Consider the following 143691-nt stretch of genomic DNA (forward strand, 5'->3'; position numbering starts at 1 on the left):
CGCAAGTGTCAGGTTGGTAGTTGCACTTGCAGGTCCGGAGTCAGGGACTTCCCCAACACGCGCACCCAGAAGCTAAAACGAAAGAAGAAACTAAGTTTATGCACATGTGAGTAGGTTTGCAGGTAGAGGATGCGGCTCGCATCGAAACTGCGAAAGTTTCGAGTCACACTTGCACGGCACGGCGATCCCGTCCGAAGACAAGTAGATCTACACACGACTACAGCCAGTGTCTCGGTTTATAATATGCAACTACGTACTTCGACTTACCATGCTTACTGTACTTCAGCAGTTCAGGCGCGATGTTTGAAATCGTTCAACACGCTCGCCACATCGCAAAACAGCAGTAGACTCAGCTTTTCTCCTTCCACGTAGATCTACTATCGTCACCCCGTGCTTTTCCGCAATGCTATGTGGGCCGGCCGGCATAGAAGTACCGGTAGGTGATCTGCAACCCGCCAGGTAGGACCACTGAGGACGGAGCGTCTCTCATTATACTAGTGCCCATGGCCGTCCAGCTTGGAGACATCAGTCGGCCAATCTCTTTGTGTTTCTTGTTGGTGGATTTCGGCCGTTCGGTTGCTTTTAGATTGCCTGGAGCTGCGGTGCTGAAGCTAGCCTGAACTGAAGGTGAAACACAAGCCACCAAGGATCGCTACCACTATCACTTTATCAGCGTTCACACCCCACTCTGAAAGTCACAGCAGGCAGCTTAGTCGGAATAATGGGTAAGACAGAGGAGATGCGTAAATAGTAGAGGAAAAATAGTAGAGGAAATAGGTTGAAGAATTCGATGGGTGCTGGCTTGTTGCGCTATCACTAGTCGTGATGCTATCTTTGCGATCGGATCGGCGAGCATCTATGGCTCTAAAGGGGAAGTTAAGGCAAAAATTAAAATTTCACCAGTTGTAGTCTTCGGGGTGCTGAGTCGAATGGTCTTGGTCCGAGAAAGCTGAGACGCTCCCTTCCTACTTGAATCCCAATCGAACTCGCGCACTTCCACCGAAACTGGGTGACTGCGCCCTACTAGATGGGGATTTGTATGCAAAATGTCACTAAAAGCGCCATTTCGTTCTTATAAAAGCACGGATGACCGCGATTGGCCCATATGTTGTAGTCTTTTGGACGCTGAGTCGACTGGTTTTGGCCCGAAAAGGCTGCGATGCAGCGTTCCTCCTTTATTCCCAATCGAACATGGTTGAACAAGCGGTCACGTGCTCCTGGGTGCCCAAATCACCTGGTCACCACGCCAGCAGGCGACAACTTTCACACCAAGGTTCAACTCGAGTGACAGGACTGCACCCAAAAAAGGTCAAACAGGCTAGTAAGTTGTACCCTGCAGGCACGGTGACCAGATGACTGGCGTACGCAGGAGCACGTGACCGCTTGTTCAACCATGTTCGATTGGGAATAAAAGAGGAACGCTGCATCGCAGCCTTTTCGGACCAAAACCAGTCGACTCAGCGTCCAAAAGACTACAACATATGGGCCAATCGCGGTCATCCGTGCTTTTATAAGAACGAAATGGCGCTTTTAGTGACATTTTGCATACAAATCCCCATCTAGTAGGGCGCAGTCACCCAGTTTCGGTGGAAGTGCGCGAGTTCGATTGGGATTCAAGTAGGAAGGGAGCGTCTCAGCTTCCTCGGACCACGACCATTCGACTCAGCACCCCGAAGACTACAACTGGTGAAATTTTAATTTTTGCCTTAACTTCCCCTTTAACTATAATAGTCTATAGCCGTGTAGGTCTACATGTCGATGTTCGCGTGCATGTTATGGGCTGGGGCGGTTGCCTGACGAAGGTACTGGAATACACGGACTCAGGATCTGTGCATTTCCCTGAAATCGATGGAAAAAGGAACACGGGGAAAGTATTATATCTGCGTCTTTGTAACCGACTTTCCCACGTTACCATGGTTACTTGCTAGCCCGGCCAAGCGGCAACGCCACAGTCAACAGTCTCTAGATCTACTGTTCGTTTTGCCTTTGGCACGGATCTACGCTCGTACAGGGAGTCGACTAGTCGACGCCTATTCGCACGTTTTTTCCATGTATGTGTGTACTCGCAGGGGCAGCGAGAGGTGTTGTAAGCAAATCCGGCCAGTACCCCCCCCCCCCCCCCTCCCCACACACACACAGACACACGTACACACACATCATTGAGCCACCACTTTCCCGGCATGTATTTAGGCACTGGCGGATTATATGCTCGAAAAGGTGGCAGATTATGCTCGAAAAGCAGTGAAATTGGCAGAACCATACAAACCTTATGGCGGGCAATTCCTCGAATTCTGCTCCATTTCTTTATCCACAAACCAAACATGCATGAGACTTACCAGAAAAAGTACCGAATTCTGCCAATTTTTCTGCCGGCAGAATCCGCCGGTGCCTTCACGTACTACTGTCACGTAACGTTTTTAAAAATGTCCTATGGCAGACCTGCACATCAGCTAAGCGAAGTTCCCATCGCTGTCGTCGCCACTTGCACGGATTGGCAAACTCTGGCGAGCAAGAAACTTCAGGCTGGATAAGATGTGGGCAGACCAGATGTCGACGCGTAGTCCGCAAAACTCCGTGTACATGTAAATTATGCATGAGATTGTGCATGATAGGATCTAGGAGGTCATGACCTTCGGGATTTTAGCAGTCATGGTTGGACTAAACTTTGCAATCTAGTCTTTTGGACAACTCCCATTCCAAATATCGATGCCGGTATATGCATTTGCAGTGGGTGTTACTCTAAACAATTAGGAGGCATACAATGTAGTCGACTTACATCTATTGTCATGATGGTAGGAGAGATGGACTGGTTATTCGCCCAGTGACTCTGAGGTTGACATTTTGGACGAGTATGACAACTGCAAAGACCTAGTTGAACTTTGTATTCTGATCAAGTTAACACTGAGGCGACTGTCGTAATAGATCATCGGATAGGACAGGTAAAGCTCAGGCCTCTGTCGCTGAACCAGCACCCAACAATTTAGCCGCGATGTGATTGCGATTGCGCATGGTACACATGCATTGTGTTTTCTGGCCATGATTATTAATTTTGAGCATCGCTGGCTTCAAGTGAAGGTCCTTGGTTCGAGTCCAGATGGTGACCGGTAATTTTTTCTTCAGACTTTCTCCCTTTTCAACGCCTTCCTCTGATGAATAGAATTAGAAGTACTGTTTTCTCTTTTCTATATTGATTTCTAGCATGATTTGATTTCTAGCATGATTTGATTTCTAGCATGCATGGACACCAGATATGAATGGTATGTATTTTGTTGTACTGATGGCCACTTGAAAGTACAAAAAAACGCAATTTTCCGAACTTTGAGGCTCCATAAGCACAAAAACGTGAATAAGCATCCCCGCATCTCAAAGCATAATTGTTATGAAGATTTTGTGAGCATAAGGCGAGCATCCACGAAAGCATAATTCCGTGATTCCGCGAGCATAACCCGCCAGAGCCAAACAACTTAGTAACAAGCACTGTCGATTGCCCGCTTTCTGATGGGCAAGCAAACTAGTTCGGAATTTATCATCTCAGATACATCCGGACAGCTTTTCGGGGCTAACGCGGCTTGCACAGCGCGACGTGGACAGCAGGCTTCGTGTTTTCTGAATGAAATACTGGCAAATTTCCAGTTACAAAATCCGTTGGTGACGGAAGCTGGATCACCACGCTTCTAAAGGACCTGATTGCTCCTGGTAGCCGCCATGTAGGTGGAACAAAACACCGTGTCATCGGACTCCTCGTACGAAAGCCAAGGCCATGTCGTGAAGTACATGTATGTCCCCTGGCGAGAGCGTTCGACTATTTTCGTTTCCCCAAATTTACGCGTAAGAGGAAGGATCACGTATGGGACAAGTGAATGGACTGTGCAGGTACCGAAAAAAACAAAAGTGAGTTCTGGTCGCAAAAGTTGGTCCGGCCATGGCCGGACCAGCCGGAAGGGCTGCGCCGCCCCTGACTTGTATATAAGTAAAGTGGATGTAGGTTGTGTACTTAGTAAAAAAATAAAAAAATAAAAAAATGTGTGTATATCCAGGCTAACGGTACGTGTTTAGTAGTCTAGATACAGTGCAACGAGTGTTAGTTTCCAAGATCTTTACAAGACTGGCGAACACTAAATGTCATGAAGAAAGTGAAGAGAAAGGAAGTTTATATAGGAAAGAGATTGTGATAGAAGACTGTGCAATGAAGTTTGTTGTTTTGTTAGATATCTGACGTGCGCTGTTTGGAAGAAGTGTTTGGATGCAAACAGAACTTACAAGAGATGAGTAAAGACTACTTTTCTACAATAGCGTTGTAGGCGAGGAGTGCGTAACATCAAAAGATGTCGTAATGTGTATTGGAACTATGCTAGCCAAACATTACGTAATTATTATGGTAGCGAAGTACGTGTAGTAGGTATTACAATGTGTGCGAGAGTATGGTGAATCAGTGTTTGTGATGATGAGGAAAATATGACGTGTACATGCAAACAAATGATGATATCATGATGCGAGGACGTCAGAGACGCTACAGAGCTCCCCTCCTAGTGAATGAGTAATGAGCGATAACTAGCGCGATAAAGTGAGAGCAAGCAAATGGGATAAGCGAGAGAGTGTCAGAAATAGGCGGGAAATCTGACTTGACGACCAGCTCGTGTTTGGCGTGGCGGAGGCACGTCGAATGCGAGCGATGGCGTCGGCTTGGTCGGATGGCAATGGTCGACAGACTGGTTGTCATGGAATGCTGGTTTGAGTCGATCGATGGATACTGTGTCGGAGCGGCCGTTGAGGTCGAGGCGGAAGTACTTATCATGACGTTCCAGGACTCGGTGTGGACCAGTGTAAGGACGTTGGAGGGGCGTTCGTGTTGCATCTGTGCGAATGAAGACATGAGAGCATGTCGAGAGGTCAGCTGGAATGAACGGATGCTGGGTGGGTGGCTTGCGGGGTTGTGTAGGGCGGAGCTCGGACATGGCTTGTTTGAGGCGGCTGACATAGGACGTCGGATCCGGAAATGGCTCAGGCTCGTCAGTGAGGAAATCACTTGGCAGGCGGAGGTGGCAACCGTAGACCATTTCTGCAACTGAGCAGTTGAGGTCAGCCTTCAGGGAGGAGCGAATGCCGAGCAGGACTAGTGGCATATGTTCCGTCCAGCGCTGTGGATTGTCGGAAGCTCGGAGTGCAGCTTTCAGTTGTCTGTGAAAGCGCTCTACCATGCCGTTGGCAGCAGGGTGGTAAGCCGTTGTACGAATGCGAGATGTGCCAAGTAGTGACATGAGCGATGACCACAGGGATGACTCAAATTGGGCACCTCGGTCGGTTGTGAGCACAGTGGGAACACCAAATCGGGCGACCCAGGTGGCAACAAACTGGCGAGCGACGGTTTCGGCTGTAATGTCGGGGATAGGTACTGCTTCGGGCCAGCGAGTAAAGCGATCTACCATTGTCAAGAGGTAGCGAGACTCACTAGAAGATGGAAGCGGGCCTACGATGTCGACATGGACATGGGAGAAACGGGCATCAGGTTGCTTGAATGCACTCACGGGAGATGTGGTGTGGCGCTGAACTTTAGACTGCTGACAAGCGTGGCAGGAACGACACCACTCACTAATATCCTTGTTCATCGCGGGCCAGACGTAGCGAGCTGTAATCAGGTGCCTGGTAGCGCGGGTACCAGGGTGGGAGAGGCCGTGAAGCGAATTGAAAACAGCACGGCGCAGCTTGGCAGGTACATACGGGCGGGCAGACGCAGTAGAGGTGTCACAGATGAGCGAGTGATCAGTCATGGGCAGAGCTATAGATTGCCAGCATAGCGAAGTGGATGGATCCTTACCAGGACTGGGCAAGTCTGGATCATCTTGTTGAGCGGCGGCAAAGGAAGCTGTGTCAATGGCAGTGATGGCAGAAACGGGCTCATCGGGTAGGTGGCATCGTGACAGTGCATCAGCGGCAGCATTCTGAGAACCCTTGACATGACGAATATCTGTCGTGAACTCAGCAATGTACGACAAATGGCGCTGTTGACGCGGGCTGTGGGTCTGTGAACGGCTGTGGATGGCATGTGTCAGAGGCTTGTGATCGGTGCACACATGGAAGACACGCCCTTCCAGGAAGTGTCGGAAATGCTTAATGGCTAAGTAAATAGCGAGGAGCTCTCGACAGAAGGTGCTGTAGCGTGTCTCTGCAGGCTTTAACTTGCGTGAAAAGAAGGCAACAGGGTAACACTCACCATCTAGCTCTTGTTGGAGGACGGCACCAACAGCAATGTCTGAAGCGTCGACCATCAAGCTGTAGGCGGCATCCGGGCGAGGATGGTGAAGTGTGATGGCATCAGTGAACGCAGCTTTGACATCATTGAAAGCAGCGAGGGCCGAGTCGGACCAGACGAGCGCGCCTTTGGTGCGGTGGCGTTTCTCAAGCATAGCGTGCAGAGGTGCGAGCTTAGCAGCAAGATGTGGCTGAAATCGGTGATAGAACGTGACGAAGCCGATGAACTCACGGAGCTTACGAACACTAGCTGGCTGTGGGAATTCACGAATGGCGGTCATGCGAGCGTCGAGAGGTCGGATACCTGAGGCAGTCACGTGATGTCCCAGGAAGTCAAGCTCATCCTGGCCGAACTGCGACTTCCGGACGTTGATCAAGATGCCATGTGAAGCAAGGCGGGAGAATATGCAGCGAAGGTGGGCCATATGTTCAGCGGGTGAGGCGCTAGCAATGAGCAAGTCATCCAGATATGCAAAGCAGAAGGGAAGGTCTGAAACTACCTGGTCAATGAAGCGTTGGAATGTCTGGGCTGCGTTGCGAAGGCCAAAGGGCATGCGGACAAACTCAAACAGTCCAAAGGGGGTGGTGATGGCAATTTTCGGGATGTCGTCAGGGTGCACAGGAATGTGGTGGTATGCACGGACGAGGTCAATCTTAGAGAATGATCTTGTCATGCAGGTGGGACGTTAAGTCTTGAATATGCGGGATGGGATAGCGGTCGGGGATCGTGCAGTCATTCAAGGCTCGGTAATCACCACAGGGTCGCCAGTCACCGGATTTCTTTGGCACCATATGCAGAGGGGATGACCATGCACTAGAGGAGGGACGAATAATGCCTAAATCTAACATGTGTTGGAACTCACACTTAGCGACAGCAAGGCGGTCGGGTGCCAGACGGCGAGGCTTAGCGTGGACGGGGTGGCCATCTGTGACTATGCGGTGTGTCACAATCATTGTGCTTGACAGGCGAGTCACCAGTGGTCGGTCGGACAAGGTCAGGAAACTCACTCAGCAGGGCAGAATACTCACTAGGGCTGTCAGTGTCCAGCAGGTTGGTAGCGGAGGTGCTGACATCCGAGGCGAATCCGACAACGGCAAGTTGAGTAGTGGAGTCCCGCAGACATCTGGCGGCCAGGTCGACAGTGAGTTGGAAGTGGCCAAGGAAATCCGCACCCAGGATCGGATAGCTGACGTCAGCAACGACGAAGACCCATTTGAAAGTGCGTCGGAGACCTAAGTCTAAATCTAGCAGCTGCTGACCGTACGTGGCGATGCTGCTCTGATTCGCTGCGCGGAGACGAGGACTATTGCGATGAACACGACGAGACAGAGTTACGAATGACGGAGGAAGAACACTGACGGCGGCGCCGGTGTCGACAAGGAACTCGACGGACTGGGAGCGATCCTTGACGAATAGTAGGCGACCGGTAGCGGTATTCGAGGGGCCAACCACACTAGCGGTCGCGACTAGTGGCTGGCCTTCCCGTTTCCCGACAGGAATCGGCAGGGGTCTCGGCATTTGTTCGCCTTTGCACCGAACGCACGGTGATACCAGCAAAGGTCGTCGTGATTGTCACGGCCGGGAGACCTGGAGGCACTTGGGTGGCGTGACGGTGGCCCGGGACTACGCTCTCGTTGGCGGCCACGCTGGCAAGGGGCACCGGTGTCACGGGTCATCACATTCACAGCGGACGTCAGCTTGGCGAGTTCAGCTCGGAGCTGGGCCATCTCAGCCCTGTCAGCGGTGCAGGCCTGTTCCGCATCTGTGGACGCTGTAGATCTACATGATAAGGCCGTACTAGACCGAGCAGGGCTAGGGGCTGCACTCAGAGCGTGAACACTTGTACCGGTGAGTGGGGTTGAGCACGTGCTTTCAACCACCTTGTCAGCAAGCGCGGCGAGGTCGTCCAGGTTGAGGCTTGCAGGTGTTGCAGCCATGAATCAGGCGGACCGTCACGGGCAAACGCTGTACAAACAGCTCGCGCAGGATAGTCGGGTCTAGAGACTTACTGCCCGAAAGCGAGCGGAAGCGGAAGAACCAGCGTCGCTGGACATATTGCACTTTACTCACGTCGGGGGTCACCAATTTGGTAGTCTAGATACAGTGCAACGAGTGTTAGTTTCCAAGATCTTTACAAGACTGGCGAACACTAAATGTCATGAAGAAAGTGAAGAGAAAGGAAGTTTATATAGGAAAGAGATTGTGATAGAAGACTGTGCAATGAAGTTTGTTGTTTTGTTAGATATCTGACGTGCGCTGTTTGGAAGAAGTGTTTGGATGCAAACAGAACTTACAAGAGATGAGTAAAGACTACTTTTCTACAATAGCGTTGTAGGCGAGGAGTGCTTAACATCAAAAGATGTCGTAATGTGTATTGGAACTATGCTAGCCAAACATTACGTAATTATTATGGTAGCGAAGTACGTGTAGTAGGTATTACAATGTGTGCGAGAGTATGGTGAATCAGTGTTTGTGATGATGAGGAAAATATGACGTGTACATGCAAACAAATGATGATATCATGATGCGAGGACGTCAGAGACGCTACACGTGTGGCAGCTGTATCGGAGTCGTTTGTCATGACCATGATGACGGCAATGGTGGTGCACACACGGCTAGCGCCCGTTGGGAGGCTGAGAAAGGCTACACTTTTTTTTACAGATGCGGTACTAAATTTATGTAAAAAGGAAAGGGACATACATGTATAGGTAAGAGATAAACTATTTTTTACTGTAAAAGCTTTTATTCTAAAGAGGCGCAATAATAACGATTTCCTAAAATTGACCAGTTTACATGTACCAAAGGTAACAATTCTCACTCCTTCTCAATGCTCGCTTGAAACATTTAAATTACTGTCGACTTTTACTGAACGATGATGAGATCAGTAAGACACTTGACAAAGCGGTCTAGCTACAATTCGAAGCAGCAAAGCAGCTGACCACCCAACTTGGGTGGCTATAAGAAATATCAAAGATAAAAACAGAATGGGAGGCTTTGCGAAACAGAACTGTACACAACCGAATGCCAGTATGCTGCCACACTCCTTATGCATGATAATGGGATGGACTAGTCAGCCATACCTGCCGACACTACCGTACTGTTGAGGTGCCGAAGAATGGAGTGCCAACGAGCGACCAGGCTAGAATTTCACCAAGCACAGCGTACCGAGACATACCCATGCAGGGCGGTGACTCCACTGCGCATAGACTGCTGTATATGAAAACAGGAGCGGACTAGGCTACAAGGCTGACATGACCGGCGCAAGCAGTTTTTGATTAGCCCGGCCATACCCTAGCCTTTCATACAGTTTGTGTATGATATGGAGGGGATACACATGACTTTCATACAGTTTGTGTATGATATGTGTTGCATGTGCTACACATGAGTTGTATGTGTTGCTTGTAATTATCATGCACAGTCATCTAGTGCCTTGCTATGCCATCGCATGACACTCCATCCATGTACGGCTTACCTGCACATGACACGCGTTCATGATCAACCAACCTATGTGGTCTAGCTTGTCATCGTATTGTACACATCCGGTTCTGGATCCTTCTATCTTCTTCTACTGCTTCTAGCACCTTCCGTCCAGTTCTGATAATCTGGAGTGATTTGCATATCTTTGTTCTTGTTGTTTATGTTCCCAAGAAGTGAAGTCAAAATAGAATGCTCTCGCATGTTGGGTGTGTGTGCTCGAGATAAGTAACAAAGTTCAAGGATCGAACTTTACAATATGGAGCCGAGGGTGTACACATGACTTTCATACAGTTTGTGTATGATATGGAGCCGAGGGTGTACACATGACTTTCATACAGTTTGTGTATGATATGGAGGGTATACACATGACCTCCTCAGCAGTAAACACACGTTGGTGGCCAAAACGTTGGTCCGGCCGCCATGGCCAAAGCAACCGGACCAATTCTGCCGGGCCTGGGCTGATCCGCCAATTCTTCGGCACCCAACCGTACTATAGTATAGACTTCAACGCCTTCAATATCGTGTTCTTATACACTTCATTGCATTCCCAACTCATCACAACCACGCGCTCTTCAGCCGAACCATACAGACACCAGCAAGGACACTTCCGTTGAGAGATAATATTGCTCCACGCCCCTAGACAGCTGTTTCGCTCCCTGTCGGAGCTCATCAGTAGAGGATGATAATGATGATAATGGAGGAATGATCATTCTTATACACCAGAAATGGCGCAAGTGCGCGCTTTCCACATATATCAATGGCATATGCAAGCTGCTAAAATGGTAAAGTGTGAGAACAGCAATAAATAATCATAGTACACGCTAATTGGTGGAGAAACACACCACACAAGCGACGAAAATCTTACTCGGAATACTGATGCCAATGGAAAGTACACGTATGTTGTTTAATATTATGATGTTGATGTTATTCTGGTGTATAAGAATGATCATTCCTCCATTATCATCATTATCATCCTCTACTGATGAGCTCCGACAGGGAGCGAAACAGCTGTCTAGGGGCGTGGAGCAATATTATCTCTCAACGGAAGTGTCCTTGCTGGTATCTGTATGGTTCGGCTGAAGAGCGCGTGGTTGTGATGAGTTGGGAATGCAATGAATTGAAAATATGGCCGAAAGCTCTGTCGCAATATTTAGTTCTTATACACTTGTGAATCAATGTAGCTGAACCATCGGACCTTACTTGGCAGCTCACATCACACGACCCGCGCAGTCTGCCGCGTGCGGTAAACAATACGGAGAGCTGCCAAATAAGGTTCGATGGTTCAGCTACATTGAGTCACAAACGTTTTTAGCCAAGCTGAGTATCACACACACACTCTCTTGTGAGCCCTATGCCGGGTCCTTCTCTAGTCTGTATACGTGTATTCAAACGTGCTATTGGTTGCTCAGGGCGACCCAAGTGTGCGGAAGGACAGCAGTCTCGAGATGAAGAGAACGAAGAAGAAGAACTGACAGTGTCCCAGCCATGCATGTCTGAGTCAACCGCTGCAGATCCAGCTTCGTCACCGCTACGCCGGTCACCCAGAAAGTACCCCGAAGCCAATGGTATGTTCTGCTGATTCAGATGACTGGGTGCGAGAGCTCTGAGTGTGTTAAGTCAAACAATGATACCAGCGTTGTGTCCTCGTGTTATCCTATGTAAACCTAGCCCTTGGCGGATAATGTTTTAAAACCTGATAGATTCTGCTCGAAAAGTTGTGAAATTCAATTGGCAGAACCATACAAACCTTCAAGTTATGGCCCGCACTTCCTTGAATTCTGCCCCGGTTCTTTATCCACATACCAAACATGCATGAAATATACCAGAAAACTACCACAATCTGTCAATTTTTCTTCCGACATTATCCGACAAGGGTTATGCACATCCGGGGAAGTACATGCTAAATGAGTGGGCGTACAATGTGTGGCCGTGGTTGGCTATGACTCACCCTCTTCACGTTGGCCGGTGCTTCCACAGAGCCTAGAGATGTTGCAATAAATGATTAAAAAAATAATAAATGTAAAAAAAGAGAAGAAACACATGAGAACGAGTTATGCTGCAACTATCCACGCCTGTAACAAGATGATAAACGGTCAGAAAGTGCGATAATATGGCACAAAACTGACAGGCTACTGAGACATTCAGCGACCCGAGACCTAGCTCTAACACATCTCCAGTGCGCAACAACAACAGCCTTCCAACTTGGAAGGTTCATGGTTACGTAGGACCGTTTATCATCTTGTTACAGTCGTGGATAGTTGCTGCATAACTCGTTCTCATGTGTTTCTTCTCTTTTTTTTACATTTATTACTGGCTCAGTATGCGAGAAAAAAATAATACTGCACCCATGACAGGCCCGACGAGTACAGGAGAAGCTCTCTTAGCCGGAACCTCACACCCGGACACTTCCCTCTACCGGGCACCTTGCAGGCAAGTGCCTGCACTCAAATCTTGAGAGTGTATTCATTGTTTTACTCGCCGGGCCTGCCATGGGTACAGTATGCTCTCGGATGGCAGTCGTGAGTCAGTCAAGTATCAATTCAAGTCAGCGGAAAAGCGCGAGCTCCAGTTTAAATTGGGGAACACACACTTTCCTACTTGGCTATTGTCAGTATTGTGTACCGTAATTCCGCACATATAAGCCCACGGGCCTATATCCGGATATAAGCCCACCGGCCTATATCCGGATATAAGCCCACCTCTGTTTATAAGCCCATGGGCTAATAAACGGACACAAATGCGACTCGTGTGTCAAGTAGAATTTTTCACAATATGGACTCTTGCTACCATGGTACAGCAGCCTGCAGGTCAGTGCAGTTTACCAGTAGAGTATGGTAGACCCACTATGAGCACGGACTTGTACTTTTCGTGAACCCTCAAATTCGAATATTGGCCCATGGGCCAAAAAACGAACATGATTTACTGGATATTTTATCCCCAAACTGCACTATTTCACATATAAGCCCATGGGCTTATATGCGCGGAATTACAGTACTTGTAAAATAGCAATATTGTATTGGATTGCATTGCTGAGTGACATTTCCGGGACTAAGGACAGGTTCAAATGACATTTCCATGTGATTTATGTAAGATTTATAGGAATGGCGTGCATGAAATTGTGACATGGTGGGCAGCATGGAGCTGCATGGCTTGTTTATTTTATTTTATTTTTTTACTATTATTCACAAACCCGACTCGTAAAATAAATAATTATGTGGACAAAAACAAACAGCTACTGAGTAGGGGCTGCACTGGGCAGCAGTGATGGTGAGGTGCCCGAGGGGCTCCACCGACCGGCAGTTACACTTCACTAGCTGTGTATAGCTCGGCCACAGATCTACTGTCATGGAAATAGAACTCCGATCGAATGACCGGGGCCAGCGCCCTCGGTGCGTACAGAGCGTTGCGTGCAGTGCACATGTGTTGCTGATGGTATGCGTACTCACGGCTGCATGGCCAGCGCCCTGGGGGCCGCTTGACCTCCGGCCGGATTTTCATGTCCACGACAGCAGCATGGCGGCGCTTGCAACAGTACTGTTTCTGCTGACATCATTCTCTGTACTGTGTCTCGCAGCTAAGAAGTGTAGCGTGACTTAATTGTAACCCTGTCGGAGCAAATTACAATGTACACACCCATACTCTGTCCATGGCTACACAAGATATTTTCAATACTTTCGAATTGTCTTTCAGCTGCTTTTGTTCATCATGATTTTGCCCACAGCTACACCAGGCTCACCTCAGCGTACCCCGCGTCAAGTGTCTCCGAAAAAGCGGAGGCGGCTTAGTTTTGATCAAGGTCAGTGGACACCTGATCCCAAAGCACTGTGCAAAGTGATAATTCAGGAGATGAATGCCAGCTTAGTCGTGCAAGTTCTCAGTTCTAGCTAGGTTCTGGCCTTTCAGAGGACATGCCGCCAGGGAACCTAGGCCATTGTAGCTGGGATGAATGTATGATCATCAGTGATCGATCTGATTGGGGGAGGGGGAGGTGCTGACACAGATGTATGTCACGTCTAGTGACATGTGCGCATTGAGTGTACCTATGTCAAATATCGAGATGCATTTGTGCTGTCAGGGCACTTCTTTTAGTCTTCACTCAACCTACCTAGACTGTTCTCTGGCCAGTCGGTGTGATACGTTACCATAGTGACTTCGATGTCCACGACTATGCCTAGTTGTGAGATTTACGAAGGATGAACAGGAAGCTTTCTTTGCTCATTGTCTCCTTCATTCCAGGTTCCTCTCCGGAGAAGAGGCCATATGGTCATTCTCCAAGTGCTGCTGTAGTATGTAAGTGTGCTATCAGCAGGAGATTTCATAAGAAGAAGCAAAATGGGGGGGGGGGGGGGGGGAGGGGGGTACGATCTCTTTGGTTTGTCTTTGTGGATTGTGCCAGGGGAAGCACAAGTTCGGTCTATACAGATACGCAATCTCCAGCTCTTGCACCTTTAGCTAAGGAAGGGCTAATATACAAGTGCAAGAAGGATGCCGATGGCCAAGTACCTGTTCGGTAGTCATTGAGTACTTGCATGATAGTGTTCTGTACCACTTATCGCGGCTGTGGTGCATGATGGTGTTGTGAACCATTTACGGTGCCGTGGGCGTGGCGCATGATAGTGGTGTGGACTGCTTATGGTGGGTGTGATGTCCGATGGTGCTGTGGACCACGTACGGTGCCGTGGGTATGGTGCATGATAGTGTTGTGGACCACTTACGGTGGGTGTGGTGCCTGATGCTGCTGTGGACTGCGTATTGTGGATGTGATCAGACCTACAGATGAGCGATGCTGTGGTATTTCCAGTTCACAGGTTTGTTTGAGAATGCAGACACCAGGCTGCCATACTGTTGTGTCTTCAGTCCCCATGCAATGCAATGCAATGCAATGTAATGCACGAATGCATGCACAAATGCACACATGCACACACATGTTGCTGTTATAAGCACAATCATGCAGAAAATGTTTGATTCATGTACGTGTGTATGTGTAGCAAATCTTTGCAGATCAGCAGTTGGCGTGAAGTCGATTGTTTCCTGTCGTTGTGTTCAGCATCTGCTCATGGCTCTCTATGCACCGTGCCTGTCCAAGAGACAATGGCACCATCGACGCCATCTGGCGTCCGCCAAAGAACCACCAGTGCTGGTAAGCTCGGCTTCTCAGTAATAGGAAAGCTGGACTGTACAATGTAGAATGTAATCTGATGGTCACATGCTCTCTGCCACACGGGGAATTATCCAATAGGCTTATGGGAATTGGCCTTTTCACTTCGTATTGATGTTCAATTATTCATCCCGTCTCCGTGCAGACAATACGCATCTAGCGGTACATGCACTTCTGTGCGCAGGTAACCCTCTCATAAGCATACTGCAAGTCTACACATTTTCGGCCCATTCAAATTTCGGCCTCCCAGGGCTAAAACCCATTTTGGCCGCGTCAAATGTTCGGCCTGTACTGCTGCCGTCTGTATACACTGTCACACTGAACGCTGCTAAACAAATTTTCGGGCGCAATTTTTTTCGCCCAATCATGTCCAGGCCGAAAATAGCCGAAAACAATTATGCGCCGAGTATTTGTTGACTCACAGTATGCATGCGGATAGGAATTCTCGCTTTTCTCATCCTGCTCATACACACAGACACACACACGTACGCATGCACGCGCGCACACACACACACACACACACACACACACACACGCGCGCGCACGCACGCGTACACACACCAATCAAGTTCTATCGGATCGTCCCGACTGTTGATGCAAAGTAGATTTCTTTCCTGTCCTTGTGTTCAGGTTCTGCGTCTGCATTTGCAAGTGCACCTTGCATGTCACGGGCTTTGCCACAGCAAGACACTACTAGTTCAATGCTCGCTGGAGCCACACCCAGTACGCCGGCAATCCCCCGTACTCCCAGAAGTACAAGTAAGCTGCGCATTTACTTTTGGAAGCTTAAAAATAATCATGTGTAAGCATAGCTGACAGCTTAGCTCAATGGTTAGAGGTTAAAGCATCGCTAGCCTCAAGCGAAGGTCCCTAGTTCGAGTCCTGGTGGCGACAGTCAATTTTTCTTCAGACTTTTCCCGTTTACGTCTTTCCCTCAAACCAATGAATGCAAGCATAGAACTGGGATTTTAAGGGCACTCATAATGTGAAGAAAGTGCCTGCTCCAAACACCGGAGCTTGCGCTTCCTGCTGACTGACTTGACACTTGACTGACTCTTGACTGCGTCTGGAGCACACGAGAAGCCCGAGAAGCCGAAGCGCAAGATCCGGCGTTTGGGGCAGACACCTTCTTCATCAAATACCGCCGATGTCACGACATCTTTTAAAAACTCGTACTAGTACAGTGTTTCACACAATAACCTTGCACAGCAAAGCACAAAAGACGCCTCACTGTACATTATAAATAGGCCCTGGGTTGAGAGTTACTTAAAATGTTCAACCCTGCCCGGCATAACGGTTCCCGTGGGGCAATTTGTACACATACTTTTATCATTGCTGCGGTAGTCAGCATGTCAACTGCAACTGTGTACAGGACTCTGTACTTTGTCATGAAGTTCAAGGTGATCAGTAGGCTGTACGTGATAAGGCAGGTGTTTTCTCCGGTCCCCGGGGAGTTTCTCTTAAAAGCATTCACGGTTCGCGGGAGAATCGGCTGGAGACCGAGTTTTCCGCATCCGTAGGAACGCCACCACCCCCAAGGATCAATGCGCAGGTGCAGCTCCTGAAGCAGTCTCTTATCAACGTTTTCTGTCTCTGACAAAAGGTGCACTGCAGACTAACAGGCTATGCACTCCAGTGCCCAGAAAGCTACAGGCTTTGACATTCGATCGAACGTTCTTGGGTCCAACTTGCAGCTTGGATGCATTGCTCACCGGACCGGCATTTCACTCAAACTCACGCATGCCATGCGCCGCAATCCGCTGACGATGGTATCACAGAGGCTAGCCAGAGATCTGTTCAGACGTTTTGAGTGCATACGGCCATTTTGGAATCCGATTCGAGCGGAAGTGGTACACAACCACCTCTTCGGTCCACGACCATTCGAGTCAGCCGCCCAACGACCACATCTTCTGAGCATTTCATTTTGGCCAGGTCTTTGGTACAGTCAACCTCGTGAATAACGTTTTAAAATAATCTTCAGACCTAGTGACCATTTGACTGCATACTTCCAGCCTCATGAATAATGTCACTGGTCTCATGCACTGTCGAGGGTCTTGACTACACCCAAGGTCGACTATAGACGAGTATCCTTTGAAGCGTTCAAATCTTCCACTTACATTGCGTGCGTAATCATCACACATGCCATCAGCACTGACGATTATAATAAGGTTACAGCAGCACACTCGAATACCTTTGCAGCTCATATAGTGTTATCTCCTCCGAACTAATTTTTCAGAACCCGTAGCCGGGGCGGGGAGGGTGGGAGGGAGGGGGGGGGGGAGGGGGGTTGTACTGGCTCGAATGATCCTGACACTGCGATATACCATTCTCCAATCCATACAAGCAATACCTAAAAATGTACGTGTGTATCTCCAAGCAGCATACTCGTTGCCTGTTGGTAGGAATGGAGCAGTGGTCTTCCAAGGTATATTTTCTTCGACTGAGGTGAATGGCAACAATTACAGCACAATGTAGCAGCTGCATTAGCTAGCATTAGCCATTGTAGATAGTGGCCAGGAGATCACATCTTGCACGTGATCATTCGGCGTACTTGTTTCCTTGCATGCTGTTCCTGTTTAGGCGCAACTCCGAAGACGCCAACGTCTGGGAAGTCGGAGAAGCGTGATATGCAGTGTAAGCCATTGACCAGTGGATGTTTGATAAGACTGATTTCAGTACTGCTCTAGCGATGTGCACGCACTTGTCAGTGGATGTTTGATAAGACTGATTTCAGTACTGCTCTAGCGATGTGCACGCACTTGTCAGTGGATGTTTGATAAGACTGATTTCAGTGCTGCTCTAGCGATGTGCACGCACTTGTCAGTGGATGTTTGATAAGACTGATTTCAGTGCTGCTCTAGCGATGTGCACGCACTTGTCAGTGGATGTTTGATAAGACTGATTTCAGTACTGCTCTAGCTATGTGCACGCACTTGTCAGTGGATGTTTGATAAGACTGATTTCAGTACTGCTCTAGCGATGTGCACGCACTTGTCAGTGGATGTTTGATAAGACTGATTTCAGTACTGCTCTAGCGATGTGCACGCACTTGTCAGTGGATGTTTGATAAGACTGATTTCAGTGCTGCTCTAGCGATGTGCACGCACTTGTCAGTGGATGTTTGATAAGACTGATTTCAGTGCTGCTCTAGCGATGTGCACGCACTTGTCAGTGGATGTTTGATCAGACTGATTTCAGTACTGCTCTAGCTACCTGTACATACTTGTCTGCTGATCAGCTTCTTCTGTCTAGAATAACTCTTGTGTAATCAATGGTCACGGCTGGTGAGACTCACATCAGACCCATTCTGATCAAGCAATCTACACTAAGCATTACAACTACAGTGCTCAATATTGCGACAGAGCTTTCGGCCATATCTCCAATTTATTGCATTCCCAACTCGTCACAACCACGCACTCTCAGTCGAACGATAAAGACACCAGCAAGGACACTTCCGTTGAGAGATAATATTTTTTCCACGCCTCTAGACAGCTGTTTTGCTCCCTGCCGAAGCTCATCAGTAGAGGAGGATAATGATAATAATGGAGTGTGAAGGAATGATCATTCTTACACAGCAAAAATGGCACAAGTGCGCGTTTTCCACGTAGAACAACGGCATATGCAAGCTGCTAAATGGTAAATGTGAGAACAGTGATAAGAACTACACACCACGCAGGCGACGCAAATCTTTCACGGAAATGACCCTACAACTGATTGCAATAAAGCGAGAATACCGATGCCACTGGAATGTACATGGAAAGTACGTGTATGTTGTTTGTAGTGATTATGATGGTGTATTTACCATTTAGCAGCTTGTATATGCCATTGTTCTATGTGGAAAGTGCGCAATTGGGCCATATCTGCTGTATAAGAATGATCATTCCTTTACACTCCATTGTCATGATTATCCTCCTCTACTGATGAGCTTCGGCAGGGAGCGAAACAGCTGTCTAGAGGCGTGGAAAAATATTATCTCTCAACGGAAGTGTCCTTGCTGTTTTCTTTATGGTTCGGCTGAGAGCGCGTGGTTGTGACGAGTTGGGAATGCAACAAAGTACAGTGCTGCTCAATGAAATCCAGTCGCGTTACTCAAGTTCACGTTGTGCACCATTTTGCAGGCCAGCATTCGCAGGTCTACATACTGGGCTGTGCAACGCCCGTGCAAGTGTGTGTGTGTGCGTGTGTGTGTGTGTGTGTGTGTGTGTGTGCATGTGTGTGTGTGTGTATGTGTCCTGTCTCTGCTCCTGTATGGGTCCGATTGCTGGACGCCGCTGAAGCAGGACCTCCGTCGCATGTCTGTTTTCCACATGCGATGCGTGCGGTCGATATTGGGTATCACACGCCATCGTTGCTGGGATGACCACATATCAAACAACCAGCTGCTTGAGTGGTGGGTTGACTCTGAAACCATCGTCACCAAGGGTCACCATCGGCGCCTCGAGTGGCTAGGCCATGTCACCCGCATGGACGACGTGCGATTACCCAAACAGTTGCTGTCCGGCACCCTGCCATCTCGTCGCCCGGCACATGGCCCACGTCGGCGGTGGAAAGACTGCGCTGTAAAGGACCTCCGTTTACGAGACTTTGAAGCGGACTGGTACAGAGTGGCCTGTGACTCTCGCCCAGACTGGAGGTTGGCGTACACCTCGGACGCCCCGGATCCCCTCGTACCGGCACTGGTGACTTGCTTCATGTGCGCCCAGCACTTCGCACGTCAGGGCGACCTCGCTAGGCACAAGTGCCCGGCTGAACGGCAGAAGCCGGTTTTGGAGCAGAGAGGTGCATGTCAGTGCCCTCGGTGTCATCGTTGGTTCCCGAGCCGCGGTGGCTTGGCTGTGCATCGTTGCTCCGCTTCTACCTCGTGCCCAGTACCGACCGAACCAGCTGCTGTTGTCACCGGTGACACTACCGCTCGGAGTTGCTGTAATGCTCACTGTGACATCTGCAATCGTTGTTTCCGCTCAACCCAGGGACGCAACCGCTAACGCTGTTCAACGCACTGCCAACGTCCAATGGCCAGAGAACGGGACAAGTTCCCGCATATGTGTATCTGCTCTCGCCGGTTCCGACTACAGTCAACTAAGCGTATAACGACACTCGGCGGGGCATCAGAAAAGTGTCCTTATTCGCGAAGTGTCGTTATATCCGAAGTCCCATTATATGTATTACAATTGGATGGGACTTTGCTCTGAGCATGGAAATTCTGTCGTTATTCGCGAATTGTCGTTATATCCGCAGTCGTTATTAGCCAAGTTGACTGTAGTCTCGCATCTGGAGCGCCATCGGGTGGCGTGCTCTTTCTCTCTCTCTGGGGCCCACATGACCCTAGTGGTAGTGGCTCTACAGGACAGGACAGGTGTGTGTGTTTGTGTGTGTGTGTGTGTGTGTGTGTGTGTGTGTGTATGTGTGTGTGCACGTATACGTGTGTTTCTGTGTGTGACACCGCAGCAGTTATGAAAAATATGATGAGCCAATTGCAAGAATCTGGCCTCTTTTTGACTTTCTTTCTTTCTTTGAATGCTAAGGTTTACAACGCTGCCCCAAGTGTGTGGAAAAGGGGAAAGAAGGCGGTTGGCTTCGAATTGCCTATTGGAAAAAACAAAATCAGTGAGTACATGTACGGTGTTACAGGGTTATAACCAGGTCAAAATAGTAGGGGAAACAGTTACCGTAATTCCGCGTATATAAGCCCATGGGCTTATATCCGGATATAAGCCCATGAGCCTATATCCGGATATAAGCCCACCTCCATTTATAAGCCCATGGGCCTATATCCGGATATAAGCCCACCTCCGTTTATAAGCCCATAGGCTAATAAACAGACACAAATGCAACTCACGTGTCAAGTAGAATTTTTCACAAAATGGACTCTTCCTACCATGGTACAGCAGGTCAGTGCAGTTTACCAGTAGAGTGTGGAAGACTGACCATGAGCATGGACTTGTACTTTTTTGTGAACCTTCAAAATTCGAATATTGGCCCATGGGCTAAAAAACGAACATGTTTTACTGGATATTTTATCCCCAAACTGCATTGTTTCACATATAAGCCCATGGACTGATATGCGCGGAATTACGGTACCCTGTCACACATTGTTCCATTTTCTAAAAGTCTCTTGCCATGCCAAATGCAACGTTCTGGGGCGAACCCCGACATCACCCCACACACATGTGCCGTTGTGAACTCTCAGACTAGAGGCTGCATTTTCATTGAATGGCATGAAAAGACAAACAAATCGACACATGAGTACGGGGGAGGGGAGGTGCTCAATCAGAGTAGGGGGGGGGGGGGACGTTACGCCACCCTGCCATGGTGTTATTGAAGGGGAAGTACTAGTACGGTCTAACTGCAACATTTCACTACTGCCGTACTGGTAGTCTTTGGGGTGCTGAGTCCAATGGTATTGGTCAAGGAAGCTGAAATGCTCCCTTCGTTATTACAAAAACGTTGAACTTATTGGTTGTTTTAAAACGTTCCGGTTTTACACTACTTGCTGTGGAGACACTATAAGACATTTAGACATTTAGCGTAGTCGTAATTTACTACTTGTTATAGTGCACCCGAAGCCATGCCATGCCATGCCAAGCCATGCGCCATGTTGTGGAATTATCCACCACCAGACCAGCGCAAGGATATAAGTTGGACTATAATTATTAATTTCAATTCCAAAATGCACAAGAAGTTTACAGAAGAAAAAAGCACGACCTCGACCAGGCCAGAAGCAAGAAGAACTGAACACAAGATATTGAAAACCCTTCTCCTCAACAAGCTGCATCACGTACAACGGAAAACAACTGGCTGCACCAGCGCGTGCATCAGCGCGTGCACCAGCGCGTGTACCAGCACTGCACCAACGTGTGCACCAGCGAAATCAATATCGAAAGTACGTATCAATCATTACATTACGTACAACATGTGCAAGAGGGTTACTCTACTTCACCTCTCCCCCTGGTGGTATGCCAAAGAAAATACCACCACAAATACTAAATAGCGCCACAAAGCAAAACTAACGGAAGCGCTGAGGGGGTGCAAGCGAACCACGCTGACGGAGGCCATATGGGCGAAACTGATACGGAGCAGGATCATCGGCAGGGGTTCGAAGCGGCACATAATTAGGATCACGGGGATCAAACCGAGACCCAGCATCAGGGACAGCACCCGCAGCTGGCACATCAACAACAGCATCTGCAGCAGGCACATCAGCAACAGCATCTGCAGCAGGCACATCAGCAACAGCATCCGCAGCAGGCACATCAGCAACAGCATCTGCAGCAGGCACATCAGCAACAGCATCCGCAGCAGGCACATCAACAAACACCTCAGCACCAACATCAGGCTTCAGCAGTTCAACATTCACCACTTTCTCACCACCACCAGCCTCATTGCGAATTACCACAGTAGAGGGGGACACAATGTGAATGACCACCCAGTCACGCTCATAGGGCGGCTCACATTTCTGGCGACGATGGGAACGACGTAGAAGAACGGCATCACCAACGGCGAACAGACAGTTATCATCGTCAGACTCAACAAAGTCCTTGGAGGACAGCTCAGCTTCCACAAAATCACGGATCCGGGCAGCCTGGCGTTCAAGATCAGATGGAGTCCGGCCCAGCCCAGGATTAGCCGAGAAGAGCACACTGGTGGGCTCCCAGCCAAGCATCGCACGCATAGGAGAAATCTTGAGGACAGAGTGCGGACGAATACGGTAGAAATACAATAACACGTCCAGCTCAGATCGCCAATCATCAGCCTCATCCAAAACCTTCCGAATTAGGGTGAGGAGAGTGCGGTTAAATCGCTCAACAGATCCCTGTGATTGGGAATGACGCACGGCACCGTTGAGCACTGTCACACCAAACGTGTCAAACAGCGATGACATCACGGCGTTGATGAATTCCGTGCCATTATCACAGCGGACCACTCGGGGCGGGCCCCACCGCGTACACAGGCCGACAAATGCCTCGGCCACTGATGCCGCGTCATGTTGACGGAGCGGAACCACCTCCACCCACTTGGTGAAAGTATCCATGCAGACGAGAACACAATGGTACTCTCCACTCTGATCGATGCCCAGTTCCAGAGTATCAATTACTACAACACTCCATGGGCCATCAGCCACCACAGGGCGACTGGCCTCCGCCGAAACGCCCTTGGTTGGGCTGGCAGCAGCACACGGCGAACAGTGGCGCACAAACTGCTGACATTGGGCAGCCATGTTCGGGAAATAGCACTTCGAGCGGAGGAAGCGCCATGTACCCTCCCAAGACGCATGACCACAGTTCGCATGAGCAGCACGAACGACATCGGACTCGAGTGAACTAGGAATAACAGGAATGACGACTGCATCATTGGGCGGCAACTTCACACTTCGACACAGCATACCATCATGGACTACGAGCTGTGACTTTATCTTGACAAACGCAGGATCAGTAACTGGGTCACCATCGATGACTTGCTGGCGAGTCGAAACAATCCGAGGATCTGCATTCTGAGCAGCAGATACTCTGTCCAATGAGAATGGACCAACGGTCACCACCGCAGCGGTGACGGACGGTGCAGTCCGAGCAAGGAGCGTCTTACCACATCGGATCCAGCTGCTGGGAACACGCGTCAATTGATCCGCCTTGTTCTGCTGACTGCTGATCCACTGGACCTTGACCGTCAAGCCCGTGACAGCGACGAGATCAGTGATAATCTGGAGACGGCGCTGCACAAGTACCTGCTGCAGGCCGCTGACGCGAACACGAGACACATTGCCAAGCACCGATTGCAACCAAGCAGCCACAGTCTTGGAATCGGTGAATAGCGTGAGCTCCTTCACTTGCCACTGCACGGCAAGGTTCAATCCCTTGATCACGGCGTCAAGCTCAGCGATGTTAATGTGTCGCCGGTCGTCCTTCTGCCGCAGCCAGCAGCCATCCTCGACGATCATACCATCGGCCTGAATGACAGCACCATGTGCGATGTCCGAAGCATCACACCACAACGACCACTGTGCGCCTTCAGGAACTGACCACACACCTTGCGCAGGGTCATCGGTCTGCAGACGGTGAATGACTTCCGCACAACAAGCGACGACTTCATGAGACACTGGATCATCCCATCCAGGCTGAAGGGTAGACAGACGCTTCAGATAACTGCACGCTGGGCGCAGCCAGGAGCCGACGGGATAGTGGCTGGTCAGCTTGCCACACCACTTGAAAATCTCGCGTCGTGTGATGGCATCGGGCTGACAGGTCGGCATGACGTCACCACAACGCTTCCACCTCACTTGGCCATCTGCAGACTCTGACAGCTGCACACCAAGTACCCTAGCAGAGACGACTGGCTCCGCTGGCTTGGTGAGCAACCCGTACTGCGACAACTGATCGGTGACAGCACGCAGACGAGGCTTCGGAACATACAAATCGTCGACATAGTTGTCCACATCAGCATACGCACGGAGGACCCACTTGACGATTATGTCCATGAATTTGGGCGCAATCGATAGACCGAAGCCCATCCTCTCCATTGCAAACAGCTGGCCCTTCCAGACGACCGTTTGGAACTTGGCGAGAGCTGGCGCGATGCGGATGTTGAGGTAAGCCTTGCTGATGTCCAGCAACACGTGGCTGTCGGCGTTGCCAATAGACCTCCACTGACGCAACTTCTCTTGGCAAACAGGCACGTCCAAACCTGGATGCGACACAATCAACTTGTTGAGTTGCCGGTAGTCCAAACACGGGCGGACAGGGGTGGACTCCTTGTGCGTCTGGGCCACCGCCAACAAGGGCAACACAGCACCAGGCTCACCATGGACTGCTTGGTCATGGGTTACCAACCATCCATTGCGGATCCACATGTCCACTTCCTCGCAGAACTGTGACTCCTGGTCTGTTGACAGGCTATGCCGGGAATATTCACCAATGCCTGACCCGACTGGACGCGTGGGGGGGGGGGGGGTCGTCTTTCCATGCCCACGTAAGCTCCCAGTAGCCAACATCAGCGCGCCAACGAACTGACCCATCCGCAGTGGTCAGAATGACATCTTCCCCGTCATGCTCCACGGTAACATGGCGTAGCAGCTGAGGCGAATCACCATCATCACTGCGCACGTCCGAACTGGGCACATCTGCGGAAGCTGAAGCTGCTTGACCGAAAGATGCTCCGACGAGCTTGGAGTCCGCGTACTTGAGGTCGACTCCGCCATGCTGCGATATCAGGTTGAGGCCCAGAAGCACATCCGCATTCACAACACTCAACTCCGGAACAATTGATACAGACACAGACGAGAAAGGCAGAAATACCGTCTCGTCCACCCACTCGACATCCAGAACAGCCGAGCCCAATACCTTGAGTGTATTGCCGTCAACGGTGATGATATCAGGCGTTGACGTCGTCACCTCCAGTGCCAAGTCCTCTGCCAACTGACGAGACACCAACGTGTGTGTTGAGCACGAGTCGATGGCAGCAACACAACGCCGAAACGCCACCGCATCACAACGCTTCACAGGCAAGAAGATCCGTGGCAACGCTACTGCGGGCCCATCAATCTCCGACGCGACGCAGACATGGCCGACACCCTCACTCGCAGCTGCTCCAGCACACCTCTTCCGCTGGGGGCACGCACTGCGGACGTGGCCTCGCTCCTTGCAACCATAGCAAACAGGTTCGCCGGATGCTGGTGACTTAGGTAGCTGTGGGCAATTCCGCTGAATATGGCCGACCTTATTACACCCGTAACACAACACAAACCGCTTGCTAGGTCCGCTGCTACTAGACGACGTCGCTGCAAATGTCGCAGAACGTGCACCCTGTACTGGTGCAGCCGACACCTGCGTTGCAGAAACCAACACGTGAACTTGATCCGCACACTGATCCACAGTCATACAGTGCAAGGCATGCTGGAGGTGCACCTGACATGCCAGCACCTGCGGAATGCCAAGCAGAAACTGCTCCAGGAGCACTGGGTCACATGACTTCCCTGACGAAGTGTCACGCGCTTCCACATGACCACTCTGGCGGAGAAACCTCCTCAAGTCGGCCAAGTAGACGTCAACGCTCTCTCCCCGACGAAGAGTTCTGGCCACAAACTTCTTATACGCCTCTGCTGGCGTGATGCAGAAAGCGGCTCGGAGCGCACCATGGACAACCTCCTCACTGGTCTGCTCGACGTCCGGCAGCGCACTCCAAACAGTGAACGCGTCCTTGTCTAGGAATAAAGGAAAGTGGTCCATTCTTTTAGCCTCCGACGTCCATTTCTGTATTCGTGACACCACGCGGAATTTCAGCAAGAACGCTTCCAGGTCGTCATCTCCTCCACGATACGGCCCCAACAAGGAATGCCCAGCAGACGACGCCATTACTACTGAAACAGGCAGTGAAATAACAAAATTAATACTCTCCGAGAACCTAACCACAAAGCGCCAACGGTCCACTCAAAACCGGGTTTTGGTACCACGTTGTTGTGGAATTATCCACCACCAGACCAGCGCAAGGATATAAGTTGGACTATAATTATTAACCCTTTCACTGCCACTGTCGACGAAAGTCGACAGCGCATTCATGCACTCTGAGTGCCACTGTCGACGAAAGTCGACAAGCAAACATGCAGTCCCCAGTGCCACCGTCGACTTTTGTCGACAGGCAGACTTCACCCAGTTTGGGCCACTATTTTTGACTATTGGAGATGTTTAGCCGTGGTAGAGGGCCACTAGGCCCTAGAAGAGGTCCATACCCATCGAAATACGCTGCCAGAAGCATGGGTTGCCATTTGAAAAAAATCGAACCAGCGTCGTTGAAAATGCGCATCTGATTTTTAGCCGAGCGGCGCGGAAGAAATCGGTTCTCACGCACTTCCACCTTGCTGAGTCGGTGCCAGTTTTTTTCTCTTTCCCGTCAACTTTCATTGCAAGGAGCATGACATTTGGTTCAGACTTGATGCCTAGCCATTGCCCAAGACTCCAGGCGGCTATCCATTGCGATAGGCGGTTGGAGTCACGGGTAGAGACAACCACACGACGGATTCCTCACGGACGCATTCACTGCAAACTTGGCGGAAACAGCGCTGGCGGCGCTCACCGAGTCCAGAACTAAACTTTTCCAAGAACTACCACGTTACAATGGCGACCAGCACAGTCAAGAGACACTACAGGTATGTCAGCTACAACATAATTATATTCTTTCTACAACGACACCTACCTCAAGCTCAATACCTGACGATCTACTGCAAGCTGATGCGAAAGTGCATTACACCCGCGAACGCCACGCTTGTCAACGGAACAGGGAAGCGCTTCACTCTCCGAAGTCGAAATGTATTCGGACTGCTGCTAGTCAGAAGAACAAACGACCACCATGGCGGCAGAACATTCCGCAGCTGTTCACCGACACGATCTGCTTCACCAAACGACTTACGATCGTTTCGTTCTCCGAGTTTTCTGGTGGCAGCAACTAGAATTTCGTCCGCAACAACAGGACGAAAGTCTCTCGCAACTGAAGTCCTGTTGCCACGAAGACCGAGAACATTCCGCACGCCATCTCTTCTGCTTCCAGTGTTGTAGCTCTCCGGGCCACTGGCAGATCTTTCAATCCCAGCTAACAAAAAAAGGATCTGCTTCTCTCTCCAAAACAACAACAACTAACTTTACTTCGCGAGTGTCCGGGCCGATCGTGTACATAGTGTATGTAGCGCATGCGGCGCACGGCGCACTTTCGCATGACATGACATGCATTTTTGCACAGCGGCTGGCGCTAGAGCGCCCAGCACGGTTGTACTTCGGATTTTGCGATTTTTTTCTACGGCAATGGCTTTCTTTATGAGTTGTCTACCTACGATGTATACTTTGGAAAGCGATATTCCGTACAGAAAGTACCAAAAAATCCATGAGAAGTTGGCCTTTCGATTTTTCGAGCTGGAGGCAAAAAGTGCCTGGCAGGGAGGGGGTGTACAGCTCAGCTGACAGCCTGGCAGGGAGCGCCTTGTCACCTTGAGTGGTCAGCTGGCAGTGAAAGGGTTAATTTCAATTCCAAAATGCACAAGAAGTTTACAGAAGAAAAAAGCACGACCTCGACGAGGCCAGAAGCAAGAAGAACTGAACACAAGATATTGAAAACCCTTTTCCTCAACAAGCTGCATCACGTACAACGGAAAACAACTGGCTGCACCAGCGCGTGCATCAGCGCGTGCACCAGCGCGTGTACCAGCACTGCACCAACGTGTGCACCAGCGAAATCAATATCGAAAGTACGTATCAATCATTACATTACGTACAACATGCGCAAGAGGGTTACTCTACTTCAGCCAAATCAGTTTCAAGAACATGAGGCACTAGGATTAAAAATTATTATCTCAATCAGCTTTTTAAAATAGTTTATGTTGTCGTAACAGTTGAATTGTTTTGACAAGTCAGCTTCCTTCTACTAAACTTAACTTGAGTGAATGATCCATGCTGATGGTTGTGATAGGTTGACGAGATTTTGCGATCCTTGAGGGTGGTTGCGTTTCTGTGGATACGGACATTCTGTACAGTTGCACTGCGTCTCACATCATCCGTAATACCTTTTATAATTCAAATTTTCTGTTTGGATTGCCGTTCTGCCCAGCCACATTGTCGTCTGCACACAGAAGCATGCCAAGCAAGACGATTGCGACACAATTCTTCACTACAACGCGTGCGAAAAAATTGAGGCGGCAAGAGCCTGGTGCAAAGAACCGGTGGGTATCTATCATAGAAACTGTCATGTGCGAGAATGTGTTGGATCTACTGCATTTTCTCAAGTCTCTAGTGTAGATAAATGCTTCACTCCTAGTCACATAAAACTGCTTTGGTTGCTATGTTTGTCATATCATATGAGTGCGCACTTAAAACTTCGGCCTACAGCCAGTTTCAAAAAGATTAGCAATCCTGGTGATCGCCCGGGGAGTTTGCCGTCTTACCGTATGAGCGCTCGAGCGCTGCCTGGAAAAACTCACTGTGAACTCGAAGAAATATTCCGCGCAAAAGCATGAAAAATGACAACTCACTCAGGTCGATGTCGGTACAGTTGTGTACGTCTGGTTAAAGGGGAAGTTAAGGCAAAAATTAAAATTTCACCAGTTGTAGTCTTCGGGGTGCTGAGTCGAATGGTCTTGGTCCGAGAAAGCTGAGGCGCTCCCTTCCTACTTGAATCCCAATCGAACTCGCGCACTTCCACCGAAACTGGGTGACTGCGCCCTACTAGATGGGGATTTGTATGCAAAATGTCACTAAAAGCGCCATTTCGTTCTTATAAAAGCATGGATGACCGCGATTGGCCCATATGTTGTAGTCTTTTGGACGCTGAGTCGACTGGTTTTGGTCCGAAAAGGCTGCGATGCAGCGTTCCTCCTTTATTCCCAATCGAACATGGTTGAACAAGCGGTCACGTGCTCCTGGGTGCCCAAATCATCTGGTCACCACGCCAGCAGGCGACAACTTTCACACCAAGGTTCAACTCGAGTTCAACTCGAGTGACAGGACTGCACCCAAAAAAGGTCAAACAGGCTAGTAAGTTGTACCCTGCAGGCACGGTGACCAGTTGACTGGCGTTCGCAGGAGCACGTGACCGCTTGTTCAACCATTTTCGATTGGGAATAAAGGAGGACCGCTGCATCGCAGCCTTTTCGGACCAAAACCAATCGACTCAGCGTCCAAAAGACTACAACATATGGGCCAATCGCGGTCATCCATGCTTTTATAAGAACGAAATGGCGCTTTTAGTGACATTTTGCATACAAATCCCCATCTAGTAGGGCGCAGTCACCCAGTTTCGGTGGAAGTGCGCGAGTTCGATTGGGATTCAAGTAGGAAGGGAGCGTCTCAGCTTCCTCGGACCATGGCCATTCGACTCAGTACCCCGAAGACTACAACTGGTGAAATTTTAATTTTTGCCTTAACTTCCCCTTTAACAACAAACGAGTTCTTCCTCGTATCGATTATGGAGTCAGAGAGGACATGTCGAAAGTGTAGTCAATGCCGAGGCTGACAAGCGGCATGGGTCCCAATATGTTTTGTGACCAAATAGTTTCTTTGAGCTGCGATGCAATTTACTCTCACCATGTGACGAAAACGACATCGACGCAGACTCATTCCCAAGGCCATGACTTGGCGAAGCTATCCGTATGACTTCGACAACATTTTGAGAAAAGCAGATGCCTGTGGAAGCTGATAGAAGACGGCGTTGACTTCTAAATTCGAATAAATTGGCGATCTTGAAATACTAAAATAATTCTCAAAAAGAAATCGATCGATCGATGTGCCGGTGTATTCAACACGTAGCTACAGCGCAATGACTTCCGTATTCACTCACACCGTTTCAGTGTTGTGGGTGTGTTCACATGGCGTGAGCCAGTCAAGTGTCAGTTAGTTCGGGAGGAAGCGGGAGCTCCAACAACAACAACCGTGAACAACAACAAGTCTGCTTGATCACCAAAAAACAATGAAAAACGTGTGAGTTGAAGATAGGTTGGGATTTGAACTCACAACTTCATGGTCAGCAGACAGCATCCATAACCACAAGGCCAGAAAGGAAAGATAAATCGTGGGTTTTGATAGAAAAATCGATACTGGCTTCCAGGGCAAATTGTAAACCATGGGAAAAGGCCGGAAACCTGGCCGAAATTCTAACTCCTTAACGGCTGGTCCAATTGTTCCGAAACCTTCACAGAACAATTTGCCGTGCCCTAACCAGCCCTTTATGTACTTCGTTGTCCAATTTCCCCTTATCTTCATACTTTTTAAGACCAAAACCTGATTGCTAATCTTTTTGAAACAGACTATAGGTTCAGCATGCACATAATGACCATGAATGACATGCACCAGCCATCCTACACATACGCGGCCGTGCACTTCCCTAAAAGGGGGACCAGCTACGCCCCTGTAAAACCAGTCGACCCAGCGTCCGAAAGACTACAACATAATGGGCCAATCTCTTTCATCCGTGCTTTTATAAGAACGAAATGGCGCTGTTTTTGACATTTTGCGTACAAATCACCATCTAGTAGGGCACAGTCACGCAGTTTTGGTGGAAATGGTGAGTTCGATTGGGAATATAAGAGGAAGGGAGCGTGTTTGTATTAGCTTAGTCGGACCAAAACTGTTCGACTCAGCACCCTGAAGACTACGAGTAGTGAAATTTTGATTCTGGACCATAATAGGGCTTGAAAGTGATGACGTCAAAACGGCCAGGGAGTAGTAAGTTGACATCAGATTTCTATTTTTGGATCCACTAAGGTGTGACTTTGCTATTGCCTAAGTATGTGGGTGCATAGCAACCCACTCATGTCGCATGCAGGTGTGACTTTTATTTCGCCACCAGTTGTAACCCCGCCCCCAGTAGCCAAATCAGTCAGTTTCACTGGCTACATCACCATGCTGTGGGTAAGACCGCTTGAAATGTGCTTGGATCCATACAAAAACTGGATCCAAGTGGATCCAGTTTTTGAATTTTTGAAATTGTTGCTATGCTGTGACATAGCACTTTCAAGCCCTATTCCCCTAAACTGTCACTGAGGCAGCGTGGCTGGAATGGAGTTACGATTATAATATATGCCATTTCATCTGTGTTTCATCATCTTCTGTAGGGATGCGACGCGAGGAAGGTAAAATTCACTTTTCCTGCCAGGAAAATTCCGTCTAGTTGCAAGCAAGGGTAGGTTTCCATGGTGCATTGCACTCTTTATGAGTACATGCATATGGCCCTGGAGATGATCAACTGCCAAGATGACGTATCCGAGTAAACTGGTTCTTTAAAAAAAGTGCCACTGAAGAATGTGGTCGGAACTATTGAAACATTTGTTGTTTCACTATTTATAGGGCAGTGCATGGCAGGGAGGGCCTTATGGCTTGTTAGTGCCCGAGGGCTAACCTGAAGGGCGCAAACAAACAAGCCATTAGACTCGACCTGCCATGCACTAACTATTTTAGAATGAGGTTATTATCCCCCTTACATGGAAGCTGACCCAGCAGTAAATTTTCAAGCTACTGTCGTGGACATGGAAATCCGGTCGCACGTCTAGCGGCTCCAGGGCGCTGGCCATGCAGCCGTGGATAAGTGATGCACACATGCACGTATGCACTGCAGCGCGCTGTTCCCATCGGATCATGTCAGCATGCGTACTGCACGCAGCGCTAGCGTTCTGTACGCGCTGAGGGCACCGGGCCCGGTCAATCAACTGGATTTCCATGTTCGCTGCAGCATGTCAGGATCTTCTTTGCCAAATTGAGTTTCAATGTACTTCGCAGTAAGACCTGGAACGCATTTACTTGTGTACCCTTTTATTGGGTAGTTTCGTAGTTTGTGTGCAGAGGAGAATTGGTAGGGTATGATTTCTTATTCTGGTAACTCAACACACGGTGTACAGTAAAACCTGTGACTAACAGCCACCCCTTGGGGCCAGAAAAAAGCGGTCTTTAGTGGCAGGTGGTCCTTAGTTAGAGGCTTGCACCGCACAACCATAATGTGAGACCGTCCGTGCCTGGCGAAGTGGTCTGTAGTACCAGGCTGGTCGCCAGTCACGGTGGTCTTTAGTTACCGGCTTTACTGTACTAGAAAAAGGAGAAGGAAATAAAATGCAGGGCTCTTATTGTGAACTTCAGTCAATATTGATAGCTTGTGGAGCTATTTAGGGGCTTCGAGAGCCCCCTTTCCTTACCTATAGTGAGTTCGATTGTGGTTTTATATAGGGTTCCGCCAGCTGTGGACAAAGGGATATCGTACAGATCAAAGAATGCAGCAGGCAATTACCGTATACACTTCTGAAATGCGTGGCTTTTAGCCTTTTTTCCAAGAGTACATAACCCCCAGAGTGTGCAACGCCCACATACCCTGCTGTCCCGACAGAATTTCAAGTTAACGTCATTAATAATTATGATGCAATGCTCCTTGCACCAGTGATTTACAACCGTCATGTGTACAGGTGTCAACGCATCACACGTTTTTCTTTGCAATAATTTGTACAGGATCAGATAGGCTTTGGTCCATCACAGGTTCCGGATTCGTCTCATAATCCGTGTACAGTGCGCATTGCATCATAAAAATGACATCAACTTGAAATTCTGTCGGGACAGCACCCATAGTCGAGTTGCACACTCTTGGAGGGTTACGTACTCTTGCTTTTACACGTTGTTATGGATTGCATGCATGCTATGTGCAATGTCACAGTCCTAGATTACATGCATTCTATGTGTGACGTCATTATCAGATTATCTTAGCTACTGTTACCATGCACGTAGTTACTGTTGCCATTAGCGTAGTTACTGTTGCTATGCAGCACTCTCTGTATCTAGAGTGTGCGCATGTGTGTAATGTGCTTCTCCTTGGATCCATCTTGGCTTCCGGTGCTGCATGTCTTTCCTCTCTGGTTTTACCTTTACTTCCATGTTCCCTTTCAATGCAATGTATTTCTAAACTCTCCGATCCTTGCGTATCAGTGGAACTGTGTATGAGTAGTGTGCGGGCTGAATGCGAACCACAACACACGTAGTTGTACACCGTACATGTTCTGTAGAGTTCATGATCTGCACCGTACTATAATGCGTACATGACGTTGTACGCCCCTGTTTAGAGTACATTCAGTGGGCTTTAAACTACCGGTAATCCAAGGCCCTCGACGCGTATTCAATGAGTAGTAAAATTGTATAATTGAGCGGGCTTTTAACTCTGATAAGGCCCTTGGCGGGGACGTCGCTTATTGGTCATCTCTTGGATAACGATATAGACCTCGTTCTAATTTGTATTAGATTTTAATGTGCTAACTTATTAAATTGTATGCAACATAACCACACATGCATTCACTCACACTTACTTTATACCGATGATGCATGGCCGAAGTTTTTAAAGGGAGGAATCTAGGAAGGGGTCGTCAATAGCATTATCTGCTGTGTTAGTATGGCCGGTTATATCTTAGTCCTGCTGCATTATCACGGGTCCGTTCACGCATGCGCCATGTTAACTTTGCTTACCTTAGCTTACCCTGCTGGTGTGATGTGTGTATTGTCACATGGTGTTGTCTCACCAATGCTTTACATACCTGTGACCTGCCCATACATCCTCACAACACTCTCCAAACGCAGTGTCTGCTCCAGCGCCGGGTGAGCCGGGTAATCCGCCCGGTTGGGCGGCGCTTGGACCCGGTTGAAAATATAGTACCGGGTCACCTGTGACCCGGCTGGTACTTTACACTTTCGAACTTTGAAAGGACTGACTACATGGCTTGTATGTGTCAGATACTTCTTCTTCTTTCGTAATTTATTGTAAGATCCGAGAGCAAGCTCTACCCGCATCAGACCTACCAGCAACTTTCACACAATACGCAGACGACACCACTGCCCATCAGAACGAGCGATCATCGGTGGAAGAAACCGTCCGTGTGTGTGAACCCGTTTTCTCGGATGACAATCTGAAGCTTAACGTGGCAAAAACTCAATACTTCACTGTGACCAAGGAAGATGATTCCTGGAAATCGGTGAAGCTGCTGGGGAGTATGCTAGGCACAGCAGAAGACATAGCAGCTAGAGTGTCTGCTGCCAATCGGGCATTTGCAAGCATTCCATGGAAACACCACAACCTGAATTCCAGGCTGTGTATGTTTTCCTGCCTGATATTGCCTGTCTTGCTGTACAATTGTGCGCTTTGGACCTTATCACAAACGTTAACCGACGTCGTCAATGTATGGCACCGGAAGAAACTACGTACCATCATTGGTATCACGTACCCACAACGAATCTCGAACACAGCGCTGTATGCCAGAACCGAGCAGACCCCACTATCCCAAGTCTGCAGGCAACGGAGACTGCTGTGGTTCGGCCATGTAGTGAGGGAAGGCGCAGAATCGTCCTCTTCCCAAGCCCTCCTCATGTCAATCAACACAACAGACATACGACGACCCCGCGGACGACCACGTCTGAGATGGATCGACGTTGTCAAGAAAGACTTACAATGCATTAATCTCTCGCTTCTGGATGCTGTGCAATCTGCTTCTGATAGAGCTGCTTGGCTCGAAATTGTTAACAGATGCGTTGACCTCATGCAATGAGTGATTATGCGAACTGTCATTATTATTATTTCGTAATTTTCTCATTTCTGTCCTCTCTTTTCTAAATGCGGCTTATCCATTCGCCTTTATATCATTGGGCCTAGTTCCCGTTTATTGTCCGAATTAAAATAAACCAACCAACCAGTTAAAGCATGTGACTCGGCTGGTAAGACAGCGCCAGGTACATGTGTACCCGGCTCCAACCCAGTTGAAACGGTTGCACCAGGTACACGTGCACCTGGCTGTCCTACAATCCTAGAGCAGACACTGCAAACGCTCCTGAATATGGGCCTTGGTCGAAAACTCGAATGGTTATCTCTTTTTCTTCTAGTGATGGGTGCAGCGCAGAGATCGTTTGGAGAGTTGTGAAGATGTATGGGTATAGTGGATGGGTACAGTGGACGGTCTTTGCACTTTGAGAAATGCCTGTAACCCAGTCAAGAATATTGTTCGGTGCGCATGCGATGGTTTCTTTCCGGTGTGATTCCTCCATGCTCCCCAGCCTGATCGCGTGTGCATTTTGCGACGAGGAGGTCACCTTTGGCAACGACAAAGTTTTGGCAAGCCTCTTTCCTGACAAGGAGCGAGGTGAGATGGGCTCCCTTTAAGTAACCCTGCTCCAAACCAACTGGAGCATAAGCATTATTATGATGTGTGATGTGAAAGACTACATGCTTTGACTCTTCATGTGTTCAGTGTGCAAACATTTGTACGGAACAAAATTCCCGTCAGTGAAATACATTCTGTCTTGCATTTTGATTAAAGGGCGGGGTTGGTTGAAAATACTGAAATTCGTGACCGTTTACAAAGCGGCTTCTTGCCTCTACTTAAACTTGCTGATGAGGGTTTCTGGAGAGCTGTTCCACTGGAGGAGCAGGGACATGATGGCGAATTGTATAATTATAATTGTGACCGGGTCCTTAATTAAGCACGTACGTGCACAGCGTGTGTCTGGTTAAAGGGTGGGTGTTAGAAAAAGAACTTTTCTATTGAGTTTTGCCGAGCTAAACTGAACATGTAGAAACTAATTGAGGCCGCTAGTTAACTTATCGTTACGTTATCGTGTACTTATTGCTGCTTGTTATCAGATCCCACCCGCGAGGCCATGCGCAACTATTCCACGGCAGCTGTCGGGGAGCTGATTGGGGATTGTCCGGAATGTCCGGTCGGCAAGCTTAAAATACATAGGATTTCCAAGTAAGCTATGCATAATTATTATGGTAGGGGTGAAACGACTGAGTCGATAAGGTTGAGTCAATAGAAGGAAACCCTTATCAACTCACTCACATGTTAAAAAGAATAAAGTAAAAAAAGTAAATTATCGTGTCCGTTCCCGAAGGGAACTCACGACGGCCGCTAACACCCGGTAAACCCTAAAAGAATACATGTATAAATGCCCAGAAGTACACATAGCAGGGATGAATTTATCCGGTATCGCATCGCAGTTTGCTATGCAAAATCGATCTACTGCTACTCAAAAATCACAGTGACACGCAGAAAACTGCGATACATACATGTACAGGCTGTCCATGCTTTTTGTAGCTTACACCACAATTGAGATTTTGCATGGCAAAAACTGCTATGCAAAAACGTGACAGTAAATTCACCCCTGCATAGTTTATCATGCACTTGGCTTTCGAGTTCAGGCCATGTATTGAGAAGTACACTTGGCACCTGAATCCGATTCGCTTTAGTTTGATGTTGAAACCTACAATTTGCTCATATTGCGCTTTTGTTTGCTTATGCACGGGTGTGTGACTATGCATGTGCATGCATGCATGCGTAAATATGCCGTGCTTGTGTTCATGTGTGAGGGCAATGTCAGTCGGTAACCAGTCGATAGTCAGTCGATAGGATTGAATCCAGTCGATGAGGAATTTGGGTCAGTCGTTTCACCCCTGATGTATGGGTGAGGGAGAGAGAATGACCACTGCCCTTACTATGCAGAGCGCATTGAAACTGGCTAGTAATATTTAGTGCACTGCATCTGATTTTGTGTACCGTATTTGTGGAGTATAAGCCATACTTTAAACACCACTAACTCACCCAAAAGTGCCAGTGCCAGTGCGGTTTATACCGCAATGGTCAAATTTATGGTGATATCTAGGGTAGGTGTCTGCATGTCGCCAAAAAGTCTGTATGCGCCTTATACTCCAGTGGGGCGTATACTCCAGTGTGTGTGTGTGTGGGGGGGGGGGGGGTATACTCCAGTGGGGCGTATACTCCAGTGGGGCGTATACTCCAGTGGGGCGTATACTCCAGTGGGGGTATACTCCAGTGGGGCGTATACTCCAGTGGGGGTATACTCCAGTGGGGGTATACTCCAGTGGGGCGTATACTCCAGTGGGGCGTATACTCCAGTGGGGCGTATACTCCAGTGGGGCGTATACTCCAGTGGGGGTATACTCCAGTGGGGCGTATACTCCAGTGGGGCGTATACTCCAGTGGGGGTATACTCCAGTGGGGCGTATACTCCAGTGGGGGGTATACTCCAGTGGGGCGTATACTCCAGTGGGGGGTATACTCCAGTAGGGGGTATACTCTGGATAATACGGTACTGCATAGTATTTGATTTGTTGCGCCAGCCACAGCACATGCCTGAGAACATGAGGACCGCCAATGGACTAAGCATGGTACACAACACCCTGGGGATTGGGGGTAGTGCAGTGATTGTGATGTAATGCATCAGCACAGGTGTATGGGTTTAGCTTCGGCATTCAACCATTGCGACGTTAGTTTTAGGACACCCCAAACCCGCCTAAATATTGGCCGGGCCTGCCCGATAGGGGGGTGGGGGGGGGGGGGGGGACATGCTGCATGAGACAAACATTGGTGCTAACATCAATGTAATACGAGCATTCATGCTGGGGAGTTGGAAGGCATTCATACTGGGGTGTTGGAAGGCATTCATACTGGGGAGTTGGAAGGCATTCATACTGGGGAGTTGGAAGGCATTCATACTGGGGAGTTGGAAGGTATTCATACTGGGGTGTTGGAAGGCATGTTGGATGGTAACAGTTACACTCAGCCATGGTAGATGCCAGTCCAGGGATCTTCCCTATTATGCTACAACATTAAGAAAAATCGAGGGCCAAAATGAGTGCATTTTAAGGTGAAGTATCTGTGACTAGAAGTGGGATGGTCAGCACCATACTCACCACAGTGCGTCTTATCCCCACCCCTACCCCCACCCCTACCCCCACCCCCACCCCCACCCCCATCCCCACCCCGCCGGAAGCAGTTTTTGATTGGTCCGGCAATAAAAATGGCCTGTAAAATACTTTGTGTATGATATGGCGGGTACACATGACCTTCACAGTAGCAAGCACGTGTTGGTGGCCCAAAAGTTGGTCCGGTGATAACGTGACCGACCGGTCCGGTTCCGGCGGGCCTGTTCATTGTCTTTAACTTGCTTTGCCGTGTGCATCCAGGTCTCACGTATGGACATTCTCCTGCGACACGTACGGCACACCTGAAGGGCCATGCTGGGTGTGGTACTTCAAGAACACGGTGAAGGAAATTACTTTGAGCAAGAAGAATTGTGAAGAGGTAAGATTTCATACGTAGTAGATATGGAAGGTAAATATGCCATGACGAGACAATAGCTGCAAAAATCAATGAATGAAATTTACCGTGCACTCGTAACAATGAAGATATTTTTTAACAACAACACAATCTTCATCCTCTTCTCATTAAAACTACAGTGAAACCTTGTTAGGAAGAACACTGACAAGACAAATGTTTGCCTAAGAAGAAATAGTATTCGTAACTGTATTGGATAAAACCCTGTGTATTCACTGGGTAAAACACATGGATAAGAAGAACTCCCGTTATTGCGAACAAATATCATCGGTCCCTTGGTGTTCGTCCTAAAGAGGTTTGACTGTACAGTGGAACCTCTTTAGGACGAACATCAAGGGACCGACGGTATTTGTTCGCAATAACGGGAGTTCTTCTTATGCATGCGTCTTACCCAGTTAAGCGAAAGTTTGTCTTATCAGTGTTCTTCTTAACGAGGTTTCACCGTATACTATAATACCTCTCTGCTGGAACATTTTCTCTTGACTGTCATCAGTGGAATTCTGTCACTCATCTAATTATAGTAACTAGGCACAACAAACAATCAACGGCTAGTTGTCCGGAGATTGAGTCACAGTATTACGTTCCCCTACCTCGGCTTGGTCAAGCACCCTTTCTGATAGCGTCAAAGTGATCTACCCTCGTGCAAAGTTTGCAGTGTTTATCACGAGCGTTGGAGCACTCTGACTTTGATGCTTTGAGCCGGTTTAATTAACAATGACCAGTTGTTCACTACAATGTAGACTTCATTGCATCGGTTCGGCCAGTAACTCAGAGTTCTGCTGATGAGAACTAGCCCCGTCGAAACAGCTAGCTGTCCGGAGATTGAGTATTAAGCTCCCTCGCCTCGGCTTGGTTGAGCACGTTTTCTGGGTAGGGTCAGCGTCATCTGCTGTCGTGCAAAGTTTGCAGTGTCTATCTACTGTGGAGCAGTCTGACCTTGATGTCGAAACAACAGCTAGCTGTGCCATTGGTATGCAGTGCTTGGTGAAATAATTCTAGGCTGATCGTTCTTTGGCGCTCTGTTCTTCGGCGCCCGACAGTGGCATGGCGAATGATTAAAACACAACACCAAAAAATGAAAACAATTGTATGTGTGAAAAAACGCAAAAAACGAGAAAAAGCAACAAAAAAACAACAAACAAAAAACCAAAAAAAACAAAACAGGAAAATACAAGCTACTGAGCTGTGTTGAGATCGAGCAAACAATTATAATTATTGTCAAAGTTGAACTCGGATGCTGAGCCAATTTAATGATGATAAAAAAGTGGACAGCTAGTCATAACTCATAACATGTTGTCCTTCTCCTTTTTTTATCATAATTATTGTCAAAAACGGTTTTAATAGCCCCCCAGGCGCGGAAAGGTCCTGCAGTGGGAAGGTTAGTATTTTACCTTTCACGTTATTTCTGATGGTCGTTGCTTCTGCCTGTCTGGCCGGTGTGTCCGGTTTCTTGCTTTCTGCACAGTGCGGTAAAAAGCTGTTCAATCTGCAAATGGACCCGCCGTTCAAGGGATTCTCTAGAACGTAAGTGATAAACAATTTGGTATATCTACCACTGTACGTGGGAACGTATGCTTCTTTCTGCGAACTAGACGGTTTGGCAAGTTCTTTACTTTGGTTTGAAGGAACTGATAATCATGGCCTGTGGAGGTGGTGCTCTTACCAATGACAAATTCCAGGGTTACCCAAAAAAAGGGGGTCCATCGTCCCCATGCAGTATACTTGAAGAGCAATTGCGATCAGTCCGGCCAGAAACTCCGAGCTCCACTGATGGGACCTAACAAGGTCGAAACAGCTAGCCGTCCAGCCTGTCCGGAGATTGAGCCACTTGAAAATGCCAAATGGTATGAGACACCGGCTAGAACTCTCTACAATGTAAGCATGAAACCCCCCCCACTCCCTGGACAAATGTGCATGTACAAATATCGATATTACAAGGTTGCCGGGCCTGTTGGAATATTTACTTTGCCTACCCTGTTGGTGCTGTGTTCTCTAGGAAAAACTACTGTTTCTGTAACCTGGACATACAGCGGCAGCTGAACAAAAACCGACCGAAGTCGTCAGAGAGTCAACAGGCGACTGAGTAAGGCCCCGTGCTACCATGGTAACGGACGTAGTGAAGAGTTGGCCCCCTATCAGTATCAGAAAACACGTACCAACTCCAGCTATGTTAGCTGTATGACGTCTGCATAACTGACTTCTGCCTCACTCTCAGTAGCTGTGGGTGTGTGCAGCTGGGGATTAGACATGTTTAGCTTTTCTCAGTCCACAATGGAGTTGTTCATGTTCCTATCCTCTATTACTAGCAGGCTATTGTGTGTGTGTGTGTGTGTGTGTGTGTGTGCGTGTGTGTGTGTGCGTGTGTGCGTGCGTGTGTGCCGGTGTGTGTGTGTGTGTGTGTGTGTGTGTGCGTGTGTGTGTGTGTGTGTGTGCGTGTGTGTGTGTGTGTGTGTGTGTGAGAGAGAGAGAGAGAGAGAGAGAGTGAGAGCGAAAGAGCGAGCGAGAGAGAGAGAGAGAGAGAGAGAGAGAGAGAGAGAGAGAGAGAGAGAGAGAGAGAGAGAGTGTGTGTGTGTATGTGTGTGTGTGTGTGTGTGCGTGAGAGAGAGAGAGAGATCGATAGATAGATATATAGATAGAGAGAGAGAGAGAGAGAGAAAGAGAGAGAGAGTGAGAGAGGTAGATAGGTAGAAAGGTAGCTAGGGAGAGGAAGAGAGGCTCCCAATCACATAATTATTTTTTTCTTTTTCTGCGTGCGGTATGTCTGTTTGCATCTGGATTATGCGTTTCTACCTTTCTATACCGGGAGGATTTCTATACCGGGACTGAGGATTTTTCGCTTGGCGACATGCACCTAAAGACCTGCCAGGCTCCGGCAGAGGGCAATGCAATGTAGCCTATTTACTCTCTTCTGACTTCCATCGTTCTCTTGTCCTTTGCTTATTGGCTTCATGTGCCTGCTTATACATTTCTGCGAGTGCATTATTCATGGCTTGTATTGCATGGTATGCTATGGCTGAATCAAATTGCTTTTGGAGTCAAACTGAGACATTTTCAAGATGATTAACGATGAGCAACTAGCAGGTGCTTTCCTAGCCTGATGATGTCATGATAGGCTTGGAAGTGTCTACTTGGTAATGGTATGTAAGATTTTTGACGTAAGATTTTAGACGGCGCGTGTTTTGACATACAAATCCAATAAGCACTTTATTGCACCGTGTCGCCGACTTGCATGCATGTTAGCATGATGGAGGGACACGCAGAACATGGGGGAGAGGGTAATTCGCCCCCGGTCTGGATCGCAATTTTTTTGCAGGAAATACTTCATTGCACTGAGCCAGTGACTGGAAGTTCATATACATTGGTGCATCCGTGTAGTCTGTAGAGCATTGTGACGGCCAAAAAAATCATCGAATTCTTCCCGAATATTAGTTTTCGAAATGCGTGGCACTGGAACCGTCACTGAGCTGTGAAGCGACGCGTTGGACTCAGTTCTGCAGTTTGTTCGTGACTGTGGTCGGGTCTCACTGCAGGTGCGGCCACCCCACTGTGTTGTACATTGTGTAGATCAGTGAGTCGTAAAATACCGGTATTTTACGACTCCCTGGTGTAGATTATCTGATGCAGGACCTGGGAGTCGTACATGTAAATGCCTATTAATTTATAAAAGTGATGAGTTTCGTGATGAAGTTGGTTCTAAGTTCATGATGAGTTTATAATTATTTTTATAATTATACTTCAAATCCCCCCCCCCCCCCCCCCCTCCCACACACACACGGACGTACCTTGGCGGATGATGAATATCATTGTTGCAGGTTCGGCTTGAAAACCGAGAAAAAAATGGCCGGCTCATAGTAGGAAATAATTCCTCGAACTAGTCTTGCTAGCTGCTCCTCTTCTTTATCCCTGATAATCAATGAAACATATGATACCCGGAGCGGGTAGGTCTCGCCTGGGGACCACCTGCGTGTGGGTCTTCAAGTGCAAATGCCACTGGTACCTGTAGTGTAGGTCTACATCAGGGAGTCGTGACTCCCTGGTCTACATGGTATCAAGAGTACATAAGGCATAACGCGAAGGACTAAACTAGTCTAAAGGGACCCTCACTTAATTTTTTGCCGACTACCCGCCAAAAAACACATTATTTCGACACGCGTGTGTGCTGGACGTCTGCGCGTGCACGACAAGACGTGTGAGCTGGCTGACAAGTGAGAGCCAGGGAGTCCGGCATACCGGCATTTGACGACTCCCGGCCTGGTGAGAGCATGCATGCATGCATGCATGTCCAGCTGGCGGGAAAGGGAACCTAAAATTGTAGATCGATGGGTTGAATGTGAAATTGTGGATCTACACGAGGTTTGTTTTGATGTTCTGATACTTGTTGTAATGGCTAGTGATCTTGCAAACGTTACTGTGACTTTTCCAAGTCCTACTGATATACCTTGTCAAATCAGATGCCCTGTAGTAGTCTTGGTGGAAGCAGACTGGAATGCGTTGAATTCGTAGCTTCTGAAATTGAAATTTATTTTTTCTTGAGTGACACTGACAAGCGATGGCATTGGCGACATGAGAACTTTGCTTCCTTCCAGGAGAGCTGCATCGCAGTCGGATCCTGTCCATGCACATGCGATCATGCTGTGTTGTAGACAGTGGAGAGCTAATTTTGACCCAAGAAAATAGTTTTGAACATTCATGAAGAGGATATTGTTGCTGTAGCTAGCTGACAGACATAGCCTGTGGCAGTGGTGTATGAAATCAGCTTGCAAGGTCTGCAGAGAAGGAGCTGAACTGCACACGCACTTGCTACTGCTCTCGCAAGATGATTGGCTTCTCTCCAGTGATCCAGCCCCCTCAACGCATGGATCCACTGCACTTTGTCGTCGAACACATCAACACGCCTGTTGACATTCACTGGGAAGGTATCACTTCACGATGAGGAGCACACAGCACTCGTGGAGGCTTGTGCCGGATGAGTGGCTTCTCTCCAGTGATGCAGGCCACCTGGAGGCATCGGGCCAAGTGCGTTCTTTGCCGCAAGGGCCATATCAAAACAGCAACACCAGCAATGCCACCACTTCCCGACTTCAAGACAACTGGACCACATCAGTCATTTGCCATAATTAGTGTCGGCTATGTCATCCCCTTCTATGCACGCCAGGGTCGAGATCGGTCACAACTCAAAGATATATGCATGTGTGTTTACATGCCTGCTGACTAGGGCTTGTCATTTCGAGGTTATCTCTGGACAACGACGGTTTTCTCCTGGCTCTTAGACCCCGATTCACCATGCGACGTGGTGTGCCACAAGAGATGCAATCGGACAACGGTACCAATTTCCGTGTGGCTGATCAAGAGGTAAAAGCAGCTGTCAAGTTTCTCGACAACTTCAGACTAGCAGCAGAAAGGTCATACCGTGACATTACCTGGTACTTCAAGCCACCAAGTGCACCACACTTTGGTGGTGTGTTCTAGGTAATGGCCAAGGCAATGAAACTAGTGCTGCATGAAGACCTTCAGCTGCTATTGCCACAACACTTTCTCATTGGCCATGCTAGGGCAACTGTTGCTGCTGAAGCCAACACATCTACAATGACTCAAGCTCACCCAAGAAAGCGCTGGGAGTTTGTGCAACGTATTGTAGATCAGGTATGGAAACGTTAGCTGAAAGAGATTGTTCCGAAGCTAAGCATCCAAGTGATGTGGTTGCTTTAACAGCATCACCCTAAGGAGATATCGTGCTTGTGATGGATAAGCACACCGCAACTGCACACTAGCCACTTGGACGTGTGCTTATGACCTATCCAGGTAAGGATGGTGCTGTTCGGATAGTAGAAGTTTAAGTAGCTGGGAAGGTATACAAGCATGCAGTTCATCATCTTGAGCCACAGGAAGTTAAAGGTGCAAGTACTGAGCGAACTGTGATTGTTTTCATATTCATAGTAAAGAAAAAAAGACCAAAGAACTACAAGTTATGCTATACTGTCCACTAACACCACCAGTTACTTGACAATCAGCTCATGCAATAGCAATAATTATAACATTGCACCAAACTGACCGACAGTACTGACGTTCTACAACAAACTGGCTATCAGCTCTAGCACGTCTTGTAGGTCCTTGGTCCTTTTCTTCCATCCGAGTTATCATATTCAATTGCCATTGTTTTTGTCATGTTTTTCTTCTTGTTGTCTTCGTCTTTTACTCACTCATGTGATATTTATCACTTTTCTTTCACGAGGGAGATATGTTAGATTTAATCTCCTATTTCTGTGTAATTTACATGTACTACTGTGTTCAATGGTGGTGAACCACGATCATGCATTGATCATCATGAATGCATGTAACATGCGTCACAGATCTGGTTTCTATTGCTGGCATCTATTACGCCTGACTGCTTTCCGCCTTGGATTTGCATTCACAACTAAATGTACAATTATTTCTGCATGGCTACATGCATGTACGATGCAATGCTGTTAAAATTTATGTTGTTGCCTGTTCATACTGTCCTGGAGCTGGAAGGACGCTAGTCTTACTTACTTCTTCTACTTTTAGTTGTTGCTATATATCTTGCCTAAATGGGCAGTTAATGTTTGCAGCAGTTGTGCTTCGGTTCATAGTTGTATCAAGGAAAGTTAGAACATAATGGTTCTCTGTGCTTGTAAGACCACAGTGTAGCAAATGTAACACCTTGCATGCTGGAACTAGCTGGCCGCACACATGCACTCTTAGCCACAACAACAAATAGCACCCGGATATATACCCTCCAGTTGCATGAGAATAGTGTTGTACATCAGTAGTACTACAAGTAGTAGTACAATATTCTATCACAACGAAACCCAAAAAAGCATGATGGGAATAAGTGATCAATGTTGAGAGAGTGTGTGTGTGCTAGTGTTCATGAGAAAGCAACAAAAGAAGAGAAACTGACAGATAGAAAGCTTGTGCCTGTGTGTTAGAGAGAGAGAGAGAGAGAGAGAGAGAAACTGACAGACAAAGAGAGATACAGTGTACGTCAACAGAGAGTGAGAGAGACACACACACACACAGAAAGAGAGATGGAGAGACAGAAAGAAAAAGAGAGTAAGTATGTGAGAAAGCGAGCCAATACTTCGTGCCGAGCTTGATCAATACGCGATCAATAATCCAGTCAAATAAGCAGTAGTGAGTGCGTGTGTAGTTCCTCGCCGTAGAGTAACGTAGAACATGCACAAGTGTAAGCTGCATGGCACCCTTCACATCTCGCTTCAGCTCGTTCTCTGCCATGATCAAGTTGCTACAGACCTTGCACGCTGATTCCATACACCACTGCCACAGGTTATGTCTGTCAGCTTGCGAGAGCAGTAGCAAGTGCGTGTGCAGTTCAGCTCCTTCTCTGCACACCTTGCAAGCTGATTTCATACACCACTGCCACAGGCTATGTCTGTCAGCTAGCTACAGCAACAATATCCTCTTCATGAATGTTCAAAACTATTTTCTTGGGTCAAAATTAGCTCTCCACTGTCTACAACACAGCATGATCGCATGTGCATGGACAGGATCCGACTGCGATGCAGCTCTCCTGGAAGGAAGCAAAGTTCTCCTGTCGCCAATGCCATCGCTTGTCAGTGTCACTCAAGAAAAAATAAATTTCAATTTCAGAAGCTACGAATTCAACGCATTCCAGTCTGCTTCCACCAAGACTACTACAGGGCATCTGATTTGACAAGGTATATCAGTAGGACTTGGAAAAGTCACAGTAACGTTTGCAAGATCACTAGCCATTACAACAAGTATCAGAACATCAAAACAAACCTCGTGTAGATCCACAATTTCACATTCAACCCATCGATCTACAATTTTAGGTTCCCTTTCCCGCCAGCTGGACATGCATGCATGCATGCATGCTCTCACCAGGCCGGGAGTCGTCAAATGCCGGTATGCCGGACTCCCTGGCTCTCACTTGTCAGCCAGCTCACACGTCTTGTCGTGCACGCGCAGACGTCCAGCACACACGCGTGTCGAAATAATGTGTTTTTTGGCGGGTAGTCGGCAAAAAATTAAGTGAGGGTCCCTTTAGTCCTTCGCGTTATGTACTCTTGATACCATGACGATGCATGGAGGGTCATCAGTGAGTGACATACGGACTATAAAATTATAATTATACTACTCCCCGGTGTAGATCTACCCAGGCCCAGGGAGACGTACCCAAACCAGTGGTTAGCACCATGTACAACTACAACTAGTACAACTAGTACAAGTCAATTATCCATATAAAAATCGCTCTGTGAGCGGTTCTGAAAAACCTTTACTTGTACTGCCCCGTCGTAAAAGTAAGAAATTAGAACTGGCCCATTGTCCCCCCAAATGCGAACTGATCCACCTAAATCGCGAATGACGGGACCCGAACGCACCAGTAGCACGAGGTCGGGAGGGCACAGGATCACGGCAATTATCATAGGGTAACACCAGTAGTAGTAGTAGTAGAATTTATTATTTTGATAGGGAAGCCTACTGCTAGTACAGTGCATGGCCTATGCATGTGGTCCGGACCAACGTCCCCATCTGCATCCACAGGTAGGAACCTCGTGCTACTGGTGCGTTCGGGTCCCGTCATTCGCGATTTAGGTGGATCAGTTCGCATTTGGGGGGACAATGGGCCAGTTCTAATTTCTTACTTTTACGACGGGGCAGTACCAGTAAAGGTTTTTCAGAACCGCTCACAGAGCGATTTTTATATGGATAATTTCAGCTCTTTTTCCGTTCCCTCCCCACCCCAACCCCGAAGGTAAACATGATGACCACGCGCGCGATGTACTGTATGTAGCCATGCGACTGCAATAACACACTGATACATACCAGCCCTCCCCGCCTCACTACCCCGCACACAGATACACAAACATGTGTATACACACGGCACACACACGTGGCCACGCACACACACGCACATGCACACGGCACAAACAGGAAATTCTTCATGTATAATGCCATGCAAAGCAGTGGCCACCGTACTTGAGGAAGTCAGTTGTGAAACAAAAATAATTCAACTACAGCGTGTAGACAAGCTGACGGCCAAAGCACAACATAGCAAACATGACATTTGCCCAAGGATTGCAGTTTGCAGACCATGCCATGGAAGCAGCAAATACAGAATGTAATATCATACAAAGTGACAAGCAAGGACGTGGCCATCATACACCAGAAACTTGCAGAAAGTCACATATCCAACAGATAGAGAAGTGAACAGCAATCTGATACAGCCCACACAGGACAGAGCTGACCTGATACTCGTCCCAGGATCGCAAGTGGCAAACCCTTTTCAATGCATAACATGCAGGTGTACGTTAGACGCATGAACATCTGACCGTGTCGCCAGCATACAATGTCATCACATGTTTACCCCACAAGTTACACACATGCACAGTAGAAGCACAATGAAAGCAATGGAAAAGTACGATGTGGTTGCTGAAGCATCTTCACACTTCAAATTCAGACTTCAATGTCACGGGATGATATACCTGCAAGATACAAATGATGAAGAAAGAAAGCAGAAGGTCGTGAGGTAGGCTATGAGACACCACAAACGGTTCACCTACATGTCTGTTCAGGGCTAGTGCACTCACACGGAGAATTGTCATAATCGAGCATTTCCCAAACTGAGAAGTGCAATGAAATCCACTTGCATGCACAGGAGCAATTTTGCAATATTATGATGCGCAATTCGACACGATCTGCGATGCTGTGTGCGATGTGCCCTGCTGTCATGATAGTGACAGTCACCGTGGTATGTTTTGTCAACGTCGCCCGTGCACTCTTCTGTCAAGTCCAAAGTGCTCACATACTTGGCAATGTTTTTGCAGTGATTAACTTTTATCCTAGTTATGTCACAGGTAACTTTAATGAAGTACCCGCAGGCCGTGTCGATCTGCACATCGTCCACTCTCTCAAGTACTTGGCCTGCTTTGTCTGTGTATCCATTTCATGTGCGATCCACAAAATCGACTAGACAGTGGGTGCAATACGCTCTCTACCTGAAGAGGTTCTTCTGGCGACATCTCGCCATGTACTTGGCCTGGCTTTGTCTGTGTATCCATTTCATGTTCGATCAACAAAATCTCAATGCACTACAGAGACTAGACAGTGGGTGCAATACGCTCTCTATCTGAAGACGTGAACCATTAAATTTTTTGGAAAAGTTATACGTACACCTGAAACGTAATAAGTACAGGAATAGAGAGAGAGTGACTACAATACGCTCTCGACCTGATATAGTGATAACGTGAGTACAAGACACTCTCCACCTGATAACGTGTTAAACGGTAACATGTCTACAGTCCCACCGTACCCTTCCGACACGACTGTGGACCATTAATTTTTTTTGAGAAGTTATACGTACACCTTAAACGTAATGAAGTACAGGAATAGAGAGAGTGACTACAATACGCTCTCGACCTGATAACGTGAGTACAAGACACTCTCCACCTGATAACGTGTTAGTAGAAGGTAACAGGTCTACAGTCCCACCGTACCCTTCATCATTCCTCATTCACCATCGCGCGATACCCTGGCACACACTGGCAACATATCAATGGGGTGCCTTACCGTCGTCTAGAGGAGACGTCTTCGCAGCAATATTTTCCCTCCTGCGCATTCAGTCGCCGAGTGGCAAGTGGCGAGTGCCGCATGGGTGTCAAGTTGTCATGCACAATTCAGCTATTACTTACGGTCCAGCTAGTCCTGCCATTGCTCGCTCGTCCTGGTTCCTCCTCGTCCGACGCGACAGCGTTCACGGGGCCGTTCCAGTTGCGGAAGACATTCGATTCATCGGGCCAATTCAGAAACAGGGCCGTGGACACACAGGGGTCAGAGGAGAGACATTGTTAGTGGACAAGAAATATGCAGTGGCAAGTGGCGAGTGCCGCATGGGTGTCAAGTCGTCATACACAATTCAGCTATTACTTACGGTCCAGCTAGTCCTGCCATTGCTCGCTCGTCCTGGTTCCTCCTCGTTCGTCTTCCTGCACGTCTGCACTTCTCCTTCCCCACCGTTGGCTTTGCGGTACGGGGGTGCCGGAAGGAATTCCCACCATGTATCCATGTACATGAAGTCCCACCATGACTCTCCATGTACATGTCCACGGCCACGTCAGCAGTTTGTATAGTACCGGAAGGAGTTCCCACGATGTCTCCAAAGGCCTAGAGCGGACGTCTTTTCGCCCTGCGCATTCAGTTCGCCGACGATGTCTCCAAAGAAAAGTTCCTAGTAGTAGAGGGGACGTCTTTGCAGCAATTCTTTTCACCTAGTACCCTGCACATTCACTCCGCCGACACGACAGCGTTTACGGGGCCGTTCCAGGTGCAAAAGGTCCACGTCAGCAGTTCTCAACTATTTCGCGTACGGGATAGTCGCCGCGACAGCGTTTAAGGGGTCGTTCCAGTGAAAAGGTATCCATCAATGGCACTTTGCAGTATGGGGTACGGAAAAGGGGCCTCCTCGTTCGACTTCTGCAGTTCTTCTTCCCGTCAGGGGTACCGAAAGGGGCCTCCTCGCAGTTGTCCTTGCCGTCAGGTCCACGTCATGCAGTTCTCAACTATTTCGTGTACGGGATAGTCGTCTTTGTCGTACGCGACATCGGCGTTTACCGAGTGGCATTGGCAGAAAGCAGACCGTTGACGGGGTCACGTGTCAAAAAAGTATCAACAACGTGTCGACTAAGTGTCGACCACGTGTATAGCGGTACACTCAGCGGTACACTAATTCTCGTGCCATTCTCGTGTCACAAAACTGGAACATCGAGTACCAGTATGGAAAGGCTTCAGACAGGAAGCCTTTCCAATGATGTAGACCATGGGCATGGTAGACTCTACCAGGCCCAGGCTAGGCATGCAGGGAGTCAAAAAATCTCCCTGGTAGATCTACATCTGGTAGATCTACATGGTGGGTACCGAGACTACCGACCGTAGATTCTACGATCGTCGACGAACTGTTGGTTCTGCACTTGTCATGCGGCAACTAAGTGTTCAGAGCTGTTGCTTGGTTACGGATGAAAATTCGAATCAGCCAGCACACGAAGTCAAAATTATAATCTGTATGGACGAAACTCAAACCTGAACAGTGATCATGGTGATTGTGAAGACGACATGATCGAGGGACCCATTAATTTATTTGCATTCCCATCGCTCTTCTATCCAATTACCAAGGCAAAGAAGATGTAGCATTCTGAATTTGCTGGAGGAAATAACGAATGTGGTGCGTGCACCAGTGTTTCGCAGCTACATGACTGTACATGTCGGAGTAGAGCCATCGATAACGATTTGTGTGGCGTAGCTCCATTTTTCCCCTCAGTCACCACTCTGATGCTAGAGATTGCCGAGAGAGCGGTGCAATGGACGGGGTAGTTCAACGTGGAAATACGCTGAACTGCAGGCTGGCTCTGCACGTTCACCAGGTACAGTTGAATGAACAACAAATTGTGTTGATCAGTGCACTTGTAACAATGCATGCGCATGTACCAAGGAAATTCTATGTTCCCATCGAGCAAACACATTAAGTTTTGTTAGAGGCAGGCCAATGGTCTGGTAAGACAGTATCGGCCTGTTCATTTGATTAAAGTTAAAAAAAATCATTCCATTATCTTTTCACAATACCACGCCATAATTATCTCATCAGCCATCCACTGTCCAGGCCCCAGCGTCTGGGACAACAGTGCAGCGGCAGGACGGCTGCATGCTGTTGCGCAACCAGGGCATGTGTCTGTGCAGACTGTACAGCCTCTCTTGCCGCGCTCCCTTGGGGAAGTGGATGCCAGCCGTTCCATTGTACGGTACCCACAGGACACCGCGATTCAGTATATACGCTACGAGATATGGCAGGTAGCCCCGTACTGAAATACAGTCAAACCTCTTTAGGACGAACATCAAGGGACCGATGATATTTGTTCGCAATACCGGGAGTTCTTCTTATCCGTATGCTTTACCCAGTGAATACACAGGGTTTTATCCAATACAGTTACGAATACTAGTTCTTCTTAGGCAAACATTTGTCTTATCAGTACAGTTGTCAGTGTTCTTCCTAATGAGGTTTCACTGTATCTGGACTCCAGGCAGTCTGTAGCGGCTCCCAACCTGCACCGATCATTTGATGCCAGTTTTCAATTTGGGTCACGAATTTTGATTGCTTGCCCTCATTTCCCAGTGCCAATGAGTCCCCAAAGGACGTCACAGTGATGTCCACACATTGAGAAGAATGCTGTTACCGTAAAGTACCGTCAGGGCGCCCCGTCTCGCGAGAGCGCCCCACCAAAATCGTATGGCAGAGTGCAACGAAGGTTGTACGGTGTGAGAACCTTAGTGTACTAAGGTCACACTAAGCAGGTTTTTGTGTGGAGCTCGTGTGCGCTCGATGGTACGGATTGTCTGCAGAACGTGCAATACGTGTACGAAGTTCGTGTCGTATGACCTACAGACAGGAGACCACCTCCACAATACGACCACCAAAGGACGAGATGGTGGGGCGCTCTGGCGGTACGGTATACGCGTCTGCTCAGTCTTGCCCCCCCCCCCCCCCCCCCTCCCCCTGACTCACACTCCAGGAGATATTCGCACACTAGGACACTGTAGACAGCTCTTGAGTGATGGATGTGTGGTGTGATTTTTTCGTTTTGTTTCACTCAACTCGTGGTCCATGACCAATTGGCACACAACGTGTGCGAGAGGGGTGATAAGACAGAAAAGAAAGAGAAAAAGGGGAGAAGATTTAGTGTGGATACTGTGTTCTGATGTTGATTTCCTCTAGGTCAGCCGTCTGCATGGCCGTCTGAGTTCCGATCATGATGTGTTTGTCCGCGCTGTCACCTTGGATCAGAGCCAGTCGACACGCAAGCTGCCGCATGTTCTTCCCCTGCACTACAACCAGGTCCTTTTCTTCAGCCAGGTTGGTTGGAGCTCTGTGTGTGTGTGCGTGCGTGTGTGTATGTGTGTGTGTGTGCGTGCTCGCGTGTGTGCGTGCTTGTGTGTGTGTGTGTGTGTGTGTGTGTGTGTGTGTGTGTGTGTGTGTGTGTGTGTGTGTGCGTGTGTGTGTTCTTCAACTCGTGCATAGCAGGTGGAATAATGGAGTTCTTCCACTGTGTTTTGACTATGGTTTGGTATACATTTGCTGGTGTGCAGGTTTACACGGATACACTGGATCCGGCTGCACTGCATGTTCGACTGCAAGGTGAGATGACCATGATTGATTTGCACAAGAGACCTACAACAAACCCTTGATCCAAACCCTTGATCCAAACCCTTGATCCAAACCCTTGATCCAAACCCTTGATACACACTATGATGTTGCTTACATACATGTGCAAACACGAAGAGGCTGTTTCAAATCCAGGACGGGGTAAATCGCTGATATCCGAAGCATTTCAGCGCATCATGTTCAGTTTCGCTGCAGTTCCTTACGTGTTCTCGTTACCTGTGCCTGTAGGCGAGCCGTTCCTGTTGGAGGTTCTGCAGTTGTCGTCGAGGCAAACAGGTGCGTATGCTGTGTTAGTAATGCGTGCTGTGTCTTAAGCATCTTATCCCCCCCATTCAGAAATATCATGTGATCGTAGCCTGGGCAATAACCACTGGACGTGCATGACAACCAGTCTGTGATGCATGCTATGCCTAAGCATGTTGTACCCTGTTCAGGAATGCCATGTGATCGTTGCCTTGGTAATAGCTGCTGGAAGCGCTCACAGCCAGTCTCTCATTCATGCTGTGTGTAGGCATGTTTCTGACGGTACATTGCATTCACAAACTTCTTTCTTGTGCTTGCTCCGGACGGATTACTTAGAATCTTTCTGTGATGTAATGTGTTTCCGTTTCTGCTTGTTGTCGTCGTCGCCGCCGCCGCCGCCATCGTCGTCATTGTTGGTTGTTGTTGTTGGTTGTTGTTGTTGGTTGTTGTTGTTGGTTGTTGTTGTTGGTTGTTGTTGTTGGTTGTTGTTGTTGGTTGTTGTTGGTTGTTGTTGTTGTTGTTGTTGTTGTTGTTGTTGTTGTTGTTGTTGTTGTTGTTGTTGTTGTTGTTGTTGTTGTTGTTGTTGTTGTTGTTGTTGTTGTTGTTTGTGTGTGTGTGTGTGTGTGTGTGTGTATGTTGGGCAGGGTGTGCGACAGTGGCGTCCTGCCAGACAACCATAGGAGAGCTGCTGAGCGGGCTGCAGCGTCCGCGTCGTTTGGCCAACGGCTCTCTGGCCATTAGCACAGGGGACGTGAGGCTGCACACCGCTGCCGGCCAAACGGTAAGCCGCGTGACTGGGCGACTGAGCAGGTTTCGTGCGTACAGGCACTCCGGACTGGTGCCATAAATAAAAATCCAATCCAATCCAAAAAAATGATATTATTATCATCAGCTGGATATTATAGAGTGGTGCGTAGGTGAACGTTTGGACAGTTTGAGCATGCATAGCTCACGAGTCGGCCGAGTGCCATCGTCGACTGTAATACAAACAATTTGTGTCTCAGTCTGTTTGGTCTTGACTAGCTACGTTTGTACTACAAATAACTGCAGAATATCATATGCACAGTGCTGCCAAATAAATTTCATCTAGAAAAGACTAGAATCGGAGACTTTTCGAAACACCTCACGATCGTTACTTAGTCTGATTCCTGACTCAATGGTCTCTCCTCAGCGGAACAAATTCTTCTCATCGCCACATTTTCAAGGCTGGCCCTTCATCAGGGTAAACAATCGAATTTAAGCCAAACAACCAAGAAATGTAGCAGATAAACTGTGAAGTGTGATGGAGCAGTGAGTGAGCGATGGCGAGACTTGTGTCAGATAAGGGTGTAGGTGTGGAGAGTCTGAGGAGAGCTGGTGAGAAGAGCGCATGGGAAGAAGTGCAGGTCTCTGTGTTTTCTGTGTAGATGTCAATGTGAAGTGTGTCTGTATAGTGATGTGTGGTGTGCGACTGTGGCTGGAGACTGTGGCTGGAGACTGTGGCTGGAGACTGTGGCTGGAGACTGTGGCTGGAGACTGTGGCTGGAGACTGTGGCTGGAGACTGTGGCTGGAGACTGTGGCTGGAGACTGTGGCTGGAGACTGTTGGAGACAGCGTGAAATATGTATACGTGTGTGCTGGCTTGTTGCGTCATACTAGTACTTCACGACAATGTCTCATCACCTTTGTCTTCGTGCGTATGGCTCCCGCTCCACGTCATTTCAATGTATTGCACATTGGCATCTGCAGACAAACACAGCCCTGCACCTATATCCTGCTACCTGTTCACCAGCTCTCCTCAGACTCTCCACACCTACAAGTACACGTTAGCTGACACAAGTCTCACCATCGCTCACCGCTAGATATCACACTTCATGGTTTATCACATGTATCATGGTTTATCACATAATATCATGGTTTATCACATATATCATGGTTTATCACATATATCATGGTTTATCACATATATCATGGTTTATCACATATATCATGGTTTATCACATAAAATTCTTGTTTGTTTGCCTTTAGTTTGAATGTTTGCCCTGATGATGGGCCAGGCCCAAATATATGGTGAAATCAGGAGAGTAGATGTTTTCTCAGCAGAGAGACCATTGAGTGTGTGCTGAGACTGAGTTTATGTGTAACTGGCTGCAGTTCAATGTGAAAGTTCTTAGAAATCTTCACCCAACAATGGTCAGCTTTTCCGTGTGCGGTATTCTAGGTCCTCAGGCCCGCCGGAAGGTGGTGGGTGAAGTTGGTTGGGTTTTTTTTGGGGTGTCGGGGGATCCCCCTCGCAGGAAAGTTTTGACAAATTCGGTCAGAAATAGTAGAATTTGGCCCTTTCACAAGTGTTTAAGAGCCCACTACAGGGAATCATTTCCCATGGATATCAATGTAATCATTACAGCAAAAAAATTCAGGTCATTTCAGGAGTCTCTGTATATCAATGTGAAAGATTGAGCAGTGCATTATAATATATTATTATTACATGTGGGGAGTGTTATATGCAACAAACAACCTAATACTGTTGAGTCGAGAACAGTTACTTCAACGGCATCAGTACGGCGAGAAACTGACTGGAATTTGCCGAAGACTGCTAGACGATGGTCACTTCCTGCGACAAAGTCATTTCCACAAGCGTTGAGATCTAGGCTGCCAGTAGCATTTCGGTGAGTATGAAGAAGTATCACGTGATTAAGGCGGGACTGGCTCATGGTGCTGCAGAAATAGCTCTTCAATCGCCTTAGAGCAGAGAAGGAATGCTCGCCGGTAGCAGTTGTGGCTGGCATAACCAAAACCAACTAATTACTTGAGGAGGGTGCAAGAACTTGGACAAGGATTCAAGGCTAGGACTTTCACTACTGCAAGCGAACTGACTTCGCAGCAAGGACAGTTCATCTTCAAGCCTTGTAACATCAAAATCATCTGTGTAGAGCTCGCCACCTTTACTCAGCTCATCATCGAATGGCTGTCCAGTCGCTTCGTTCAGCAAAAGCTTTTCCAAGGTGCTGTACTCGTACATCCGGTATCCTTTCTGGTCAACGCGATCTTGTATGCATGACATTATCAGATCCACGGCTTCAAAGTACTGCCGCTGGTACAGGTCCATGGCTGAGGACGGGAAGTAGGCCTCTCCTGCTTCGTCATCAGTCAAGCGACTTGGACGCCGTTTTTGCATGGGCAGGGCTAGCATATCCACGTCCGTGGCCACTTATAATTTTTGTACTTGCACCGTTGGCAATGTCCGATAAATAATTTCGCAGCACTGTACGCGCTCAGAACTTCAGACACTTGTGTGTGAAGTTCTGAGCAGTATTCTTAGCTGTTCTAGTATTTGAATTGCTTCGTATGTGTTTATCTAATCTGCGTGTGTGTGTGTGTATGTGTGTGCGTGCGTGCGTGCGTGCGTGTGTGTGTATTGCAGGCACAGTTGATGATCCGCTACTCCCTGGACCTGACCATTGTGGAAAGTCGTCACGACGATCCTGTCAGACCACTGATTGATTTGGTGAGGAGACTACAGGTCATGAATACTGTAGTGTCGCGTATAAAAAGCATGACCTGTATTGAAGCATGACTCCAATAGAAGTCGATTTTTCGAAGCGCACCTTGACACAGAAGCATGACTTGAATAGAAGCCGTTCTCTGCACAGTACATGTGCAAGTACATGCGTAGCAGTATGCACTGCACAGTGCAGACTGATGATCTTGACGTAGAAGCATGTTTTGAACAGAAGCATCACGTGAATAGAGGCATGGTTTGAACCCCGGCTTATATGGCCGCAAGCACCTGCTGTTATACACGTCATTACAGTAGTCATAGCAGGTAGTTCCTTTCCCCTGGTGCAAATTCCGCCAAATAGCCAAGGGCGAAGCAAAATTTGGGATATGTTATACTAGGTGGCCCTCTTGTTACCCTGAACAATCACGACGAGATTCACTTTAGGGGCTCACTGACCTGCTCACTACAGTACCTCTTGTAGTGTATAGTGAGGGACAGTAAGGAGAGAGACAATGCTGCGACAATCACTATGCACTACACTGCTTGCTTCAGTCCTTTCGATCAAAAGTGTTCCTGCCAAGTGACGCTTACGCATTCACGTTCTTCCTCTGTGCCGTTCTTTTCAGCCGTCTGCAGCGCAAGTCGCTGGTATGTCGGGCATGTCACGAGCGGGTATTCGCACCAAGCACGACACGCCATTCGACATCTTCGAGGGTCGTGCAATCAGCATGGGCATGCCGCCTACTGCTAGTGCCGGTCCTACTGCTGCTACTCACACTGCTGCTGAGTCACCACCGCCCAGTAGTAGTAGTAGTAGTGCGGTGCCCCGTCACAGTCGTGAGAGCTGTCCGCAGTCAACCGCATCACAGGGGCACGCAGCGGCAGCATCTACGTCCACTCAAGGAGCAGCAGCGACGCCGGTGGTGTCGTCAGCGGTAACTTCGATGACTCATCGTCAGGAGCAGCACGCGGGTGTGGTCCCGTCGCTGTCGGCGTTAGCACCGCGTCGCACCCTGGTGCACTGCGCTCTGCCACGCACAGCCACCGGCCTGGCCAGCGCCAAGCCGCTGGACCGCAGTTGCACGGCACATTGTCACGATACGGACGACGACGCCGCCGCTGCCAGCCACGCCGTGCATCCGCGTCCGTTTGCGGTGCGGCGTGCCGAGCCCGACCTGTATCGGCGGCGTGACTTGCACAGCGCGGTGGTGAGCCGCACGGGCGCGACTCGTTCGGCACATTCCGTCGAGTTTGTGGATCACCCGTCTCGGCCGCCGTTCCACCGACACTCGTCACCTCTACGATCGGGAGCGCCATCCACTGGCTTAGGTGTGTATTGGCTGCTGGTGCTGAATTAGGTAGAGTACTCGCACGTATGTGGTAGTTTTGCTTATCCCTGAGTCCACTCTGAGTCCACTCTGAGTCCACTCTGAGTCCACTGTGAGTCCACTCGGACTCCACTCCAAGTCCACTCTGAGTCCACTCCAAGTCCACTCTGAGTCCACTGTGACAAGAAAAGCAAGTACAGTAAACCTGCCAAGGGGACCACTCGGATAAGGTGACCACCTGTCCCAGAAGACCACTGCAAACAGGACACAGGGATGCTATTATCAGTCAAATGACCCTGGATAAGGAGACCACCTGGTAACAGAGACCACATTTCGAAGGTCCCTTGAGCGGTCGTCTTAGACAGGTTTCACTGTAGTGTATTTTCCGGAGTATAAGTCTCACCCAGCAGATATTTTGCCATGAAGTATACATACATCCACCCTGTATATGATCCAGTGGTGGATCCAGGAGGGGTTCCAGGGGTTCCGCGGAACCCCCTAAATTTCGTAAATGTACTATAAGAACTGGCAACCATAGGCGTGTCCATGTACATGTATCAGCTATTCAGTTTTGACTACTGGAACCCCCCTGTAGAGATCGCTGGATCCGCTCCTGATATCACCGGTAATCTGACCATGGTGGTATAAGCCGCACTGACGTGTTTTGGGTGGGTTTCTGGTGTTTGAAGTACGGCTTATACTCCGGAAAATACGGTATATGTAGGGAATGTGACCATTAGGAGCCTACCCGCCTACTTTGTAATTAATTCCATGTCACATTCCTTGTAGATTCCAGGACGTGCTGGAGCTGATTGGCAGTTAGTTGTAGAACGTCAGTACCGTCGGTCAGTGTCGTGTAGTGTTATCGCATGAGCTGATTTTTGAGTAACTTGTGGTGTAATGGTGCCTAGTCAGTGCATGGTTAGCTGTGTCCGACATAGCAGGCTGGAACGCCATGCGCTACCTGATGTACCAGCCTGCTGTGTCGGATACCGCTAACCATGCATCGACTAGGCGCCATGCGCGAACTGATGGTGGTGGTGGTGAGAAGGAGAGCTCTGTGCCAGAATAACTTTGCAGCCTAGAGAGCGTGTGTGGGCAGGCGTGTATTTACCGCCATATTGCCAGGCGTGTATTTACCACCATATGAATCAACCATAAGTCTCTTTTTGTGTACTTTTAAAGAGTTAAAACCAGTGCTCTCTGGTCTGCCGGGGCGGTTGCGCAATAGCGGATTTCCCCACGTTGCACTAGTGTTTGTTGTCTGGTTTGTGCTTGCAGAGCGATCTCCGCTGAAGCCCACGCGTTCTGCGCCCAGGAAAACCGCCAGCACCACCGCCAGGAAGAGTCTGGACTTGTCATCGCGAAGCTCGAGCAGCAAATCCACCCAGCCGAGGCCTGGCACAGCGTTGCCGAAAGCACCGGACACCGCGTCCTCGTCTCGATCGCACGCGACTGCTTCTCTGCGGGTGCATGCTCCCGAGAGCCGCAGCCTGTCAGTGTCGGACAGGGCCAAGCCTGCATGCCGGTCTACAGGGCCAGGTCACGGGGTCAGCGCTCCAGAGGGCGATCAACATGCAGCCGTTAGATCAAGCCACGTAAGATTCGTGACACCAGAGGATGAGGACAGTGCTAGCTACGGCAGCGGCTCCTCGTTGGACATCGGTCCGATCACGGTCACGGCTAGCTCGCCGTCGAGCGACGACGAAGACGCAGACAACATGACCTTGGCCGGCGATGTGGATCGAGCGCAATCGCCACCGCTCTCACCAGATCACTTTGCTACTCCTGCCACCGCCGCCGCCCGGGCTGGTGCTGCAAGCGGCAGTTATGCGGCATCAGTCGGTATGCCTTCTAGCGCTGCTCGCACTGCGTATGCGAGTCATGCGACGGTGAGAGGGACGGCGCAGGCGCAGGACTGTGACACGACGGTGAGGCGCATGCAGCAGTGCGGCGACGAGGTTAAGAAGCTGTCGCTGGAACTGCAGACGCGCATCGACTCGCTGCTCGGCAGCTGCTGTCCGCCGGCTCGAAAGGTGAGCGCGTTCGCGTGTGCACTCTCATGAGTGTGTGTGTGTGTGTGCGTGTGTATGTTTGTGTGAGGGAAGGGGGCTTCGGGAGGACTTGGAGGTGGCATGTCTTCCATGCCTTAGTACGGCAGTTAGTTGGTGTTAAAGCCAACCGATTCTGGCGATGGGAGTTCACCCTAACCAAAAACGTTTCCTTTCCAACTGTCAGAACAGCATTCTTCGTGCTACTGCTTTTAGCTAGATCAGCGTCATGTTGGCGTCCTTTGGGGTGGGGATGGAGAGAGAGAGAGACTATTTGTTTATTGCTGCCTTGCATTCATGTACTTGTGCTGGTTGTGGTGTCTGTTCAACAACTTAGACACCGCAGAAATCCCCTGGCAGCGCAAGCATGGCCACCACTCGTCCTAATTCTGCCGCAGCTGAGGATCTTGAAGACCTGCGGTAAGTAGGCTATGCTGTGTTGTCGGCCGTCTCGTTCGTTTGTCTCTTGTCGAAGAGCCGTGCATGCCTGCATGCATTGGTCAAGCGGACATACACGTTCTGTGGATGGCAAGTACGTGCAGTGCAACCCTGGCCGTCCAACATACTGTTTGTCACAATCGGTTACCCAGCACTCGGCCACCCGACACTCGATTACTGGCACATGAATATCCGACAATCTGTTCACTCTGTTGCCTGATGCTTGGATATTCAACTTTCCATTTTCTGACACTCGGTTACTGGCACTTGGGTGCTCGACACTCTGTTATCCGACACAAGTTGCATCGTAATTTCAGCTGACCTGTGTGTGTGTGTGTTGTGTGTGTGTGTGTGTGTGTGCGCGCGCGCGCGCGTGCGTTTGTGTGTGTGTGTTTGTCTGTGTGTGATGTGTGTGTGCGACGTGTGCGTGCGAGTGTGTTTTGTGTGTGGTGTGTGTGTTTTGTGTGTGGTGTGTGTGTTTTGTGTGTGGTGTGTGTGTATGTTGTGGTGTGTGTGTGTGTGTGTGGGTGTGTGTGTGTGGGTGTCTGTGTTAACTGTCGATTACGTGCTCATTGCAGGACGTCGCTTCACAGTGCACGGCAAGAGCGATTGCGGCAGCATCAAGCACCTGCCGTCGACCGGTGAGTCCTTTTTTTGGGGAAAAAAACTTACAATACATTGAGGTTATGTGATTACATCATCCTTTGAGATGCTCTGCATGGAGAGTGTCATAGAGGCTAATTTTGAGAGGCAGCTGAATCTCACAACACGTACCATGTCTCGAGATACGCTGTGATTGGCGCAGAGAGATCACGTGGCTATTTATGTTATCCATGTGACAGAGACTATGGATGTCACTACCTCATATAAGTACAGTTCATCCGTCTCCCGGGAATAATTGGCCACCTCTTTCCTTCCCATGTGCGGACTGCCAGTGCTGCATGATCTGTGTACAGTCAGACCTCGCTTATCCGGTCCTCTGTTATCCGGAAGAAAATCGTTGGTTACCGATTTACAGCAAACGTCATGCATGCATACAGTATGTGTGTTCGATTATCCGGTTCCCGGTTCTGATGATCGCTTAGTGCGTGAAACTCGGAGTAAAAACACTTTCTCTGTCTTCCTATTGTTTGTTCCCTCGCCTATCCGGATACTTTTGTCGAAAGCGGATGTGTGCGGTTAAGCGAGGTCTGACTGTATCTGGATATATATATCTTTACTTATAAAGAAGAGGCACCTGTGACGTGTGTCTGTGTGTGTGTGTGTGTGTCACGCTCCTTATAAAGAAGAGGCACCTGTGACGTGTGTGTTTGTGTCACGCTGAAGCGCTGCGGAGCAGCCCTGCCCTGAGCACGCGAAGCGTGCGAACAGTGTAGCACAGTGTAGCTAGCGGCCGCAGAAGCACTGAGCACGCGAAGCGTGCGAATCGTGTAGCCACCACCAAGTGCTGAGCACGCGAAGCGTGCGAACAGTGTAGGTGGTAGCAGACACGATCAGTACGAGTAGCAGTAGCAGCCGCGCGCAGAAGCACTGAGCACGCGAAGCGTGCGAATCATGTAGCCACCTAGCCTAGGCCATAGGTACTAGGTAGCACTAGCAGCCGCACAAGCGCTGCGGACCACGTGAACCGTTCTCTGCAAATAGAAACATCTGCAACAAACGGATACAAAAGATCTGCACTGACTGCATGCACTCTGCATCTGATCTGCAGTGAAGAGCGCATCGCACTTTTGTTCGTGAGTTTATGAATTTTTTGAGCCGCTTCATCCGCCACCAGGTGATGGACAACCCTGACCAGCCTCCCGAAGGCGTAACAGACATCCCTCCTCTTAGCTCCTTCCAACGATGAAGAACCTCCCTCACCAGGACTTCAGCGGTCTGGCCACCACCACGTGCTGAGCAAGTGTGCTGTTCATGTACTTGCTTCACCCGCATACCACATTCGGCCAGGCAGCGCTGGCCTGGGGTGCTGCTAGTGTATATATATATGCGCAGCTTGATGACCTTAGACAACTTTCTATCTGGATATACATGTACTCCATGATCTCTGCCATGATAATCATGTGAACACCTTGTTTCACTATGATCTTGAACAGTGTGTGATACTCCTGACTGGGTTCTGTTGCTGATCGTTCTCTCTGCACTGCTGTTCAATATTGCACAATCATGTTCGCAGCCCGGTCTACCCCCCCCCCCCCCCTCGCAGCTTCAGGAGCTGCAACTGCGCCTTTGATTTTTGAGGGTGGTGGTGTCCCCATGGATGCGGAAAGCTCAGTCGAACTCAGTGTAACACGAACTGTGCTTTTTTTGTTGCAGCCCGGTACGCATCTCCGACAACTCCTACTGGTCTCAGCAGATGTCGCAGTACACGGGACGGTCACACCGCCAGCTGTTCGACGAGACGCTGGAGAAGGCGTACGTCGACCTGTACCAGCGAGCAGTGAAAACCAAGTAGCTGGCCATGCTCGGCAGCCCGCCAGTCAGTCGGTCAGTCACAACTGTAACGTGGAGATGTCCATCTTGTTGTTGTTGTTGTCAGTCACAACTGCAATGGGGAAATCCCCATCTTGTTGTTGTCAGTCACACCTGCAATTGGGAAATCCCCATCTTGTTGTTGTCAGTCACAACTGCAACGGGGAGATGCCCATCTTGTTGTTATCAGTCACAACTGGGACGGGGAAATCCCCATCTTGTTGTTGTCAGTCACAACTGGAACGGGGAAATCCCCATCTTGTTGTTGATTTCCGCCACGCACGGTTTTAGATGTTCCCTGCCATGGCCACTACACAGGCGACGTTCCCCATGTCAAGACTCTTAAGTCTGATGCAGGTAAACAAAACATAATGTTTTTCTTCGTGGAGAGCTAGGCCATCTATCCGACTAGCCTATTTGTATACAGTATACTTGCACGGGCGCGTTTTCTCGTCTATAGATTTCTCTTCCATTTCTCACTTCAAGGGTACATTATAGAAGCGGTTATTTATGTCGCTCACCTGAACAAGTAGAGCACCCTGTTCTTATATAACTGATTTTCAACTGATCATAAGTTACGGTACGCGAACCCGTCGGATTTTTTTAATTTTTTTAAAAAGTTAGACTGGATTATTCTCCTGCCTGGCAGCTTCTGGCTGAACCCCATATTCAGCAACGACTAAGACGTGCCCTGCTCTGGATAGATAATCTTTCAAGTTCCACTGTACGGCCAGCACCTCTCTATTGTGCTGGTGTCTCTGAATCCGAAGTACGACACATGTCACATGACATTCTACTTGTGCGTCGTACTCGGTTTGATGCTCGTGTTACATCCGCACTCGTTTATCCGACACTCGGCTACACAGACATATCACACTTTCCATCATCGCAACTCCCTACCAACAGTACTGGAGTATTTCCCGGCTCATGTCACCCAATCACTCATCATCACGTTCAAACATACACACCATTCAACTCTATTCCTTCGCCTTTATTTCGTAGACAGCAGTATTTCCTGTAGCATTTAGTTTAGATTTATTTACTTGTAGGCAATTTTTGACGAGTTTTTCTTTCTTTCTTGTGCTTGCTTATTCGTGGCCGTTTAGCTGCCAGCTAGCTTGCTTATCCACTTAGAGCGTTTAGCTGCCAGCTAGCTTGCTTATCCACTTAGAGCCAGGGGTACTAGAAACTGTTTTTTAGTACTCCCTGGTTTGAATGAAGACAGCAGAATCTGCTCTTCATGAGTATGTCTCATATTTTCCTTATGTAATCCCCGCCTGTCTTGCAAGCATTGCCTGTCACAAGATACTTCGTCCTGGCTTCTTGTACATGTAGTAATAGATCATTCTGCGTATTAATCAGTGTCCGGTTAGTCCGATTTCAATGCCGCGATTTCTCGGTGCGGGCTTCCATGGGACCACGTGCCATGCATGTCCTTGTCACACAGTGGTGTTAAAACAAATTTAAGGACTCGTGGCAGTATTGGATCATACCAGCGGGAACTTGTGTGTAGAAAGTCTCCGCTGCAAGGACTACCAATAACACAATCATGTGTTAAAATGTCTAAGTCTATAGCTCAATCTTGCTCAGCTCTGACAAACTGGACTAAGCAGTGTCATTTGCTTCATCTGCTCCTTTGTTTCATTTGCAAGTGCAGGTATGCAGAATGGCAAACCAAATTTTACTCACTGTTTGCCATGACCGATGAAGAGGGAAGCCCTTTCCGGATCATATTCGGTGCTCTTGTCTTGATCTTTGCTGTTTACTAAAATAGAGTGTTACACCGTACAATTCCTTGTAGTCATGTAGTTGCCAAGACTACACCGACATGCAGTCATGTACCTCTATATATTTTGGCGAAGAAGTACCTACGGAATGTCCTTTCATGCTGGCACTGCAATATAATGCACCAAATGCCTCGATCTAGAGAAAGCTTGGTTGTGCTTTTCTCTTTAACATAAATTATAATTCGAATATTTTTGCCTGATCTTCTACTTATGGGTTTTATCGGGGCGCCGGAAAATCTCAAACGGTCCAAAGGCTATACATGTATATCCAAAGCATGAATATTTACCAGTAAATATATAACAGAAATCATCATCAAGTCAAGCGCAGCATCAGATCAAGGACAGGGAGTTCTGTTTGATTGATTGAGTGACTGGGTGTTTTCAGGAAATATTAAAAGGCCGTGCACGATCATAGCAGCCCTCGAGGCCTCGCACACAGCGAGAACTGATAATGTACAAGTTATGCAACAAGTATACAGATAATAATTATAAAGAAGCTCAGTAAGTTGAAAATACAAATCTAAATTTTCACTTGCAAACTGTCTATTTTATCTGTAGACCTGGAAGTATAAAAGGCAATGCAAGCACATTTCATGATTCAGAACACGTATAGTAACTAGTAACTTCCACACAGATTGAGTAGGCACACAGGGGATTCCAGCTGTCATGGTTACCATAACTATAATGGTTGCCATAGCTACAATGATTACCATGGCTACTATAGATACTACAGCTGCAGTGGTTGCCTTAGTTACAATTGCTACTCACAGTAACAGTAACAGTCCTTCCATAGTCCAATTCTGTTAATGTGCAAGGGACTCCTTCATCTGGCAGCTACATGCAGGTACAGCATTGCCAGTGTTGGTGTACATGTACATGATTGTAAATGATTCTACGTTCTGTTCATAGCCGGCCAAAGACTGTGGGGACATGCTGCACCACACTCAGTAAGCTATGTCCCTGAACGACCAGTTGCTGAATCAATGATCATGCTCTTCTGCAATGTCTACCAAAAACTGAGGGGCATAGCAGTGTTCTGCCAGTAACAGTGGCCTCGGCACTACTTGCTCTGCAATGCGGTTGCCAGAGAGAAGCACTCGTTCCATATCCATGATGGCTGGACAGCTGGTCAGAACGGTCACTCCACTGTCAGTGATGCTGTTCTTCTCCAGATCTATAATCTCCATGGAGGGGTTGCACTCTTGCAGGGATACTAGCAGTGTGGTGACATCATCTCCAAGCTGGTTTTCACCCAGGTTGAGAAAGACTACCGACAGTGGTCGCAGAGTGTCGAAAAGCTTCTCAGCGATGCTCATATCAGCCCCTGTCCTCTGCAGCGAGATGCATTTCAGAGGCTTGAGCTCTGCCAGGCTAGAGAAGAAGAGAGCATAGTCGGTTGACATTGTGTCAGCGCCGTAGAAGAGAGGATTCCTGTCCAACCTTAGAACTAGCAGTGCTGAGTTTCTGAAGGCGTCAACAAGAACAGCAGCTCCACTCAGGTGTATGTTATTACCATCAAGGTTCAGGTAACGGATATACTGGTATTGGCTGGGCCCATACATCACCATGCAACGAACGCCAATGTCAGTTAGCTGGTTGCGAGCGAGGTGCAGTTCTTTCAGGGTAGAGTCGGTCACAAGGAATTCTCCCAGCTCAGCCATGGATTCATCTGGTACAAAGCAAAGCAGATAGCCACCATGCTCGCTGACCAGTGTTGGTACACTTTTACGGATGACCGAGGTGGATGTGACAGACCAGCAACTGAAGTGCACGGCATCGTTGCCACATACTCCAGACTGAGCCAGCTTTTCAAGCAGGGAGAGTGTAACCCCAGGATTTCCGCTTAGCAGGATTTCACACTGGGTTGGTTGTGAAGATGGTGTAGCTGCTTCGACACCGGCACTATGCTCCTGTTCCTGAGAACGTCGACTGCGAAAGAAGCGTAGCAGATGATCACTAATTGTGTCGCTGAGCTGATTGTTGGTAAAGTTGCATTTGGCTATGGAATGATGGACGCTGAGCGCTGACAAAACCTTTCCAAGATCATCATCACCAAGGCCAATGGCATCCAAGAATACAGTCTGCAGATTGGGCAAATTGGTCATGAGCCGAGCTAGATCTGTCCCGCACCCGTAACCAAAAGAACTCTCTCCCAGTGACAACACTTTGAGGTTGGAACACAAGGAAATGTTCTCAGCTAATGACGCCAAACGCACATTGTCTAGTTTGCAACCTCTCAGTGTCATTGCTGTCAAGGAGGAATGCATGAAGCACGCTGCCAGTGATGCTTCATCTTGCTCTGCTTCAGTAAGATGAATGTGTTTCAGCATCAGGTTATCGACGCCTGTTGACACCTTCAGCTGATCTGAAATGCTCTTCAGCGGAAATCCACTGAGTGGATTGGAAGATATGTTTACAACACGAGCCTTTTCCAGAAGTGGTGAAAGTTCTGCTACTTGATGCTCCTTCAAATTGCAGCCTTCCAGATTAAGAGAATCAACAGTTCCATTCTCCACAACCTCCAATACACTACACACAGATTTGATGTCTGTGTCATCAAGGGTCATACCAGATACATTCACAGATTCCTTGGCAAAAGTGAACGACTGCGGCGGGATTGAAGTCGAGGTTGAGCCTAATTTTCCTGTTGACAGGCGGTGTTCCATTAAACATCGCATAAGGAAAAGCCGAAACCTCTTTGCTAAGGATCCAGCGAATGACGATGAATTCTTCATTCCAGCCAATATCTCATCCAAGACATCACTCCGAGCTGTGCCGACAAAGAACTTCCAGAACTCCCACCTCTCCTTCTCCAAGCCAAAGTCTCCCAAACACTCTCTAGCGCTGCTAACTGAATTCAGTTCCGAGGCACACGCACGTGCAGCACACCACTCTTGCATTGTTATGTGTGGGAGGGTGATGGTGACTCGGCCTCGGTAGGATGACCTCCGGTCTCTGTTCTGAAAGAGTAAGCCAAGATCTAGACACCTGCACACAGCAGCCTCTGGCAAAGCAGCTGCTGGAAAGGAGAAGGACCGCTTACGAAGACCTTCTAAACAAAGCTTGTAAAAAGCGGAAAGAGCTCGCACTATCTCCACACACTCAGCATTGCATTCACTTGGCCTGTCAGTTCTTACAAACTCTTCAAGGTGATGTTCAACAACAGTGTACAGGCTTACCTCCTCGCCACATTCGAATAGCCGTCCTCCGCAGAACTCACTCTGGACTGCGCGTGCCAATGACACATTGCCGAAAGTGGCACCACGCTTCTTCTCCAGTCGTGCAATGGCGGAGCACAGGTACTGTACATAGAACAGAGTAGTGCATGCAGGAACACTGTTAGAGAGAAAGTACTGCTGACAAAGTAGTGTGGCCAGTAGTGGCGTGCTCTGCACTGCTTGTTTCATATGTTTGTAGGCCGGTTGTCTGAGCTCTGACATGCATGCCATGGCGTCTTCCTCTCCCAGTCGACTGCACACAAATTCATGCAGCTGTTTCTCGCTGAATCCACCAAGTCGATAGTGCATGGCGCAGTCTGGTACAATCTCGTATGCCTGTTGGCATGGGCGGCTGGTGATGATGGCGGAAGCATCCATTAGCATGCTCTTCTCGCCCTCCATGAAAGCACGTGCGGCTGAGTTGTAGCGGAAAGCATCTGCGCTGCTCTCGTCAACACCATCAATGATGAGGAGGACACGGCTGGAATTTGCCCACAAATGCTTCAGCACGATTTCCCTCTCATCTTTGTTCAACACTCCGGTCAGTTCGAGTTGGTCAAAACCGAGAAAGTCACTCCAACTTGTTGTGGAAAGGCTGTCTTCATCTTGCACACAGATGGGAATGACAAAGTCAAACTGATCACGTAGATCATCAGTAGCAGTGGCAGCATCGTCTCTTTCCTTGTATACGAAATCTGCCATTACCCGTCTGCACAGCATGGTCTTGCCTCTACCAGCATCTGCCATGATCATGGTCTTACATGGCTCCCTCGTTGCGGCACGCTGGCAAGAGGAACCTTCAGTAGCACTTGCTCCATTCGACCTCCTAGCTGTTCTGTTTTGCTGGGGTGTTGTGAGAAGTTGAGACGGGCTCTCCAATGGAAATGATCCCTGGTCGTCAGGTGCCTCTTCCAGCTCAGCTACTTTGCCCTTGCCTTTCTGTTTGTACGCTCTGGCAGCACGCAGGGCTTCTCTCTGACTCAGTGCTTGCATGGAAATGTATGCCTTGCGAGCATCCTCCTGCAGGAACTCGTCAGCAGCACCTGACATATCGGATCTCCTGCAACGTTGCCGGCATAGGCTCTGCAGATACTGGCTATATTTTGCCAGGCATTTCTGCTTTCTTTCCTCTGCTGTTAGCAATACCACACGTTCATGTTCAGCTACCTGGTGGTACATTTCACATACCTCCTCTATCGACTCTTCCAGACAGCCTACTACTCTGGACTTCAGCAAGCGACACTTCACTAATTTCTCGGGGCTTCCAGTTTTCTTGCATTGCTGTATCTTCGCTTCCAGCTGTTCAGCCACGTCCGATTCACCTACCTCACGGATTGCTTTACATAGCTGGGTGAATTCCTTAGACGGAGGACCATCGGCAGCATCGCCAGCGAGGGCGTCCTTCTCAGCCGACACGATAATCAGTTGTCGCAGCAGCTCCGTTACTCGTTCGTGTGGGATCAGTTGGTCATGGGTAATTCTAGCGTACTCAACGCTGCTGAGATCCAGAATTTGAACCGAGACGATAATGTCTACAATGTCCATGACCGTTGAATGGAGGCGTTTGTGGAGGACTGGAAGCAGCTCCTCCAAGGCTAGGATCTCCCACCACTTCATAGCTAAAGTAACGCCAGGCAGATATTGTTATCACCCAAGCTGCGCCTTCTCACCCGTTGGCGATGAGTTTCCGCTCGGCTTAGAAAACACTTCGTTTCAAAGACAATACTAGTAGATCTACTTGATAGGTTTCCTCTTCTCAGGGAATCCGTGGTCCACCTACATAATTATTTGTAGGCTACATGCACCGGACCACGAACATCGGAACAGGCTCATTCCACACGCGGCATTTGCCTGTAGGCTGTAGCTGTGCGCACGCGGGCGGGTGCGAGTTCATGTAGACAGTCAGTAGAGTCAACGTATCGTAGTTAGAGCTAGTACCGTACTAGTAGTAGTAGTAAGTACTAAAAAAAAGTACATCTTCAATACAGAAGTCAGCTGGCTGCCTACAGCTATGTGCGGGTCAAGAGTGTGGCATAGAAGCAGCAATACATGCTATGCAAACAGCATTTCAGGAAGACGAGGCGGAAGGCGTTCTGTTTGCAGATGCGTCAAACGCATTTAACTCCCTTAACCGTGCTGTCTCACTGCGCAATATCCAGCACACCTGCCCCACCATCGCTCCGGCACTGATCAACAGCTACCGCAGCCCGACTCGGCTGTTTGTGGATGGTGAATGTCTCCTGTCTTGTGAAGGCACCACGCAGGGAGATCCACTAGCCATGGCTATGTATGCCCTGGCAACCGTTCCTCTCATCCAGGAAGTGTCTCAGAGCAGAGCACTCCAGTCGTGGTATGCAGACGACTCCACTGCCGCTTCCACCATTCGAAAGAAGCAGAATCCCTGTTTGCTGACACGGCAGTCCAGATTCGCACGGATGGCTGGCGGCATCTCAGTGCGGTACTTGGGTCTCCCGAATTCTGCAAGCAATATGTCACAGAGAAGGTAGAGACATGGGCGCTAGAGGTTGGACGACTGGCTGACTTCGCCACCACTCAGCCACAAGCGGCATACGCTGCTTTTATTCATGGCCTCCGCCACAAGTGGTCGTTTGTGGCCCGGACGGTCCCAGGCATCAGCGGACTGCTAGACCCGCTGGAGCACTCCATCCGACAGCGGTTCATCCCTGCTCTAACCAGTCGCCCCGCACCTGGTGACGAAGAGCGCGCCATACTGTCCCTCCCGTGTCGAGAAGGTGGTCTTGGTCTCATTGACCCGAGGTCTTTGACGGACCAATACAATATGTCTGTCGCTGTCACCAACATCCTCGTGAGCCGGATACTGGACCAAGACACCAACATGGACGAAGTGCCCACCACCATCCATGCTGCCAAGCTAACTGCAGCAGCAGCAACCAGGAGAGCCTCTCGAGACCAAGCCAGTCAGCTCCTGGCCACGTGTGATGTGCCCACCCAGCGAACCCTGGGGATGGCGGCCGAGAAAGGAGCGTCCAACTGGCTCACTTGCCGGCCCCTGAAGCAGTTCGGGTTTGTCCTCCACAAAGGCGCCTTCAGAGACGCACTCTGTCTGCGGTTCGGCTGGGTCCCTCCCCGCCTGCCATCCACTTGTGTGTGTGGCAAGGCATTTAACACCAGCCATGCTCTTTCGTGCCCAACTGGTGGATACCCGGCTCTCCGCCATAACACGATCCGCGACCTGACAGCCGACCTACTGCGTGAAGTGGCAACGGATGTGAAGATAGAACCTCCTCTGCAGCCCCTGGAAGGTGAAAGGCTCCGGTATCGCTCTGCCATCTTGGAAGATGGTGCTCGTCTTGATGTGGCGGCATCTGGTGTCTGGGGAAGTCGTTTTGAGCGCACGTTCTGTGATGTTCGGGTTTTTAACCCTCATGCGCGCTCGAACACTTCCTCAACTCCCGCGTCCACCTATGCCAAGCACGAACAGCAGAAGAGAAGGGCCTACGAAGAACGCGTCAGGGAGGTGGAGCATGCTTCCTTTCTCCCACTGGTATTCAGTGCATCTGGTAGGTGCGGCAAGGTAGCCCACGCTTTCCTGAAGCGTCTTGGCCATATGGTTTCGGAGAAGCGGCATGAACCCTACTCCTCCGTCATGTCCTGGATCCGCTCTCTTGTCTCCTTTGCTTTGGTTCGATCCTGCAACATGAGCCTCCGTGGTCACCGTGCTTCTCCCTACCGCAGTCGTTTGGATGCTGCCACTCCTGTTGTGCTGGCAGTCAACGACTGTCAGTTGCGTGACTGAGACTCTTGCGGAGTAGCCGTGTCTAGCCACACTTTTATTATCCGATGATTTTGTTTTGTTTGCTATGATTCCGTGATTTTCTGTTGGTTGCTTTTCTGCTGTGCGAATAAATGCAGTGTGAACATCAACGACTCACTTGCCGCTCGTGTCTCACGACGTGTTCGAAAGTTCAGTCCGCATGTTCGTGTTGTCTTTGTGTCTGGTCCTTCTTTGAAGGATATGTTGGTCCGATCGTCGAGTGCTGTACGTGTGTGTCCCCGTGAGAAGCAGCGATCGGAGGTGAAGAGAGGGAGAGGTCGACCAATGGAGTGTCGTGCATGTGATGCGAGTATGGTGGATAGTCAGTATTTAGTCAAAGGTGTTGTCTATTGTATGTCTTGCACGTTGTGTGCGGAATTGTACGTTGGTGAGACCGAGCGGCCGGTGAGGGACCGATTCGCTGAGCACTACCGAGAGGCAAGGGCGATGGTGGCGAAGGCTCCCTGGGGCTTCCACTATCGTACCCAGCATCGAGAATCTTTAAAGTCTTCCAACTTTCTGCCCTTCCACCAGGCAAAGATTCTCGGCAGGGAGGCTTCGCTACCATCAAGGAAACTGCTTGAAGCTATCGAGATAAGGAAGCGCAAACCAGCAGTCAATTGCGATGACGGCTGGCGCCTAATTGACTGATTGGATGTCACCGGATCGTCACTGGAATCGACACCCATCTCCTCGAACTACCACTGGACTTTACCACCTGACACAGCACATACACATACTTTGCACATACACCGCTGTCATATACATAGATCGCCTTTAGCATTCCCACACTTGAAAGTGTTCTTGTACGTGCTGTGATAGTCTTACTAGTCTTCTTTCTTCTGTTTAGGTCACCTTACAGGTGATGATTGTAAACTTTAGTGTTAGTGTTAGTGTTAGTTTTCTTGCCAAATTGTGTCTGTGTGTATGTGTGAGTTTTCTCATCTTTCGTTTTGTTTAGGTCACCTTACAAGTGATGATTGTTTAGTTTGCTGGCCTTGCCAATTGTGTCACCATGATGTGTTAGTTCTAGAACATTCATCTGCCTGCATTATTCGTCTTTATATTTCGTAATTTGGCCTCCCCTTCCTCAATGCCCTGATGATGCCCAATGGGCGAAATATTGGCAAAGTTATTTATTTGGTGCAGCTGAGAGCCTGTTGCCGGAATGGCGGTGTTTTCAAGTGCAAGGAATACGCTGCAATGGAGTTTGAGAATTCTGAAGAAACGTTGTGAATGGTATTGTAAAAAAAAAAAAAAAAAAACGTAATGCGTTAAAAAAAAAAGAAAAAAAGTAGTAAGTACTGTCGTGGACATGGAAGTCCGGTAGTAGACCTACGTCTACGGTCTAGTAGCGGCCCCAGGGCGCTGGCCATGCAACCGCGGGATCCAATTTTTGAATTTTTGAAATTGGACCAGCTAGCTCGCTGCATCGCATAACTGATAATGCATGTTCCGCGGTTGCATGGCCAGCGCCCTGGGGCCGCTACTAGACCGTAGACGTAGGTCTACTAGTACTACCGGACTTCCATGTCCACGACAGTACTTACTACTACTAGCGTCGGAGAAGGGAGCTTCTTCCTGGCTGACCTGTCGACCCTTGAAGCGGCATGGCTTGACCCTCACCAAGGGTGAGTTCCGCGACGGAATCCACTTGCGCTACGGCTGGCTTCCACAGCGACTGCCATCATCTTGCAGCTGTGGAGCCACATTTTCAGTCGCTCACGCTTTGTCTTGCCCCACAGGGGGGTTTCCGTCGGTGCGGCACAATGAGGTGCGTGACCTCACTGCCCATATGCTGAAGCGAGTGGCTCACAATGTCTCCGTGGAGCCCCACCTGCAGCCGGTCACTGGGGAGCAGTTCCGGTATCGCACCGCTATCCAGACTGAGCAGGCCCGTCTCGACGTTGCGGCAAGTGGCATCTGGGGTGGCCGGTTTGAGCGCACCTTCATCGATGTGAGGGTTTTCAATCCTCATGCGACCTCAAACCGCGCCACCTCCATTGCTTCCTGCTACACCAAGCACGAGAAGGAGAAGCGGCGCTGCTACGAGCAACGTGTCCGCGACATAGAGCATTCGTCGTTTGTTCCGGCCATATTCTCTACCACTGGTGGTTTGGGCAAACACGCGGAGTCGCTCTACAAGCGGATAGCTTCTCTTCAAGCCGCGAAGACTGGAGAAGCATACAGCTGTGTTATGTCTTGGGTTCGATGCAAATTGAGTTTTGCCCTACTCCGGTCCAGCGTGATGTGTTTGCGCGGATCCCGGAATCTTCGGCCGGTGCAGTTGGACTCACCTCCCACCTTGGCGGTTGCTGAGGCAGGCATTCGCATTTGATACCATTTGCCTCTGGTTTTGTCTGTATTTGCTTCGTCTGTGCTCTTTTCATTCTACTACTAGTAGTTTTCAGTCCGCTATCGGGCGGCTGCACTCCAGCTCTACTTTGCACTTCTCTTAACTTCTTTTTCCTTTGACTTGATCATTGGTATTACATGTAAAAAATAAAAAAATAAAGCTGCCCTTGGCAACTCCGAAAAAAAAAGAAAAAAAAACTTACTACTACTACTAGTACGGTACTAGCTCTAACTACGATACGTTGACTCTACTGACTGTCTACATGAACTCGCACCCGCCCGCGTGCGCACAGCTACAGCCTACAGGCAAATGCCGCGTGTGGAATGAGCCTGTTCCGATGTTCGTGGTCCGGTGCATGTAGCCTACAAATAATTATGTAGGTGGACCACGGATTGGATCCACTTCTATGGATCCAAGCACATTTCAAGCCGTCTTACTCTCAGCAAGGTGATGTTACCAGTGAAACTGACTGATTTGGCTACTGGGGGCGGGGTTACAACTGGTGGCGAAGTAAAAGTCACCCCTGCATACGACATGAGTGGGTTGCTATGCACCCACATACTGAGGCAATAGCAAAGTCACACCTTAGTGGATCCAAAATAGAAATCTGATGTCAACTTAGTACTCCCTGGCCGTTTTTTGACGTCATCACTTTCAAGCCCTAATCCGTCACTGAGTTCGACTTTCCTTGGAGAGCGAACGCGAACGCGAATTTCGTCTTGCTAATCCTCCGAAAGACCATTCACATATGTACTGGAGGTTTGTGGTTTTTCAATAAAAAAAAGTAAATAAATATTAAAATAAATAAAAATTGTCAATCATCATGATCATCGACATCGTTCATACGAATCATACTTCATAGTCATACTATGGCGCATATGGCTCTGGCGTTCCCTTGACATCGGGTTGTCCTTAGCGATCCCGACACTTGTCAGGGCAGTGTTGTCTGTTGAGGGTTGTCCAGTGTTGAGTTCTGGAAAACTGTCTGCACGGGGATCCCGGGACTGCCGGGAGTAGATAGATCCACAGACTTACTACGTACCGCTCCTGGCCGTGTACATCAGGTACATAGATCTACGTATATTATGCCCTTACTTCTTTCGTGCACCAGAACGGCAGATCCCTCCGCGATCCGCTGCAGTAGTGACCATGGCATTAGGCATTACAGCCGCTGTCTGTATCGTTTGACAGTCCGAGCTGAGCTTGCTTCTTGGAAAAAGCAAATCGAATCAATGGTCGACTTGCATAGATGAGGAGATGCGGAAAGCGCAATCTGCAATGGACGAAATGGGAGTGGACCAAGTAACGTTAGTTCCATGCTGACTGCTATGTGCCTCAGCGTTCGATCCTTTCCTCGTCAACTGCATGCATGGGACGCGATCGTCGGCTGGATGCAGCTAGCTGTTAGCGCGTGACTCTTGCAAAGAGCTACCCACGCCACAGACGGAAGAAATTTGTAACTCACCATCGAGTTTTGCAGGGCAGACTGCAGCAGGAAGAGAGAACGGTGGAGACTGGATAATAATTCGAGATAATGACAACTGCAGGTAGCCAGCCTGCTGGCTTGGGCGCGCAGATACTGAAGACGTTCAAACCCACCATCTCCGATCAGACGCGCTTCGGTGCCGGCTGCCGTGACAATGCCACGCAGACGGAACGCTCCGACATTGTCCAGCTGGAGGAGACGTTCGCCACGCTGGAAAACATCCTGCGCATGGCGTCAGCGTTGAAGAAGGAGCTTACCATGGCTACCTACTCGCTGCGTATGGAGTCGAAAACGTTGATCAGCGATCACGCCACCGAGCTCTACCACCACGCCAACAATCGCCTGATGGAGATGGAGAAACGACATCGCGAACAGACCGACATGCTACGGCGCAGCTTCCGCACGCAGCTGAGCGACGCCGTGGCGCGCATTTCCGCCGAGTACAAGAACTACTATGATGAAATCCTGTCCGGCAAGACTGGCCGCCACGATCGTAAAATCCGCGAGCTGACTCTGACTTGTAATGAACAGCATGCCACGATCAAGCAGAACGAAACAGTCATACAGATGCTGCAGAGTCAAATCCAAAAGCTGGCGGCGGACGCACGCACCGAGCCAGCCGAGCCGGAATCAGTGATCGTAGAGGCCGAGCCGCAGGGAGTGTTGAGTCAGGAGGAGGCTGATGAGCTGCACGCCACCATAGAGAACCTGCAGCTACGCGTGCGCGAGCTGCAGATGGAGGCGAGCGACCGCGACTCCGGCCACAAGAACCTGCAGCGCTCCCTCAGCGACGCCAAGGAGCAGCTGGAGCTGGAGCGTGCCAAGGTGAGTCGCTTGACGTCGGAGCTGGACGGAGAGCGACGCAACGCGGCTGCCGAGGGTGCCCGCTCCGCCGCCGACGCACACGCGCAGATCGCCGCGCTGAAGGAGCAGCTGCGCGAGCAGAAGGAACGCCTGGAGCAGGAGGCTGACGAGCGGCTGCAGAGCATGCTGGCTAACGCACAGTCGACGGCCGCTGCCAAGCTGCAGGCAGAGCTCGCCAAGCAGCGGGAGATCGAGGAGAAGCTGCGCCGGGAACGCGACGCCCTGGCCGGCCAGGACTCCTCCAAGATCGTCAAGCAGCTGCAGGACCAGGCGCTGCACCTGCAGCAGACCATCGTGAAACTGCAGCGCGAGATCAAGGCCATCAACGAGCGGTGGCAGCTGCGAATGGACATCATGGAACGTAGGCTGACCGGCGTACGGGAGGAGAGTCTCCTGCGTGCAAATCTGCAAAAGCACGCGGCCACGCTACACCGGGCTGCGATCACGTACGCCCCGGACGGGCCGGTCCTGATGAGCAGTGGCGATGCGGCGGCGGCAGGGTTTCCGCCAAGCGTAACCGCCGGCAACTTCCCCCAGCCTCACCAAGCCGCGGCAGCGATGGCAGTGGACATGTCTGCGGCGGCATCGCGGCATCCTGCAGCAGTGTACTCGCACCAACGCGAGCCATCCGCGCCGGCCACATGGAGGCCACCAGCATCGGCGAGCGTAAACATACCACCTTGATGTGCAACCGTTGATATAACACTGAGTATGGACTACCGTACCACCCTGTCAACGCACTGGGCATGTTCTCGAAGAACGCGAAACTGTGAACTTACCACCGTGACGTACCACCCTGACACAGCACTAGTGGGCATGGACTCGAAGTACGCGTAACGCGCCGAAGCGGTTACGACAACCAAGCTATATTTTATGTAACGACCAGGGCATTTGGATTGGGCTTAGTATGACTGGGTAAGTGTGCAACGCAGCGTGAGGAGCACATTTCTTGACAAGGTACCAGTAGTGTTGAATGCAACCGGAATATGGTCATTCGCCTTGGAGACGTCTGTGCTTTACAGTGCGCTGTTGTACAGTGCAGTACTTGTGCAGGTTAACTCGTTGTGAATACTCCTGCAACATGGAACACTGCACGGCACCAATCTACTCTTGAGACCAATACAACCACTTCCCTCATTGCGGCAACAAACCTGCTCAGCCGTTCACTTCACAGGCTGCTCAATCAACCCAGATAGACCAGCGAGCAAGCACACGACTCAGCTCAACAATCTAGTTCACCAGTAGTATTATTGGTATCATGACTGTATTTCGATGGATTAAAATTTGCCCTAACATCAAAACTTGAGCGATAATGACAGATGTGTTGAACAATATGCCACTCAAAAAATATTATTGGTCTAGGAATCTGGCTAGTTTCTACGCTAGGTTGTCATCAAGATTTGTTCGTTGTGAGCTAGCACGCCATAAGTAAACAATGTCATACTGGAAGTCAATATGTTAGAATGTCGAGGAGCTGTGATTTCCAGCATAAACACCCTCAAACTCGGGCAATCGGGATGATTTCAATATGAAATGATAGAACTGAATAGGTAAAATAGGCCGGGCAACAAACATGTTGCAGATTTGACACCCATTGCGGAGGAGAAGCTCTCCGCAATGGTGATTATGTCCATCATCAATGCGAAATGAATGCTTGTTGGGGGATAGAGTCTGGAATCGGGTCCTTACGCCGCTTGGTTCAATCTAGGAATCTCTCTCGTTGCCTATAAATACAGGACAGCTATGTATTGTCAGAATTGCTGACATTGCTCTCCTAGAAGTAGACACTCTCGGTGAAGACCTACATGTGTGTTCGCCTGTTTAGTTCCTATAGCGAGCCAGCTACGCACAGTGTTGTTGCTCTCGGCTTGGTGCGCCTACATGCTAGCCAGCAGCACTATGGTCTACACATGCACTTTTAAAAGGCATGTTGCTGGGTTCTGCTGAGACTATTACTGACAATGCTAAATCAAGAGATAACCATCTGGCTACCTATTCCAAATTTCCAAACAGTAGTGAAACAATGCAGACAATGGGAAGCGTTACAATTATTGGTTTCGGGAGCAGCATGCTCTGGGTTTGCTTTGCGAACGTGCCCTGCCCTTCAGGACCGGTGACTGGAGTCGGTGAGGTAGGTGGAGGAGGCCGAGGCGGTCGTTCCGGTCAGCGTGCATGGCTGCTGCGGCACGACGTAGGAGGACGGCATAACGGACACGGGTGGCAGGCCGTAGTAGGTGGCCGTCGGGAACAGCGCCGGCGGGGGACTGGATAGGGAAGGTACCGGCGGCAGCGGCTGGCCTCCGCCCGCGGTGGCCGGGATTGGTGCCTGCGCGCTCATTGGCATGCTGGTCATGGTGTTCGTCTCTTGACTTTGCGAGTAAACTGCAACGGAACAATAAATTGAAAGAGACAATGTTTAGCTTCTGTACCACCATGGATGTACTTCATTTCGTCTCTACCATGTGTGTGCTGGCGAAACACAAATTGGTCAAGCCTGCAAGTGGCCGCCGCAGCCTCATTTTTTAACTTTAACATACTACTAGTATGCGGACATCAAGAAAATATGTCTTCAAAGACTACCCGTATGTAGTATAGAGGTAGCACTTCATACCAGTGCCTTCCCAAATGAACAGTGCCCAGAATCTCAATGGTACAGGTGGAGACAGGGAGTATGGCTACCAACACAGACAGTATTCTCTCATCTTATAACACCGGTTAAATAGTACTTCGAAGTAGCACAGACTACAAGAGATGTACACACATAATTACAACTTACAGTACATGTTCTTCGGCTTGTCGGCTACCGGGTTTGACGTTAGTCGGGGAAGGAACTGATCGGATGCGTCGTTGCCGCCGGCAATAGAGCTGTACGCGTGGCGAGCGTCGCCGAGCTGCTGCTGCTGCTGTTGTTGTTGCGGCTCTCTCCGATCCACGTCGCGCATGTCGTCCAGATCGGCGTCCTGTGCATGCTGGGAGACGAACGTGATGTTGTGCGGCGACCGCGGAGTGTCCAGGTTCGCCATGCCGGAGTGCTGCTGCACGTCGGGAATGTAAGCACCGCCGGATGCGCCCGGAAGCTGAAAGCAGGTGGAGGACGAGCCTTCATCCGCACCTCCCCTCAGGAGCGTTGGCCGCGGCGTCAAGTGGTACTCCAGTGCTGATGATCCGCCGCCGGTGGCGTATTCGTTTCCGCTTGCCACCGCACCACGTTCATGGGGCAGTGGTGAGAACGAGATGGCACCTCGTGCCAATGCCTCCTCATCTTGCTGTTGCTGGTGATCGCGCACTTTAGCAGCGTCGACATGGTGCGTGATGTCACTGAACGATGTCTGTGGCGACGCGGGCGATGCAAACTGGTCAGTGCACACACGTGAGTCATCTGAAAACAATCCGCCAACACAATACACATACACACACAACATGTGTTACACGGTGTCCAGAAGCCATCGTATGTCACTTTGGCGAAATTGCGGTGACAGCAGATTTCTATGGATTCGCCCATTGACTTGGGACGGGGGGGGGGGGGGGGCAGCAAATCTCTCATCTTTACTAGGAATACCCACCACTGTAAATACAAGGCATATTGTCGGGACATTGGACAGTTTCTTGGAATGTCTTTGGCAGCACAGCATGCTGTGCTGGTGATCGTATTGTAAAGTCACGGTCTGGTGTGTTGAAGTGCATTTAAAACTACTATTCAGGTGTACTGGATTTTTCTCCCTCACAAACATTCCATCCCTTCCAAGGTATATGTACAGTGTTATAGTTCTACTTGTGCTCTGGTGCTGGTAAGGCATACATGTACTCTTCTCACCTTCTTTCTCCTCCGAGTCGACCTTGGTGTCGTCCTGATCCAGCCAGTCTTCCTCGGCCATGTACGAGTCCTCGCCGGACAGGGCTGCCCGTGCCCACGACTCGATGCCCACCTTCTTGATGCGACGGCGGGCGTTTGCAAACCACATGGACACCTGAGAAGGTCACAAAAGCACACAAAACGAAGTCAGTGGGGCGCATGAGAGGATTGATTGCAAACAAAAAAAGTTCTATAAAAACAAGAAAGTGATTAGTCTAGACTGTTTGGTGTAGAGGTAATATGAATGCTGTCATGGTTGTGAGATGATGTCATGGTTGTGAGTCAGCGGAACTGCTTATGGGGCTATGTGCACAGCGTGAGTCACGCTAATGCATCCCTGCATGTGATGTGACTTTGCCGAATTATCTCAACTGATGATGCAACCGCATAACCTCTATAGGGATTTCCCCTGGACAACATCCTGGTGCTCGTCTCTAGTCTTTCTCTACACAAGCCCATGACCAAGCCAAGAATAAGGATACGCGTGAAAATAATAATTATTATAGTATCACTTGTAGAATTGCGTCATCATGTGAATTTCATCTCACCTGATTGAAGGTCAGCCCAGTCATGTCCCGCAGCTGTGCCTTCTCCATGCGCGTCGGGTACGGCTTGCGGCGGTTCTTCAGCAGCCACTCCTTCAGCGGCTTGGTGCACTCGCGAGCACGCTTCGTGTTGTGCATGCGCTGGACCAGCGCCGGCAGTCCAGGGTGTCCAGGCATTGTCATCATATAGCCAGGTGGAAGCCTGAGGAGACGAAAAAAGGCAAAATTCAGCATTGACCTCCAGCATTTTTTTCTAGCCGAGTAGACTCGCTCTTCCTGAAGTGACAACGTCCCACTGTCAGACGCTCTCTTTGTTACATAATCTAAACTCTACTCCTAGTAGATCTACTCCAAAAATACACAAGGCCATTGGGACGCCAACAAAGTAGAGAGCCGGCGTCTCAAGCGCGTGCAAATCATCCAGCCTCAGCAAACACGAAACGTGCAAAAGGAGTGCAGGTCATTGAACACCAGAGTTCGAAGGTCGACTGAAGAGTAGAGTATCAACTATCATCGGTGGGCATGGGGTAAGTAGATTCTATAGGGGAATTCCCTAGTCTTACCTCGGCTGGCCAAGCTGACCGGCTTGGAACACGGCCACTGCGTTTCCGTGGGGACGGCCAGGCTGATGCAGCGTCGTCGGTGCCATGCGAGTTTGCATGGTTTGAGCGTGGTGCGCGTAGCTTGCGCAGTGCGGTAGCGTGGCGGGCGAGAGGACGTCCATCGGCGCTCGCTGAGGCACTCCGCCAGTGCCAGCCGTTCCGGGCATGGCCGTGTACTCCGGACGGACGAAGGCCAACTGACCTGCGTGCACCCAACCCGCCGCCGCCGCCGCTGGAGTTGCAGTGGCGATTGGGGAGATGCGTGTAGCCGCGCCATGCGGTGATAGAGGGAAGCTGGCCTGTGAGGAGGAGGAGGAGGAGGAGGAAGAGATGAGAGAGAGAGAATAAATCCATTCGGTTGGTGACAGAACATAGAACATAACCTTGCCGAGCTGAAATACAACTCTAACAACGGGGTAAATTCACAACAAGAACTATTGAAAATGTCCTTGCTAAGGAAATGCCATTATTTGGATCGAAGACATGCTGCTTGAAAGTGCGTCGTAGCTGCTCATCCAATGCGGAAGCATTCCACTGCTAGCTTGCACGACTGCCTCTTCGCAATCCCTGCGCTTTTTCCCCTGTACAATGTACACTGTCATGTCGCGCACACTCTGATGTAGCGACACATGTTCGCCTTTGAGCATCTCTCCTGGTCCGCCACCCATCATGCGTGCTGCGAAAAGAAAACAAGGAAAACCGTCTTGCCACCCGTCCACCTTAGAATGGTCGCGCATGGCACGGCATTGATGATACCATGCACTGCACGGGCATAAATAACTGCCGGTAGTGACAAGCGCTGGCAATTATTTGCACCGCAAAGTCAGGCATTCTTCGCGATTTTCGTGTTCATTGCGAAGGTGCCATGTGGAAATCGTACTGGCAATAAAGGCTCGTAGCAGAGCGTGGTACTGGCCGCTCGAACAACACTTCACACCTTGAAACCGTTTCCTGTCGAGTAGGGTATACGCGGGTGAGTGGTTCCATCCAATCGTGCTACCTGTGGGTTACTCGATATTCAGCGTCGGAATGCCTCCAGAGGTAACGAAATGCACTCAAAATAGTCAGTATGTGCCTTGTAAAACGGAAGATGAACATCTGGAATCACCAGCAGTCGGAAACTGTATGTAGAGCAACTAAAGAAGTTTTGGATACTAAAACGTCGACCTTCTGCTATGTAGGGATAGCCACGCAATGCCATGTAATCGAAGAACAGGTACACGTACATACACATATACATTGCCTCATTGGTTAGTGTTCGAGTAGCACTTTCGCAGGGTGGTGACTACACTGCATATACACTGTACAGGGCGGACGAGAATGTAATGTAGAAGGAAACAACTGTGGTCTGGCAGTGGGAAGCATGTTGCCGAGGAAGCGGCTCGCACTGGATAATGGACGCGACACGCGGAGAACAAGATACACTATCCTATTCACAGAGAGAGAGAGAGAGAGAGAGAGAGAGAGAGAGAGAGAGAGAGAGAGAGAGAGAGAGAGAGAGAGAGAGAGAGAGAGAGAGAGAGAGGCATTCCCGAAAAGCTCGAGCACAATGATACACAGCACATGCCAGCTCAGTATGCCCCTATCCTGCACAACATGATCGCGCCGATCTTCACAAACGTATCACACCCCACAAAGGTTTCTCATTGATTTCAAGCGTCCGCCCTAATCGGGGGAGTAGCCCTTTCTTTATCAGCTCCTTTACTTCCTTTTGTATACCTCTTTATCAGCTCTAAAGCAGGTCTTACCATCATCTGGTCGCTGTCAGCGCTGAAGCACATCAGGTCTAAAGGAGGCTGTCAACTGTTACTTAGGCCGTTAGGACGGCACACCTGAAAGACAGTGGTGTCACACCTTGGATGACTTGCGTTTGCACTGAACGTGGAAGAATGGACCTCTCCTGGAAGGCGAAGCTCAAACTTTCTGTTTCAGCCACAAAGAAATTGTGCCCCGAAGCAGTTGGCCCGCTCAGGTTTTATAATCTCTCGATCCACCGCTGGAGTGCGCATCTAGCTAAGAGGATAAGGGGGAGTCGTTTGCAGAGGAGAATGTTTCCGTGTCTCGCTGGCTGCCTACTTGGGTCGGGACGGTCTACTGAACGGGCAGAAGGTCGAGAGGGCTAGGGGTCCTGGCGGAGGAACCCGTGTACACGCCACGGCTATTCCAGGCTAGTGTGACCACGTCACGAGCGCGTACGCCAGCCCTCCTCCCTGTCAGTGTCCGTGTGACGACGGTGTCAGCAGTCACACTGCACAGGACAATCCGGTACGTGCCACGCTGAGCGCTAGAGAGAAGCGCTGGCCACTCTTCACGCTAGGTCACACTCGACTCGGCGTGCAAGCACACAAACGTGTATAGAGAGTGACTGAAACTCGGCCGTCGACGACATCATCATTGTCGTCGCATACTGAAGACCAACGACATCTATCACCAGTGGTACTCTGTATGACAGTAACCTTAGATCTAGCTGTTCAGGAAGTGCCAGGTCAGGCGTGAAACCTCCCAACCGCTCCTGACACACGGTCTAAGTGATAACATACCATGTTCATCCTCGAAGCGTTCCTCCCGAGAGAAGCAGCACGCAGGGAAACTAATAGTTAGTTCACTTGGATAACCTGTGCATGTCCTCTCTCCCTCTGCCATGATCCCGATCTCACTAACCTTTACCTTCCATGGAGCTTCTGTCCGTTACATACCTAACTGCACGTGCGCGCCCAGCACGGAAAACGCTCAGCAAGCTAAATGCAGCGAACCACCACGGCACCAGTGCTCAGCCAGCAGTGTGATGGGCCCGTGTCAGACCTTCGCGTCATTGGACCACAGAGGCGCTGGAGCGTGGGGTGTCTAAGCGATGATGGAGCACGCCAAGTAATTTAGTTTTTTCGAGGGAGAGGGAGAGAGGATTATTTTGAACTCATTTTAGCTCGCAGCTCTTAGCCCTTGAGACCACACCAATATGGGGGTTGACCTCATCAGCATCTCTACTCGTGCGTGGAAAACACTGAGACAGTTATTACGTAAAAACTCCTAGTCCGGCGAACACGCCGAGTGACTGGTCTACTAACATACGGCTAATTTGTACACAAGATGTTCTTGTGCAGTCCAAATGCAACTTACATGGAACATTTTGCCCAACCCGAAGCCCGTTTAATGAAACTTCACTTTTCCCAATGTGTTTCCACGCAGCATAGGTGCACTTGGTACCACTTAGTCTGAGCTGCAGTGGAATATGATCGTGTACTGATCTTAAAAACCCTACCCTCTGTTCTACACGTAGATGTACAACGGTTAGACGAGGTATTGCATACACGTTTTCAACGGGGGTACACGAGTACGAGTGTAGTATTCGCTGCTGGTCTACACGACAGGAACGTTAGCTGTCCAAGCGTCGACTGTTGTTGTTGGAACGGTCTACAGGAGAGTAGCGATGTTGGAACACATCGTAGACGTGATCTGTCTTTCAGCCAACAAATTAGATACACGCGAGAACAGGGATACAGGAGCTGCAGGGTTGCTGGTCTCTCCAGTCCTGTAGTTTTGTTGTTTAAGCAATGGAGCTCGGTGTCACGTTCGCCTGATACTCGAGGCAGCCCAGCAGAGTCCGTTTCTCTTCCCTGATTTGTTCATCTGCCACACATACCTTCTACACGTGTCTCACAGTCACAATCACGGTCGACACTCTGTTCTCGCCTCAGTAGACTGGGCACTCTCACAGTGTCATTAAAGAGAAGAGCTCGTACACACAGACAATGGAATTGGTTAACGATGTATAGCTCATTGGGAAGGGAGAAGGCCGCTATCGACCATGTCATCTGCCTCTTTCTTTTCTCGGGTCTGACTGGGCCAAACGCAACTACAACAGTCAACAGTCACTGTAATCTCGATCCAGGCTATTGCAATGCGTGCGTGTATGTGTTGATGGGTATACTCTAGGCTGGACTCGAGGCATATCAATAACAAGTCTTTGTGAGGATGACCGGTGAGCGGCAACGGACCACGTCTGTCACACTCGTGTCCCCACTTGAAGCTTACGCACGCACGCATGCGGAACGACTCTTCTGACACGTCGAGTAATCATCTAGATAAGATTATGAAAATGCGAGCTACTGCCACGCGTATCTCCTAGCTGGATGGTCTAAAGTCAAGATGAAGTGACATGGTCATACGCGATGCTCGGATCCCGTCCCTGGTCTTGGGATCTTCGTTCCCAATTCCCCCCCCCCCCCCCCAGCCATAGGATGGGTTCTCTAGGAGTGTGCCTGATTTTGTCAGGAGGTAGAGACGGCGAGAACCGTTATCACTGTCAAGCTGATATCAGTGCTCCAATAAGCAGTATACGAAGAACTATACTTATCGTCTTATACACACTGTACTGTAACATCTCCTCTCCTCAAAGGTTCCATACGAGTTGTGTAACCAACGGGAAGACGACGGGCCACCTTCACCAGTGCCTTCTTAGGGGAAAGGTTGGGATGATCAGGTCGTCACGTTACTCGTTTTACCCACCACTCACGACGGTCCGGCGCGTGGAGCACGTGCACTTAGACGCGCTTGCCCATGGTCAGTCCGTATGCCATTTTAGGCGATTGGCCCCACTCAAGGGCAAGTGTGTCGCTTCCGAATGACTGCACATAGTGGCATGCGCGAGCAACTCGCGAAGAGATCCACTAGTACCTACACGATATGACTCAGCTACAGTGTTACACGAGTAGCAGCACAAACATCAACATCAACATCAAGTGCTAAGAGAACTTACACGTACAATTCACATTATATTTTGAAGAATGCAGCAGCCATTTTTTTATTTTGCCTTTTTTGTATTCTGCTGAGTCTGTACTTGAGTACATGCGTGAACATACATGTATTCTACGTGTTGTCCGACTGGTGACCTATTAAAGTGTTCCCTCTCCACGCTACACAATCACTACACGATGAAATGGCACTCGGTCAGCGACCTGTGTACATGACCTTACATAGGTCTTTCTCCAGAATGCACAAAAGACCACATGTGCCACGAATCTCATAGTGTTGCGAAGAAGTGTACTCTTCTCGAAGGTCGTCTGCATGAGTTGAGGGAGTGTAGAAGTCGCGTGGATTAGTCGTCGAGACTACCGAAAGTACATCGTTTCATTGTGTGTAGAACATGTTTCCCCTCTGATGTCATGTCCTAACTCAACATGCTGAACTAACCAGGTATCATTAACACTAATGGAACTAGAGCAAAAAGGGTGCACTTCTCTCACGTTCTGTATCTTTCATGCTACACATACACGATAATGGCGATGTAGCAAGCGCTCAGCGCTGATCTTGTTGGACAAAGATTATAAGCGGGCCAACCAATGATGCTAAATAACTTGTTGCCCATGAAAAGACGTATGTAGGACACGGTCGCGACCTTTGAGATCAAGCGTTGAACTGATGTCCAACCAGAGACTTCCCGGATGCTGCTAGCTATCTGGCCAGGCTGACGTTTCTCCGCGCCGCCAGATAATTAGAGTCACGCACGGGTCGGTCAAGGCCTGTGCGCGGGTCTAACGTTGAATGTCGAGACCCCTGACTCCACCGTCTTGCATGTCACTTGTTTGTTGAAATTGATTAGCACAGGCTATTCTGGGTTGCACATCTGCCCCCTGCGCCGCCCTAACGAGCTAGCCAAGCGCCAGGAAAATGTAATAGGCTGGTCGGCCACCGTGGAGATCGAGCTCGAAGCTACTAACTCGGAGCATCTGCCTGTCAGCAGGCGCGTCCCGGAACCCCTTAATGCCGCGCCATCGAGCATCCTCTCCATGGGCACGACACTTGGAGTGGTCGGTTTGTACTACACGGTGTGGAGCTGCCAAAGTGATCGCTTCCAATCGAATCCAAGCTCAATGCTCTGCTGAGCTGTGTTTGTAGTTCCCTCGCACGCTATCTGCGTTCCTAGGCAGGTGGCCTGCAGCAATTACCTTCTCTCCCTCCTACTTCGTTGGGGAGACTGATGTTGTCGCTGGCAGGTCTTGCTTGTTCACTGTCAACGGGTAACAAGTGGAACTAAGCTCCGTCATGGCAGCGACAAGTTTGTTGTCTTGTTGCTAACTATCCAGGTGTTGTAACATGTCCGTCGAACACGTTGCTAACGGCCCACGGAGACACACAGTGCAAGCTATCCCGCCATCGAAGGGACGTTGTAGAGCAAAGTGTCGAAGCAAACGTGCTGCCGCTAGATCGAGCAGCCGCTTGGTCGGGGGACGAGTTTACAATGCGCGCAAGTAGTTCGCCGTCGAACAAAAACAACTATCCTTGGGGGAAAATGGCGGAAAACCTGTAGCATGTCTACACGCAGATACAACGAGTGAGCAGTCGTGTTCGTGAGGTGTGCTTGAATACCCGTGTAGCCAGAGCTAACACGAACACCTCGCCTGGAGCACTTCAAGCGCATTCTTTATGGCAGTTTGTCACGACACGAACAAGACAATCTCTTCGTCCACTACAGTCCTTTCCTAGCGCTCAACACCACGTCGAAGACGCGAGCAAAGAGCACCGCTGCATGTTTAGCAGCGAGTGTTACAACGTGTCTTGTTGTCTTTTGCCAGCCTGGGGTAGTGATTAGAAAGCACATGGAAAAAGCGAGGAACGCTGGGGAAAGGATGTGTTTTGCGCGTATCTTAAACACTCATTCGTTCTTGCTGCAAACCGTGCTAGTATTCAGCAAAACACAACATTTTAATTTACTCCTCGTTCTCGTCAAATCAATCTTGTGATTATCCTTTCTGCAATCGACGAAGGACATGACTTTTGTGTGGTTCACTCATGGCTCAACCCTGCATAGTTAGGTTGAAACTTGAAAGGCAATAGTATTCATCCTTTTCGGCGACCGTTGACCTCGATTGTCAACCTTTCCTATGCAGAGATGATTCACAAACGTTGCAGCCAGTCCTTTCCCCGTGCCATCTGAATGGTGCAAGGATGCGATGCGAGTAACCAAAGGGAGGATCAAGGGATGGAGATAGATATATCGAGAAAATGACAGAGAGACGGGTAGAGATAGAGACAAACAGAGGGAAAGAGACAGGGGGGGAGACAGAGAGCGATAGACAGACAGAGACAGAGAAACAAAGAGGGACAAGCATAGATAAAGACAGACACAGAGAGAGAAAGAGAGAGATAATTATAGAGAAATATAGACAGAGAGACAGACAGAGCGATAGAGACAGAGAGAGAGAGACAGACAGAGAGAGCGAGAGACAGCGACAGAGAGACACAGAACGAGACTGAGGGGGACAGACACAGAGAAAGAAAGAGAGTGAGAGAAACAGAGCGAAAGGGAGAGAGGCAGGAAAGAGACTGAGATAGAAAGAGACACAGAGAGAGATAGAAAGAGACTGAGAGAAACGGAGGTAAAAAGAGAGAGCGAGAGTGAGTGAGTGGGAGAGACAGAAAGAGACTGAGTGAGACAGAGAGACACAGAGGGACAGGCGGAGATATATACAGAAAGAGACACACGTAGGAGACATAGACGGAAGGAACACAGAAGGGTTGAGGACGCAGCTGAGATTGATCTTTGAAGAACTGGTGCGTGATTGCAATTCTGCGACAAAGACTTGGAAAACGGAGATTCGAAGAGATATCGCCAACAGACTGACTTATGGCATGTTGCCTCCAGTTCGGCGAGTAAACAAGTGACTCTCATTCACGGCTTGTAGAAGACTTCAGAAAGCAGAAGGTCGTTTTCATCGTGTAGCGTGCTGACGTTTCTTGATTGCTCATCTCTCATTGTTCGTACATCCGATTCACACGATCGACGTTTTGTGCATTGTCCTAGCAATTGTCACGTATGTCGTGTTCGTTAGTAGTTTCCAATTTGTCTGCCCAGCTATCACCTGATGTACGCCCTTGTCTGCTGTCCTAAATCTGAGTTTTGCTTGCAAAACTACACGTAGACATGTTACCCTAGTCTCTGCTTCGCCTTTGACGGGACGAGTATTTTCTTGTATGAATGCCGTGCTTAAAAACTTCAGTTACTCACTACGAGAACCTCCAGGCTCCACGGAGTTGGGCTAGCCAAGTGCTAAAGTCACGCATCCGGAGGGTGTACGTGCAGGTATTTGCAAACTCGACGTTGCATGCTAGACGTCATGAGTTCTGCTTCTAGGACAACTGAGGTTTCTATAGCGTTGCTGGTGATAACGCCAGCGTGTGTGTGTTGCCGTCTGTCATCAACTCTTGTTCAGCGCTCAAGTCTACTGTGAAATCTGGTTGTGTTCCGTGTTAGCGATAAGACTTAGCGATGTACATGAAGAAGCCTCAAGCGAATGCAGCAGTGAATGGAGCACACAAACTCCACTCCACCATGGATGTTCTCAGACGAATTGAAAGCGACCTCCAGTTAGTGCTACATGCTGCTCGTACGTGTATTCAATATTGCCTATACGCTTGAGTCTCGTTCGGTCATGTACTGTACTTGTGTAAGGTGTTCACAAATGTGGATGAACACTTATTGAAGCTGCTTCCAGTGGTGCCAAGTATGTTCCTCGAAATGGCTACACCAGAAGCCGGGTAGTCTATTCGTGTGCCTGTGCCAAGAACGTCTTGAAGGTACATTACTCGTACATTGATGGAAACTGGGTTGTACGACGGCAGCACACTCCTGCCTGGGTATAACAAAATGGTTTGTCCAGTTAGGTGGGCTCTTGACTGTAGCCTAGATCAGCTTAGAGAACCGAAACTCAACTCATCTGCGAGCAAGAAGTCTGTCTCTTTCAGAAAGGCCTTTCGTACAGTATCTACTGCAAGAGATAATTTATTTGTTGGAGACCTTTGTGTAACGTAAAGGAAGGGATGGGTAGGAGTAGATTAAAATCCACAGAGAGTTCTAATCTTTGCAAGTGTGGGTCGTCGAACTGCACAGCAGGAGACAAAATTAATGTTCACTACTATTACTCAGCACAGTCCATACCTATGAACCAGTGGCAGTGGTTATGGACTCCTGTGAAATCTGGTTTTCTAATCGTACAGTATTTTCGGCGATCTAGAACAATATTACGACTACCTTTTTTAACTACTCAATCTGCGGACAGAACTGTTCAGTCCTTTGTGGACTCATCACTACAGCGCAGCACAGAGAAAATGAGGTCGAATCTGATAACGAATCTGATAGCAATAAAAAATAAATTTTCCAAAAGGAGAAGGACAAAATGTTACGAGTTATGACTAACTGTCCACCAACGTAACCAGACTCGCTGACTCGCTGACTGTATAAGATCTAGTTACGTTGGTGGACAGTTAGTCATAACTCGTAACATTTTGTCCTTCTCCTTTTTCACCAAAATTTAATTGGCTCACCATCCGAGTTAAATTTTCCAAAGCCAGATTTAAACCGGGCCCGAATGAACCTTGCCATAGTACTCAAACTGACAAGTCTTCCGTAATTCTGTTCTTCATTTTTTTAGGGTACCCTGTCAAAAGGCCTTAGGCCTGTGGGGATTGCCCTATCAAAAATTTAATAATAATAATAATAATAAGTCCTAGAGCTCTGCATTACTACAAGTATAAACTATAAAGTTGCATAACTACTCAATCTGCGGACAGCATGCTGTTCCGTTTTCATCTTGTGGACAACGAGGCGCTTGAAAATCACACAAAGACAGTGTTTCATAAGTTTGAGGGATTGAAAGGGGAAATGGATACTCAGATTATGGTTTGTTTTCGTTTGGACGGTGTGTGAATTTGTGCGTGTGTGTGTGTGTACGCGCGTGCGCGCGCGTGTGGATGTCTATGTTCCAAAAGGTTCAGCATTACCGGCGTAAACTGAGTTTGTCGCCGCAAGAGCGCAACGCGTACACGAAGCACCACTACTACTAACCGGTGCTATCTCAGTATCTGTATGATTGTGTGAGATGTGTGCACAGCATGACGAAAGTATGTTGGCGTTCATACACTTCAGCATGTAGACGATTGTACATGTATGAGTCGAAGACGTAACAGACAGCAGTTATCAGGCCTATCACAAACGAATGCAGGCACAAAGTCTAGATCTGCAAGCGCAAATTGGTGGATCGTGAGCCGGCACACGGACACTTTGGCGACACGTCCAATGCCTCACGACGGGCTCGTGAATCAAGACCAGTGAGAAAACGAAGTTTGACACTCGGGCGGAGCCTGTCTACCCGAGCACCAACGACACCAACGACACCAACGACATCCTGAGCTATGTATGTTAACAGGTATGTTCTCTGATGAGTACAAAGTGTTCTCAGATGAACGGACAGGCAATGGCCGGCGTGTGACACCCTAAATGCTTGTAGGAGGAAATGCTGACTACTAGTACTTGGAGGTTTGAGTTAGCTCTATTCACAACGATCCCAAGACCATGGCTGGCTGAGCTGGCGAATACGAGGAGGACGAGTGTTCGCTTGCCTTGCTCATGTTCCTGGCGGTCGTCGCTACAGGTGGTCACAGTGCCACAGACGTTGCTTGCAGCCCGGCACAGGCAACACATCTGATCCAGTCGTCAATCGCTTCTCCTGAATGAAGTCTTCTCGAGCCTGTCGCACTAGAACCTTTCCTAAAAGAAGACCACATAGTTGAACAAACTACTCCTTCAACTCGGTCGTACAGCTATGAATTTCCAGTCCGTTATGATCGTTAAACAGAGGGGAAGACAACCATGCAAGTCAAGCTCTTGTGAGAACACTTGCTGTCGAATAACGTGAGGCTGGTAAGGTTTGGTCGAAGGCCGTCAAGCAACACTGCTTCGGTCGGCATGAAGTAATTGATTTCCTGTACGGAGTCCACAACAAACTAGCAAGTACTGGTAGCTGAGTCACTCCAACGCGAGAAGCTTGTTTTCGCTCAAGAAAGTATGCAGGAAATACAGGAGAGCACGAGCGAAGTTCTCCCTCTGGCACTACGGTATTGACCATGTTGGCCTAATTGCCACTAGATACAACACAACACCGTTGTCCTTGTGAAGTAGCCACCATCCTAGTACTACTAGTACTCGCAAGCACTACATGTATACAGTGACACGATTCCACAATGTACACATGTACGTGTCCTAATTCCATGCTCATGTATTCGTTCGTCAACACGCCAGCCGACACAGTCTGAACAGGCCTGCATGCGTGCAATATAATTGCAATGCGGTGCAATCCAGCAAGAGTCTTGGTGCGTTTTAGGGGCATTCCAGGCAGCGGAAATGCACCGTCGACTGGACACCCATTGGTTCGTTGTTTGACCGATTTTCGTGAACACACACACAAACAAACACACACACGCGTACTTGCTGAAGAATTTTAACGGGTCTCCTTCCTGCTCAGCACGCTCGATTGTTTGGGGCCAGGTTGCTCGTTCAAAGACCACATACCCACAAGCTACCTGTATTTCAGAAGTACGTGTAGCATGTTTATCACAGTGACGTGTAACCTGCTATTCCCTTTGGTTGCCAGTGTATGTGTGCGTGTGTGTTTGTGTGTGTGTGTGTGTGTGTGTGTGTGTGTGTGTGTGTGTGTGTGTGTGTGTGTGTGTGTGTGTGTGTGCGAAAGGACCAGAGGACTAATCTGCCCATTCAATGCAGCCTATGTAACGAACGATTCTCCCGCCCGCAGGACCTCACCCGCCACCGAAGACAGAAACACTAGCTATGTGTAGAACGGTCCCCTTTCACCTCAATTATTCTCCTTGTTTCTTTTTTCTCGCTGTTGTCTCCAGCTTCTGGGAGCGACGTGGCCATTTTGTGGCAGTTGTACATAGTAGTAGTGTGTGTGTGTGTGTGTGTGTGTGTGTCTGTCTGTCTGTCTCAGTGTCTGTGTGTATGTGTGTGTGTGTCTGTCTTTGTGTCTGCGACATGCATCAAAATCGGCATAAAGTGACCTTTAATCGCATCAAGGACTCGACCTCGAGGTCCCAATCACCGAAACAGGTGTCAGAAGGAATACCAGTTCTACACATGTACTCTGAAGGAACCTCTTGAAGTGTGTGTGTGGTCGGCCACAGAGCGCCTCGGTGGTGTGTAGTAAATTTGCGCATAGCGGATACTAGCCTTTTGTATGATAATACTTATGACTCAATGCTGTGCCAAAGCGAACGTGGAAAATAGTTATGCCAGCTAACAATTACAAGAAAGTACTTACATGATAATAATAATAATAATAATTCGCGGGATTCGCGTTGGCATCGCTTGAATGTTCAGAAACACACAAACTAGCCTTCGCTTCCGCAGGCCACCACTTATATGTACATAGAAATCTGAAGAAAGCTTTCGTTACCATCTCCCTTGCAAGGAAAGGCCAACATTCATCTTATTGTTACATCCAAATAGTTCTTTACCTAGTGTTTAGCAACCTCAGTGCATTTTAGCGACAAGCAACTAAGCTGACGAGTACGAGTCGACTCGCGATCAGGTGCAGCTGTGTATCTTGTCCTGCTCCCTGAAGTACATGTACACCATACCACTGGTAGTATGTACAATGTACATTATTGTATTATGTACATTACAGGCGCATAGTATAGTGGTGGAAGTCACACGGAAATGCGACCTCATGACTAAAGCGGAGTCGGGATCACACTGTCACCGTACAAAGTACCAGTGTGCAGGACACAATGCTCGTTGTGAGCGGCTGCTGGCCTGCTGCGCTGTTTCTGATTGGTGAATTCATCGGGTTGGATTTCTCTTAGCATCGCTGTATTTAGCGGTGTGTATAACATACGTCAACATACGGAGATAACTGATTGAGTACAATTTTAGTCATTATGTACACAGCATTGGGTATGTACATGTGCATGTGCATGATTGTATACACAATGCTGTGTGATACATTGTATGCGCCTGTAGTCATCTGGTGTGTTACAAGCGTCCAGATGGGAACATTAACAATCTAAACCCGTCGACGAAATTCCCTCGTGTCACTTGTACTTGTAGAGCTGTTGTGCTACTACTGATGTTGACACAAGAGGGGAAATCCTGTCCACGCTGCGTGGCTTCCTTTGCCCATTCGCTCTGGCCTGCTTCTTGGTCGTTCAGGTACATGTATGTCATCCAAAGGGATCATGCCACGTGAGCATATTCTACTCGCGTACATTCTGTTTGCAGTGGCACCGTTATTATCTTTGTCAGTATCTGTGACCGAGATTCGGGCACAAAAGCATCACCATGTCGATTTGCATACATGTTGATGACGTATTTTCTTTCATGGAGACCTCTTCGAGTACAGGTACAGTCAAACCTCTTTAGGATGAACACCAAGGGATCGATGGTATTGTTCGCAATAACGGAAGTTCTTCTTATCCGTTTTGTATACCCAGTGAATACACAGCAATTTGTTATGAAGACTACGTACAATGTATGAAACCTCGCTCCAACGAATATTCTGACAACAAGAAAGACCACAATGTATATTGTAGTTCTTCCGAAGCGAAATCTGTTGAAAGTTTGTCCTATCAGCAGGCATTGGCGGATAATGCTTGAAAAGGTGGCAGATTCTGCTCTAAAAGCGGTGAAATTGGCAGAACCATACAAACCTTATGGCGGGCAATTCCTCGAATTCTGCTCCATTTCTTTATCCACATACCAAACATGCATGAAACTTACCAGAAAAAGTACCGAATTTTGCCAATTTTTCTGCCGGCATTATCCGCATATGCCTACCTATCAGTGTTCTTCTAAATGAGGTTTCACTGTGCAATGTGATGTTCATGATCGATTTGTGGTATGTCCAGGCATAGACCAGACCACATCTGTCTAACATGCGACATTGCAAGTGTATAATTATTCATTATTCACGTATGTTTGCACAGCAGCAAACAGTAGATTGTCCAGAAATGTTTCCTCAGTAGCAGTGTTTTCAAACTGAAGCCCATCCCGTTCGAAGGCTCCTTCAATCATTACTATTACTTGGTATTAGGTAATGTGAAGCCACACACAAAGTACTTTATGAGGAAAATCCACAGTCACCACCAGGACTTGAACCGGTACCCTTCCTTAAATTAAGTTAACAGATGGTTCATTCCTTCTTCTTTGTGTCGCCAACACCATAGTAAAGAATAGTGATGCAATGAAGTACATGATCGTACATGTGCCATTAATGTACATGATGTTTATAAGTATAGCCCCGTACATGCGGTGACGTCACATGGCCGAACAAGACCCTGTATTAAATTTTAAATCGTTTCTTCCTTGAAAGATCCGAAATTCCTTTCCTGCTGGTGCATTCACGCCTACAATGTCCATGTAGACTCCGTTAACGGATCATTTCTTAAAATAGCATCAATGTACATGTACAGCGAAGCCTGTCCAGGACGACCGCTCTAGGGACCTTCTAAACATGGTCTCTATTACCAGGTGGTCTCCTTATCCAGGGTCATTTGACAGGACATAGTACCGGTATCCCTTGGTCCTGTTGCAGTGGTTGTCTGGGACAGGTGGTCGCCTTATCCGAGTGGTCGCCTTGACAGGTGTTACAGTACATGTACATGATTGTGTCGCTGCCTTCCCGGAATACTCTATTATGATGAGTGAGTGAGTGCCCAGGGTGTCTTACCTGAGTTCCGCGAGTTAGCGTTGAGGAGGGCGCAATTGAAGGAGAGCTGACCCGTGCCTGCAGCATTGTTGTAAGCTCGCTGCCACTCGGCCCACCAGGAGGTTGTGTAGGCGTCAGTACCCGTACGGACGCGGCGACCGGAGTTGATGCCCTCCCTGTGGCTGCCGCTGCTGCTGCTGCTGCTGCTGCTGGCGAGCCAGTCTGTGACACTGCCGCTGCAGATGCGACCGCTGCTGCTGCAGGTGGTGGTGGTTGACTGAGGAAAAGATGTGATGGGTGTGAATGCTGCAGAAAGATGGGCTGCGATGTGACGAGTTCTCGTCGTTGAGCCTGCGTCGCGGCCAGACCAGACGCGACTCCAGGACTGTGGAATGCCAGCCGACTGGGCTCCAGCGCTGCGCTTTGCACTTGCTGGTGCTGCGTTGCTAGCGTTGCCGGTTGAGGCGGTGTAGGCGCGTACAGTACGGTATTGTGGACTGCCTGATCCGTGGTTAAAGCCAGGGCTGGACCCGTGGCGGTGTAGGGAGGAGGAAGAACTGCCAACATGATGGTTGATGTCGGAGGTCGCAGCAAACTTATATGCCCGGCGGCGTGCGTGTTGCTGACCGCTAATGAGACTGGTTGGTTGACGGTGGTGCACTGCGGTGCTGGCTGCTGCGACTGAGCCTGCTCATGAGAAGAAAACACACATACACACACACACACATACACATGCACACACACCCATGCAAAGAGAGGTCATGCGACCGTGTTGACATTGTCTTCGTCCAGCCGAAGAATGAAGTTTCAGGCAGGGGCAGTAACGTACGACTCGTACAATACACGAATGCACTCTGCAAAGAGACATGACTTGTTGGACATGATCGCGTCTACAACGCCTACACCCATGATTCAATGGAGGCAATTTGTATGACGAGCATTCCTAATGGCCTGCGCAAAGTTCCACGCCATGTAAAAGTACGCTAAGCCCACGTCGGTATCTTTGAACAGTCTATGGATGTACCTGTTTTAGAGGTGACTACACTGATCGCTTTGTTCGTCTTCTACAAACTGTATTTGACAAGAAAGGCGAGGAAACTGGCCTGACACAATCGCTCCTTTAAGTAATGACTTCGTGGGTGCGGAATGGCGTTTTGGCTCCTACAACGCGAGAGAAGAGACTATCGCTACTGACCATGATGGCGGCTGTGCATAGGAATCCTGGCTGCATTGCTACCAGTCTGCCTGGCCTATGGTCATCACAATCCCATGGAGAACTCGAGCAGATTGTGACGGCATTGAAAGATGTCAAGCGCTCAACTACATACCAGGACTAGTGGTACATCAACAACTGAGCACAGTGCCAAGACCTAAATCAGCTGATGGTACATAGTACTAGTAAGGGCCTCTGTGCTGGCCAAGCTTTGCTCATTCACACAGGATTTGTAACTACTAGTACGCGGAAGACATGATCATAATGACCCCCTTTTCTGCTCTTCTGTGACCCCAGGTCGTACACTGGACCCTGGGGGGGGGGGGGGGGGGGGGGCGGGATGCCTCTTCATGTGTATGTGTTTGTGTGCGTGTGTATGTGTCTGTGTATGCGTGTATGTATAATGTATGTGTGTGTGTGTCTGTGTGCGTGTGTGGGAGTGTATGTATCGTCCACAAGTCCTCTACGCATTACAGGGCTTAAAATATCTTGAACACGCGATCGGTTCCACTTTCCTTGTAGCTACTGTTGACTCCATGCATCCTCAGCTGCTGACATGCGGTCTATTGTACAGCCACAGCCCACAGACCTGTCCTAGTATTGCCTATACAGTGTTTAGCGGTATTGGTTAAACATGACACGATGTGGACAATCATGTACCCTTGCAGGTCTACATTGTAGATTTGAACTTGCGAATCTCCATTCTGGATCACATGAACTATAGCCATGTATCGAGTACATCATGCTCGTTCATTGCACAAGCTCCCAAGGTCCATTATGCCCTGTCTGAATGTCCATAATCGATAACAATACAAGTGCGAGATCGTACGAGCAGTGATTCAACAGATTTCGTCCAGAGGAGCAAGCACAGGGGTCGCATGACCATATGGATCGAGGGGTAATACACAGAACGACTGCGGGTGTTTCAGAAGATACAGGCCTGCCTGCACATGACGAGAATCTACTGTCCTTTCACAGGAAGCTGATCGGGTATGTAGGGACGCCAACTCACCATGAAGTAAAGCAGTGTTGACCTCAGTAGCATGGATTTAATCAGACTCCTAGTTTTGCATTACCCGCCATAAATGGTTTGCCAAAAGCAATTAGATGGGCAGCGCTAAAATCTACACGAATTGACAACAGTTTCGCGTGACCCAAACGTGAAAGAATCCATTGACGCCACGCTGCGTGCGTTCAGTCGGAAGATCGCCTAGCTGAGGCTCCAGTCCGCCAGAGTAAAGCTCGTCACTTTCCCCGATTGGTCAGCGCCATAAGCAAGGCAGAAGAGTGCGGCGAAGGGAAGATACCACACCATGCTCACAAACAACACGACAAGATAGAGAACAAACTGAAAACGAGACTTATCGCTCTTTACCAGTTCCGTTGGAACACAATGGGTGCTCTCAGGCGTGGAAAAGCGATGCAAGATCAGCGTGAACTCTATTTTCTTTACACGAACGGAAGCAACAGTGCCTGGGCTCACTACGTTCCTTCCGTAACAGGTGGCAGAAAACATGCAGAAGCGATCGTCGATGAGAGTGAGTGGCTCCTAAACTCCGCTCCCCCCCCCCCCCCACTCATTTCACATTTTCAGGACGTGGGTCACGTGAAGTTAGTTGATTCTGATCTTTGCCGAACGCGCTTCGGCCGTCGTGGTAACAGACAGTCTCGACTGGTATTTGCAGGGGAGGCAACGCAACGATTCGTTTAAGATGCAGCACGCCCGAGCACATTGCGAGTGATAAAAACAGTTTAGGGTAGAGTCGCCCCTTCCTCCTACGGGCGGAACATTCCTCCACTGCGTGGGAGTTTGAGAATCGAATTTGAGTACTACAATGTAGTAGCCGAGGTAGCCAACTAGGGAGATGCTTTCCGAAGCTTTTGCGATCCGTGAAGGAAACACTTTCCCATTGCAGACCATCACCAGGCAATTACCAATGTCTCGCGCAATTTTAGGCGACAATAAATATGACGAATAGAGTTCTACTGCTTCCACCATTTGCACAGCGCGAATGGCTCTTCACCGATTTCCTAATCGATACCTTATCCTTTGCGCTGCAAACCTTCACATTCCAAACCGATACTCACACCAATAACGTGGTGTTACTGTTAGTATACTACTGTCTTGACTTAGGCCTACTGGAGCTAAACATCTCGCTCTCCTCACATACAGGCCACGTACACTGTGTGTCTTGTTACGAATATTTTGTTATGGAACAGCGCAGGAAGCTCGCATTACCTTTCCTTTGTCAGATACCTCTGCTACATTCATGTGAATAGCAACTGAATAAAGCGGTTGTCACTTGACAAACCCCCTTTTCTTTAATTGTAATGCAGTTGCGTGATGTCCATCACTTTCTTAGTTTACATTCATAAGAATATACAAACACAGAATCCTTGTTAGTAGTGCCCGGTGTATACATGTGTAACACAACGTCGCGATTTGGTGTGTGTGTGTGTGTGTGTGTGTGTGTGTGTGTGTGTGTGTGTGTGTGTGTGTGTGCGTGTCACTGTGGTGTGTGTGTGTGTGTGTGTGTGTGTGTGTGTGTGTGTGCGTGTCACTGTGGTGTGTGTGTGTGTGTGTGTGTCGGGAGAGGGGGGGGGGAGCGAAGAGAGTTACCAGAAGAAGTGTGCATGTGAATCCAGAAGTTCCTAATTTCCTGAAGTACCTTCACCTATTCCAACTACTCCACATCGACCCTGTTTCGTAAGGAAACGGACGACGTACTGGGGCCAAACCAGGAAAGAGCTGTGGTCAAATTTTCAACTAGAAAGTTAAAACACTTGTACAAAGCGTCAGCTCTGTTCTCTGGGACGTCCCCTTCTTCTCAAGGCACTATAGTATATGGGAGTGCTTTGTCATCTTGTAGCTCACTAGGCACTTAGGGATCTTGTCCCTGTACATACTCTACATGATTTCCACTTGTACAGTACACCTCTCTCGTCCAGTATCAAGTTACCAAGATCATGTCAACACATTTTCGTGCCGCAATGATGACGTCATCACTCCGCCATCTTGGTTCGAAGCGAACCGATGCTCGTCGGAGAAGCCAGTCGGAGTCCCAGGGAACGCTGCATACCATGGTTTATTTTTAGCGGGCTCCCTGGCAAAATGGTCACGGACTAATCGAGCCCATTGTGCGACTAGTGAATGCCAGGGACGAATAGAGACAGCGAGAGAAATCGAGAGAGAGAGAGAGAGAGAGATAGAGATATAGAGATATAGATAGATGGATAGATAGAGAGATAGATAGATAGAGAGAGAGAGAGAGATAGAGAGAGAGAGATATAGATATAGATAGATAGATAGATAGATAGAGAGAGAGAGATTGAGAGAGAGAGAGAGAGAGAGAGAGAGAGAGAGAGAGAGAGAGAGAGAGAGAGAGAGAGAGAGAGAGAGAGAAAGAAAAGAGAGACTAGTTGTGACATTAAATTTCACTGTAACACACGAACACTGGGCAACTAACAAACTACATGTACATGTAGTTGCTTGTGATTATTCGCACAAACAATGTCATGTACTCGTAGCGTTCTAGTGGGGAGAGACAAAGGAGTGAAAGGTGTTGGAAGGGATTTAGCACAAACTTCACACTCACATACAAAACTATGACGAAAAGGCCATCATGTCCTCCCCTATGTGTTTTAGTCACCTGTGGTGACACCCGCCGCCCCCCTCCCCCCACCCTCCCCGCCCTACCACTTTCCAGATGATCGTTTGCATTAATTTTACTTGTGCAAATTGAACTCGGATGGAGAGTCAAGGATGGAGATTGAAAAAGAGAAGACCATAAGTTTTCACGTTATCCGTTTTGTCCAACACAAACGACTATAAGCAGGATACTGGTGAGTCAGAACGCGCAACGATTTAGGCCTTGACAGATTATGCTAATATTTTCGTGAAATTATGCTTTTCGCATTGCTGAAAAAATTGCAGAATTATGCTATTTTTATGCTAAAAGTTATCATATTATGCCGCATTATGCTCACATATGCTGCTAATGTATAATGGTTCTGTGCAAAATAACAGGGAAATTTTTTTGTAGAGGGCGTACTGTAGTAGCAAAAGTTCAACGGGGTCAACGCACCATCCGACCTAGCTACGACTGTCACTGATTGTAGTGGACTGGACATGTTCTCAAGGGAGTCGTAAACCTACGATTTCCTGGTGCATCTACTTGTACTTGTACTTGTAGAACATGTACAACTGTATGGGATTTGATGCGAACAGGCGGATTATTCCAATTTTATGCGATTCGGATGCAATTTACCTCGAATTATGCGATTATTCGATTTTGGTAGGAATTATGCGAAAAATTATGCTAGCATAATCTGTCAAGGCCTACAACGATTAGCACAAAACTGACTGATGAGCTACTGCCATTCAACAACCTGGTGCTTAGCTGCATCAGGTTGTTGAATGTCAGTATCACATCAGTCATGTTTGTGCTAATTGTGGCATCCCAACTCACCATTCTCCTGTTTATAACCGTTTGTGTTGGACAAAACGGATAACTGGTAAACGTACGGTCTTCTCTTTTTTTTAAACATTTACTTGTTGTGTTACCGTAAAACTCTGAGTCGCCACTTCTCGCTGCCTATCTACATGTACCTGGTCTACCGTCTCATTCATTGGTTGCTGAGTTTGACTTGGAATGAGGGAGTCGTAAAATACCGGTATTTTACTACTCCTGCTTCGTCTGTGATTGCATGAGTCCCCCTTACACATACCGTACATCCGGATCAACCTTTCACCGTACCCTACCCAATGGCCAAATGCAGTGGAGTTCACTACGAGCAAGAGCCCGTATACGCGTACTCATTCTGATGTAATGACAACAAATGCTGAGATTCAGAAATCAACATAATTACCGGTATATCTGGGAGTTAAAAAAAAAGAGAGGACCACAAGTTTACAAGTTACCCTTTTTGTCCAACACTAATGATTACGGAATAAGCAGGATACTGTTGAGTCAAAATGTGCAACAATTAGCACAAAACTGACTGATGTGATACTGACATTCAACGACCTCATGCTTAGGTGCTATCGTTCCCTCTTTTTTTAATTGTAATCCTTGGCTCTCCATCCGAGTTTATCTCTGAGAGTAAAAACAGTTCATGGTGCTTTCCTATTCTTGATCCACACGTGACACCATTTTTAACAACAGTATTAATTTTCAAGGTACATTGCATTGACCGAAGAGTGCCTGGATAGTGTACTCTTGAGGAGCTATGAGTAGCCTCTGGTAACAGGTCTGACATTGTTTTCTATGGTGGATACATGGGATAATAGATGTACGTACCTCGGATAAGTACTGTTTCCTGTTCCCTATGGAGGTACGTCTTATCAGATGTTCACATAGTGCATTATGTGAAGGTACCCCTGCCAAAGCATGGCACAAGATTATGTTTTGTTGAATCTGACCCCGATATTAGACTTCAATGCACATGAAACACAACATCGATGCAATGTGCATACATATAGGAACTTTGTACTACACATCCCCCAGAGGTCACTACACCGTGCAGTGCCAAGAGTACTTCATTGGCATGCATATTAGCGTTTTGAACACACTGGCTCCATCGCATGCGACACACCAGATGTTTAATACAAGACTTACTTCAAGACTGCAGGTCCTTGGTGAGTTCTCGGCCCAAGGAGCAACGTTTTCCACGCCAGCAAGAGGAGAAGAAAGGAGAGAACGACGCCAACAGCTTCGCTCGAGCACCTAGCAACAGCACCTCGACAAGGTCGGAGCAGCGAGCAGATTGCAAGGTCGTGCAAGTCAGCAGCACTGCCGACTGAAGTTGGTTTCTGGCAGAGAGCTGGCACCAGCTAGCTGATCTACTGTGGACAATACTCTAGAACGGAAGTGGTACTCCTGTTCTGTATGGTTAAAAGCAGGGAATGCGGGGCATACTGCGTGCTGCTGGTTGTGAATCGACGATTTCCTATCAACGCGTTTCCTTTACAAGTTCTATGTCGCGGTGTACAAGGAACAAGCAAAAACAATGATGTGACTATCACTTGGTGCACACACAGTGGCACACACACATACAACAGAGCACCGAGATGCTAATTGTTCCGTCCCTGAGATACTCTACAACTCCATCTAGACTTGCCACACCACAAAACTAAGCGCCAGCACGGTTGACAGGTCTAGGCGACCCAAAGATGTAACAATGCATCTGCAAGTATTCAATCGTGTGTACTAGCAGCGTGTACATCATACATAGTCATTACACAATGTCGTGCACTCAACCAGTGCATGAACGCACACATGGCATGGGCCTCGCATGCATGCGTGGAACACAGCATGTAGACCACCACGAGTACGAGTGGAGTGCGTACGTTCATTGTACATGTACATGTGTGACCTCGCCAACAAACCAACAACGGTTGAACCCCTCTATCTACTTTGGCTAGAGACTAGCAATGGAACTGTAGGCATGCCCAAATATACAGATGACGATTTGCCTTTCCTTTAGCATCCTGGCCACGTGCAATAGCACTCTCTGGTACCAAGAGTCCATGACCTTACTATTTGTGGTGTGTACTTGTAGTATCCCTGTTATCATCAGGGAGACGCGTACCGTACTATGCCCTCTGATCTACCCGTATTAAAATGCATTGCCAGGCCAGGTACGCTATGTGGTCGTGCAATAATTTCCCTGGCAGGGCCTGGGGAGAAAAGACCCAGCGACAGCGCTTTGTTGGCATTTCCTGTGGCATCTACAATTTTTGTAGATTACCTGCACGCCATGTAATTTTACTGGCCACATTCTCACTGTTATATCGAAGCTTGAAGCTCCGACACATGTATGTTACTGTACAAACATGCAACCAACAACCAAGTCCAACAGGGTATCGGGATTAAATTAAAATCTTTTTCGGAGATTTGTAAAACACCCTTTGGATTTAGCTATAGTTGTAGTTGTAGTTGTTTGGCAGTGTACGTACGGGCACAGACGTGTCGGTGAGAGGAAACAGGACAACAATAATTATTATGCCAAATTGCTTTGAAGGTGGCCTCTTTTTGTGCTCTATTAGTGAATTATGCCAGCGGTAATCCACATGATTGAGCACATGCATGATGTAGATGTAGCTACATAAGTTATTATCAAGAGTAAAATAGGAACTTATGTACTCTTGATAATTATAATACCAGTTAATATTTTATGTACTCTTGATAATTATTATCAATTGAAAGTCCAAGGTGTTGTGTACATGTACTACGAGCATGTCTAGAATACGATATAAGTCAATTGTACTGTACATAACAGTACGCTTTTGTGGACACGTGTTGAAGTTCTGTGTGTTGTCCTACTTCTGAAGTACTGGTACGTAGATGCACAACGGCAAGGGGACACGCAACCCTTCGAAGGATCCATCATTACCCTCATCATTTGCCTTGGCTTGATCGGCATGGAGTCGCAGACGACTCTCTGTGATTACCTTGAGTCATGGACGCGTCGATCGTCAGTAGCAGTATGAGGGAGCAGTTGAATTACGGTATTGCACGATTCCCTGTACTATAGGCCCTGATCAGCACTAGCACATATATAGCACTTGTGACTTCATGTCGTATCATCGCCCCAGGATTATTATCGTACGGTCGTACCAGCCATAGGCCCATATCCGCAAAGAACGAATTTAACCATCCCGATTAGCCACTGCACAATGTGTAGTCGCTAATCGGTACCGGTATGCCATCACAAATTTAATACCTTGGAATATCCCAACACAAACAGTAATGATGTCTTGTGTGTCTCGCCCAACTTACGGCGAAGATCCGGGGATCTCTTGAGAGGTAGTACTGCTTCTCCACTGCTCCGGGTTTGCGTTCATCCATCAATAGTCATCCGTCACCATCCTACAGCGGGAATTGGGAATTGGAAAGAGCACAGGGCACATAGCGTGCACACGGCACACAACACCTGTGTCACGCCCCAGACATTCTACAGCCTGCAGGACTTGCAGTATATTGTTATTATCATCCTGCAATGCGGTGGACCAAGGCTTTTTATTCTATATCAATTGTGCACGCAGGCAGAACACCATCGACAATGATTCTCACACAGGCAGAATACCATCGACACTGATTCTAAATACATATGTATGTGGGTCGTTACATTTCGACACCGTTTATTGAAAGATATTGGCAACTTGTACCTTTGGTGGTATTGCGATCAATTCCTCGTCAGCTTTAGCACTCAAAGCCTCTGCTCTCCATACATACGGTGTCTTTCCAAAATCCAGTGCACCGACGCTTATGTCGGGCGGGACGCAGCCCAGAAGACGAAAATCTTTGTATTACCTGTGTTACAGTCGATCATCCAGAGATGAAGTGTTTACTTTGCTGCACAATTGGCATTTATATCGTAGATCTCCGTGTCGGGATTGCCAGCTGATCATGTTATTACTCTCCCTTTGTTGGCTGGCCGAGCCCAGATTTGAAAACGCGTGAGTATCTGCCAATCCCCTGCATGATCGACGTTATGCAGGGGAGAATCTTCGCACCTTGATCTACGTCTTCGCAGTGGAATCTAGCCCGGATCACGTGCGACGTTGCAAAACCACAAGACAGATTGACTGGCAAATAGTGTCAAGACGCCTCACGTGCCCTGCATCCAGCTAGATTAGATCTGCGAGAATACCAATTCTACTACTGCACTAAACACAGGGCCACCGTGCAGGAGTAAAGGACAAACTTCGCAGCACTGTACTCTGTAGTGGGTACGATCGAGTTCGGCGCGACACTGGTGAGTCCGACTCTTGGCAGCATTCGTTGTTTTCCTCCCTGCTAGCCTGTCGAAAATGCATCCTGACCCGGCATTGTGATGAACGATGCGTGGTAGAACAACAATAAACCTACTACACTGTATCGTACTTTCTTGTGATCTTGAATGGCGCGAGCACTTGATCCACGGTTAATCGCTAGCAGCAAGGACCCTAGCATTGTCTTCAGAACGAGGCTGGCCTGCGCAAGACTCCTTTTACGGAGTTTTCTGGCTGCGCTGCGGGTATCTCGTTGCCCCTGCCCACGCGCTAATGTGCCAGGACAAAGATGGCGGCGTGTCCTAGTGGTCTAAGTATCCTATTGCCTATTGGTATGACTGAAGGTCTTTGTGAGTGTTGACCGTAGCCAGTGTCGAGTTAGCGACGGACAGCACTCCTAACGTCAAGATCGTTCTTCCCGTTAGCGCGAATCGTCGCAATAAGCCGGAGAAATGCGGCGGCAATCCGCTCTAGGCTTGCTGGCCAGCGCCCAATGATCAATGCGTCCACAATGCTTTCACTACATCCATCGTATCGTGCGATTCTGTTCTCTTTTACTCAAGTAGCTGTTTACCAAAAGTTTATAGTATTTTCACTGTGTTCCGAACACAGTGCCTCCTCAACCTTGTAACATGCTGTCAACCAAAACAAAAGTTTATAGTATTTTTCACTGTGTTCCGAACACAGTGCTTCCTCAATCTTGTAACATGCTGTCAACCAAAAACAAAAGTTTATATCCTGTTCTTGCAGCAGTTCAGCACTCTCGTGTGGGGTAGTTCCTTTGCTGTTTGCGTTATGCAGAGCTCACTGACTTGTCAGTTTGAGCACTCTGGCAAGGCACATGTACGTTCGGGCCTGGTTTACTAAATCTGGCTTTGGAAAAAATAGTTTTCATTGCTATCAGGTTCGGCCTCATTTTCTCTGTGCTGCGCTGACATGACGATGGATGCATACCGTGCCATGCCATACCACATCATATCAATGATTCTTATGACACGACTTATAGACCTCCCGACTTTTCAATCGAATGACTATTTTTGGCTGTATCTTTGACAGGTCGTGAGCTGATTGGTCACGGACCTTTGTTTGCACACGTGTCACAGCTCTCAATCTGGGTATCATGCTTCGGATGGCCACGGGCTCCCTTTGACAGCACCCAGCCAAACACTTTGAGCACAGCACTGTACCCCGTCTGATGGCTGAGTAAATATGGCCCATCCTTCGTGGCTGCTAGTATGACAGATTGCATGTCAACGCGGTGAGAGCCAGCGTGTCAACCAAGCTTTTTTAGTCACACCTGACAATGCCATGCAGGTCACGGTGCACGTCACTCGTCCAGAAAGCGATTAAAAATAGCCCAGGCGAAACCTGAACTGACTCTGTCAGCAGCCTTTGTCCAATGGTGCTCCTTCGAGTCAGCAATGCGTTGGTGTGGTCCACGGCCTCGGATTGGGCGAAGTGGTACATGTACAGCATAATCATTATGCTGTCTTGTACATCTGCTAATATGTAATACACATGTACATGTACAAGTACCTAACTACATGATGTACAATGTGTGTAGGTCTGTTTGATGCACTAACCCTCCCCCTGACTGAGTTACGGAGAGACTGATCTATCCCTACTTTGTAAGTACATGAATGTGCATGTAATTGTACATTCAAGTACTTGTACACATGATACATGTAGAGCTATTACCAAAATTAATATTTTGTAGGTGAGTGACTACTACATCATGTACTGCAATTCATATATTTAATGACTGAATAATCGCCGGCTGGCATGGTACAATAACCTTTTCTTCTTCTTCTTCACACGGTATGGTGAGCAAGTATCGTTGCCTGTATCATGACAGAGTTATAAACAAAACGTGGCATGGTGCCTACATACTGCGGTGCACACGCGTGCACGATCCATTAGGCACGGAAAATGTCGGAAGGCCTGAGCTGTGATGCTTCTCACACCCTTGCTACCAGACCGTTAAAGCCTGTCGGTGTCAAGACCAATTCCGAATTCTGGCTTGCTCTCTCGCTGTCTCCCTCTCTCCTTCTTTCTCCCTCACTCCTTCTCTCTCCCTCACTCCCTCTCTCTCTCCCTCACTCTCTCTCTCTCTCTCCCTCACTCCATCTCTCTCTCTCCCTCACTCCCTCTCTCTCCCTCTCTCCCTCACTCCCTCTCTCCCTTTCTCTCCCTCACCCCCTCTCTCTCTCTCTCCCTCTCTCTCTCTCTCTCTCTCTCTCTCTCTCTCTCTCTCTCTCTCTCTCTCTCTCTCTCTCTCTCTCTCTCTCTCTCTCTCTCTCTCTCTCTCTCTCTCTCTCTCTCTCTCTCTCTCTCTCTCTCTCTCTCTCTCTCTCTCTCTCTCTCTCTCTCTCTCTCTCTCTCTCTCTCTCTCTCTCTCTCTCTCTCTCTCTCTCTCTCTCTCTCTCTCTCTCTCTCTCTCTCTCTCTCTCTCTCTCTCTCTCTCTCTCTCTCTCTCTCTCACTCCATCTCTCTCTCTCACTCTCTCTGTCTCCCGAAGTCCTAGCACAATGTTAAGTTGTCAAAACGGGAGACAAGCATTGACAGCTCGGGGCAATGACTTCTCCTTGCACTTCGAAGTACATGACATAGTACTGTGCCTAGCCTAGCACAAAGGAGTGTCTGTGATCCGTCTGTGCCAAGGGTGTGCACAGACAGATGCAATGTGACATGATACTCATGCATAAACTCATACACAAACAAACATGTGCATGTATTGTACGTACATGTACATGGTATTACTATTAGATAACCCAATACTAGAACACGGTGTCCTCCATCTTGTTTCATGCTGTCAAACCAACACCATGTACATGTACATGTACTGTACATGTACATGTACGTGTACATGTACATGTTATCATAATACTATGATGCACATGTAAAATGTATAGTAGATTTGCTACAGTTAGCATATTTATATAATAGTTACTTCATAATAATATTATGATGTTCACTGTGTCGTCTGTGGCCATGCGAGTGGGTGGGTACACATCGATGTACCGCTAGCGCTATGCACTCACTCGTGTTCGTTCCGTGTTTACAAGGGCGAGCCCACCATGGCGACCGTTTTGGTCCCGAGAACCAGCACCCTCATCATTTCCCCTGAACCAAATCCTTCGCCCAGATCCTGACCAGGGGTACTGTGGAAATCGGCCTGCCCCACAGTTGCGGGCGTGGACTTTTCTCACGAACATTGGCATGACAGCTTAGGGGCATGGATCAAGTAGCGTGTCGTGTTCCAAGTCCGGTAACACCATGAAGAACATGAAGTCAACAGGAGTCAACATGCACTGAACAAGTCGAAATGTGTTTCCGGTATCTAGAGCCGTCAGGTCTTGCCGGGACAGGTCATAATCTCTGACATGTGGTACCGTTATGTACAATATAACAGGGAGCCTACGTACATGTCGATGTACAATGTAGATGTAGATAAGAACTACGAAAATAGGCGATATCATGATTCGACGCTGTCCGTACATCGAGGCACTGTGGTAGATTCGGAGACGGGTGCGGCCGGATATTAGGTACTGTGCAGCTCAATGAAATCCGATCAAGTGGAAATCCAATCAAGTGGGTCAAAAGCCTGGCGCTGTGTAGCACTGGACCTGCGAACACAGGGACGGTGAACTGGTACAGGGCGAGAACTTGATTCACACGTGATCGGATTTCTCACTGTGCAGCACTGTAGTCTGTAGAACACGACGTCATCGTCTTCACGTCAGCTACACCACTGGGGTACAACAGCGCAAGGAAAGGTTTCTGCTGAAGCAAAACGAAGATACACGTAAGTCGTCTGATGCCAACAGTTGATTTGACACACACAGTGTACATGACATGTTCTAGCAGAATATGAAAAAAACATCTGATCCCGAACAATAATAATTATTATTATTGCGTCTCATAACTTCCAATCCCTTGACAGCCCCACGACGCATCATCATAATCTCGCTCTGGATGTTCCTACAACTACAAGCACGCAACGGACGTCATCGCTGTGAATCTCTCAACCCTTCTGATGGACTTCAGCACTCGGCGACTGGACGACGATCTGCACAGTGTGGTGTAGTCTATATGGATTGACCTGATTTGACCATGGTTGACAGGTTCTCTCTTGCAAACACTGACGACCTCTCCACCGCAGCGTATTGTCAGGTGCTAATGCATGCGCAATGGAATGCCGGGGAGAGTCCCTCCGGCCTCAGCGCTGCAGCTGTCAGCCCAATCACGAGAGCTAAAGCCAATATTTGTGCAGGGACCATCTGGTGCAATCTTTACTGGGAACCAGTGCGAGAAAAATAGTTTTTGGGATATTCTCGTATCCTATCCTGGAAGCCTATCGTGTGCTTAATACATTCGTGCCGGGGAAATGACGATTACGAGCCATGTGAGTGGAAGCTGCTGAGGTGGTCATTACGCTCTCTCTAAGCATGAAGTGCACTAATGTTTTCAGATGGAAAGTCGTAAATTGAACAATCATTCATTCGTCTTGAGAAGGATCACACACGCGAGGTACATGTACCGGTAACGGTCCAGATCCTCTCGATTGCTCAGGAACAAAGTGAATGATGAGCGTACTCTGAATGTTGTTTGGAAAATGGGGTGTTTAGGGTCCGACAGTTTCTCGCTGATGCCTCGGTGTAAGCCGTGAACTAACAACGTTTGTTGACGATTGATCAGGATGCAAGTTGTCTATTGCCATCAAGAAGAGGATGCGACCGGTCTTGGGATACCATTGTCATCTGGAGCCGTCAATACAGGTTGGAGCAACGCCGTGTCTGTGCGAGAAGGACCTTTAGCAACGGAGGATACTAGCAGTTAATCGGGGTATTACCACCGTAATGAACTTGTTGAAAACTGAGGTACACTCATATTCTCATTAGGACATGTGACAGCTCACGTATTGATGTCGCTCTGTTACCGGAAGGAACCCTCGCTGGAAACGCATGCAAAATTCACAGTTCCCGGCAGAAACCAGTCGTAAAGTGTCCTTGTTGTGTTCGGAGAGGACAGCTTTCTGTCGATTGTTTGGTGCGGAAATCGTTGAACATGAGACGTCGCGTAAAGCGGATCCAGTTCGACTTAGCATAGTCACGTCCGTGCTCGTTCACTGCATTGTACTTCAGTATAATTCACCGGAGAGAGACCAGCTTGGATGGTCGTTGGGTAAACCAGGTTTTCATAACATTCCCTATCAATTGCCTCATTCATATTCTTGATGAGCAGAACGTAGCTGTAGATTTAAAGTAGCTACTGTGAGGAACATGCCGGACTGTAAAACCATCACTAGTACTTGATACCACATACATGGTGTAGATATACACTTGTACACATGGGATTGAGACTCGGGCACGCAAACTAACACCATTTTTCCCCGTTACAGCAGTCTTTGAGGACTAAACAAAATCATAATACCGGTAATTGTTATTATAATACCAAATAGCAATAAGGAGGACTAATCGCACAGTAAGCATTTCCTAAATGTCGACATATATGGGTAAAATGTGAGACTATGATCGCAAAGCACACAACAAAAGGGAGAGAGAGGAGATTTGTTCAGAATCGTTTTCTTGATACAATCCTCAGTGAATATGCGTAACAATGGAATGGGGACTACTTGAAACAAATCTTATATGGACAAATATATTAAAGTGAAAGAAGGAGAAAAAGAGCTAAACAAAAAGGTAATTATACTACATGACATTGTACTCAGCGGGGAACAATTTTAGCAGGTATTAACAGTGTGCATGTGTGAATCATCAGCATCAGCAAATCAAAACCTGAATAGACGGGAGAAACGTGTGAACGGAGAGGGGGGGGGGGGGGCTTTCGTTGCGTGCCTTGCGATCGTCGTCTCACATTCTACCCATACCGGTACATTTTGGAGATGCTTACGGTGCAATTGGTGGTCCTTGTTGCTATTAAAACTGCTGTCTCCGAAACGCTTGTATACTAACATATCTACCATTGTTTACGTTTATCGTGGCGCTAGTACACTGTTATTGTCTAAGGTTATAGTATTTGCACGTCACAAATATACATGCAGTAGGCGAAGGGTGGCAACACTTGTCTGTATGATATTATCGCCGTCTATGTTAAGAGTGTGTGAGACAATCTGCATCATGAGGAAAGACAGACATCATTTTAACACTGTGAGGGCGATTGCCTTGATATGTCCTCCAATGTCAAACAACACAAGTAAGTAGTGTTGTGAATAAACCCGCTCTCAAGAAAGTAGGCGATGGAGGTGAACAGTTTACCACGAGGTGCTGCTGGCGCCTTGATGTCACTGACAAACTAACAGATCAGAGAGTGCAGAACGTACGACTCTAACGGAACGATCATTGTTCACATACAGTACATTGGTCTGACCATGGGTGACGACGCGGTTAAGGCCACCAGGTGTTGCCTGATACATCATGTATCAGGGATAGGCCTATTGCCTTTCCAGACACTTGGCAGAGGCGCAACACCTGAGAGGTGGAACGCGGAAAACAACCTCTTCAGTGTCTTGGCTGCCCACTGTCAGCACACCTCAGTCTCAGGTTGTGGCATGTCAAAACGTGAAGTTTGCACTGGATACGGGGAAGTGGAGGACTGTTGCGTATCGCATCTAGAGGAGATGAAACAACACCACTGACTAGCACCTGATATTTGGCGAAGTGCGGATATTACCCGCCGAAACCAACACGCACACAGTGGAGTGCTGGACGCACGCAGACTCGATCCCTTTCTCAATTGGTACACAGTCTGTGGTCAGAGCGATACGCCAATGGTACTGAACAAGCCTAGATTCTGTAGCTCTGAGTCTGTGGTCGAAGTAACTTGGTTGGCATCAAGACACCAGTGCTAGATCTCCATTGAGCTCTCTACTCAGACCCGATGTGCAATCGACAATCCGACAGCGGAAGCTTGGGAGTCAGCGCGGGCTGAGGACCCTCCATCGCCATAGTGCCATCTCTCAAGCAGTTTAATTTCAAATGCAAAGCATGATGAGAACTGGTGGTAAAATTGAGCATACATTCTCCGTGCCAAGCGAGGCGAGAAAAGTGCTTACATTGCTCCACACACTGGGTGAAAGATACTGATGATTGAGTCCCAACAAAACTGATAGGGTCTGCCTTTCTTCACACTCTGACCATTTCACAAGATTATGGAACCTCAAACGACTCTTGGATGAGTCGGTGAAATAGCGCGCTGCCCACATTAAACATAGCCAACCAAAAGGTTGCACACGTAACCTATTATACTCCTGGCTTTGCGAGTACAACGTACAATGCATGTTAACAATACTTTCAAGACGCCAGTAGATTTGAGAGTAGCCCAGACGGCATGTAGTTTTAATTCCGTCCCTCTCGTCTATAGAAGGTGATTATCCAGCACTAGCCCAACGTGGGCTCACTATTGTAACTGTCGTTCTAACAGTCGAGGCATGGATAGCATTGTGAAATCATCCTAGGTGTGCTTGTACCACGTTCTCCAAGCTCTGGCTTCTCTCCTAGGGTGATCTGGGAACTGATACCACACAGTGGACACACACACACCGACACACTCCAACAAGAGATGAGGGACATGCTCACAAACCAGGCCGACGTACGTTGTACTTGCGCCGGTTTTCGAGCAAGGAAACGCATCCTCCATCGAGCCATCTTTACATCTTTCCCACCGCCTCAGGGCAAGAACGCATTGTATATGCACGGGTTAAAGTATCATTGCTGTTCTACATGTCACAATTTCCGATGTCGTTGCATTGTGGTTGTGAGTGTGTTTGTGTGTGTATGCACGGCGGAGTGCGGTGATTTGAACAGATCACTACTTTCAATTATCGGTTAGCGTTGGTGTGTAAGCAGAAGGGGGGGGGGGGCGGCGTACATGTAATGTATGTGTGGTTTGACAAGTTCACAGGGTCCGTCAATGCAAAACTCTTTTCATTTTCCACGCAAGCTGGTGAAGCTGGATCATGTTTTGCAAATACTCAGCTAGAATGCATCATGCAGTAAGGCCCGGTCTACATGAATGTTCTCTGGACCTAACATTGGCCATCACATAGTTTGCGAATAATCAAAGGTTCACACACGACAATAGGGCATCTCATTCTGCTGCTAACGTCGTAAAAACACTGGAGTGTGTAAGTCGTCTGTATAATGTGCATGTATATGTACAGGTATGTCTACTAAGGCATGCATAGAGAGACACAGGGAGCTAGAGAGATGTGATAATGAAATGTTCGTGATGCATTGTTCAGATGTCGATATCAGCACTTGATCGTTGACAATGGCCGATGGTCGGGTTGGGGGAGGGGAATAAGTGGTAGTCACACTCTCAGTGGTAGTGTGTCTGCATGTTTACACATGTACGTGTGCTGAAGTAGGATATACAGGACTGATTGTACTTGTACACGTCTATGCGTGAATATGCAATTGAAAGATGAGCACTGTGATGAAGTTGTTCAACGCGTGTGAATGGGAAGACTGCCCGTGGATCTACCCTGCACCGCCGGTGTGTGTGCACCTGCTGGCCAGTGCAGCGGCTTCTCTTTGACGTCGCTTGGTCACACGTTCGCTGGTCGTCGCCATTGTGCCACGGTATTCAACTCCACTCAGGTCATTATTGTACCTGATCCTCATGTTCCTTATGCTAGCCACGGGAAGCTGGGGCTGACCTAGTTCATCATCGTCCACTGGGTTGTAACGCAGTGTGTCAAACCAGTGTCGAGCCAGTTATTCACCGGGCTCTCGTCAAGTCGGCCTGGCCAATGACACTTTCCGTGTACACATACGAGCCGGGCAGAACAAGGTAAGGCAAGACATAACAACGGGCACAAGAACTCCTGGTGCTGAAAAGTGGTATTGCTACGTTGCGCTGATCATACCATCTTGGCTGCCCCTGTCCTTCTCTAGAAATCTTAACAACTACGGTAGTTCAGAACGATCTCTCGCAGGTCACAATTGCCGACAGAACAGCTCCAATTCAGCGTACTACAACGCACAATTCGACGAAACACTGAGAGTGGATCGACTGAAACGTTTATAAGGAATGTGTCGCGTCAGAAGCCCCGCGCAGAGATCGCCTGTATCTTTTCGTGCAAATCTCAGAACTGATGATCTACTTACCAATGCCATGCATGCCTGGGTTGATTCGCACTGTCGCCGGCAGCTGCAAAACGTTACAATCGTAGGATTGGCTCCATCTAGAATTCACTCCTGCACGAGATAATGTTAAATGTCGTGAGATAGTTACTTCAACGAGAATCGTCCGCTGTAAACAATAATAATTATACCGACGTGCACAGAGGACGGTGTCAAATGGGTGACATCATTGTGGCCCGCTACAATTGTGCCAACATGTACATGACATTGTATGCATATCACATGCACTTCGGATATACTTTCGTCATTCCTTTATGTGCTTGTGCAGGGATTGGCTGGCAATTCCAGGCCTGCCTGCAGTACTTGCTGTAATGGTTACTATTAGCTGTGGCCATGATCCTCCTAAGGCTAAGCTCAGTTACTGGCTGCATGCACACACGATTCGTCGAATAGCTACCCTACATGTACATGTACTGAGTTTGGAGCTAGAACGTCTTCTCAGAACAGATGCTTTCCGAGAAGACTCCAACGATGTTACGTTGCTTCAACTTCAACTGAAGGGAAAGAGTCACTGCATGAGAGATTCATCGCCGTTCCCTACAATGCTACATGCATTTGACTATAATAGCAGCGACCGTCCATCGCGGATGACTTCGCGGTCATCACCGAAGTAATGCCAGCACAGCTGTCATGCTGTCAATTGACCGGGCATGCATGATTCTGTACGTACTGATTGTAATGGCAGCCACCAGGGAGCCCTTCACATACCACCAGAAGAATGGTGGTATGTGAAAGGGTGGGGGGTCTTTGATGTACAAAGTGATAGCAATGCGCGTACTTCAACTTCAATAGCTTACACTGTAGAGTATTTATATTAGCATGGGAAGCGTTCATTCCGTTACATTTTATTTTGATGTTGCTGTTGCACTCAGTACAGAATACTGTAGTAACGCTAAAACTATCAAACGCAGATTGATGCTAATTCAAGGACAAGTGAAAAAAGCTAAGACTGCGGCGCCTTTCGAGGAGACGCAACAAGGAGAAATCACTGTGTCTGATACAATGTAGGTCACCTGTCACCTCACAGCCTGCCCGTGCCGGTGGTCGGTGATTGCGTTGGGTTTTCCTTTAGTTCAGTCCCACGTGTCAGACCCGCCGAGTACAATTGTATCAACTAGATGTAGTCGTGGTCAATGCGAAGGTTAGTAGCCTTTGTTACAGCACAAGACCGACAGAGCACGTTCTAGTAGTCCTTTCGAATCGGCTGGAACATGGCATGTAAAATCTTGTGGAGTCCAGGACAAACACTCTCGTTTGCCTTAACAGCACCGCCTGGCGTGAACTCCTTTCAATTTAAGTGTGACTTGCAGTGAGGTCGGGAAATCGATTGCGAGACCACCTAGTTGAGGATGAAAGGCAGAGGACCACAATGTTACAATTGGTCTCGGGCAACATGAACACCTAGTACATTGAGGCAATTGCCATGGGTCCAACAAGCAATCAACGGTTGTACATGCGTATGCAGTTATATCGACCTTCCTAGCAATGTCATTGTAACATCACCGGCAAAACTAACTTCTAGCAGTTGACCGAGACAAAGTGAGAGTGACTCTACAAATGTACGTTTCACCCAGCCCACCTATCTACGAACCGTTTAACACTATTGGGTGTACAAAGGTATTCCATGGGTTCACGACCATATTCGACTGGCGCACGTCTCGTGCATGCGTGGGCAACTAGGCCGGTTGGAACAGTTGGACAGTGGTGACCACGATGCTTTGAGAATACGAGCGACTATTATAATGCGTTGTTTGGTGACCATGGACTGGGCTCCAGCATTAGATAATTGAAGAAAATTATAAGTTCTTCAGAGCAAGACGTCGTGATAATAGTACCCTTCTGCCAGTTTCATAGGACATGATGGTAGGATATGATGGTATAAAGACCGTGATGCCAGGACAATGCACTAATATTGTTTAAACTTTATAGCGTTGTTGAAGAACCTTAGGCTTTCCGCGTTCTCGGGGCCTTCTATTCGGTACTCTTTGTAGTTGTACTTCTGTACTGTTGAGCTATCCGAATTCAAATAAACATTTAAAAAAACCCAAAAACAAGGCTTAGTGCTCCTACCCGGTATAGCATGTTTGTCGCCGAGTAAACGTTTGAGCATAAAGTGCTTTTAGCGTACTGCACCCACCCCGTGACCAGAATTAGTTAATAATTTAACTTCATAGGTGTGTTAACACTAGGCTCCGGCGGATTATGCTCGCGAAATCATGGAATTATGCTTTCATGGATTCTCGCATTATGCTCGTAAAATCCTCATACTATACTTTGGCACCCGGGGATATATATTCACTTTGTTGTACTTATGGAGCCTCAAAGTTCGGAAAATTGTGCCTTTTTTCGTACTTGCAACTTGCAAGTGGCCTAAGTACAACAAAATACATTAATTTTGTATCCCCATACCAAGATGTCCATGCATGTTAGAGATCAACATGGAAAAGAGAAAACATTACTTCTTCTATTCATGGTGAAAAAGGAGGACAAAATGCTACGAGTTATGACCAACTGTCCACCAACGTAAACCAGATCTTACACAGTTAGCGAGTGCGACAAAATGGCACAACACTGACAAGGAGTACTGAGACATTCGGCGGCCTGACACCTAGCCCACCATCCGAATTCTTCTATTCATTACTTGATTTCTTTTGTACTTCAGTAAAAATATTATATCATTGCCAAAGTAGTTTGAGTTACCTTTGAAAATTATCATGTTCAACTGTCTTCGTAATCATCATACTCGTTCAACCGATGTCACCCTCACCCTGCGAATAATCAGCTCATCTCTCCCGTAGCTCCACCTCTCCTTCCATCATGACCGAATATCAACTATATCAATTTAAAGCAATATTCATAGCCTGCAGTCATATCATGGCTGCTAAAATCCAGAGGTCATGACTTCGTAACATGCATAATGTACATGTACAAATGTAATGTACATGTACACGGAGTTTTGCGGACTACCCGCCACTATCTCGTCCGCCCCGGGATACCTGATGAAGGCTGATTCACTCGCATCTTCTGCTACATGTACTGTGTCAGTGTGAGAAAGAACTTTGAAGAAGACGAGTTCGAGCATACAATACTGTATTGCCATGATTTCTACTCTGCTTTTCATTGAAACACTATCTGCATGACCTCCGATCTCTTTACCATGCAGACCACCAGCACTGATCAGGTGCATTGTACACAATTGTAAAGCCTACAAACTAGAACTGTGGTATAATCGTGTAGTTATGCTCCTACCTCCGAGAGGATGCCAAATTATGCTCCAAATTTTCAACCACCAAATTATACCAATAATTATGCCGGCATAATCCGCCGGTGCCTAGTTAACACCAGCAGTTAGGTACTGCAGCTTTAAAGATTAGAAGCCTGTTACACTCACTGACAATGACTTCAACTGGTTTTAAACTTACAATTGAGGTTAGTTGCTCCTGTGTTTGGCTCACGCCGTCTGCTGCATTACTTGACACATGACTGACTCACGAATGCCCTCCAATTTGTTTACAATAATAGCCATACGCAAACCATCATAGTGCCGAAGCCAGCAGGAAATCGCAGGGAGGCACCCACTACCAAGTGATGGCAGCCGAAGCAGTGTAAATTGCTGCTAGACTTAGTACTGCTGTCCCTCGTGCGGGCATGTGATACTTGTAATTGGCAACTTACTTAGTTCTTGTGTGTGTGTGTGTGTGTGGTAGGCATATGCGGATAATGCCGGCAGCAAAATTGGCAGAATTCGGTACTTTTTCTGGTAAGTTTCATGCATGTTTGGTATGTGGATAAAGAAACGGAGCAGAATTCGAGGAATTGCCCGCCATAAGGTTTGTATGGTTCTGCCAATTTCACTGCTTTTCGAGCAGAATCTGCCACCTTTTCGAGCATTATCCGCACACCCCTAGACTGTGTGTGTGTGGGGGGGGGGGGGGGAGCAGTGAAACCTCGGTAGGAAGAACACTGATACAACAAAACTTCGTTTTTGAAGAGCTAGTATTCACAACGTTATCGGATAAATCACTGAGTACAAAACATGGATAAGAACTCCCGCTATTGCGAACAAAATACCATCGATCCTTTGCCTTGGTGGTCGTCCCCAAGTCGAAGAGGTTAGCACGACACCGGGTACAAGACCAAACTCAATACAGTGTGCTAGGAGTAGATAACGATCCAAAGTCACCTGACACCTGAAATGCAGTTTAATCAACAGTCGTAAATGCAAGTCCGGGTAGTAGATACCGGTAATACTCGTTTTTAAGCCTTAAATTAAATTAAGGCACAATTATTGTTTATGAACCCCCGGTTGTCTAGTGCTAACGAGGTTAGACCTGTATACCATGGTTTCACAAACTCTGCCTGTGACTGTGAGTTAGACATAGAGTCCAGATAGGTCAGTGTTGGTAGTCAATGGTAGACCATGGACAGCCTATGCCTGATGACACTTTGACAGACCCTCTGCCTCACACATAACGTCATAACTGACATAAGCGAATCCTAGTACGGGCACTACCAGTCCAGCACTCCATGATCCAGTACTAGTACTCCAAACTCACGGCAAGTGGCAGACAAACTCAGTCACAAACGTCACGAGTCGTTGTAGATGTCCAACTCCGCAAGAGCGCAGAATGATTGACATTCATGAAATATTAAACGCCGCACTTCATTTTTCTGTTTGTTGACGAATTATTTGGCTTTGAAAACCTAGGAACAATGACATGTGACAATGTGTAATCCTTAGCCAGCAGTAAACCAGGTAATTAATTGCTCGCTAACTCGGCTCCCCTATTTGTCTGCCATACCCCCTCGGAAATGCATATCCGGAGAACTTGAGATCACTGCCAGTCCAACACATTTTGTCTCGTCAGAAACTACCGAGCATCCGAAGTGTGCAAGAAAGCAGCAACGATGAAAGGCCTCTTACTAATTTCAGGAATTGCAGTATTGATCGTAGCATATTTTCTCGCCACCTCGCCTAGTTACAACGACGTGACCCTGAGCGAGCTGAGAGAGTCGTACGACTATGTGATTGTCGGTGCGGGCTCAGCGGGCTGCGTGCTGGCTGCGCGCCTGACGGAGAATCCCAACGTCAGCGTGTTGTTGCTGGAGAGCGGTGGCCATGATAATTTGATGTTGGTGCGGGTACCACTGACTTCTCCCAAACTACCTCTAACCCGACTGAACTGGATGTACAGGGCCGATACGGATCCTAGTGAACTAATCGGTGAAAGAAAGTATGGGGGCCAAGTGAACTGGGTGGCTGGCCGTGGTATTGGTGGGAGTTCGTCCCTGAACTGGATGATGTATACTCGTGGGCACGCCGATGATTTTAATGCCTGGGAGAAAAGCGGTGCGAAGGGCTGGTCATACGCGGATGTACTGCCTTACTTCAAGAAAGCCGAGTCGTACATCGGATCTCAGCCAGTAGATGAGGAATACCATGGTGATGATGGTCCACTGGCTGTTACGACAGCCGACCCGATCACACCAGCCCTCGCGGCCATTTTGGATGCCGCCGAAGAAGCTGGCCATGGCCGTACGCGTGACTACAATGGTCAGAACCAGTTTGGATTCGGCCGCACTCAGTACACGATAAAGAACGGCCGCCGGTGGAGTGCCGCGGATGCGTACTTACGGCCCGCCTGGCATCGTCCAAACCTTCACATCATGACTGACGCACACGTCAGCCGCGTGCTGATGGAGCAAAAAACTGCAGTCGGTGTTGAGTTTCTCCGGCCACAAACTGCAAACATTGTGCAAGTCAGAGTCCGTAAAGAAGTTCTTGTTAGTGCTGGTGCGGTGGGTACACCCAAGATACTCATGCTCTCTGGGATTGGTCCACGCGAGGAATTGACCAAGCACGGCATACCAGTCGTGAAGGAGCTCAATGTTGGCAAGAACCTGCAGGACCATGCAGTTACCTATTTGCCATTCCTGCTCAACGGTCATCATGGATACACGCGGAAGGATGCCGAGTCGCTGACCGGAGTCTTCAACTACTTTGTCCGCGGAACTGGACCGTTTTCAACCAGTGCTCTCGACGTGACCGGCTTTGTGCGTACTAAGTACGCCGTCGCCGACAACTGGACACAGCCCGACATTCAGTTCTACGCCGCATGCGTAGGCATGGACCCAGAGGTTTCCCTCAGCATGGCGAATATACGCACGGAAGTCGACGAGATTCACGTCCGCAGCACTGGCAAGCGGGCCGCGGACATCGACGCGTGCACGCTCTACACGAGCCTACTGCACCCCGAGAGCTCTGGAGATGTAACACTACGATCGGCGGAACCCCTGGACACGCCGGTCATCCGACCAAGGTATTTCTCTGAGCGCCGTGACATCCAGGTAATGCGAGAGGGCGTGAGACTCATGTTACAACTCATACGCACCAAAGCACTCAGTCGGTACGTGAATGAATCTGACGGCTTGACGGTGTTCAACACAAACCGCCGATGGTCTTGCGGCGACTTAGATTGGGACAGCGACGACTGCCTGGAGAGGATTTCACAGTTGGTGGCGACGACTAGCTTTCACTACTGCGGAACGTGCAAGATGGGTGCTGCCAGCGATCACACGGCCGTCGTTGACGAATCACTGCTGGTGCGTGGCGTAACTGGCCTGCGTGTTGTCGACGCGTCAGTCATACCCTCCGAGACATCTGGCAATCTCAACGCCCCGGTCATAATGATTGCGGAGAAGGCTGCTGACATGATCAAGCTCCATTGAGAGTAAGGCCTAAGGTATAGGACTTGTTTCCGAAAATAACTTTTCACGGTGACCATAATATATACGTGTATCTCAATATACTTTCCCCACAGTTAGGCCGGATGGAGTTGTCTGCAATCTCAACGCGCCAGGCTGCTGACATGATCAAGCTGCACTGGGAGGAGTGCCTACGTGATAGAATTTGCTTTAAAAAATAAACTGTTTGCCCATGTCTCGATGTCCTTTCTCTCACAGTCGTTGATGGAGTATTCTAGTCTCTGTCACCACTTCAGCGCCTTCAACCCGATTACCTAAATTTGCCGGACATCGTTATTTAGACCGTGGTAGTTTTCCAAGACTTGTGGAATTACCCGCATCCTTTTTTACTGGAATATTTATGAGGTAGTATCCACAAGAGGCCGCAGTGCGCATTATTGTTACAATATACGCCTATAACATAAGGGAGTACTCGTTACGTCTGTAGCGACATGTTTATTTTATTTTATATAAACCTATGGTACCTACTTTACAAGTTCTATTAGCCAGTCCCAAAGAAATGTGAACAATACTTGAAGTTTTTGCGCTTCGTAGATGTTTTGGAGCTAGGTGTCAGGTCGTCGAATGACAGTCTCAATATCCTTGTCAGTTTTGTGCTTTGTTGTCGCACTATCTGACTGTATAATTATTATCTCGTTACCTTGGTGGACTGTTAGTCATAACTAGTAACTTATAGGTCCTTTTTTCTCTTTACCTAATACATGTACTTGAAGTCCGTCTGTTGTACTAGGTAACATGGCATGAATTTTGTTTACAACAGGCATGCGGCATGATCCCAGACCTCAAGTACAAAGCTAGCGATTGCAATTATTTGTCACAAGCACGATTTCCATGCAAAAACAAACAGCGTTGAATCCGCTAGGGAAGAGAGAAATGGTGCACACAAGCGGGTAGTTAGGAAACATGGGCAATACAGCAGTGGTGTAGGAAGAAAAACTAAAAATAATGATGATGAATAAACGCAGCGGAGACAACAATTTTAATAAAGCAATAAAAAGAACTACACTGTACATGTTACATGTAACTCTGTTGTCATGGCATCAGTTCATCATGCATCAACGAAATCAAATGTTGTCCATAATCGATTTTCAATCCATGATGATGATTTTCAAAAGCCTCTTTTCCTGGCAAAGGAAACACAAACACAATCATGAAAATGCGATACAAATGCAAACCCAGCAACCAAGTGAGAAAGGGAACAGGGACGTCACAATTCCTTGACTGATACAGCAGAGCTGTGATAATATAACTCAGATGCTAAAAGCGGCTTTGTACTCAGTTGCTCGTTGCTTGTCAATCATGGTCAAAACGAGCGGGACGTCGACAGACTCAGTGCCGCTGGCCGCTGCAGAGGACATGTCACAGTTGTCAGCGTTTTCCGCAACCGGTTCACCAAACACAGTACTGTAAATGGCCCACCGTTGATCCGCAGTCACTTGACGACGGGCAGTGGATTTAGTTCCATCCAGGGAGCCCTACACGGTATGTGTTGGGCTCCCTAGTTCCATTACATTTGAGCAGGCAAGACCGCGCTTTCCAGCCGCGCAGTGATTGGCGCCTTGGACTTGGAAGTTAGTTGGAGTCGACCAATGACAGATCACTGTCCAAGTCGCCGAATTACGTAAGTACAATAGTTACTTTAGTCTTTTTTTCTTTTCTTTTTTCTTCTTCTTCTTCGGAAAACACTGAATTGAGACAAATATATGACGCCATACTAGACTAATGACTATGTGGAAGGTAATACCGCATACCAGTGTAATGAGAGTTTACATAATAATAGCAGTTAATCATGACTGTATTGTGTTTCAAGTCTGTGTTTGAAACTTCATAACAGTTTCTCCAACTGCAAGAATCGTGCAATATTGTAGGGAGAGTCGGCTACAGCTTGACTGACGGATGAAGACGACTGAAGAGCTGCAGAGTGACGGCTTTGTGCTCTTCCTGGGCAGTCGAAAAGGAAGTGCATTGCATCCTCGACGACGCCAGGGCAGAAGACACAGTGAGGCGAGTCTGCAGCTCCAATGCGGTGGAGGTAGCCATTCCGAAGACTACAGTGGCCGGTCATCAGCTGGCTCAGCTTGCAGGACGCTTTCCGTGTCCGAAGGTCACCGAGCTTCTTGGTGTCGAGCAGTGGTGGCGGGTACCGTGTTGCCTTGCGGACTGCAGTCTTGGTGGCTTGCACTGGAAGACGGACGTGACCCTGGGGGACCTGGGTACCAGCCGCAGCCAGGTGATCTACTTTGTCATTGAGGAATAAGCCACAGTGACTGCTAACCCAAACAAGGTGGATGCTGCTAACAAGCTGGCTAATGCTCTTGATAGCCTCAAACACAGGAATCGCATCTGGGCTCATACGGTACGGATCGCCGGCAACAGAATCAGTCAACGAACGACTGTCCGTAACGAGGATGAGGTCTGGCAGCGAGGGTTGATCATCTGTGTTGGTGAGGCCAGCCGTAAGTAGATCTCCTGCCGCAGAGAGACCGGCTACTGCTGCAGTTACCTCGGCGGTGAAGGAAGTAATTAGTTGCTACCACGCCTGCAGGATCGCTTCCACTGCACACTTCAGAGCGTTGGCCATCAGTGACTTAGTCTTTGATGACAAGATAGCCACTTCCTCCTGTACCCTCATCAGTGACACTACCACCAGTTATTCTGTCCAGACTTCATATGACTGAGATTGAGCACAAAGAAAGGAAACCTTGTCCAGGCACTCCAGGGCTGCAGACAACCGGACATGCGGGGATCATCTCTGCTGCAGTCAGTGATGTGGATCGTCAAGTTCTCCACCTTTGCCCATGGCGGTGGTCACGAAGGCAGCGGGAGAAATAATAATTGCTGAGTAGGCAAAGTCTCCTGGGCTAACTGTTGCCAAGTGTATTTGGGTTACTTTAGTCTTCATGATCTCGTTCCGAGGTTCCGGGACCGGACGTCTAGCAGTGAGCAGGTGAGATAAGATTGCAAAACTTGCCAAAAGTAGTAACCTGGTATTGTGGTAGCGAGCTCCCCCGAACAACGGGTCTTTGATGCCAGTGCAGTGAGGCAAAGCTTAATAAAGAACCCTTTTCATTATCAGTGCAAGAACACAACATAGTAATTATTATGTTTTCGATTTCGACCTAGTAATAGTATGCCGGTATGTCCTGACTACAACCACAATGCATAACCCGGACGTGGACAGTCGCAGGTGCTCCTTCGGGTTCTACAGTCTAGTACTAGTAGTACTAATACAGTGTGCTTGAGGGTACGCAACATGCATGACCCATCTAGATAATAGGATGAATCATCAAAGGGGACACTACAAATATCCCTGTACTGTACTAGTAGCTGTACTGTCAGCATGAATGAAGGGACTTGCTGCTTCGTTTTGCTGAGGTGCCACCAGGATTTATTTGGCAGGAATGATGTGTAACTCAAACGAATACTCGGAATAGTACTAATACTTGATCGAAGTAAATTAGTTTGTCGTATCGCCTAGCGGCCAGCTCCAGATCGGACACCCTACACGGGACGATCCAAGTGGTTGCCACGAAACTTCCTTTGACTCGTTAGATATTCGTATACTTATCATAAACCTAACAGTTATTTTTACTAAACTATGTCCATGAAAAGCAAATTTTTGTTAGTTTTATGTAGTGCAGTATTGATCGTGGCGTATTTTCTCGCCACCTCGCCTAGTTACAACGACGTGACCCTGAGCGAGCTGAGAGAGTCGTACGACTATGTGATTGTCGGTGCGGGCTCAGCGGGCTGCGTGCTGGCTGCGCGCCTGACGGAGAATCCCAACGTCAGCGTGTTGTTGCTGGAGAGCGGTGGTGATGATGACTTGGTGTCTGTGCGAATTCCCCTGGCGGCTTCCACCCTGCCGTCCAGCAGACTCAACTGGAACTACAAGGCCGACACTGACCCTGGCGACCTGGCTGGCAGATGGAAGTACGGAGGTCAATTTAACTGGATCGCTGGCCATGGCATTGGCGGAGGCTCGTCAGTAAACTGGATGATGTACACTCGCGGGCACGCCGATGATTTTAACGCCTGGGAGAAAAGCGGTGCGAAGGGCTGGTCGTACGCGGATGTACTGCCTTACTTCAAGAAAGCCGAGTCGTACATCGGATCTCAGCCAGTAGATGAGGAATACCATGGTGATGATGGTCCACTGGCTGTTACGACAGCCGACCCGATCACACCAGCCCTCGCGGCCATATTGGATGCAGCCGAGGAGGCAGGTTATGGCCGCACGCGTGACTACAATGGCCAGAACCAGTTTGGATTTGGCCGCACTCAGTACACGATAAAGAATGGCCGCCGGTGGAGCGCTGCGGATGCGTACTTGCGACCCGCCTGGCATCGTCCCAATCTTCACGTCATGACGGGCGCACATGTTAGCCGAGTGTTGATGCGGCAGAAAATCGCCGGCGGCGTAGAGTTTTTCCCCACGGTGTCCACAAGTGCGATCCAAGTCAGAGTCCGTAAAGAAGTTCTTGTTAGTGCTGGTGCGGTGGGTACACCCAAGATACTCATGCTCTCTGGGATTGGTCCACGCGAGGAATTGACCAAGCACGGCATACCAGTCGTGGAGGAGCTCAACGTCGGCAAGAACCTGCAAGACCACGTCATAAGCGGGCTGTCGGTCTTGTTGAACGGGCATCACGGTGGCAGAAGAGCGGATGCGGAGTCGCTCAGCAGCCTGCTCAACTACTACGCTCGTGGCAGGGGACTGCTGGCGACGTCAGCGCTGGACGTTACGGGGTTTGTACGCACCAGCTACGCCATCGCGGAGAACTGGACACGTCCCGACGTACAGTTCTACGTCAACTGTATGGGCATCGACCCGGACCTTGATACCCGGATGGGCAACATGGATAAAGGTATTGTTGAGCTGGCAGTGCGCAGTGCGGGCATGCGTGCTGAGGACATCAACGCTTGCTCAGTATACATGAGCCTATTGCATCCGGACAGTGTTGGACACATGCGGCTACGATCAACAGGGCCGTTTGATAGCCCGCTGATTCGGCCCATGTACTTTTCGCAGCGCCGTGACGTCCAAGTGCTGGCCGAGAGTCTGAGGATGTTGCTGCAGCTCCTAAAGATGAACGCTCTCAGCCCGTACGTCAATGGGTCGAGCACGTTGGCAGTGTTCGATGCGCTGCGCACCAATGTGTGCCCTGGGCTGGCACTGGACAGTGACGAGTGCTTGGAGAGGTACGTGCAAGCCTACACCTCCACCAGCTACCACTACTGTAGCACATGCAAGATGGGTGCTGCTGACGATTCGACGGCCGTTGTGGATGAAGCACTGCGGGTGCGTGGCGTAGCCGGACTACGCGTTGTCGACGCATCTGTCATGCCATCGGAAACTTCCGGGAATCTGAACGCACCGACTATCATGATTGCCGAGAAGGCGGCTGACATGATAAAAGAGCGCTGGGGCTTAGAGCTACCTGAATAACCCGCTGTCCAGTGTAGAAATTGTGGTATGTGCTGTGTCCACACACACACACACAGAGTCTTCTAATGGATTTGTTTGAAAGCATGGTGACTAGGGAATGTTTGATCATTCCTGTGACTCTCCCGTCTTGAATTTGAATGATCGTTCTCAGCAGGTCTGAGTACTTATCCAGCACCTTAGAGTTTGCTATTCCCAGGGCTGTTTATACTGGAGGGACTCGAACTGATTTCAGGGGCTGTGTTCAAGCGTCCCTGCTGTTGGTGCTGGTGTAGGGACTTCGGGTGTGATTTTTGATTCTGCCGGACCTTGACCTGAATCCTCCTTTTCTCTTTTCATCTTCCTTTTGCTGTAGAATTGATTCGTAGGAGCTGTGAATCCGTTAGGTCACTTTACAGTCGATTGTTATTTTAAAATGATATGCTGTACTGAGATGGTGAGCAAAGGCAAAACATTGTAACATGGAAAAATGTGGGCACAAGTTATGCGATCGAGTCCACCAACTAAACCAGATTGTGATTTTGATTTTGATATTCTGTACTGTGCAGCTTTTTGGCTTTCTTTGCAACACAGAAATTTATACCTATACTATCCTGCTTATTCTGATAAAGTCAAGCCGGTACATACTATTATAATGTGTATACATCCAAAACCTGTACATGTATTAACTTGTCTTTCGCGGTATACTCTCCTGTGTATGTCAGAAAGGTGGAGCCATGGAGTTTGATCCCTATGAAGCAAAGCTGCCGTGGTCTTTGCCGTTGTCTTTGCCGTTGTCTTTGCCGTTGTCGTTGTCGTTGCCGTTGTCTTTGCCGTTGTCGTTGCCGTTGTCTTTGCCGTTGTCGTTGCCGTTGTCTTTGTGAGAGTACTCAGTACTACTAACTGGGGCAAGGTTTGTACTACAAGTGGATACTCGGGCCCGCCGGAACCGGTCCGGCTGGGCAGGTCATCGCCGGACCAACTTGTTGCCCACCAACTACTTGTGTTTAGTGCTGAGGAGGTTCTGTGCAACCGCCGCGGTAGTACAAGTACCACACACAAACTGTATGCAAGGGCTATCGTATGGCCGGACAAATCAAAAACTGCTTCCAGCGGTCCTGACACTGGCGCAAGATTGGCTGGGTTGTAACACCCAGTGCCAACTAACTAACTTGAACTCTCGCTTTGTGACTGCGATAATTGCAGTTTCAGGGATAGGATGGCTATGGCTATCACTGACCGGTACATCATCATTGAAGTATTATTAGTAGGCACTTCAGTCACGTGACAGGACCTGTCAAAATTTGCTAAGGTGAGAGTGCGTACTTGCGTGGCACCAGTCAAGTGCATGCGCAAAACTGTACAGGTACGCGCTATGCTTCGTTGTACGGGCTGATAGTTGGGCGCATCGTGTTGCTCTGACGTTCAGCTTTCAGTAGATCCCGCATACGTCATAGTGCGTACATTTTTGCGAGTTGTAGATCACGTACACTACCAACAAAGAGTTTTTTCACAAAGAACTGTTGTTTGCTCGCGTTTGAAACGCTGCTTATCGTCTTCAGCGTCGTCTTTCCAGTCGGAAACAGTAGAGTTCTTGTTTGCCAGGGCTTGCGCATCGCTGCGCAAGGAGACATTATGTACGTAGGCACTGAGAAGTATGCGCTTTAGGCGGAGGAGAACGACGATGCGTCGTCCTACCTGGGCGAATTCTCAAAGCGTACTGAAAGCCAAGTTTTGACACGGTTGCGCTGAAAGGCCTACTGATGTTTACGAACAATCAAAAGGCACAGTGGCTGCTGGAGAAACCCTCTGATGAGGGGATGCTTTGATATACGCAGCCAGGCACGCTTCACCAAAATTTCAAAGCTCACCAGGCAATTCATGACTGCTGCATGGAGCAGTTGAAGGAGAGGGAGGCAGATATCACACCAGGGAAAGAAGCTACCAACAGAGGTCCTGAGGAACTTCTTGCCAACTTGGAATCACTTGAGATGGCATGACTGTGGGCATGAATGTCCTGTGCAGTAATTCGCGCGCGCACGCGCGCGTACTTTCCCTCCACGTTGCGGTGTACGGCGTACAACGAGGAAGTTCTCTGTTGTTTTTGTGCCAGAAGAATGTCTTTATAGCTCTTACGCTTTAGTACCCGCAGGAGCCTGCCAGTATGTCGTTATCAGTTCATTTCACAGCAAACTGAAGTTGTTACTATGAGTTACTATGGCGTTGCTATGGAGTTGCTATAGTGATTGCGGTCACAATTGTCGTATTCTTGCCTATTCTGAACTTTGATCTGTATTGTTTCGATCCATACAGGGTTGTTGGTGTAAGTGAGTGATGTGTGCTTGAAAAAAACACTCTGATGTTTTGTGACTATATCCACTGATGATACTTCGGAGATGCTGTTGGTGCCACAAATTGTATTGATTTCGCCTTATGCAACTGCCTATCTTCAACCCTTCATATCTGAGTGGTATCACTGTGGATTTCAATGAAATTTTCTGTGTGACCTTGTGATACCCACCACCATCGATTACCGATGATAAACCTGGAAAAAACGCGATTTCAAAAAATGGGGTGAAGTGCCTATTATTAGTTACATGCACCCACTAAGGGGTCGTCCGCAATTATCGAAAGTTTTTTCCAATCCGTAGTAGCTTCGAAAGTGGGTGGGTGGGTCAAGGCCAGTTACGGATTGAAAAACTTCCGAAATGACACGTGCGCGTGCCACGTGTACGTCTACGTGTAGCCCCTGTTTTCCACGCGCGGCTGCGCGCGAACTGTCTAGTACTACTTTAATATAATATTTTTGTAGTTCTGGCAGTTTCTGCGCCCCCGCGCGCGCTTCCTTGGCTGCTCCTCCTGGGCCGGGGCCCCCGGGGATCATAAAGTTCGGCGCATTCGACGGCGAGTCGACACCTTCTATTTTTGAGTTTCACTGTCTCCTTCGTCCAGAGTACCGTCTTCCATGCACTCCTTTGAAGTCCTTCCGTCTAGCGCTGGCGCTGACGACTGTTATTGACTATGTCCAGACAGGCGACGTTGTTTGGAAAGGCGGTGAAGAAGCAGCCCTTTTTCGAAACCGCTGGTGACTCTGATTATTACAGAACAATAAATTGCTTGTGGCAGTTGTCCAAGACGACGAACAAGGATGGACCAGCACTGATTGAGTTTGTTCCATATGTGTTGCGTTGTGTGTCCATCAATAATATTTTATTACGGACTGGGGGGGTGGGTGGGTGGGTGAGGAAAAATTTGAAGCTACTACGGATTGGAAAAAACTTTCGATAATTGCGGACGACCCCTAATGTGGGGGGGGGGGGGTTGAATAAACTGTTATGTACAATGATGTAGGGACAAAAGTCATGATGGTAGGACAGCCTGCACTACATGCATAGACCAGGTGGACACGCAACCATGGCTACGGATTGCGGACTGCGTTTACCATGTCCATGGTTTACTCCACCGGCACATGGTTGCAGTGCCAGGCTAGCTGTGGAGTACAGCCGCCCACAGTGGGCCACACTGCACTGCCACAGGCCAGGATCAGACCGTTCTGATTCTGTTGAAGTGTTCACATGGTTCAAGCTCCACGCACCATCACCTGTTCGTGTTTTTTATTTGAAAAGGTAGCTGTATTTTCTGGACGATGGTCGTCGCTGAGCGCTGCGCAGTTCTAATCGCTTGCTGGAATGCCTAGCTAGGAATCAGTCACACTGCGGTTCTGTATCGAGCCGCCAGAGACATCCCATCAAGAGGCTGGACGTGAAGTATGGAGTCTTCAACCTTGGATGAGATTGCCGAAGAACCAATGGAAAATGACTCGGAGCAGCTGGAGCTATCGCAGAAGGCGAATGAAGGGAAGAGCCCTGAAGAGGACCAAACCGCTGAGCACAGAGCCACCAGCTCTGATACCGCCGCTACTGAAGGGAGACAGGACGCTGGACCAACAAGAGAATGCGGGGAGCCCCGACACCGCTCCGCGATCAGGCTGTTTGTCCGACACGACGCCCGAGCCACGAATGAAGAGTTCAGTAGCGCCCAGGACTTTCTTGACAAAGTCACACGTGACAAGGTATGTACTCCGCACAAGAACAATACTTCAATTCAATTTACTCCATGCATACAACACGTAGGGTAGGACGAGGTTTCTCGCTTCGTAAGTTTCACGCTACCGCGATCATCAGGCAACACCGATCGAAGGATTTCCTCTGAGTGATCGCGTAGGCATGAAACTTGAGTCGCCTCGTTCTACTTTCTTTGTAAGGAAGCTCTACCCTTCGCGGCATTGAGCACTTTGTGGACAGAGAAACAGATCAACTGTGTACTGCATGCATATGTAGAACTCCAGACAGGTGAAAACCGTGTAGCTGCAGAAGGGAACGCAGGCTTCCTTGGAGGGGTTTCACGCACGCCTAAAGTCAAGATACCTATGATCATAATTCACTGGTTTGAGGGAAAGATGATCATAATTACCGCAATATCTGATTGCTTGTACTGCAACTACAACCTTCACAGAGATTCCCGATGTGCTGACTGCGCAATGCACCATGCCGAAGGGGAATGGCAGAAATACCGCACTGGCCACGTTGTGTAATTAACGGTTGCCGGAGTCGTGAGTTTGGCAACACCCTTGAGAAAAAGCTGTTGCCTTCCTCCATGCAAGCCGGCTTTACTGGGAGCACAATGGTACGTGTACATGCGTGCATTCAAGATCACACAAAGTAATGATACAGTTGAGTAACACGAAGCACTGACACAGTGGAGAAATATGCTCAAACACATTGTGTGGTGTGCTTCTTCAGGTGAAGCCATTGGAGGCGCCGCTTAGAGCTTCCTCCGACATCATCCTTCCGCTGATCGACATGGGGTGCACTGGTGGGCCGAGTGCTCGGCGCATGTCAGCTAACGAAGTCATTGTAAAGAAACCTCATGCACTTGCTGAAAAACTTGTGAGTACAAGTATTTGTATTTGTATTTTAGTTGAGCAAAAAAAAGAAGAAGAAAAAGAAACAGCCCTCCTTTCCTTTGTGTAGCTCTTGTGTATTTTCATTTATGGATTCTCCACAGGCCTCCGTACAGCTTAGTCTAAATCGAGGGAGTCTCTGTATTAGATCAGCAGTAGAAGGATCACTGACCAGCTTCAAAATCCAACACTGTCATTGTGCATGAGTGCATGGTTCGACCTAGTAAATCCGCACGGATCACAGTACTCCTCTGCACAACACATTGCTGACATCCATGGTACTTTGGAATAGCAGCTCAATAGTAGTTGACCGTGCTGGTTCAATGCAGTAGTTGAGTCAATAATGGAACGGCCGCAGTATCTGCAAATGCGAAACTCCATGTCGAATGCAAGATGATGCAGATCTAGCAACGAAGTTGCATTGTGCTAGCTAACCATGCCCCCCCCCTCCCTTCAGGTTCATGCTGGGTAAAACCCTGTTAATTGATGAGGCCTCTGTGAATTTGATGCGTGATAAGATATTGTGCTTCTTTTGATGATCAAGGTTCTTGGTCGTCATCACTGGTATAAATATGGGCACTTTGTTTGTAATGCACATCAGTGCGATGGCGGTAAGCTTAGGTAATTCTGTAAATGCGTCACTTGTCTGTTTGTGCTTAGGGATGCCAGGCCATCTGCGTGAAGACAGCTCTTGCTATGGTTGCTTCGGTGAGGCATTATAATTACATAACAGGAAACGCCATCTAAGCACCTAAAATGAACCGGCATCGAAACATTTTAAAACCTCCCGCATTACATCATGGACGGTGTCTTCGCTGCCAATGAACTTCTACAATATGTACACCTACCAAATTGTCTGGCATGGCCCGTCATGATTCAACATCAGGGTGATACCGGCAACGTGAGGAGCCCACGTGTGGTGGGATGTCAGAGAGGTTCTGTCGTGCTGGTACATGTGGTAATATATGTCAGTGATGGTCTAGTTCTCATAATGTGGTTGGATCTGATCATCATGTAAGAGTTGTGTAACAGTATGATGGTAACTTGTTCCTAGCATGCAGCAGATGTCAATGATGGCCTAGTTGTGTATGGCTACATAATAGCATTGAACATTGCTGCCCATTCCATGGATATAGATCTGGAGAGCGTATCTTTCATGACATTTTTAACAGTATTGTTTTAGAACTAATTTTTGGGGTACCAGCTAGAATTACCCATGGGTGGGGTGAGGGATGGGGAATACAACCGGGGGGGGGGGGGGGGGTATTTCGCTCCTTCATGTACACTCTGGGCTCTTCTAGGTTATACATGTTTCGTATTATCTTGCTCTGTTTCTCTTCCTATTAGGGTAACGAAACTGAGTTCAGCAAGGTGTCTATTCCGTGCTTACAAGGCAATCTCTCCGAGCTGCAGGCCAGGTTCACGGCAAAGCTATCGGTGGTTGACATTCGAGCGGCCGGTGATGAGAAGCTGGTGCGGAACGGATGCGACGTGGAAGGTCACAGCCTGCTGTGCCTGGCGGTGCACGGCGGCTGTGCCAAGTGCTGTGACTATCTGCTGTCGTGTGGCTGCGATGTTGACTTTCCCGATGCAGACGGTGAGTGGGGACGGAATGACCATTGATTTTGCATGATGTTGCATAACTATGATCCTCACGGTCCGCAGCCAAGAAAGATGATCTGGCCAAACATGCAGGGCCGTAGCCACCACATTTTGACTGGTGCGGTTGGACATTTTACCTTTTAAAAAGTCATTTAAAATGGTATGACCGGTTCAAGGTAATTTTGCTTATTACTAAAATTAAGGTTGTGTCTCCGCGTCGACTATTCGTATAATTCAAGGTACACCTACTTCGAGAATTCTACGTGTACAGTCAACTTCGCTTATAACGACACTCGGCGGGGCATCAGAAAAGTGTCCTTATTCGCAAAGTGTCGGTATACCCGCAGTCTCATTATATGTGTCACAGTTGGATGGGACTTTGCTCTGGGCATGAAAATTGTGTCGTTATTCGCGAATTGTCGTTATATCCGCAGTCGGTATTAGCGAAATTGACTGTACGTGTTGAGATTCTATACGGGATCATACCCCCAGACACAACGGACAACGGGCACGGGTAGGTGGAACGAAATCTATTATGGGAGAGGAAGAGACGGAGACAAAGACGAACGAAACGACTACATTATGGAAGAAAGAGAGAGAGAGAGATCGAGAGAGGGCGAATGCAAGATAAAGGGCCTGGGTAGCTATGGCGAATATGGGCGCGCAAGTAGCTACCCAGGCCAACGGAACGAAAGGTCATGCAGGCCAGCTTGGGACAGGTTGTAGGTTATACGGGAGGACATACCTAACATATGTATACAAATTCTCAAAACTACTTTGAGAAATGTGCAGAAACACAGAGCATGGTAGAAACAGCAAGAGGACGATGATCAATTAGTCGCAGCTCACTGTGTTGTATGTGTGGTTACTCAGATTGGATCAGGTTGGACAGCTACTGTTTGCCTCCAGTGGTATTGCATGCATGGGCTGGAACAGATTGTTGCCCGAATGTTGAGCAGTTCGAAAGGTGAAAAACATGTACATGTGAAGCAAAGTGTATGTACTTCTGAATTTCAGATTTGTGCTGTTATCGGGGAATGCATTGGGAAATATCTCAACGTCAGAAGTTCAGAAAATCTGTGAACGTTTTGAATTGCGGTGTGCTTTGCTTCGTATGGGGTGGAGCCGCACGTTAGTTGCGATCAATTTGTGACAGCAACTCTTGGACAACGCGCTGCATTGACGGTCTCTCCTGTAGATCTGTCTTGATACACTGCTCAGCGATGTGACGATAGCCATAGGGTATGCTTGGTGGAAAGATGGGCTTGGTGCCACCTGCAATTTCATCCAGGATATCGTCAGAGCTGCTGAGGTGTTCATAAGGTATCTGTCGAGTTGAGAGTTCCCACATAACCACGCCAAAGCTGAAGCGAGAGAATACAATATGGGGAGATGAAAGTTTTGAGGCTGTATATGCGCTGCATCACCCAAATTCAACGCACCCTCTAGACATACAATACTTCGATGTTAGACAAGTTTGAGACGGGCTCACACCCCAGTGTGCCAGCTTATTACTTTCCCATGTCCTGCAATAGTGCTCAAATGCCCGTAATGGGCAGAGCGTAGTACGCATGAGGTACACAAAAGGAAGTAAAATAGGGCTGTTTCGTTGTTACTCAGAGTTTCATGGCAAAACCAATCATCAGACAACTTGCGTACTTCCCCATATCTAACCCCAAGATGAAGAGTAAATACTGTAGTTGTTAATAACTAATCATACTGGCCGAATTACAAAAAAACCGACTCTTGTCAGATTTAGTTTGACTGCCATTTCTGCAACTTCAACTCTTCAGTAAAGAAAATACTCAGATGAAGCTCCAACTTTGGAGAAACAACTCTCTTGTTCATTTCTAAAGCAACAAAACTACGATCTACTCATCGTAAACTTCGGTTTGCAGCTAAGCTTCTTGTTTCATCATGCTCACCTGTAGACATCGTGTTTCTCCGTGTACAGATTCTTCTTGATGGATTCCGGTGATCGCCAGCGATCTGTACCAACTCCACACGTCATTCCAATACGTGACGTCGTGCCCTCCGCTGCTCTTGTAGCTCTGCCGTCATCAGTGCGATCAACATCAGATGTGACACTGGCAGCACCCAATAATGGGGTTGTTAGTTGATCAGCCTGAGGGTGGGTTGGATTTGATACTGTGCGCGTCGAAGGATCTGTTGCCTGCTTACCTCCTGTTTTCCTCTCATTTGGCTTGCTGCCATCGGGATGAAGGATGGCTAGGAATCGTGCTGTTTCCATGTCAGCGATCTTCACCACCCATTTGTCACTGACCAGCATATTGGCTGACTTGATGTCACGGTGGATCATGGGTGGATCTCTGTTATGCAGATACTTGACACCTCTTGCAGCATCCAGGGAGAATCGCTGTCGATCTGCGTGTTCAACCTTGTTGGACGGATCATGGAGAACATCGCAGAGAGAACCTCGCATCAAGTATTCCATCACAAGAAATGGACACCTAGATTGCTTTTCCTTCCCAGCCCCCAGGAATAGAACTATATTTGGGTGGCTTAATGTTCGTAGAACTTCCGCTTCTTGGATGAAGGAATCGTACGGCGATGCAGTGGATACAAACGGTGGAAGTCGCTTAACAACAACTGCCATGTCTCCCAACTCAGCAAGTAACACTTTACAAAACCTTCCCTCGGCAAGTTGTCTCTGAATCTTCAGATCAGACCAGGCAATGCACGTGCCATGGTTTATTTGACTGAGCTTTCTGTTGGAGCGGTAGAGGTCACGATTGGTATTGACGAGTTCAATTTCCTTTGCATACAAAGCTCTCCTCTTCCTCAGGAACTGAGTGAGAGCTATGACGAGGGTGGTAAGAGTGGTGGCGAAAACGAGAGAAGCCATCAAGATCAGGTACACTGCCGGTGCATTGCAGTCATCGCTGGATAAATATCCGAAACGACACACGCAGATGTGTTTGAAGTCTGCCTTGTTGACCACGCATTCTCCATGTCCATTACAACTATTGTCTTTACATGGTCCCTGAGGAACACAATGAGATGCGGCCTCGCCGACTGTTGTCAAGGACTGGTTGCATTTGATACACTGCTGTTGAAGGGTTGCAGAATACTTTCCGACAGGGCACGGTTGACATTGGGATTTCTCGTCCCGTTCAAGGCCGACAGGGCACAGATTGGAGGTGGTGAGAAGGAGAACTTGGGATTGCAGGTATTTTGGGTTACCGGTATGTCCCCCAATTACCATACTGCCAAGTACAAAATGATGCCAGATTCTCATTTTGAAGAACTTATTCGATGTAGCCACCTCTTGAGAACCATTGCTTGTGATGGTAATAAGAAATGCCCAATTTTCTTTGTCCCGCATCTTGCCACGAGGTTTTGTACCTCCAAGCAGGATCAGGTCATTGTTAACAAATGACAGGCTGTGTCCATAGAGTTGTGGTATCTCAGGAGTTACTGGTATATCTTGAACGGTTATTTCGACTGTTGAGCGGATGTCAACAAGTACCAGTTTGGAATCCGATGGTATCCATCCACCAAACAACACGACTCCATGACCAGTTGGTGTGGCTGAATGACCATACTGGGTAGGTAGATGTCCTTTCTTAACGTAGCCTGTGAGGTTATGCCATCGACCTTTGCACTGGTCTTCGTCTTCCATGATGAACATCCACAAATCTCCAAGGGCATGGTTCATGTATTTACGGCCCTTTCCACCATGAATCACCATTGCAGATCTATTATGTCTGAACGATACATGTTGTGTCCGTGGGGAAGGTACGATCCCAGATGTGATGTTCGCCTCCACCCAAAAGTGTTTGTTTGTATTGAAGCACCACGGCTTTGGGTCATCTTTAGGTAGAGGGCAACCCCCATACAATATGGCTGTTTTATTGGTCACCAAGGTAACGGTGTGATAATGGCGAAGAGGGCAATCTGGTCCCGGCGACGGGTAGAGAAGGGTGTAGACGATTGTTATAGAATAGGGGTCTTTTCCACGTCTATAGTTCAGTATCCACACAGGCATTGTGAACCGAGGACTTCGAAAAAATCTGCGAATAGTGTGAATTGTAGTGTGACTCTCTACAGGCAACCTGGTGGTAGCCCCAAAGAATAGTGCTGTTTGTGTATCTTTGGTCTGGGGAGTAAGGAGAGTGCCAGCTGCATATTGTCTGGTGTTCAAATTGACACCAGCGAATGGTCTGGTATTGGTCATCATCTCTGTTTCCAGGTGATACTGCGATCCCGTTCTTCCATCGCTTCCGCGATATGCAATGGCTCTAATCACACGTTTACCGGCCGGTGTTAACATGAAGAATGATGTCTGTCCGAAAATGATATCAATCGATCTGAAACGCAAGGGATAACCTCTCGTTGGACTCGCTAATTTTTCACAGTTCGCAGGGGATTCTTTAACATTGCAAATGATTATCACCGAGAGAACGCGCCTAGATTGTGTCTTGATTGAATATATAATCAGGGTCTTCGGAACGGCTAGATATGATGCATCAAACGATGAATTGAGAAGATTCATGGGGCCTTGATAGGTATTTTTCACCTCCATCCATGTCAGTGATAAGGTGTCGAATTTCCAAATATCCAAAGTGACCGTATCCTCGGATCCGTCAAGCACTTTCCACCCACCTACAAACAACAGAATTGCATCATCATCAACGAAGAGTCTGGCAGACGGGCGAGGGTGAGGAGTCACCATATCGCTTGTTTGAATAACCTTCCAATTTCCGACATCATGACCCTGAACATGGAGACGAGATAGAACATTGCTTGGGGTATTACGGCATCTGCGATTACCGTTACTTCGAATACAACCTCCGAATGAAAAGAGGAAGAACGACGAATTTGAGGTATTTGCTGCACACGTCCTCGAGGCAGCTGGAATGGCGACGAGAGACGACCCGGTTTCATGCACCTGGGGACTCTCACTCCTTCCTTGCGCCTTGATAACTCTTGTTTGCCTGTTGCCGTAAAGCAACACCAAGTTGCTACATTCGCCAGGGCCAAAACCGTGTAGGATGACCTGATGCTTGCAAGGGGATACAGTCACGCTTGGCGAAGTTTTGAAACAGCAGCATTCCTCACCCAGTGTCTCGTTCAAGTCAATCTCACGCTCAAACAACTGCCAGGTTTGACCTCCGATGTAGCTTGTATCAAACACGGCAACGTTGAAATAGGCAGTTTCATGATCTATTCGCTTATGGATGATCAAAAGGTGCGGTGTGAACTTATTTCGATCATTCTCCCTGAACATGACCACCTCCTTGACGAGCACTTTGGACACGAATCGGTAAGCCTTACGACTTCCGATTAATTCTCGGATTGTTTTTGTTTGAGTAGCATATGGATTTTCAGGATATACAGGGACTTTTATCAGTGGTCTGTGGCTGCTTCCATTGACACACCTAGCCCGATCCAGGAATTCAAATAAACAAAGCACCCATAAGGTAGATGTTAGAATCCGCCAGCACGAAGCCATTGCAGTCGACACTGTCCAGCCTGCAGCCGATTTCGGTGATGCAATGAACGTTGTGTCGAGAGAAGCCAAGCGTCAAATAGTCACGATGCAACCACGTATTTTACACACAACTTTTAAAAGTACTGCAAAGAAGCCTATAGTGGAACTTTGTGATCTTCTCTGGCTTTCTGACAGCGGCAAACCACATTACACAGTGGTACTCAATCTCCCGATATCCAGCTCTTTCCAGCTTCTTAGATATCATCAACTGAGCTCAGAGTTACAAGTCGAACCAGTTATACTCCTTTGCACGACCAAGCTCTCGCAAAGATCGTACTTTGCCGCTGAACCGCAGTAGTGTTAGCATCGTTGTGTTAGCAGTATCCTAACACTAGGATAGTTAGGGTTCGTGTGTCAGAATTCAGGATGTCCATACCTGTTCACGAGAAACGTGTCGCTGCATGTGCATAATAATTAGAAGAGGTTGCATGCTATGTTAATACCAATCATACACACGTGCCACACACTTGGTGCGCCACTTGTTTCAACTACTTGAGTAACAGTAGCCAGACGTTCCGCTTCTGTTCCTTGATCCGAAGAACTGCTGATGAGACCAGTAATAGATGGCTCCCGCGTACAGGAAGTACTTAGTAAGTGCATGAAGTGTGTGAGAACAGTGAGGTGTGGGTTCCACCTGCCTCCGGTAGTGTCACAGGAACGTAAAATTCAGTATAATAATATGCAAATTGTCTTGAACGGGGCCTGCTGGGATGACAGCTGCACCATAGGTGGGTGCTAAAGCATCTCTGGCCACCAGCGAAGATTCCTGGTGACTGTCCTCGTGGTATTGTATTGTATTGTATTTATTCAGAGTGGGAACCAGAGCAGGCAAATTGCCTACATGTAATGACCATGGCACCACTTTAGAAAAGCGAATGAAGAGGAGGTGAACAAACGGAACACTTCGAGTACAAGAGATAAAAGTAACCCCAAAAGATCTGCATGGTGGAAGGAAATGGCCAAGTAGTGATAACAGCAGTTATGGTTCGGTCCGCCCAGCAAGCAACAACAAGAAAAGTTGAGGTAATCATACTAGATACTTCAGTAATATGATACTCTGGAGAATGAGGTTGAAGACTCATATGATTATGATACTAATAGATACTGGCTAGTACACGAGGGGAACTGGATTGCTGCCAGTAGTCGGCCATTAATTTTTTAAAGGTCTTCAGCATGTTGAGGCATCGTGTTTCAGCAGGAAGTGTGTTCCAGAGGAACACACCGTTGAAGCTCACTGTGTGTGCACGAATCCTGAGTGGCGACGGGGTAACTTTAGGAAGTTTTATTGGCCCTACCTCGCGTCTGATTGGCCAATGGCAAGAATGGATCAGTGAGCAGCGGAGAATAATGTCCTTTCGCACACACCGCGCCGGACAATAGAAAGCAGTCTCTTAGTATATGTGCACATACGCGGTTCAAGTCCAAGCTGAGACAACAAAGGGGAGAGGGGGGGGGGGGGTAGGTGTGCGAAAAGAAACATTAAATGTAGCACGTACAGCACGCTTCAGAAGCTTTTGAAGACAGTGACGGTGATGGGTCACTAAGCCAAGGGCAAAACAATTTGAGGCATACATGAAAACAGGTAAAACAAGAGCAGTCAGGTACAGGACACGGCATCGCAAAGGCAAATAGTTTCTCTTACGATACAAAGATATCAATTCTAGGAGCAGCTTTTCGAATAATTGAGTTCATCATGCTGGACCACTGCTTACAGTGAAACCTGTATAAGCCGACCGCTCAAGGGACCTTCACTGAAACGTGATCTCTGTTACCAGGTGGTCTCCTTATCAGCGGGCCAGGGTCATTTGATTAGCATCCCTAGGTGCTGGTTGCAGTGGTCTTCTGGGACAGGTGGCCGCCTTGACAGGATTTACTGTATCAGAGTCAATGTATGCACCGAGATACTTGGGGGTAGATACAACATCAGGGGGAACAGTGCCGCATATAACATGGAGGCTGTGATGCTTGTCGTGAGAACAGGGCAAGAACAGGACTTGAGTCTTCTGTGCTTTAAAAGACCAAAGTCTGCAGGTGAATTGTAGCTGTACATAAGTTACGGGGAGAGAGCTTGAACATCCGTGCCATTGCTGTAGACAAGAATGTCATCCGCAAGTCGCGTAATACTTACATTAAAATAATTAACCAAGCTCGGACTCAATGTCACCGACATAGAGTAGGCAAAGTAAAGGGCCCAACACTGAGCCTTGCGCACACCACTTGTGCTCACGATGGGAGGGCTGGTGGCAGTGCCAATGGTAACTTTCTGCTCTCGGCTTTTGAAATAATCTGCAGGGCCGTAGCCACCACATTTTGACTGATGCGGTTGGACATTTCACCTTTTAAAAAAGCATTTAAAATGCTAAGACCAATTCAAGGTAATCCTGCTTATTACGAAAATTAAGATTTTGTCCCCGCGTCGACTATTCGCCATATAATCCAGGTCCAGGTATACCTACTTCGAAAATTATACCTGTATGTATACGAATAAGCAAAAAGAACCCTGTAAAAGGCTGTATCGTCAGTCTGTCCCAGTAGGGAGTCGTACTCAAACTAGGGAGGTGACATGGCACAGAAATCCATGTCACGGGGGTTGCCTCGCACACGTTGTTATTTTTGGAATAGTCCATCCAGTCCAGTCCGAAAGGTCATACGCGTAGCGACTCGCCTTCTGTACTTCACTTCCAAGCGTGCAACGCAAGACCTGCAAAGTATGATTTTTCTGTGGGGAACGATTTTGCCATTGATCAAGTTTTATTTGGAGTGCTCAGGCATACTACGATTGCTCAGAGGTCCCGAGCACGCTTGTTCAGGTTCTCTATTTTTGACGAGCCGGTCCTAAAGCTTCCTACATTGTATCTAAGGACGTAGGAGCTGACAATGGAAGAGGATTTCCGTGGAAATAATGACGATGTTGGTGTGACTGCTGCAGGAAAAATGCTGGCTGTTTATGACAGTATGACTGGATGTACAATGTTGCTCTCTTGTATGGTACTTAACCCCTGCTAAAAATGTGTTGTTTAGGAAGACTGGTGCATTGTGCAAGTCATAAAGAAGAAATGGGGCAGATACACGACTTACATTTTTCAAAACCTGGCTACATGTTATGTGCAATTTGTGTCAAAATTGTAGTATTTCAACATGACAATATCACTGGCTGTACTTCTCTCGTATGGTACTTAACCCCTGCTATAAATGTGTTATTTAGGCAGAATGGACCATTGTGCAAGTCATAAAGAAGAAATAGGGCAGATACAGGACTTACATTTTTGAAAAACCAGCTTCGTGTTATGTGCAATTTGGGTCAATTTTTAGTATTCGGATTAGCCTAGGATACGACTGTGAACAGTTCTGAACAGTTACCGCAACACAACTATTCACGCCGTCTCATAACTGCTGCTGTTGCCATCACTGCTATCAAGTAGTTCGGACATGGCAGGAGCTAAAAAACTGCTGGTAGTCTTTCAAAGAATACTGGCGAGTGATGGGCTGTAAACAATATGTGCTGCCTCAAAAATTTCAAAAACTAGACACCCATGCGGCACGCTTGGAGGTGAAGTACAGAAGGCGAGTCGATCCGCGTATGACCTTTCGAACTGGACTGGATGGACTATTCCAAAAATAACAACGTGTGCGAGGCAACCCCTGTGACACAGATGTCTGTGCCGTGTCACCTCCCTAACGTTAGTTTGGGTACGACTCCCTGGTCTGTCCCTGTAGTGACTGGGAGCGTAGCACTACACGTACACTGCACCACACGGTACTACACTAGTTCAGGGCTCCTTTTTCAGAAACGTGAAAGCCTCATTTACCGTCAAAAATGAACACAATGAATGGAAATGCAATACAGAAATTGATAAGAACAAATAATGAAAAAAAAATGGAAACCCAGGTCTGTGCTGCCACACATCATGCATGCAGTACTGCGCTCGATCGATCGCTGAATTCCCATCAGCTCTCTATAAAAAAGTTGAGTTGGTGTTACGAAACTGATATAGACAATATGGATCCCAGCTATCACCACCTCAGGCAACAATCGGATGCACATTCCTGTATGTAGCCACCAGTAATAACAAAATCTTTTGTTGAATGATATTTTGAAAGCAGTGTACAATGCCACCCAATGCAGGCACACGTTAGAAAGCACAATTTTGAAAGCGTCATGCGAAACAAAGCCTGTGGCAAGATTGCTATGCATGTGACCTTGACTCGCGGTGTACGCATGACATTCTAAACGTAACAGGGTGTCATAAATATTTTTTTTTATTTTTTTATTTTTTCACAAGTTAAGTGAAGTATGTGCTAGTATGTGCGCATGGGATTCTCAACATAACAGGCTGTAATAGATCCTTCACATTGTCACAAGCTACGTGAAGTATGTATGTTAGTTTGCGCTATAAACAGATTTGGAACTATTTCTTAGAGAGAGCTTGGCTGTGGTGGTTGAGGCAGATGTTCACACGGGACAGGTGTGATCTGATAAGTACGTATCATCGTGTAAGTTAATGTGCATCCGTGTGAGATCGGGGCAGGCCGGAT

The 143691-nt window shown here is 48.3% G+C and overlaps 8 protein-coding genes across 12 annotated transcripts in view; 5 read left to right on the forward strand and 3 right to left on the reverse strand.

Moving 5' to 3' along the window:
* The first annotated feature begins 234 nt into the window (after nucleotides 1-234).
* Nucleotides 235-41594, forward strand: LOC135817982 (uncharacterized). Of its 3 annotated transcripts, none has more exons than XM_065331282.1 (16): nucleotides 236-436; nucleotides 587-725; nucleotides 11137-11292; nucleotides 13449-13523; nucleotides 13964-14017; nucleotides 14775-14867; nucleotides 15516-15644; nucleotides 17466-17519; nucleotides 20411-20492; nucleotides 28470-28581; nucleotides 31468-31535; nucleotides 35423-35508; nucleotides 36009-36117; nucleotides 38352-38469; nucleotides 39968-40026; nucleotides 40499-41594. In XM_065331282.1, exons 2-16 carry the CDS (start codon nucleotides 722-724, stop codon nucleotides 40587-40589), a joined length of 1290 nt encoding a protein of 429 aa, XP_065187354.1. In that variant the 5' UTR covers nucleotides 236-436; nucleotides 587-721; the 3' UTR covers nucleotides 40590-41594. The 3 variants fall into 3 exon arrangements, with proteins under 3 accessions (XP_065187355.1, XP_065187354.1, XP_065187353.1); XM_065331281.1 differs by having other exon boundaries at nucleotides 237-459; XM_065331283.1 differs by lacking the exon at nucleotides 13449-13523 and having other exon boundaries at nucleotides 235-459.
* Nucleotides 41595-50573: 8979 nt separating this feature from the next.
* Nucleotides 50574-63529, forward strand: LOC135817983 (uncharacterized). The gene is made up of 11 exons (XM_065331286.1): nucleotides 50574-50921; nucleotides 52268-52405; nucleotides 52639-52687; nucleotides 52943-52990; nucleotides 53602-53738; nucleotides 56361-56444; nucleotides 57065-57767; nucleotides 59048-59802; nucleotides 60155-60237; nucleotides 60834-60896; nucleotides 62572-63529. Exons 1-11 carry the CDS (start codon nucleotides 50859-50861, stop codon nucleotides 62708-62710), a joined length of 2262 nt encoding a protein of 753 aa, XP_065187358.1. The 5' UTR covers nucleotides 50574-50858; the 3' UTR covers nucleotides 62711-63529.
* Nucleotides 63530-75008: 11479 nt separating this feature from the next.
* On the forward strand, nucleotides 75009-77688 carry LOC135817987 (uncharacterized protein C10orf67, mitochondrial-like). Its single transcript, XM_065331292.1, has one exon. It carries the CDS (start codon nucleotides 75419-75421, stop codon nucleotides 76916-76918), a length of 1500 nt encoding a protein of 499 aa, XP_065187364.1. The 5' UTR covers nucleotides 75009-75418; the 3' UTR covers nucleotides 76919-77688.
* On the reverse strand, nucleotides 77464-105292 carry LOC135817986 (iroquois-class homeodomain protein irx-1-A-like). 3 transcript variants are annotated; one of them, XM_065331289.1, is made up of 8 exons: nucleotides 105113-105292; nucleotides 104724-104813; nucleotides 95751-96416; nucleotides 81196-81533; nucleotides 80636-80834; nucleotides 80049-80202; nucleotides 79011-79613; nucleotides 77464-78616 (listed from the first exon to the last, which is right to left on the reverse strand). In XM_065331289.1, the coding sequence occupies exons 2-8, from the start codon at nucleotides 104790-104792 to the stop codon at nucleotides 78339-78341; spliced, it is 2307 nt and encodes a 768-aa protein (XP_065187361.1). In that variant the 5' UTR covers nucleotides 104793-104813; nucleotides 105113-105292; the 3' UTR covers nucleotides 77464-78338. The 3 variants fall into 3 exon arrangements, with proteins under 3 accessions (XP_065187361.1, XP_065187362.1, XP_065187363.1); XM_065331290.1 differs by lacking the exons at nucleotides 104724-104813; nucleotides 105113-105292 and adding an exon at nucleotides 102561-103252; XM_065331291.1 differs by lacking the exons at nucleotides 95751-96416; nucleotides 104724-104813; nucleotides 105113-105292 and adding an exon at nucleotides 82983-83334.
* Nucleotides 105293-119566: 14274 nt separating this feature from the next.
* On the forward strand, nucleotides 119567-127770 carry LOC135816889 (uncharacterized). The gene is made up of 2 exons (XM_065329990.1): nucleotides 119567-121609; nucleotides 125250-127770. The coding sequence occupies exons 1-2, from the start codon at nucleotides 119794-119796 to the stop codon at nucleotides 127097-127099; spliced, it is 3666 nt and encodes a 1221-aa protein (XP_065186062.1). The 5' UTR covers nucleotides 119567-119793; the 3' UTR covers nucleotides 127100-127770.
* Nucleotides 127771-130718: 2948 nt separating this feature from the next.
* The window catches only part of LOC135817990 (inversin-A-like), a 47885-nt gene continuing 34912 nt past the window's right edge, over nucleotides 130719-143691 (forward strand). Inside the window, exons 1-4 of the mRNA XM_065331294.1 lie at nucleotides 130719-131147; nucleotides 131878-132024; nucleotides 132699-132746; nucleotides 133386-133635. Of these exons, the coding sequence (XP_065187366.1) occupies nucleotides 130845-131147; nucleotides 131878-132024; nucleotides 132699-132746; nucleotides 133386-133635 (748 nt within the window). The 5' untranslated portion in view covers nucleotides 130719-130844. The remainder of the gene's footprint in view (nucleotides 131148-131877; nucleotides 132025-132698; nucleotides 132747-133385; nucleotides 133636-143691) is intronic.
* On the reverse strand, nucleotides 134162-136981 carry LOC135817992 (uncharacterized). The gene is made up of 2 exons (XM_065331296.1): nucleotides 135566-136981; nucleotides 134162-135004 (listed from the first exon to the last, which is right to left on the reverse strand). Exons 1-2 carry the CDS (start codon nucleotides 136897-136899, stop codon nucleotides 134773-134775), a joined length of 1566 nt encoding a protein of 521 aa, XP_065187368.1. The 5' UTR covers nucleotides 136900-136981; the 3' UTR covers nucleotides 134162-134772.
* The window catches only part of LOC135817991 (uncharacterized), a 4743-nt gene continuing 4240 nt past the window's right edge, over nucleotides 143189-143691 (reverse strand). The window contains exon 2 of the mRNA XM_065331295.1: nucleotides 143189-143691. This exon is cut by the window's right edge and continues 599 nt beyond it. The gene's annotated coding sequence lies outside the window, so the exon portion shown is untranslated.

This window comes from Sycon ciliatum, chromosome 5, assembly GCF_964019385.1.
Source record: "Sycon ciliatum chromosome 5, ocSycCili1.1, whole genome shotgun sequence".
In the NCBI taxonomy this organism is placed as follows: Eukaryota; Metazoa; Porifera; class Calcarea; order Leucosolenida; family Sycettidae; genus Sycon; species Sycon ciliatum.

What these genes read in the sequence shown, in the direction of transcription:
- LOC135817982 (XM_065331282.1), top strand. An exon ending in GCGGCTTAGTTTTGATCAAG is followed by an intron (nt 13,524 to 13,963) that starts GTCAGTGGACAC and finishes CCTTCATTCCAG; the next exon opens with GTTCCTCTCCGGAGAAGAGG. An exon ending in TTCAAGGGATTCTCTAGAAC is followed by an intron (nt 40,027 to 40,498) that starts GTAAGTGATAAA and finishes TGTGTTCTCTAG; the next exon opens with GAAAAACTACTGTTTCTGTA.
- LOC135817983 (XM_065331286.1), top strand. Translation starts at nt 50,859, where the DNA reads ATGGACGGGGTAGTTCAACGTGGAAATACGCTGAACTGCAGGCTGGCT. An exon ending in GTTGTCGTCGAGGCAAACAG is followed by an intron (nt 52,991 to 53,601) that starts GTGCGTATGCTG and finishes TATGTTGGGCAG; the next exon opens with GGTGTGCGACAGTGGCGTCC. An exon ending in GAGGATCTTGAAGACCTGCG is followed by an intron (nt 60,238 to 60,833) that starts GTAAGTAGGCTA and finishes TGCTCATTGCAG; the next exon opens with GACGTCGCTTCACAGTGCAC.
- LOC135817987 (XM_065331292.1), top strand. Translation starts at nt 75,419, where the DNA reads ATGACAACTGCAGGTAGCCAGCCTGCTGGCTTGGGCGCGCAGATACTG.
- LOC135817986 (XM_065331289.1), bottom strand. Translation starts at nt 104,792, where the DNA reads ATGGATGAACGCAAACCCGGAGCAGTGGAGAAGCAGTACTACCTCTCA. An exon ending in GAGATCCCCGGATCTTCGCC is followed by an intron (nt 96,417 to 104,723) that starts GTAAGTTGGGCG and finishes TCTCATGAGCAG; the next exon opens with GCTCAGTCGCAGCAGCCAGC. An exon ending in CGCTAACTCGCGGAACTCAG is followed by an intron (nt 81,534 to 95,750) that starts GTAAGACACCCT and finishes TCCTCCTCACAG; the next exon opens with GCCAGCTTCCCTCTATCACC.
- LOC135816889 (XM_065329990.1), top strand. Translation starts at nt 119,794, where the DNA reads ATGAAAGGCCTCTTACTAATTTCAGGAATTGCAGTATTGATCGTAGCA. An exon ending in TGCTGACATGATCAAGCTCC is followed by an intron (nt 121,610 to 125,249) that starts ATTGAGAGTAAG and finishes TTTACTAAACTA; the next exon opens with TGTCCATGAAAAGCAAATTT.
- LOC135817992 (XM_065331296.1), bottom strand. Translation starts at nt 136,899, where the DNA reads ATGAGAATCTGGCATCATTTTGTACTTGGCAGTATGGTAATTGGGGGA. An exon ending in GAGAAACACGATGTCTACAG is followed by an intron (nt 135,005 to 135,565) that starts GTGAGCATGATG and finishes CTCTCGCTTCAG; the next exon opens with CTTTGGCGTGGTTATGTGGG.